Source organism: Dreissena polymorpha, chromosome 5, assembly GCF_020536995.1.
Source record: "Dreissena polymorpha isolate Duluth1 chromosome 5, UMN_Dpol_1.0, whole genome shotgun sequence".
Classification (NCBI taxonomy): Eukaryota; Metazoa; Mollusca; class Bivalvia; order Myida; family Dreissenidae; genus Dreissena; species Dreissena polymorpha.
The window spans coordinates 44,094,661-44,238,839 of record NC_068359.1 but is presented as its reverse complement, the minus strand read 5'-3'; the positions used below and the strand labels follow the sequence as shown (position 1 = coordinate 44,238,839).

Genomic DNA, 144,179 nt, shown 5'->3' with positions numbered 1-144,179 from the left:
CACATCCTTTCAGAAGGCATCTGGATACACCTTTATCACAGCCAGACACTCTAAAAAAAATAACAAAACATACCAAAATATCTATTTTTACAAATAAAATACATATAAAACATCATTTTTGTCATTATCCTTCATTATTTGACATCTTTGCAAAATCTCGAAAAATGGTACGAACAAGATTTAAAAAAATTAAAGTTCGTACCCAATTCAAACATTCCATTATTTTACGTAAATACTTAGAGAAAAACGCAGTTATTGATCTATTTAGATTTAATTTGTTATTATCAACCATTTCAATGCGTTTATTTGAGGGAAGCATTACACGGGACTGTTATATTCAGTGACATAACTTTATTATTACGCGTGTTTTTCGTGTCAAAAAAAGCGAACATTGCCATCAATGCGAAAAGCTGGTTTTAATATTTATAAAATATTATTTAAACATAATTCAAACCAAATAATATCGAAAATGATCATAACAAACCTTTTCTTTTGTTTTCTGTACAGTTTAAGCGTTATGGTTTAAGGATGTTCGATCGTTTCGTGATTTTTTTCAAAATATCCAGAATGCTATAATTTTTTGTAGGGTGATTAATGGATATGTATCTGAAATAAATATCAAATAAAAAAGGGGGGTCACCGTGAATAATTTTGAGATATTGACGGTTTTTAAATGCCATGTGCGTTTGAGAAAAGGTCATTTTTGCGGGGCATAAAATTGGGGGTACGGTAAAACGTTTGTGTGTAAAACATTTAAAACGGACTAGTAATATTGAGATTGTATTAGATCAGCAACTGTAACCTTTGTATTATCATACTGAACACATTTAAAACCAAAAATATTGGAAATCGTTAAAAGTAATGAAACATAAGTATGATTTGTTTTTTGTTTGTTTTGAACTTTTTATTGCACAGTTCAAAAATCGATGACATACAATACAGATACAAATTTCTGTTGATGTAATTTTCATATTCATTTGAAGTTCTCAATAATTAAAGTTAACTAGCTTAGCATAAAAATAAAGTAAAGAAATTGATAGGTCACCGTGGATTTTTGTTGGCTACATACCTTTTAATATGGACTTAAATTCAAAAATATAATTACTCACATTGTAATAGTAATTAAAACAAATCTATATAATAACTGCTCCATAACAAATAAAATTATCAACTGAAATTTGATACACGTAGAAATATTTATTATATACATACTTATGTAAATATTTCAGATGTAACACATGAAAAAAACATGTTGATGTTCAAATAAACATCTTTAATTACCCCACCCACCTGTTACCCATGTTAAGTACAGTCCGTGGGCACCTCCCGTGTGCAAAAAAAAGAGTGAAAGCTAATTTATATATCAATATTTAGGTAAATGTTTGAAGTGTCAGAAAATTTTGGGTGGACTGTTGACTATTGCATACGTTTTTGATATTGGAGACACACTTTTATCATAAGTAAGGTTTCAAATATAAGATTGACATAGAATCAATGGGGTTTATTAATTAGTTATTGCATAATTTATAACAAATGTGTGTAAACCTGTAACAGATAAAAGTAAATGGTTGTATAATGATCACCATTAATTACAATATAAAACTATGGAAGAATACAATACTTCATTTATCAACGGTATGATTAACGCAAACCATAGCTTGTGTACATAACTGAGCTGTTATCAAATTCGACTAAGAGCCATGTACACACATTACATTTTACACCATAAGCTAAATACAATACAAATACATTGCATTCAAGCTATAATCAATGTTAAATTTACATATCAACATTGTGCATGTACTACACATTTGCACTGAATATGTGACAAACATGAGTAAATATGTAACAGAGTCAGTCAAATATATGATATATAGCATTATATTTTTTGCATTCTAAATAATCCAAATACAAAAAAAGAAATATAACTTGAGTCACCAACAGTCGGTCGTCATTATTAAAGCCTGTATATATAACTTAATATTTATAAATAATGTTATGTTTACATAATTAACTATGTATTTTAAAATTGCAACAGTGGACAGATATATGTATATGACTGTATAATTATCACAATGTAATAATAATAAGTAATAAGACAAAATATTAATCACATTGTTAAAAGACAGAAATTTCTCATTTTTTAACAAGACTGCCAAACTGTCACAAGATACGCCCGTTCAAAGGTTTTGGACACCATGCTCAATGCTTGAAATGCACTAAGTGACCTCGAGACCTAGTTATCGACCGGGCATGACCCATATTTGAGCTTGACCTAGATATCATTTAGACGTAACATCGGACTAAATTCGGTGAAGACCAGATGAAAACTACTTCAATTAGAGAGCGGACACCATGCTAAATGCTTGAAATGCACTAAATGACATCCTGACCTCGTTTTTGACCCGGCATGAACCATATTTTAACTTGACCTACATATCATCTAGACACAACTTCTGACTAAATTAGGTGAAGATCGGATGAAAACAACTTCAATTAGAGAGCGGACACCATGCTAAATGCTTGAAATGCACTAAGTGACCTCGTTTTTGACCTGGCATGATCCATATTTGAACTTGACCATTTGAACTTGACCTACATATCATCTAGACACAACTTCTGACCAAATTAGGTGAAGATCGGGTGAAAACTACTTCAATTAGAGAGCGTCCACATTTGTGTGTGTATGGAAAGGCCTTGTCCATATACACATACATGCATACCAAATATGAAGGTTACATCTGAAGTGACATAGAAGTTATGAGCCTTTTTTCAAAACCTAAACGCAAAGTGTGACGGAAAGACAGACGGACGGACGGTCCGATCAATATATGACCCCTTTGGAGGCATAAAAATGTGTTGTTGTCCATATATATAAAATACACATGTACACAACAACTACTAATGTATGCAACAACTATCAAAATTCACATTACAGAAATGCTTATTACAATCTTACAGAAATGTTCACCAGTTATACCAAACACTAAATACTACAAATCAAATTAGTACATCTACAAAATAAACAACATATAATACAATTAGTGACGCAATAATGTTTCAACTGTTTAACCATCTGTGGTTTAATGCATTGCCAAAAATATCTTACAACTTAGGTGAAACATGAGAAATACAACTGACATAAGAATCATAACTATGTTTGTCATTGAGAAGCAAAACCAATTATGTAACAGCTATTCGATTTCATAGCTAATCTATGTACAAGATGAAAATTACAATTGGTTAAATATCCGGCAACAAATAACTCGCTATTGCACATATTATTTTCTCTGATTTTGTTACTCTTATTTGTCCGTTTGTAACCTCAGACAGGAGGCTCCTTAAACCACTCAGTCCGTTTCTTTTTGATACAGTTCTCAAATGTTTAAGTTGCAATCCACTTCCTGCAGCTTTCCTTGCAACACCTTGACTCATAACTTTTTTATCAATCATTGTTTGCAAGGATTTGATGTTGGATGCAACATTTAGTGAAACATTGTATGCTAATATTGCACGTTCATAGCTGAATGAATATTTGTTTACAATATTTTGGTCAAGAGGAACAGAGTTTACTAACTTTTGTAAAGCTAAAACATCCTGTAGAGCGCCATGTGCCATGTATGATTCACCAATGACGTCTTTAACTAAATTTTCCTGCTTATATGATTTCATATTTGGTAATATTTCCTTTAACAATTTATAAGTATCTAAAAAGCCACAAATATTTTGCTGAAACTCAAACATTTTTCCACAAGAATGGATAGCATGGAGCAACACTTTACAATCAAAAGACTCTATATTATGCCCAACTAGAATAACTGGTGAACATTTCTGTAAGAATGTTATAAAACTTGTCAATGCAGATTTGATTGGGACAGCTGTTACTGTTTGTCCCTTGACAAGCATAGACTCGCCAACAACAGTCACTCCAGTTATTTCTGATGCTTTCAAGGACATCTTCTTCTCTGGCATCACATATGTTGAAAACTGACCAGTTGTATGCACTGCAGCTATCTGAATTATGTGAGAAGTACGCTCTGAAAAAACAAACAAAAATTTTACATTGAAATTGCACAAAATCCATTTTAGCTATAAGGGAAAAACATTGCCCCCCCAGGACAGGACTTATTTTGAAGCTTAATTTGAACAATCGTACAAGAGGTTCTTTCACATCCATTCTCTTTGCATTGTGGTTTCAAAGATTTTTTTCAGTTGAAGGGTTATTGATCGGAAACAATTTTCACACTTAGTGTGACCTTGATCTTTGACCTATTGACCCTAATTTCAATAGGGGTTATATATTGTCTAATGCCTATGCACATGGAAAGTAAAAAGCCAATCTGTGAATAAGTTGACAAATTATTGATCGGAAACTGAATGATCTACCTACAGACTAACATCCAGCAAAACAATAGTACCCCTCTTCTTCCAAGGGGGGCAAAATAACTGATATTATGAAAATTAAAACGTTCTTTTCTTCACTTAATGGATATATGAAAGTAAGTTTTTGGCATCTAATTTATTCATAAAGCTGAAGAAGCGAAGAGAAGAGTGTTTCAATTCTTAAATGATGCACGCCAATATACTATAGCCAGTTGCGGGTAATGCAACATTGCATCATCTCAGTGGTATTTACTATCATTTTATCAATAAAGATTAAGAATGATTTATTATATGAAAGCAAAATGAGAAACTAGTCTGAACATAACTCTTGTTGAAATTCAATATGCTAGGTTGACCAACAATTCACATGATATCTCACATTGAGTTACTCAGCAGTAGCAGGTTGAATTATGTTATAGGTAAATATGTATATTTTTTAATACAGGTTTAACTTAGGAGATTTAGAATACCTAAATACCTGAATTGGACCAATATAAACTTCTGTATGTGCAACATTGTGAATAAGGAATATGTTAAAAATAAACTTTACCTAACCCTGTTGTTTCCAAATCAAAGAAAACAAATTCCTTCCCAGTAGTGTCTAGTCCTGCTGGACCAGGCTTGGGTACAGGTGGGGGTATAGTTGTAAGTTCAACATCTTGGTCCTCTATGTTTGAACTGTACGTTGGTCCCCCTCGTACTTCTTGCACTATGTCCTTTGAATGCCTGAACAGGAAAAACATACTTCCCATTGGAAAATGTGCTTGCACCTTCATGGGTTATCTCTGAATCTTATTTAAAGAAATAATTACACAGCATATTAATGCTTTTACAATAATCAATTTACAAACATTAGCATATGCTTTTATATGTTACTACTACTTTGCATATATAATTGATGGATCTATTGAAACAATCTAAAACAAGAAATGTCGTCCACATGACATGGATGCCCCAAACTCCAACTTTGTCACTATATAAAAGCACAACCATATAAAAAATCCATACAATTGTAAAAAACCCAGGATCCCGCATGGCCCATGTTCGAAGTTCTGACCAATTTTGGCTAAGATCATATAAAAACTACTTGAATTAGAGAGCAGACACGAAAAGTGTGACAGACTGACCGACCGACCCACGGACAGTGCGAAAACTATATGTCGCCCTTTTGGGGCATAAAAATGAAGAATACTGTGTTTTAAAAATAAAATGCCCTTAATTAAAAATACCGTTCCAGTTTGAGTCTTATGCGTCGCTGTTTTGCTGCACGAGTAACAGCTATAGCCTTTCTTTTCTTGTGCTGAAGGTCACGGAGAAGAGCCAGTTTTGACGTGAAAGTACCGGGTGAAACACCCAGTTTCTGATTAACCTGAAATAGATCGAAGTAAATGACAGAACAGTTGACAATGCACAATGCTAGAATATGCTTATGTGGAATAAAATAATATGAAATAATGTCAATAATATACAAAAGTTATACCGGTAAATGGAATAAATATTTTGTGTACTGTGAAACAATTGACAAAATAAAAGCTGATTTTTTAAATGTTGTATTCTATTACCGGCATTAAAAAGCACAAGTTGCACCTCAATCACAATGTGAATGGGTGTTTTTTCAAAGAACAACGTTATGTTAACATTCATTAATGACATAAGCATCTCATTGATAATAAATAACTCAAAAAGTAACTAATGTTACTACATTAACTTCTTAAACAGCATACAGTAAACCAAACTTTACATTCTGCTGGATCAAATTTCCATGGATAAAAAAAATATTGATGCATGACTAACAGACAGTTACTGCAATGTGTAAATGTATACAAAACTATTTAAAACCCTACAGGAAGCAATGATGTTTCTAGTGTTTCACCGCAGTACAAATTAATTAAATATTTAAAAAATGTATATAATCTGTTTGTTTTGATTTGTATTTTGGTTGAAGATTAATTACGGGTAATTACTGTTTATTTACCGGTACTGATGTGCCATTACCCAAAACCTCACAAATACCCCGAGATATTTTAAGTCATAAACAAACTCATCAAGTTTGATTTTAATCCAATTACCAAATCTGTTTATTAATCTCATCCATGGAAATAAGTAAAGAAATACATAAGTATTACAATAACATAATACAAAAACTGCTCATGCTCAGATAAACTAACAAGAGCTGTCAGAAGACAGCGCGCGCGACTATTCAAAATGCTTGACAGTACAACGTAAGCCATCATGGGGAAATTGTTCATATTCAATAAGGTCAAGTTAATATAGTCATATTCTAACCGCAAGAGGACCATAAATAAAACATATTGATCGCTAATGTTTTAAAGAAATTGTATATTTATAGAGATATATTTTCCACAATGTATTGAACATTTGTAAAGACATAAAACAAACTTATAAGATAGTTAGTGATGATTTGGGTAAAGTCCTTCAAATCTGATGATTAATAAAGAAGTTATGGCAATTTTAGCACAATTTAATAATTTGACCTTGAGAGTCAAGATATTTCAAAGGTCAATGTCAAATTCAACTTGCCAGGTACAGTACCCTCATGATAATAAGAAAGTTTGGAAGCAATAGCCTTGATACTTTAGAAGTATAGTGGATCTAAACACAAAATTTAACAAAATTTTGAAGTTACTAAGTCAAAAAAGGACCATAATCCCATAAATTTGCCAACCAGAATACACAACTGTACAACTGTTACAACATAAAAAGGGTCATAATTCTTATAAAATGCTTGGTACAGTTGTCTGCTCTTGTTTATAGATTGGGGTCATGTTGGTAAAGAAGTTTGCAAAATATGAAAGCAATATGTCAAGGGACAAAGAAAATATTTGAGGTGGTACGCAAACTTTAACATTCCAACGCTCCTGCCGACGCCGGGGTGAGTAGGTTAGCTCCACTATATATATTTCATATATAGTAGTCGAGCTAAAAACAAATCAAATGTCATTTCATTACAGCATGCAGAACTTGTAAAGTATAATATAACATCCAATATATAAATATTATATTACATTTGTGAGATAACAGCTTCCAAGGTTTTTCTGTGCTACACCAGCAGCAACCCTAAAATTCAAATTAGCTGACCCAGAAAGATGAAGCTGTTTGGGAGCTTTGCTGGCTATGGACTTGTTGAGACTCTCGTTGGCTTGAGTACTGCCCAACATGCTTAATTTGGGGGCTATTTTTTTATAAGCACCAAAAACATCAAGCAATGCCGCCTTCAGTGAAGGGTTTGTCAGTGGTCTTCCATAGGGTAAGGAGGAATATTTAGCAGAGCTGTTATGAATAAACCTGCACCATGTGTCATCACAGAAAGAATGATCACCAAACACGTGTCCAACAACAGCATCCATACCACGTGAAATGCCGACAGGGTTTTGTTTATTCTGTGATATATTGTAGTTGAATAATTTAAGTAAATAGTTGATAATTTTTGTGCTTAAAGTTGGAAAGTTCTTTTGCATGCCATACAGACAATTGGCCAGATTTTTTTTCACATGATTTTTGTCAGATCTTTTCTCTACCATATGGGGAACATTGGTTTTCAGTCTTGCTGCTGTTGTGGTGTCATCATCACCCACTATCCCTGTAACCTTAACACCTTTTTTGGCAGTTTCAATGATCATTTCAGTGACCATGTCTGGTTCCATGGCCTTTGCTGAACCACTCCAATTTTTTCTACAATCATGTAGTTTGCATGGGTCATTACCTTTTTTCTTATGCTGACTGCATACTCTGCAGGTTTTGCTACGGACTGCATATGCCAAGACCTTGCCAGTCTTCGTGCTGACCATTGAGCAGTGTCCTTGAATGATATAAGCTAACAATATGGGCATCTCGACGCATTCTATTCATAGAGGTACAAACATTTACTAATCATGAAAGTATGTCAGTCTTCAAATATTTATTTAATGCAGATAATATTAACATTTTTGTCATTACACAACACTAGTTAATATTGTCACCATAAATTTATAACATTGATTTCATGCAGTTCAATTGTACATGGATGTAATTGTTTTATATAGCCTTACATTATAATTAAACAAACAAGAAGAATGGTTAGTACATGTACATGCTAGCAGTTTGTTTACATATTTTTCACCTGATAAACTATCATACGCCCTTCCACTGCCTCTTTTCTGCCATCCTGCATCCACACTGACATCAATCTCATTGTTAGGCCTGTGAAGATATATTAAAATCATAACACAAATTTCCAAACCAAACATTTACACAGTTAAGTGTTTAACAGTGAGTCATACAAACATTACTGACAGCTGTTCATCTTCATTCATCTAAATTAAAAACAGTAAATGTAATTTGCATAATATAATTACAATTGCCGTTGGTTTCACTAGATTACATTATTCTGATTGGCTAGAGTATATAACGTGACTGGGGTTTGTTTTTCGATGAAGCGAGTTGCCTCCACGAGGCGCACGAAGAAACCGAGCGTGGGACTACTTGGTTATATTATGCCATGTATGACATGTACATGATGGATATTGCGTATTGAAAAAGGAGGCGCTTACTAAATTCATACGCGAATTAATCCCATAAGTTTTTGGCATCTAATTTATTCAAAAACCTTCCTTTCATACATGATCAATGAAGCGAAGAAAAGACTTCTTAAGTACATAACTTAACTTACAAATTAAATAATAGATACATGTAGAAGTTAAATGAAATTTTAAAGTGAACATGATACATACATTTCATTCAAATGCACTTCTTCTCGCAAGAATGTATCGGCACTTGACTTTGCCACCTCTTCGACAGCTTGTCCAGCCTCGTTTTGTCTAATGGAAACAAAAAAGAGAAATGCATGCACAACTTGCATTAGCTGACACACAAAGCAAATTTAAACAAAAAAAAATGTGTAAATATTTTAATTTAGAAAACAAGCAGTATTATTTGTGAAATAATAAGCATTGATCATAAAATTTAGATATTCATCAAATAGACATACCTTCTGATGAGCATGGTGTGGTTGACAGCGGGTATGTTTAAAGTAGACAAAATACTGTTTATTTGTCTGACCCCAACACCAGCATGAACCATGGCTAAAAATATTAATTTCATATAAATGAACATAAAAACAATGAAATTTCTGGAGGTTTACTAGCGGTAATTATGTTGTATGATGAATATTTAACTGAAGTGAAGTGGAATATAAGGGACACAATGAGAACACATAAAATGTTTTATTCAATAACAATTATTTATAAAAAAAAAACAACAATTAATAATACTATTCCATCTACAAAAATAAACATAATTGTATAAGGCCTAGGGATCTACACACACACAAATAGTTTAAGCCCTTTATTTTCAAAAACAATACATATAAGATAAATTGAGAATATTTATGGTTTGTAAAATTTCATATGTATTATTAATAAACAGGGCTGCAAGAAGAAAATAAACGTATGTTAGTATTGTTACTTTCAAATAAAACTAAGGACAACCATTCACATTCTACTGTAAGACAAGTGTGTGTACTGGCAGAAAATCAGACACAATATGAAAAAGTAAAATATAAATAAAATGTATGCATGTAGACAACTTAGGAATAAATTATTCAACAATATTAGTAATTTAGTCTTTAGACAATCAATCATGATATGAATCCGGGTCGTTTCGCCCTAAATCCCGTTCGCCCCCCGAGTCGTTTCGCCCCCCGAGTCGTTTCGCCCTGGGTCGTTTCGCCCTAATTCCTGGGTCGTTTCGCCCTAATTTTTATACGTATAGCGATATTAAGGGATTTATCTTAGGCTTGTCAGAAGCTGAATGGGATATTGTTTAATACAGTATTATATTATCTTAATTACTGTTTATTTTGTCTTTTGAAATAAAACAAAGTACAAAGTTATTTATATTGCATATATTTTGATAGCTCTAATATGAATAATAAGAATACACATGTATAAACAAAACATTCAATACAATGTCGAAGCACACATACGCAATAATTTTACATACATTTTATTTTATCTAACATAAAACAACTGAGAAAATCACATCGAAATACAGATTTCATTTTATATTTATTAATAAACAAAACATTCAATCCAGTGTCGAAGCACACATACACACTAATTTGACATACATCTTATTTTACCTAACATAAAACAACTTAGCAAATCACATCAAAATTACATTGAACACAATGTGGTAGAATCCACACACAATCAGTTGATATAAACTTTGTATTTTACAACAGTTTTTTTAGTTCTGCTTATTTTAATGTCCGTACATCGTCTGTTTGATAACACTATCCACTTCACTCCCCAGACAATCCGACAACAAAGCCTGCCGTCATGTTGTCGGACGGCCCGTACAATCTGGACACGGACTTTAAGAAATGTGTTGTGGTTACTTCATTCCCCATGTATTTGTCCAACAGGGATTGTATCTTTTCCTCCAACTTGGTGTATTTGGTTGCGACATCACGATCCAGGTCGTCGGCAGCTACTGTGATAGCGACGATCTCTGCCTCAGTCATCAAGGTTGGTACAAGAACGTAGATGGAGCAGCCACCATAACTTATTTTTTCATACAACCAAATACATGTAGGTATAATAAACATATATGCGCGGTTAACGTTTTTTTCCTATAATTGTGTGCGCAATAAGTTTTCCATACGTAACGGGATCTTCGTTAATTGTTTTATGACAAATTATTAACTTCTTAATAATTAATAGTTATTAATAAATATGTGCATGCATTATTTCTTTGTTTATTGATTATATTTTCTATTTCTATTTGTTCATGTATTTAATATTTCTACAACTTCATAAATTACAAGCATGATTTGAACTTCCAAATGGAAAATGTGTTTACAAAATCAGTATTGCTTTGAGAAACCGGGTCTTAACGCAAGTGCGTAAACTTCTATCTTTAAAAAAAATATATAGATATATGTCTCGTTTTGTACATATTGTAAAGCTTTGTTAATGTGTGTAAATATTGAAATAAATATTAAAAGAAAAGTATGTAGTATATATCAAAATAATAACAGTTTTACGAATTGCGTTAAGACCCGGTTTCGATATGCACTACGCATTTTGTAAGCATATTTTCCATTTTAAAGTCGCATCATACATTTAATTCATGAACATGTTGTAATCTTTAATAAATGAACTAATAATAAAGAGAAGATAGAATCGATAAACAAATAAACATAAAGATGTAAAGGAAAATTACAGTAAACAAATATCTTTCAGAGAATAAAATGGGCTGTTTACATCACCGACTTATTTAATTATTTACATCTTTCATGCGCCAAAGAGTGTCAGCGCTTAAAGCTAATTGAAGTTGAAATATGGTAGAAATAATATTTGTTAATACCGCAAACCGAAGAATGGACAGAATTATTAACTATTAAACTATGGAAATTTTGTTACATATAAAATTTTATGACAAACAGCGTATTTTATAACAACGACAACATGCAGACAAATAGCGCCGACACGAAATATAAATAAAATAGATAAGCATCTCGTTCCTGTATCACATGTCCGATGTTGCCACATAAATCACATGTGATGGCATGTTGGCGAGGTGAGACTATCCGATCAAACGAAATACACAATTCGTCTGCCATAAGAACGTGTCGAAATATAAATTCACGAATGACGCTGCCATGGCCAAGTTGCTTTTTATATACACTTTCGGCGAATATCTTGAGATCAAAAGATGCAAACTGGCTTAAAGTTTATAAAAACAATACCACGCCTTTATAATGTCTCCTTTTGATGTTTCTGTGCTAGTAATTAGTCAATCATCTGATCACACGTCTTCCGATCTAAGTGTGTTTGATAATTGTTAAATTGGTCCCGAAATTATTTTAATTGGCAAATCAATGCATCATACCTCTGCCAAACTAATTAATCGCAATACTTTACGTTTGTAACATAATGAATCATAACGTTTCCGTTAATTAATTGCAATTAAAATCAAACGGATAATTGAGCAAACATCAAATTTGTAATTATTAAATAATCTTAATTTCCCATATATGATAAACAAGTACTAAATTAAAATTGCAATTAGTAATAAAATTTGTATTAAAAATCTTAATTTTCCATTTATGTTAAACAAAAACTATTCGGAGCGAAAGAATCATTTACAAAAGCCTAATATTACATAATAATTAAATAAGGGCGAAACAACCCACTTGTAAGGGCGAAACGACCCTGGGCGAAACGACCCGGGGTGACAGAGGGCGAACGGGATTAAGGGCGAAACGACCCGAGACCTCATGATATAATGCACCAATGTATCAAAAAGACAAAAAAGTCTTACCCAATGCAAGCTTTGTGTTCATGTCATAAACTCTGCCATGTTTCCGTCCAGTCGCTACATTATTTATCGCCCCACAATTGCAGCACAGTATGTCCAAAACACATGCTAGTCCAAAATCCCTGCTTCCTACGGTATTCAGTAAATTTATAGGCACTTGACAAGAACTGCATCCTGAAAGGGATTCGGCCAATGTGTCCAGTTCAATGACACGTCTACCAACTTTCCAACTGGCATCGCTGACGCTGTTGTCAATTGAGGCCAATGAGGGCACGTTTACTGACGATCCGATAGCAAAATCATCAAAATAACAGTGGTCATTTTGTAAATCCCGATTGTCGTTTGTAATTTTATTTTCATTTGAATCCACATAAAAATTGTTCTTTGGAACGTTTTTTGAAAATTGTCCTTTAAGGTTTCGTTTTTTATTCCGATTTAAATCCAAATGAGCCATTTTAAATGAAAATAATTAAGCAAATTTAAATTTTAAAACCAAGTATCTCGTTGTTGACAAATTATCGTTTGATTATGAACAGGGTTGGCATATTGACCGGTCAATTGAGTATTGACCGGGCCGGCGGTCAATACCCGGTTAAAACCGGTCAATACTGGTCATTATTGGTCAATACTGGTCGATTGAAAATTGTAGCAATTAAACATGACAAAGGAAGAATTTAAGCTATTCTATATTAAATCAATCATTATTCTGTAATTGATAAACTTTTTTTGAGTTATCTATTGTAAAAAAAAAGCTTTAAAGCTGTAAAAAATACTTCTTTATTATTTATGGAAACGGTCTCAAATACAAAAGAACTAAGGCAATATCTTTATCTCAGTGTATCACATCTGTTACTGAAGTATTATTACTATTGTAGTTACCATAGTATTTCACTGATCTATTGATATATCTATTTGATAAGCTGATGGACAAACAGAACTCTTGTGGTTTCTAGGGTCATAAATGATGTGGCCCCTAAGCCTTAATTGGTAATAAAATGCATGCACTGATATGTCTCTGATAGTGACAATGAAGCAAATCTGCCCTTAGGCTATATCATTTCACTCAAACAAAATGAGACAACTTGCTATTAATGTTATTAATTTAATAGTTACTTCTAACTTGTCTCCTTTCTATATTAAGAGGGTTTTCTTATTTTAAAGTTCAATTGGTCTTCAAATGAATAAGCAATAAAAGTTCTTGATTTTGGCAACAAATAATGTTTACCAATTGTGTTTTTTTTTATCAATGGTAAAATAAAATATTTTTTCACTATTTTGTTAAAGAAATCCAGGCAAGAATACATGACAAGTAAGGGATGTGTCAAAGGTGCTATGTAAGGCCCTATTATCAGTTTTGGGTGCCCTAACCTGTATAGGTTTGAAGACTGTGAAACAGTGTGGAGACAGTGGGGCATGAGGAACAACTAATACACAGTAATTGACAGGTTCTTGTTGAATCAAGCACAGAATTTTCTATGCATTCATAATTCATTAAAAAAAAAATATTAAATCGACCAGCAAAATCCAATTGACCAACTTGACTCATTTGCAAAATTTTGAGAGATTGGCCTACAAATTGCATGAACAGGTATAAAATAGTGGGTTTTAATAGCTTAAGACATTATTGGCAACATGTCTGTTTAATTTATATTATCAATATTGTTTAATTTAGCATGGAATATTAATCAAAATTGGGGGTAAAGTTCAATCGACCAGTATTGACCAGTAATGACCACTTTGGGAGTATTGACCGGGGCGGTTTTAACCGGTAAAAACCGCCGGTTAAAACCGGGGGCGGTCGATTGGTGCCAACCCTGATTATGAATAGACGCTTGTATTCCCACCAAAAATAATGTCTCAAGCGGTAGCAAGCGTTTCATCGATGTAGATCACAAAGTGACGTCAAGCAATCGAATGCTTGGTTTCGTTGCAGTAAATCACGAAAATTTGTAAATGCCGAAATTTTATAGGCGCACAATCAGAACAGTCAAACAATAATTTTCACTCGTTTATTCAAACCTTATCGTTTGAAACCGTGAAAATATATAAATGTTTTTAAATTTTACGATATAGTGAATCAATTAACGTAAAGTGGAAACGATCGAACATCCTTAATTAATTCAGATCGTCACAAACGTTAACGTTTAGCGAAGCAGAACAAAAATGGCGCCTCCCTCTGCAGAGGTCAACCGAGGTCGAATTGTATAAATGCGCGTCTTTGTTTAAAGATGCGGGTACCTAATTCTCATTTGCGGAAAATAAATTTGGTATCAAAATTTAAGTTAGACTTTCTAGTTTTTATAACTATGTTCAAAATTGTGTTCGGTCCATCAGAAGTAATTTTATTCATCGTCAAAGTCGGGTACTATTTTCTCGGCGTAGGGTGGTCCTATGTAAATTTTGAATGCATTGTAGTAAAGTTCATTCAGTCGTGAACAAGATGATGTCAATCTCATAAATATTCATGATGTGTAGAATATCCGCATTTGAATTGTAAACACACACATGTTTATGCAAGTAGTCCGAAAGTCGGCATTACGCGATAGCGATATTTCTGCCCTGAATTTGTTCAATAAACAACATATTTACTTATCATCCTGAAATAATAATAAAATGAATTTTATATGAATAGAAAGATAAAATAGTTTTCTTTTAATAACTTTTTATTATTTTGATTTATATAATAAAATAATGGTTTTATTGATCATTTAGTAAGAGTGGTATTGGTTTTTTCCGCTTTTCTCCCATTGAACTGATAAGGAATCGGCTTTTATCGGGGTTGCTATATTCAGTATTATGGGTATGAGAGTCCCATCCACTGCACCCGGGCCTTGTGGCAGAATCCAACCTTCATGCAAGTTTGTTGTTGTACACGGACTGGAAACCTATGGAATGTATCATGTGTTTAAAATTAACAGTACATGATAAAGCATTTATATGCATGATTTGATTAACTGTGTTTAAATTTTCATTGATTAACTGTGCTCAAAATTTCATCATCTATTGATTTTTTATTCACATATAGTTTATGTATCAAATAAAAAAAACAAATGAGGAATAAAAAAAGATGAAAAGTAAATAAATTATGATTGAACCATCCCTGTAAAATGAAAAATAATTTTAACTTTAATTATTTGACCCAAAATCTATATGAGATTTTATCACATGCTATACCCTGTTACACATGTGTAATATACTTTTTAAGCGTTTTCATTGGCTTAGTTTTCGTTTATTGACCAATCGCATTTTGTTATTTCACCGAAATGACGTAGCAACGTCAAATGATGCCAGGAAATGTAAACAACATTTGGGATTTATCATTATGTTTGCGTTAATATTTATTTAACTGCTCATTTAAAAGCATGTGATAAAAAAGATCTCACACTTGTTGTCATATCATACATGTACCATATTTTATTAAACTCGTCCAGGAAATTCATTGGTAAGCTCGCCAAAGGCTCGTTTACTTACACAATTCCTTAACTCGTTTAATGAAATATGGTATGATATGACAACTCGTGCCAGATCCTATATGTAAGGCATGATGTATTTAAATAAATAACATTTTTTCTACAACAGTTTAAAATCATGATTGAGTAATTGATTATAGAAATAAAGACATTTACTGATCATATGTTTGCTGATTGAACTCGTGAAGGCGTGTCAAATAATGAAAGATGATCTGCTGATTCCATGAAGATCTGCCAGCTTGGAATAGATGTTTCCTTTGGCCAAAAAACTTTAAATGATGTCAGTGATGAGTACCTGTTGGTGTAGTACAACATGAAAAAGTGAATAATACTAGTCTTCTAATGTAATGAAAATACTATAATATGTTACTGTTGTGTATGTGTGTTCAAGAACAACAAGATATTTTGATAACTCAGTAACTGATTTGTTATTTCATGATGATCATCACTTTGGTGTTTTGTGGTTGAAGGTTTGATACACATGTAGGCTAACAGTTGCCTAACTGGGCACATTTTACAATCCAACATAATTTAGCAATGCATGTATCGTTCTGACAGAATATTAAATAAACATACTACAAAGAAAAGGAATAGATTGTAACGAGTTGTATAGCCTTGATAACAAACATTTACCAATAAAAAACAAGGCTCCATTGAGTACTTATCCGAACAAAAAAACTTCCGAAATCACATGCAATGGAGATAAAAGCTTACAGCAAAATTAATCATTGCACAATAATTTGAGCGGCGGAAAGCGCATATACTTCAACTGCTGTTGAACAATATAATTGAACCACACACATAATAAACACGTAGGGTTTTCACGTATGATAAATTGCAATTTATTTTGATTTATTCATCCTTATCGAATATAAACAAAGGGCAGTAACTGACATATTGATTCCAACGTTAAATATTTTGCAGAAAGTAATCAAGGGATAAAAAACAACATGTTTACTTCCTCTGTATTGTCGTCGATAAAAAGACGGAGCCAAAAGCTTCTTATTCGGCGTCTATATGCACAACATACGCGGCGTCCATTTTGTTTTCGACGTAACTACGACTGCTTCTTACGTCTCGTAGACTTACGAGAGAATTCTACGATATCGTAAGTTGCGAAAGTTTATTGAAACGCAAAATGGCAAGTTGCGATAATCGCAACTGGTTTACGAGTCGTAACATACTTACGAGAGCTTATTGAAACGGTCCCCAGATTTATAACTATATGACTAGAAACAATCAAATTATTATCTAGTTATATATCAAAATAACAATTTGTTAAATCTCACTAAAACAAACCTAAAACTTGTATTTGTCGGGTTGTTTACAAGTAAGCATGGATTCAAGCATGTATATGTGCATCTATATAACGATCTATCTATCCGTCTTTCCGTACGTCCTTCCATCCATCCATTCACTCATCCATCAATGAACACGATTGAATGTAAACAAATGACATCAACCTTTATAGTAATTTAGTGCGTTTAGCCAAATTAGGGTCGTTCGGTTAAGAGCAGCAAACCACGTTTTGTGCCTTAAGAGAGGAATTCAATGAAATAAATAAAGTTTTCGTATGTTGAACATAACAATCCATTAACAACGCTTGCGAGTTGTAGCAGATATTCTGGATAATGTTATAGAAGAACTATACCAGTTTTATCAAAATGCTAACAACCATGAAAACTGTTGGTCACAAAGGAAACTATCAGTGCGAAAATATGGAGATCTTTTTATCGCCTTTTTTCTTCAAATACTGCCCGTGATTTTTTTTTATGTAGCGACACATTTACTGAATGTATCAAAACTGTAAAATAAGGTAAACCTTACACCGTTGCATTAACAGAATGGCAAGCACGGCCCTAAAAAAACTCGCTTCTGTGCACAGTAGAAAAAAACCACATTGAAGTGACAAATGCGACTAAAGTTTTATTTGCGCTTCAATTATGTTCATGTGAAAATATAGCGCTAAAAAGGACAAAAACAATCCTATAGCACCTACGCAGTGAACTATTTATGTTTACTTCCAAAGTTAAACTTCAAAATACACCATATTAATATATTTATGGTTTACTGCCGATTGACACGTTATATTGAACGTGTAGATTATATCTGCCACAATGCAACAAAAACACAAATCGATAGCTTTACCTCTGTGGACATCTATTTTAAATTAAGCAGGTGAAAGATCTATAAATATATAATGTTTTATTTAAAGATCTGTGAACAGGTGAATGCAGCGTTAAACTTAAATTTAAAAAATCATTTAAGTCCCTAAGGATGTAGAATAATACGATAGTGACCATTTTCGGAATAGAATAGTAAATTTTTGCTTAAATTTTAAAGCCTATAGAGCGATATAGTTAATCTTCGTTATGAACACTAGCACGCATTTGAGGGTAAACCATAACACTGTTCATTCTAGAACTGCTAACCTATAAAAGTATCGGGAATACATGTAGTTATTGGAGGTAGGCAGAATGCGAAAAAACCCGATCAATCCGTGCTATGGCACTCCGTCAACCTATGACAAACGTTTGTTAACGTACCGTTTCGTGGTTCCTCGATATAAAACCACTCTCATGTGCGACTGAGGGGCAACCTCATTACGCGTCTCTTACCTCTTCGTTTTTGTTTTCTTATTACCGGTAATTTACTAGTGCCGCCATTATTAAGATACAATGCGTCACCTTCTAATAAAATGCCAAATGACAATCAAGGCATCAATCATGCTGAGTTTTATCAGAGACGTCGATCTACGTATCTGGTTTTATGACTCTTAAACAATGCAGATGGACCTGATAAAAATATTTATTAAAAAAAAACGAACTGTTAAATGATTATCGTATCTATAACAGAGACCATCTAAATCTTCAAATATATTTAATAAAATTGCGTCACTTCGTTTTATTTTTCAGGGACGATTGTAGGACAAACGGCACCCGGACAATCGGCACCCAGTGTTTTTTTGCATACGCGGACAATCGGCACCCTGTATATTTGTCAACCCGGACAATCGGCACCCGATTTAATTGTATACCCGGACAAACGGCACCCTATTGAATGTCCACGGTCATGGCTATATATATGTGCAGAATTGTTAGAAAACATGTTTTTATTGAGGATATCACTGCAAATCCGGTTGAAAACCAACGATATGGCGATTTTTATTCTGGGGTCGAGTATGGTAAAGTACAAAAACGACCTAATAAATATGCATTATTCAACACGTTAATTCAAACTTAACAAACACAATTGCGGATACAGGCGAATTTAGCGGAGAGAAGGTAAGAACAAATGCAACTAGAAATGACGTGGCAGAGGCCGACGCGTATCCCCACGCCGCATGTTTGACCCAGGGGCGCCCCAGGGTTGGTAATGGGGTCATGCATAGTTGAGATTGACCGTATTGTCATAAGAAAAAGAAGTTCAGTATCAATTAGAAGTGAATTGGTGTTGAAATGAAGAAATTATAGTAAAAGGCAATTTTGGATGGGCGTGGCCTATGTGGGCGGGGTGCCCCAGGGTTGGTAATGGGGCCATACATAGTTGAGATTGACCGTATTGTCATAAGAGAGGTTCAGTATCAATTTGAAGTAAATCGGTGTAGAAATGAAGAAATTATAGTAAAAGGCAATTTTGGGTGGGCGTGGCCTATGTGGGCGGGGCACCCCAGGGTTGGTAATGGGGCCATGCATAGTTGAGATTGACTGTATTGTCATATAAGAGGTTCAGTATCAATTTGAAGTGAATCGGTGTAGAAATGAAGAAATTATAGTAAAAGACAATTTTGGGTGGGCGTGGCCTATGTGGGCAGGCGCCCCAGGGTTGGTAACTGGGCCATGCATAGTTGAGATTAACCGTATTGTCATAAGAGAGGTTTAGTATCAATTTGAAGTGAATCGGTGTAGAAATGAAGAAATTATAGTAAAAGGCAATTTTGGGTGGGCGTGGCCTATGTGGGCGGGGTGCCGCAGGGTTGGTAATGGGGCCATGCATAGCTGAGATTGACCGTATTGTCATAAGAAAGGTTCAGTATCAATTTGAAGTGAATCGGTGTAGAAATGAAGAAATTATAGTAAAACTGAAATTTTGGGTGGGTGTGGCCTATGTGGGCGGGGCGCCCCAGGGTTGGTAATGGGGCCATGCATTGTTGAGATTGACGGTATTGTCATAAGAGAGGTTCGGTATCAATTGAAATGAAGAAATTATAGTAAAATAACCTAAAAAATTTAGTGAAAATCTCTGACCTGGCCCCGCCCCAACACCCATAACTTTTGACCCAGGGGTCAGATCAAAATTCCAAATAGTGCAGGGTCGCACATATGCTCATAGCTACCATGTGTGTAAGTTTCAAGGTTCTAGTGCGTATAGTGTAGGAGGAGATAGTGGCCAGGACGGACGGACGGACAGACAGACGGCGGAGATAACCACAATATCCCCACGCTTTTCAAAAAAATACATCTTTTACATACGGATACTGAGCTGCAAGGCTATGTTTTTGTTAAATCTATGTATTTATCTTCCATATGCTATTTATTAGGGCTGCAAAGGATATCCGAAATATCCGAGATTGGCGGATCACAAAATTCCCAAATGAGAACAATAATTTGTAATCTAAAACACACCTCCAATTTTTTAATGTCAAAACGACATTTACAAATGCTTCCCATATAGTCATCGTGTATATTTCCCAACAAAAGAGCGCGAAAATTATGCGGCAATGTATAAGGTCATAGAAAGTGTGCATGTATTGATTTTTTTATACAAACTTTGTAGCGCAGAGAACATTGAATTCTGTTGTTTTCCTAGGTTTTCAAAATTACGCGTCGGACGGCGTAAACTTGCTTGTTTGGAGTACGGGACACATATTATTCAGGGCCCAGTATCAATGGGGTTCACATATGATTACACACGGGCTGGACAGAATGAAAACACGCCGTTAAGAACTTTATTTTTGCAGATATCTGATGTTATTGAAATATGTTTGCAAAGTCTTTAGTGCATAAGTTTTTCTTGCAGTGTTGCCGATATCTTACGATTGAATAATACATTATTACACATTATCAATATTGATAAAACTTTTATTTATACCATAATGATTGCTTACTATATCACAGGCATACTTAAAATAGAAAACTGTACCGTATAGTCGTTTGAGGCCCGAACAAGGGATTTGAATATCTGAAACTCATTTAATGCTGTAACAATGTATTATGTAACAATTGATCTGAATTTGTTTCAATTTTTTGTCTCAAAATAATATTTACAATTAAAGATGCATTTCATAAACAGTTTAATTTTTTATTAACGTGTTCAGACCAATGCCGACCGATTACTTTACTTATTTCATTCCTCAAGAAGTTTCCTTCAAGCTTCGTAGAAAATTACTGAGCATTGTCTGAATATTGTTAAAAAAATGTTCTTTGGGAGTAACATTCATGGTTTCACGCCTATTTCTTATCATTTTACACATATGCCGCCAGCGTGTACCAAGCAATGGGAGACAACTGGAGGTTAATTATGGCAAGTGGTTCGACGCATAATCCCAAGAATCTAGGTTTAATGTGAACCTAGATTCTCATGAGAAACAAGGTTTATGAAATCCCAAGAAACCAGGTTTCTCATGAGAACCTAGGTTTTTCATGAGAACCTAGGTTCTCATAGACACATAGAACTTAGGTTCTCATGAGAACCTAGGTTCTCATTCTGAGAACTTAAGTTCTCGTTTGGTATCCTAGGTTTTCACAAGAACCTAGGTTCTCATTTGAAAACCTAGGTTCTCATTAAAAAACCTAGGTTCTCATTTTGAGAACCTAGGTTCTCATGAAAAACCTAGTTTCTTGGGATTATGCGTCGAACCGCTTGCCATACCTAGGTTCTGATGAAAACCTAGGTTCTCATTCGAAAACTTGGGTTCTTGTAACCATGTGCAATCTTCAAGCGAGAACCTAGGTTCTCATTCTGAGAACCTAGGTTCTCATGAGAAACCTAGTTTCTTGGGATTATGCGTTGAACCGCTTGCCATAGGGCATAATGAAAACACACATAGCACGTCTACTACAGTAACCTTTTGTGTAGACTGCAGCTGTCTGCAGTGTTTAGATAAAAGAGATTAACACGTGTGAATGCAACTTTGCCAATTTGGTCCATAATTACCGGTAATACATGGTTTTGAATTTTAGTATTTTAATCAATACATTTGTGATCTAAATTGCGGCCGAAAAGTGTAAAACGCTTTTGTTTTTGTTTTTTTTTTCGATAAAAAAATTGCACGGTTGGTCGGGTAACCTGAAACAAACATGTTTGTTTCGGCCTCATTTACATATTATTTTATCGACTCAAAACCAATTTTGAACAGGTTTTGAATGTCAACCTTGATAAAAAAATATACTTCAATGAATTTATCCAAAGTTTATTTCTCGCTATACGAGACTAAGACTAAACAAGAGGGCCATGGTGGCCCTGAATCACTCACCTGACTAACCAAATACAATATCAACCCAGATGTCATCAAGATAAATATTCTGACCAAATTTCATAAAGATTGGATGAAAACTGTGACCTCTATTGTCTACACAAGGTTTTTCTATTATTTGACCTAGTGAACTTATTTTTGACCCCAAGTGACCTAAATACAATCCCAACCCAGATGTCATCAAGATAAACACTCTGTTCAAATTTTATAAAGATTGGATGAAAACTGTGACCTCTATTGTCCACACAAGGCTTTTCTATTTTTTTGACCTAGTGACCTAGTTTTCGACCTCAGATGACCCAAATACAATCCCAACCCAGATTTCATCAAGATAAACATTCTGACCAAATTTCATAAAGATTGGATGAAAACTGTGACCTCTATTGTCTACACAAGGTTTTTCTATTATTTGACCTAGTGACCTAGTTTTTGACCTAGTGACCTAGTTTTTGATCCCAGATGACAAAAAAACAATCCCAACCCAGATTTCATCAAGATAAACCTTTTGCCCAAATTTCATGAAATATTGGATGAAAACTGTGACCTCTACTGTCTACACAAACAAATTGTTGACGGTTTTTCTATTATTTGACCTAGTGACCTAGTTTTTGACCTCAGATGACCCAAATACAATCCCAACCCAGATTGATTAAAATAAACATTTTGACCAAATTTAATAAAGATTGGATGAAAACTGTGACCTCTACTGTCTACGACTAATGGGGTTATTTACCCTCGGGACTTTGGTTAAAAACCATTGCCCGAGCACACTGCTTAACATAAAACTCTGCATAAAAAGGTCGAAAACGGCCATAAAATGGACAGCCCGATTTTACTGGGCTGTACCATTGATCTAAATATAAAACTTTGCAGTGTTGGTGCGGTGCCTTAGTAAAAATCTATTGGTTAAAAAATATCTATCCTTTATAAGCGTTAAAAAAAACGCAGTACTTTACAAAGGCTGGGCCTAACGCTTTTAAAAACGGCGTTTTTTTTGGTTGATACACTTTTAAAACGATGGCGCTGATTGGCAGAAATTTCTTATTAAGGATTGCAAGTAGGTCAATCTGTTTATAAATAGAATTTTCCCACGGCGGACGTTGCACTTTAAAAAGTAAACAATAATAGTTTCTATGCAGAAAATATAAATGAAAGAAAAGGATGAATAAATTCAAAAGAACTTGGACTTGTTTTATAGTTATAAATTACTATGTTTATGTTATGTTACTGTACTTCTTATAAATTATTATTATTTATATGATGTTGTTATTGTATGTTATTGTTTGTTTTGTTTTTTAAGGAGGAGAGAGAGAAAGAATAGCCCAATTTTTATAAGTAAAGATGGTGAAAACACACATACTGTTGTATGTGGCATCATCATTACTAGACCCACTGTTCAGTATATACTGCAATGGGTTTGTTGGAGTCTTTAGACTTTGTAATCTGTGTTTTATATGTTAAAATCCGAATAGGATTATTTTAATATAATGCTTATAGAAAAAGGGATACACAGATGTGTAATATGTTTGAGAAACAAAATAATAATACTTGAGGGTTTTCCAGATCACAAAGTGGTTGAACATTGCCACTATATATTTACATACATAATCAAGTACCATTATTATGTGTATATTTAAGGTTTAAACGAGATGCCACACAACAGATCTAATCGTTGGTGAAATATGTTTGTCTATGAACATTAATTAGTAGGGATGCCAGAGCCTGATTTAACAGCTCTCAAATGTAAAGTGAATTTGCATGTGTACTTGCAATTATATGAAAAAAGAAAGGAAAAAAGACAATATATAATAACACATAGGGAGTATAACTCTCAGATATATATTAATGTTGCAATTGAGTATTGAGTTATTAAAAAAGTCATGTGTATACATTTATGTATGTGGCTCAATGTTGAACACTTGCAGACAGGGAATATAGCCGTAATGCTCCAACGTAAGACCCTGTCTGTATGGAACTTAAGGAGGATTGGGCTATGGAGTAGAGAGATCCCCCCAGAGTGGCATTAAAACAATATTTAAAAGAGAGTTTAGTATAAACCCTTATATGTTAAGGGTAATGACTTACGTGTCTCCAAACGGTCACCTTTATAGGGCCACTTAAAAATTAAAGGTAAGACAATGTGCTTTACAGTTAAAAATGAGACAAAAACAACTAAATTTGTACAAAAGGTACATTATTTACAATATGTACAGAACTATATGCGTTTATATATTTAAAATACATGTTGCCACCCTGGAGGGTTGAAAGAAGAAGAGATTTTTGGAAGTGTAGGCCGATGTGAGTGGGGGAAAAAGAGCCAGCAGGGGTGATTTCACTCAGTTGAACTAAGGGAGGTAATTGTGGGGATGGAGTCTGCAGTTGTTGTTTCCCCTGGACCAGAGGGAGTGCACGGTAAATGGAAAATGGTTTGTATACAATTGAAGGAGAATTATAAAAAGGTATGATGTAAAATGGTAAAAAGACCAAATATTACCTAGATGCATTAAAACAAACCCAAAAAGCTCTAATCCAACCAATATTATTTATTTATTGGTGATAACAATGGAGGAAATAGTAATAAAGTACCTTGTATGGTATGTAAAATGGCAATTAAATAGAAAAACCGGTGCAATTTGCTATATAAAATAGCAATTTAATATAAAATTAAGGAAATTTGCTATATAAAATAGCAATTTTAACATAAATTAGTGTAATACAGAGTAAAATGTTTGCTATGGTGTAATAATAGCAGTATTGAGAAAAAAATTAAGGCAATTTGCTATATAAGATAGCAGTTTTACACAAAAATAAGGAAATTTGCTACACAAAATAGCAGTTATAACAAGATTTAATGTACTACAAGGTACAAAATTAGCAGTATCAACAAAGTCGACAATAATACCAAGGAATTGGTATTACCCTGGATAGGGCTAAATAAGTGTTTATCATGGTATAAGGCCCTGCACCGTGCACTCCAGTCCGACATGGTTCTTCGAGTTTGAAGGGGAAAGGGTGGGGTGTCAAAGGGGAAGAGAGGGGGTGCAATGCAGCCAACAATCCCAGGTTACTGGACAGCCTCGTCCTTTCTTGTAGTTAGAAATGGCATAAAATATGATTATATTAAAAAACTGAAAAATGTAAATGGTGGACTAACGTCATACTCTCATAAAAAATGTATTAAAATAAAGAAGACCAGGTCAATGCCATTGGCCTGATTTAGAAAGGGCAGGGTAGAACAATAAACCCATAAAAAACTAAAATAAAAGTTGTGTAAAAGCGAAACAAATCCAACACAATTATTAGATTACCTCAGGTTTGTGCAAAGATTACACAGTTTAAAAGAAAAACAGTCACAAGACTGAATAATTAGGTGGGTGTTGGCTGCTCTCCCTCCCCCAATGACCTAGATTTTGTCAGTTATCTGACAATCCAGTAAGTATTTGGCGAGGGCAGAGAAGACCGGGCCCCTAGCTGCTCCCTTCGGGTCTAGCACGTTGGAAAGGTTAAAAACTAGTCCATGGGAGTGCAATGCAGCTTTGAGGTGGTCCCTCTGCGCCTTATGGTTAGGACAGTGCAGCAGCATGTGGGGCGCAGTGAGAGGTTCCTGGCACCTAGGACACGCGGGGTCTATACAGAGGACATACTTTCCTGCGCCACCGGGTAATAGGGTGGTTCCCATCCTCAGGTGCGTGATGGCTCTGTCAAGCACAATGCTTGCTGAGTATCTGTCAGGCGGCCTGAGGGTTTTCGCAGGTCTGGTAAAAGTATGTCGACGGGAAGACAAATTGTCGGTCCGGAGATTCCACTCACCCATTACAAATTTCTTTGTCAGGGAGTAGATCTCAGTAGGTGCCAGGGGTTCCCCAGCATCTACAGCCCCCCTCAAGAGGCCCTCTTTGGCCCCCCTGTCGGCCTGCTCATTCCCACTGATGTTGACATGTGCTGGACACCATACTAATGTGACCTTTAAAGATTTATCTAGGCACTGTTGATGAAGTTCCAAAATGCTAGCTAAAATATCAGGCCTAGATCTGCTATTTCTGTTTTTTATGGACTCAAGAGATGACATTGAGTCTGATAAAATAGCAGTTTTAGTAGGTTTATTGACCAATATCCAGCACAGAGAGAATTTAATTGCCAAAAGTTCTGCTGTAAAAATGGAGAGATTGTTGCTGAGCCTGTGCGTTTTACTAATGTTTTTTGAAGGAATTACAAAAGAGTTGGCTACAAAACCAGAGTTAGGGCATTTGGAGCCGTCAGTGTAGATTTTTAGATGCTCAGCATACATATTATCTATAAGAGAGAGAGCTTCTGACTTGATGAGTTGTGGCAAGTCAGTTTTCGTTATTTTATTAGAGAGTGATAGGTCAACATCAATGGGTCCAAGCGTCCAGGGGGGGGTCTTGGAGGGCCTCAGGTCTGCTACATGTACCTTGTCAAGACCGGCATCCTCAACCAGGGTCCTAATACTCGCACCAAAAGGTAGGGCGACATGCTTACGCTTAAGTATTTTCCCCTTGATGAAGATTCCAGTCCCAACAAGTTTGTAAACGGGGTTTGAACCATGCCGAGACTTAGCCCTGGCCCAGAAATTGAGGGACTGTTGTTTTCTACGCAAGTCAAGAGGTAGCACACCGGCCTCCTCCTCGAGCAGTGCACCCGGTGTACAGCTTAGGGCTCTCAGAGCTATCCTTAGGGCCTTGTGTTGAATGGCATCAACCATTTTTAGGGCGTTTGGCTTTGCACATGCATAGATTTGGGCTCCATAATCTAGCTTTGGACGTATAAGGGACTTGTAGAGAGTAAAGAGGCTATTTTTATTTGATCCGAAACCTGTGCCTCTTAACATTCTCATTAAATTTAGGTCCCTTTCGCACCTTTCTGCCAAATATTTGAAGTGGTGAGTAAAAGTTAACTGTTTATCTAGGTACATACCTAGAAATTTCACCACTTTTTCAAAGATAATTTTGGTGCCGCCTAAATTTAAGTCCAAAGAGTGCTGAAATTGGTCGCCAAAAAGTACTCCTACTGTTTTGGTTGGAGAAATTTTGAATCCCCATTCAATTGCCCATTTCCATATGGAGTCTAAGCCTGCTTGAGCCCTCTTTTGCAGGCGTAACATGTTAGACCCCTTTAACCAAGTGCCTGAGTCATCGGCAAACTGGGAGATAACCATTCCTGAGTCTTTTACGGCATCAGGTAGACCGTTTACAATGAGGGAGAACAGAGTTGGGGATATTACGGACCCCTGAGGGGTTCCGCGGTCAGTTATGGCTACCTCTGATAACTCCCCATCGACCCTGACCTGGATTTTACGGCCCTCTAGGAAAGCTCTGAGGTAGTGGAAACAGTATCCAGTGATTCCATAGTCAGCTAGCTTTTTTAATATGCCAAAGGTCCATGTTAAATCAAAGGCGACCTGAAGGTCCAAAAAAATTGCTAATACTGATAGCCCTTGATTTTTTGCAGAAAGAATATCATGTTGTAATCTAGCTAGCTGATCAAGAGTGGATCGCCCCTTCCTAAATCCAGACTGGAAGGGGTTTAGTATGTTATTAGATTCCAATAAGTGTTCTAATCTATTTTTGACCATTATTTCTAATAATTTACCTGCATGTGATGTTAAACTTATTGGACCATATGAGTTTGGATCATTTTTGTCTTTACCGGGTTTAGGAATTGGAATCACTGTGGCCTGTTTCCACTCGGGTGGTATCCTGCCTGTCCTATACACCTGATTGAATAGGTTAAGCCAAATTTTCAGAGTTATGGCTGGCATATTTTTAAACATTAAATATGCTATTTTGTCAGGCCCCGTGGCGGTGTTGCTCCTGCTGTTAATGGCACTTAATAATTCTGTAATAGTAAATGGTAAATTGAGAGGCGTGCTGTTATCCCCAGGCTCATTTAAAATATTTTGGTGCTCAGTCTCAAACCGCTTTTGATAATTCAAAGTTTCAACGGGAAGATTTGAGTCACTGGAGACAGATTGGAAATGTCGTACCAAAAATTGAGCCTTTTCCCTTGGGGTAGTGGCAATTTCGCCTTTGTATTTAAGTAGCGGTACAGGGGTGAATGAATTTCCTTTAATTCTGTGAATTTTTTGCAAAAAATCCCTAGTATTTTTCTTATTAATGATAGCTGAATCACAGAATTCTTTCCAATTTTGAGTTTTTGCGTCCAAAATGACCCGCTTTGCTTGATTTTCGAGGGACCTATAATTAAGAAGATTATGCTCAGCGGGGTTCTTTTTAAGAATTTTTACGGGCCTGTACTGCATTGGAGCACGCCTGATTCCACCACGGGACCCTATTTCTGGCTTTAACCTTGCCGGAGGAGACCGGTATGCTACATTCCGCTATGGACAGTATCTTGCTAGTTAAGTTATTACAAAACAGATTTGGATCCTGGGAGTGAACATCTGCAAGGGAGAGATCTGAGCAGAGGTCCCTAAACTGAGCCCAATGAGCTTTTTCCAATAAAAACTTTTGCTCCCCTGAGCATTGAACCTCAGTTCCCTGTGCAATATAGTTGAGCAGGGTAACCTGTTGTGGGAGGTGATCAGATCCCATGGTATCTTTAACAGTTGCCCATGCAGACGCACTTGCTATCCTGGCATTAACAGCAGTAAGGTCAATGTGGGAATTTAAACCAGTGGGGTTAAGTCTGGTTGGAGAACCGTCATTGAGCAGTATAAGATCTTGCTCGTCCAACCATTCTATTACCGCCCGACCTTCTGCATCTGAACTGATGGAACCCCAAGCAGGGTGATGTGCATTAAGGTCGCCTGTGAATATTACATCAAAGGGTCCTTTAATGGTCCTTAATTCCTAAAAGAGGCCGTTCAGAGTTTCAAGATCACGTCCTCTTGAATATAAATTGACCAGGATAAGAGGCCGTTTCTTGTCAATAACCAATTTAATTGCTAATGCCTCAATAGCAGTGCTACCATCAGGTTTCAATTGGTTGTTCACTCCCAGGTGTTCATAATTGTTTTTAATATAGATGGCAATGCCACCGGCAATATTATGGTTTAAAGTAACAAAATTCTTGAATTCACAGTTATACCCAGGTATTTGTTTTACAGTACTATTTGAAAATTTGGTTTCCTGTTGGCATAAGATATGGGTAATAGGGTTACTGTCAATATAATATTTTAACTCTGTCAATTTGTTGACACCAACATTGAATGAAATGATTTGCAGGTTACTGTCCATAGTGGTGTGAAATTAACTGCATTTAATCTGATTTAATGTGTGATGAGGAGATTTAACTCCTAGTTTATGGCCTGCACAGGCCCCTTTGAGTTTCGCGGGGGTCCTGGCAAGCCGCACAGGTTTCTTTTATAACGGGGAGGGTACCGCTGGCCGGGGAGGTGCATCCTGGATCTGCTACTATTGGAGGATCCCCAGTTCCAGAATGGATTTTATTAGTTAGGGATTTATCAGGGGGGATGACCTTTGTTATTGATTCTCTGCAATTTTTGAATCGAGAATCAATTTTGTTATAGATGTAAGATATAACATGACTCCCAGTGGGCCTTTTCTGGTCCTTTAGTATCTCAGCAACCAGATCCGCCAGCTCGCTGAGATATATTTTCCTATATGTGGGACCTGTTGCTGGCGGATCCTTGATTTTAATAAATGAGTCCCCAGCAAACGAGTTACGTCTGCTGGTGTTGTCGGTAGGGGAGCTCATTGGGGATGTGTATTTTGGTGTTTTCAAATTATATATTGTATACATATATTTGGGCAAGAAAAATGCAAACCATTTGTAATTTCCATCCTGTAATTTTATTTGTTGTCAAATAGTACATGTATAATCAAATGCAAATAAAGCAAATCACCTAAAGTTGTCAGCAGCTGATTTTCGAAACACAACCTTCGCACACCGTTACGTGTTGTGATGAATTGCATGTTTGTTATGAAATGTTTCCATTTTTGTTCTTCTATGTAAGCTTATTTTCATTCGCAGTTTGTTGTTTTTGGGAGAAATCATAAGTTCAGGAATTATTTAATTGTCTTTGACGTTCGTAAATTGTTAAGAGGTGTTATTAAACCAATTAGAAGATAACGTTAATCAATCCACACTTATATTGGTTTGATGACACAGTTTGTTGACGGTATTTTATCTCTAATCATCTCTTTTACCAAACCAATTAGCGGATTAGACTAATTAGTTCAACAAGATGCTGACGGGCTTTATCAATCGCCTTTAATCGGGTGCCGTTTGTCCGGGTATACAATTAAATCGGGTGCTGATTGTCCGGGTCGACAAATTTACAGGGTGCCGACTGTCCGCGTATGCCTAAAAACACTGGGTGCCGATTGTCCGGATACCACTGAAGAACAATGCAGGGACCTATATGTTTGTATAGGTCCCTGAAGGTTCTTCAGTACTGTAATGGCGGCGCATGCGAGTATTCAGGGTGGTAATCCGGGAGTTATCGATTTCTGATTGTCTATTGTTTAATGCCACTATAAAAGTCTTGTTTTGACCCAAGTAAGATTTTTACCTTCAAAGTTGGGCAAAACTAACTACAATGTATTTATTTACTAGACAAAATCTATGTGTCCTGTAGTATATAAGAATGTTCATTTAATCAATGTTATGCTAAAATATGCTTTTATGCACAACAACATTGCACATATTAATTTTCAGTGTTCTCTAGCACGCGGCTGTGCATTTTGACAACGGGAGAACTGTATAGTACTAGTAATTCAATGTTCAGTACAGTACCGGTGAGTACAAACATCATGATGGTGGTGTAGTTTTTTCTTTACTTATCAAGACGCTATGGACTAAATAGCGTCGAAAGATGTCACTGATCAATAAGGTATATCTTTAAATAAGAAAACAGTGTAATAAAATATATACAATTAAGACAACAGCAACTATTGCCAAAATAGTTCATGAACAAGAGTTCCGCGGTCGGAGATGACCGCATTGAAGCCGGATTTTTGATTTAAATGACAGGAAAGTACCTTTCGTGTTTTTGTCAATGCAATACTTAAATTACTGAAATATTGTTCAAAGGTCAAAATGAAATGTAAGTACTTTTCAAGGCATGAGCAAACCTTGTGTTATGTTTTGAATGCATGCATATACATGAACAACAATAACATTTAAGGTCACAGTGACCTTGACCTTAGAATGAATGACCTTGAAATGACCAGTGGTCATCTAAGTGTGCTTGCAAACCTTCATGTCAAGTTTGAAGACTCTATGTCCAAGCATACCAAAGTTATAACAATTTTAACATTTTAACATTTAAGGTCACAGTGACCTTGACCTTCAAATGAATGACATTGAAATGACCAGTGGTCATCTTCTAGTACTGGCCAATCTTTATTTCAAGTTTGAAGACTCTAGGTACAAGCATACCAAAGTTATAACATGAAATAAGAACTTTAACATTTTTACATTCAAGGTCACAGTGACCTTGACCTTCAAATGAATGACCTTGAAATGTCCAGTGGTTACTTACTAGTTCTGGCCAACCTTCATGTCAAGTTTCAAGACTCTAGGTCCAAGCATACCAAAGTTATAACAACTTTAACATTTTTACATTCAAGGTCACAGTGACCTTGACCTTCAAATGAATGACCTTGAAATGTCCAGTGGTTACTTACTAGTTCTGGCCAACCTTCATGTCAAGTTTCAAGACTCTAGGTCCAAGCATACCAAAGTTATAACAACTTTAACATTTTTATATTGAAGGTCACAGTGACCTTCACCTTCAAATGAATGACCTTGAAATGACCAGTGGTCATCTGTTAATCCTGGCCAACCTTCATGTCAAGTTTGAAGACTCTAGGTCCAAGCATACCAAAGTTATACCATGAAATAAGAACTTTAACATTTTTACATTCAAGGTCACAGTGACCTTGACCTTCAAATGAATGACCTTGAAATGACCAGTGGTTACTAACTAGTTATGGCCAACCTTCATGTCAAGTTTCAAGACTCTAGGTCCAAGCATACCAAAGTTATAAGAACTTTAACATTTTTTATATTGAAGGTCACAGTGACCTTGACCTTCAAATGAATGACCTTGAAATGACCAGTGGTCATCTGTTAATCCTGGCCAACCTTCATGTCAAGTTTGAAGACTCTAGGTCCAAGCATACCAAAGTTATACCATGAAATAAGAATTTTAACATTTTCGAGCACGCCGCCCGCCACCCCGCCACCCCCGCCCGCCCGCCCGCCCGCCCGCCCGCCCGACAACATCAATCTATAAGCCGAGATTTTTTTCGAAAAAAATCCGGCTAACAAAAGTATGCTTTTTTCAACCTTAAATAAAAGGAACTCCTGTGTACGGGATATGATACAATAATGTGCAAGAAAATTGAATATTTTAACAAAGATACTTGAAAGCTTTTATAATCAGTTACTCAGAATATAGGCACTTGGAAATTTTAAACAAACATTTTTGTTAAGAAAATTCCAAGAAGTTTTATTGTGCAACATACCTCCTCTGTCTGTGTCGTAACAAACTTAAGTAATCTTAACCCATTTTGTGTAACGTTTATAATAAGTAACATTCATAGCAATAATACACAGCTGATTTATTTATTTAGGCGTTAACTAGTAAATAGATGTAGTTCACTTTTTATACTCTACTTGCCACTTAACACTCTAAAATTCACATAATACTTTTCTTCTTTTACTTTTAAATTAAGCATATTGACCCAACAAAACCATGGAAACAACATTATTTTCCAGAATTGTATACCACTTCAGCTAACAATTAAAAAGCCAAAAAACACACACGATTACACAGTTCAATAATAGTTGTATTCTGGTCTTGGAGGGGGGCCCCTAGGTGGGGGATGTTGTGGCGCCACTGGTCCCCTTGGAGGCCCTGGCCAAGGACCCCTTGGTGCCTGTCCATCAAAGTACCTTGGGGGCGGAGCCCCAGTCATTCTGGGAGGCCCCCGAGGGGGACCGGACATCATTGGGGGCGGGCTTGTGAAAGCTGGTGGGGGAGGCCCAGATGGGGTCATTGACTGATGGCTCGAATACATTGGTGGGGGTATTCTGGGGGGCATCTGGTGTAAATTCGATGCCATGCTTCCTACTGGAGGAAATGAGGGTGGCGGGAAGGTCATGTTGGGCATGGCACTTGTGGCAGCCATGTTCTGGTAGCTCTGCTGTGGAGGAGGCTGCTGAACTGCCTTGGTGTAGTCGTCATCTTGGATTGGCACACTGATCAGGGTCTTTATTCGGTTGCCCCCTACGACGGGGATAGCTGATGTGAAGCCATCATGACTTGAGGGGGAGGGTATAGCAGACATGGTGTTGCTGGACTGAATTCCTGTCATGGGCCCCATGGGGGTCTGTAATGTAGAGTTGACCATGTAAGCCGGGGCCGGAAGTCCAGCCACTGTTTGATGCACTGTAGATACGACTGGCATGCCCATTAACACCGCTGAGGGCTGACTGTGATATATCTGTTCCTGAGCCGTTCTTGGAGGCAACATGGCTGCTGTGGCTGATACTTGTCTCATTGCAGCATTGAATTGCTCTAGAAGAGCTGCCTGTGACTCCAGAGACGGTGCTGCTGTTTTCACAGCCACTGGGGCTGCACCTGCTTTGGCAGCTATGCTGCTGATGTTCTGGTCTGTAAAAACATGAATATAAGAAATATTTTTGTATAACACCTGACAAAAAATACACCCATATAGCTTTCTCCCTTGCATATTTGGATAATAAAAACAAAAAAATAGTAAAATAATGTACCTGAATTCATGTATGTAAACCTTAAGGCAGAAAGCAACCATTTCAATTAAATCAACCAATAGATGGTATTGTTTGTAAGTTTGTAAGATAGTTTATTTATATACATGTACATGTATCAGAGCTTTCATCTACACAAAACTAATTGCTGACATGAATCAAAAAATTAACCAAAAGTGCATTTTTCAGTAATGATTAATTTTTTTCCATTTTGAATCATGATTATGCCACTTTAAATACCACACTGTTTTATTAGGCCAGTAAAATATGTAGGCTCCCTGCCTTTGATTTCCGACTTGAGATGCCTGTGTGAGATGTGAGCATTCAGATCCCTCTGTGAGAGGTACGTCCTCCTGCAGCCGTTATTGCCATGCTTGGATCCCCCATAAGTGCACAGGAATACAGTTCCCAGCGCTGACTGCTCAATTCTCTGAACTGGGTCCCCACACCTGAAAGCAACTCGTGTTAATAACACAAGGCTTACTCTGTCATTCATGAAATCTGCAAATGGCGATGGCAACAAATCAGCAAACTTTGTCTAAAGATAAGTTGTACTTGGATTCAACCTTTTCCTAATTAAACTCCATAAAATAGCAAAAATGTAATCATTTTCTATAATCTAACATAAATTATGTTTATGATTTTTAGTATGATTCTTTTAAATGACTTTATGTAAGACCATGTGACCCAATGAACTGTATTTATTTTATGATTAACATAATTGAATAAGAAATTCAATGTTATTCTATGCCATTTGTGCAAAATTCGTAGGATTACTTTATACAACTGACTGTTTCTACTAAAACAAACAAACATCTTTTATCACCTTTTGGCAAACTATATTACAACATTTCTTATGGCAGAAATTTCAAAACAGTGAATAAGAAGATTTTTTTTGTATATTAATTTAATCATTGAAATAGACAGGCCAAACACAATATACCCCCGATCTTTCGATCCGGGGGCATAAAAATAGCAATAATTTGACAAGCAGTGGAACAAGTGTGAATCACCTTGCACATGTTTTCTCCGTCTTCTTGGCACATGTGAAACAGAAAACATGTTTGCACTGAATCTGAAAAGGACAAAGGAATTGGCCAATTACTGCATTATTCTGTTCCATACACAGGGATTTTGAATGAGAAACTAGAGTGTTGACAAGGTTTTAATATAGCAATATAAGGAAAAATGCCCCACCCCCTGGCGGCCATGTTCTTCAACCAACAGGCATCATTTTCGAACTCATCCAAGATATTATTGGGATGAATCTTCTGACCAAGTTTCATGAAGATTGGACAATAAATGTGGCCTCTAGAGTGTTAACAAGATTTTACTAAAGCCATATAAGGGAAAATGCCCCCCCCCCCCCTTGGCAGCCATGTTTTTCAAGCAAAGGTTACCATTATTAAACTCATCCAAGATATCAGTGGGACAAATCTTCTGAGCAAGTTTCATGAAGATCGGAAAATAAATGGACTCTAGAGTGTTAACAAGGTTTTACTAAAGCCATATAAGGAAAAATGCCCCGCCCCCTGGCGGCCATGTTTTTCAACCAACCGGCATCATTTTTGAACTCGTCCAAGATATTATTGGGATGAATCTTCTGACCAAGTTTTATGAAGATCAGACAATAACTGTGGCCTCTAGAGTGTTAACAAGATTTTACTATAGCCATATAAGGAAAAATGCCCCGCCCCTTGGCAGCCATGTTTTTCAAGCAAACATAACCATTTTCGAACTCATCCAAGATTCCATTGAAACCAATCTTCTGACCAAATTTCATGAAGATTGGACAAAAAATTTGGCCTCTAGAGATTTAACAAGGCAAATGTTGACGCCACACAACGCGCAACGGACGACGGACAAAAAGCGATCACAAAAGCTCACCATGAGAAGGTTGTGCTCAGGTGAGCTAAAAATGGACAATGGTTTCTACAAACAATATAGGAACGAGTGTCCCAGTTGTCTAAACAACATAAAACGAATGTCTGCCTGTGTCAAAATAAGCAATGGAGCAATACCCATAATATCCAATTTCAGGTATTGGAAAAAACTAAGTACTGTTGCATAGTTTGCATTACATAAAAGAGATACAAATGTACACACTCCATTTAGCTATGAAAAGGTGATTGCATAATTAACCCTTTGCATGCTGGGTAATTTGTCTTCTGCTAAAATGTCGTCTGCTGAATTTCTAAAATTAGCATTTTCTTCGATTTTTTTCAAAGAATACTATCAGAATAGCAAACAGTTTGGATCCAGATGAGACGCCATGTTCTGTGGCGTCTCATCTGGATCCAAATTGTTTGCAAAGGCCTTTAAAATTCAGCTCCAGAGCTTTAAGGGTTAAGTGTATACAAATGTTGAATTCATGCAACTCATAACATAAATTAACAAGATTTGTCCAAACACAAAGGCCTCAAATTTTCTTTCACTTTTATAATGAAACGTACATTTTCTGTAATTCTGTGTATACTTTGAAGGCCTTTTTGATGGAGAATATCTGCAATAGTTACATAGTTAAACCTGAAAATTAATGTTACTACAAAAAACGTGACTAAGCCACTTAAGTAGATTTTCATCGTTTTACCAATTTATTAATTTTTATTCAAATAACTATGTAATGCCCTTATCTAAGCAAACCTCCATCAAAACTCAATTAAATGTGAAGAAACTGCTTTTCTATTCTTAGTTATAAAGTAACCTTCAAATTGTCCTTACTGGCCCCAAAAGAAATTCTAAGCTTAATTTTGCATGTATGGAGGATTCACACCAAATTTCATTACAATATTTTTTATATATTTGATTAAAGTGACCTAGACCTGAGAGGCCCCAAATGCAATTCCTGGTTCTCAGCAAGGTGTGAATCTATGCAAGTTCACACACAATTACTATTTTCTTAAAAAGTGAGACTGAATTGCTGAAAATAAAAAATCACGCATTTCCCTAAAAATCTTATAAAGTTACTATTAAATACTGTCCACTGCATTTTAAAAGAGATTGCTTATTACTCTAGGTGGGTGGGGGATGATTTTTTCAGCATGAGGATTTATTTTGATGGGGTTGGTGGGTGTAATATAAGGTTAACAAGAGTGCCAAACTGTCACAAGATATGTCCGTTTGAAGGTTTTGGACAACTTGATAACTTCACCATGACCCATATTTGAACTTGACCTACATATCATCTAGACACAACTTCTGACCAAATTTGGTGAAGATCAGATGAAAACTACTTCAATTAGAGAGCGGACACCATGCTAAATGCTTGAAATGCACCAAGTGACCTCATGACCTAGTTTTTGACCCAGCATGACCCATATTTGAGCTTGACCTAGATATTGTCTAGACACAACTTCTACCAAATTTGGCGAAGATCGGATGAAAACTTCTTCAATTAGAGAGCGGACACCATGCTAAATGCTTGAAATGCACTAAATAACCCTGTGACCAAGTTTTTGACCCGGCATGACCATATTCGAACTTGACCTAGATATTGTCTAGATACAACTTCTGACCAAGTTTGGTGATTATCGGATGAAAACTATTTTTATTAGAGAAGGGACACCATGCTAAATGCTTGAAATGCACTAAGTGACCCAGTGACCGAGTTTTTGACCCGGCATGACCCATATTCAAACTTGACCTAGATATTGTCCAGATATTACTTCTGACCAAGTTTGGTCAAGATCAGATGAAAACTATTTGACTTAGAGAGCGGACACTGCTGCCGACAAGGTGAAACTATAATACATCCAGTTTTTTTAAAACGGGCGTATAAAAATCATTGACTAGTACACACATTGATATTTAATAAAATATCTGCATCAAAACACAGCTATATTGAGTTGTTGCAAGAAAACGGTAACCTGAATTTTCTAAGTACACAAATTGGCATCATACTGCTAACTTGAAGGTCATAGGAATAATCCTTACCATTCGCCCGTAGATTAGAATAGGCAGAGAACACATCTCACAACAGTGGATCAGTGGATCCACCACCTTCTCTCCAAGCAAATTCACCTGTAAACATTTAATGTTTTAAATACATATAAATATACAAATGACAAGTTGTGCACACTTTTATATAAGAAAAGACAAAATAACTCTGGTAATAACATTCAAACTATTGTAACAGACCTGGATTCAGTTAAATAATGCTTTGAAAAGTCTTGAAATTAATATAAAAGAAAAATGAAATACATGCAAGATGTAACTAAATTGATGCCAAGATATTTGTTTAATTAAATGTTAACATTTATAATATAATTTTTTTTTTATTAAACAAACACTACTTTGATATAGGACTTAGTCATCTTTTTTGTTCCCTGACTTCAATCAAGTTCTCTGTATACACTTACTTTATGATCCCATTTGAGTTTTTTGTTCTGATGAATAGGCTCACCAGATTCCATTGTCTTGAAAATTGGTGTCTCAAGTATTTCATCATCTGTAAATCATAACAAAAAATACAAGGATTTGAAGAATTAAAAATCTACTGATATAAATAAATACATGTATTGTTTTAAGATTTTATATTTTACCTACCACAGTTTCATCACCTATGTGCACAATTAACAGTTTTGCAAGTATTTTCTGCAGACAACAAAATAGTACAAGTCTGATATTAAAAAAGTTCAGAAACAAATATTACGACTACAAAATGTGAACATCATTTATCAGACCAGGCTATTGCGTTGTCATCATTTCATATCATAAACTAGAAATGGCGCGTAAGAGGCAGATGCGTATCCCCACGCCGCATGTTTGACCTAGGGGCGCCCCAGGGTTGGTAATGGGGCATTGCATAGTTGAGATTGACCGTATTGTCATAAGAGAAGTTCAGTATCAATTAGAAATGAATCGGTGTAGAAATGAAGAAATTATAGTAAAAGGCAATTTTGGGTGGGCATGGCCTATGTGAGCGGGGCGCCCCAGGGTTGGTAATGGGGCCATACATAGTTGAGATTGACCGTATTGTCATAAGAGACGATCAGTATCAATTTGAAGTGAATCGGTGTAGAAATGAAGAAATTATAGTAAAAGGCAATTTTGGGTGGGCATGGCCTATGTGGGCGGGACGCCCTAGGGTTGGAAATGGGGCCATGCATAGTTGAGATTGACCGTATTGTCATAAGAGAGGTTCAGTATCAATTTGAAGACAATCGGTGTAGAAATGAAGAAATTATAGTAAAATAACCTAAAAAAATGAGTAAAAATCTCTGACCAGGCCCCACCCCCACCCCCATAACTTTTGACCCAGGGGTCAGATCAAAATTCCAAATAGTGCAGGGTCGCACATATGCTCATAGCTTCCATGTGTGTAAGTTTCAAGGTTCTAGTGCTTATAGTGTAGGAGGAGATAGTGTCCAGGACGGACGGACAGACAGACGCCGGAGATAACCACAATATCCCCACGCTTTTCAAATAGCGTTGGGATAATTAGGTCTGTTCTGCTGCTCAGCAGAGTTTGCTTGTAATATATTTCAAAAGCTGGCATAATAAATATTAATCAAATGTAAGGGGGCTATCAGTGTCAATAAAAACTATCACAACATACAAATATGGGAGGGTTGGCAGATTTGAATAAAAGCCAGTAACAGAGAAAATCTAGGGGAGAGTGGAGTTGAGCGTAGACATGTAAAGATGCATAAAGTTTGAGTGTGTAATTCATTGGTGTATATATTTGTTATCTTAGTGTGTTAATAAAATGTAGAGTCTATATACTGTGTTGTGACTATTGAAGTTATGAACTTTCCCGCTGAAAATTGTAACACCAACTATCACTTTTGAACTTGGCTGAGAGTTTATTATAGCAAATGTTCTGATGAAGTTTTATGCTGATTAGGCATAAGTTTGACTTTAACACTACAGTCTAAACAATGTAAAGAAAACTGCCCCACCAACTGATGGCCAAGATATAATTTGAAAAAATATTATGAACAAGTTTCATGAATGTTTGGTATCTATTATTCACATGGTTTCACTACAATGTATTGCCATATAAAGACAACTGCCCAGCTCACTACAGACACCCTTGCATACATGAACCATACATTAATGACTGGCTTGTCGTGACCGCATTCTTCTTGTAAATTGGGTAAAAATAGTTATAAACAAGGGCTGTTTGTAAAACATGCATGCCCCCCATATGGACTCACGGTTGTAGTGACAGCCATTGTGTGAACATGTTTTTTGTCACTGTGACCTTGACCTTTGACCTAGTGACCTGAAAATCGATAGGGGTCATCTGCCAGTCATGATCAATGTACCTATGAAGTTTCATGATCCTAGCCATAAGCGTTCTTGAGTAATCATCCGGAAACCATTTGACTATTTCAGGTCACCGTAACCTTGACCTTTGACCTAGTGACCTGAAAATCAATAGGGGTCATCTGCGAGTCATGATCTATCTACCTATCAAGTTTCATGATCCTAGGAATAAGCGTTCTTCAGTTATCATCCGGAAACCATTTTACTATTTCGGGTCACCATGAACTTGACCTTTGACCTAGTGACCTCAAAATCGATAGGGGTTATCTGCGAGTCATGATCAATGTACCTATGAAGTTTCATGATCCTAGGCATAAGCGTTCTTGAGTTATCATCCGGAAACCATTTTACTATTTCGGGTCACCATGACCTTGACCTTTGACCTAGTGACATCAAAATCAATAGGGGTCATCTGCAAGTCATGATCAATGTACCTATGAAGTTTCATGATTGTAGCCATTAGCGTTCTTGAGTTATCATCCAGAATCCATTTTACTATTTCAGGCCACCGTGACCTTGACCTTTGATATAGTGACCTGAAAATCAATAGGGGTCAACTGGGAGTCATGATCAATCTACCTATCAAGTTTCATGATCCTAGGCAAAAGCGTTCTTGAGTTATCAATTGGAAACCATTTTACTATTTCGGGTCACTGTGACCTTGACCTTTGACCTAGTGACCTGAAAATCAATAGGGGTCATCTGTGAGTCATGATCAATGTACCTATGAAGTTTCATGATCCTAAACATAAGCGTTCTTGAGTTATCATCCAGAAACCATTTTACTATTTTGGGTCACCGTGACCATGACCTTTGACCTAGTGACCTGAAAATCAATAGGGGTCATCTGCCAGCCATTATCAATCTACCTACCAAGTTTCATGATCCTAGGCATAAGCGTTCTTGAGTTATCATCCGGAAACCATTTTACTATTTCGGGTCACTGTGACCTTGACCTTTGACCTAGTGACCTGAAAATCAATAGGGGTCATCTGCGAGTCATGATCAATCTACCTATCAAGTTTCATGATCCTAGGCCTAAGCGTTCTTGAGTTATCATCCGGAAACCATTTTACTATTTCGGGTCACTGTGACCTTGACCTTTGACCTAGTGACCTGAAAATCAATAGGGGTCATCTGCGAGTCATGATCAATCTACCTATCAAGTTTCATGATCCTAGGCCTAAGCGTTCTTGAGTTATCATCCAGAAACCATTTTACTATTTTGGGTCACCGTGACCTTGACCTTTGACCTAGTGACCTCAAATCAATAGGGGTCATCTACGAGTCATGATCAATGTACCTATGAAGTTTCATGATCCTAGGCCCAAGCGTTCTTGAGTTATCATCCGGAAACCACCTGGTGGACGTACCGACCGACAAGAGCAAAGCAATATACCCCCTCTTCTTCGAAGGGGGGCATAACAACCAAAATTCAATACTGTTACAAATAAGTACCATGCATCGAGCATGCAAATACTGCCAATTGTTGTAAAAGCTGGCTATTTATTCAAAATTGTACATGAAAAGTGAAATGAGAAAAACCAAAATGCAGAGTGTTTACATGCAAATTAATGTACAAAAACAATGCATGAAAAAATAGGCATTTTGTAAACAATATTCCTCTATAACGTTCAAAATCAACGAAAATTTCGTAAAGTATTTTCGTAAAATAAAGTTAACACCTCAACAATCAGTGTTCCTTAAGGCAAAAGCCACAATTTCAACCCTAGATGTGGTATGATTACATAGATTTTTGTAGATACAAAATGCTCCTTTTATTTATTTGTGACACAATTAATTCCATTTTAATTTTCCGCGAATATATCTATTCATATTACACACGTTCATACCATGTTAGTGTTCATGTGTCGTATGAATAGATATCGTTGCGGGAAATCAAAATGGAATTAAATATGCAAATCAATAATTAGATAGAGCATTTTGTATCTACAAACATCTATTTTACCAGACCACATCTGTCTTTGAAATTTCCTCCATAAGGAACACTGATTTTTAATTGTTTAACTTTATTTTACGAAATATTGTACGAAATTATCGTCGATTTTCAGTGGTAATGGGGCTTTAACAATTATGTTTCAGTTCATAAACCTAATGTTAAAACCAATTAAAAAGTTATTGATTAGATGACACAGTATACTGTAAACTCTGAACAGCCCAAAAATACTTGAAACCAATTAAGTTAAATATATCTTAAACAGCAAGTTCTGAAAGAATTGTTAGATGTTTATTCTGCAAAAATGGAAGCCGGATTCCTAACTAAGAGAAATTTGTTATTTCAATAAAAAAGTTATATCTACGGTGTTAACAGGTTTCATTATAACCATAAAAAGAAAACTTTCTCGCCACCAGGTGGCCATGATTACAACTGACGATAACCCTTTTTTTTAAAAACTAAGCCAAACTATATCATTAGAACAAATGTTATGCCCAAGTTTCATGATGATTGGACCTAAAATCAGGAGGTAGATCGTATGCAAGAAACTGGTGTGGTGTAAAAGAGCAAAATATTAAATGGTATTCAAAATGGCGGCCAACCGCTGATTGTTCTACGTTTTCGTCCTAACTTTTTAAAGGTTTGTACATTTACCATACTTATTGGACATTGTTATGTGCAGGATGATCTTCTGATATCCATTTAACTTCCTCACTTACGCCACACCAGTTACTTTCGTATGATCTACCCTCTGAAAAATGTGACTTCCAGTGAATTAACAAGATTTCGCTAAAGTAATATAAGGAAAACTGCTATGCTCTCTGACCGCCATATTTTTCAACTGACTGTTAACATTCTTATCTCCACTGAGATATCATTAGAACAAATGTTTTGACTAAGTTTCATAAGACTTAAAATGTGACTTCTATAGTATTTACAAGTTTTAAAAAATTGACCTTGTGAACTAGTTTTTGAGCTCACATCACCAAGTACCCAACTGTGCCAAAATATTATTGAAACAAATCTTCTGCCCAAGTTTTATCAGAATAGATCAGAAAAAAGTGGCCTCTAGAGTGTTAGCAAGGTGAATATTGATGAGGGACCTGCAAGGCACAATGCAAGACAAACAACGGAAAAAATGGGATCACAAATGCTCATTATGAGCACGTTGTGCTCAGGTGAGCTTAACATAGGGAAATCAATGTTGCTTCTAGAGTGTTTGCAAGGCTAATGCTGAGGACTGACATGGCATGAGGGACATAAAAGCTTAAGAGTTAACAATTATTTCAGATTACTATTGAGTTTTAAAACAATGCAATCTCTAACCATCTGAGGAATGAATCTGGTCCTCTATTTTCCCAGTCTTGTTCTTTCGTGGACGGCCTCTGCCAGAGGACTTTTCTGACTTCAGTTTTAGTTTGATATTTTTGCGAGCCGGCCTCGGACTCGATGACATTGAGTTCTCGGATTCTAGTTCTACATCTGCAACCAGATATATAAATAAATAACATTAAAACTTCATTAGTTTGATTATTCTAAGTGAGCAGATTTCAGTCTTTCAATTTGCACTTATAAAATACTTTTACCGGTACTTGAAATATGTTCACAAAACATCCCCCTAAAAGACCCAACTTTTATAAATATTTGCCCCCCACTCCCCTCTTATTTTTCATGCCAAACCCTTTAAAATACATCCCACAATTTGTGACAAATACTAGCACTGCCACACCCTACATGTTTTATACAATAATATCAATACATGGATACACTTTCTTCTCATCATGGCAAACTAGGCTCAATTCTCACTAATGGAACATGTGAGTTTGGTTGGTCACCATAGAGGCCAGGTCCTACCAGGCGCTCTGATATTCTGCACAGGCAACCCAGTCCATAATGAAATAACTTTCAGGAAAAGCCATAAAGCTGGAAATTGCAATATCTTGTCATGATAGTTGACTAGCATGGAGTGCCGGGAGGGATATACTGAGGTTTGCATATAATGCAGCAACAGGCAAAACCAAAAAATAATACAAGGGCTGTTTGTAAAACATGCATGCCCCCCATATGGGCTTACGGTTGTAGTGACAGCCATTGTGTGAATATGTTTTTTGTCACTGTGACCTTGACCTTTGACCTAGTTACTTGAAAATCAATAGGGGTCATCTGCAAGTCATGATCAATGTACCTATGAAGTTTCATGATCCTAGCCATAAGCGTTCTTGAGTTATCATCCAGAAACCATTTTACTATTTTGGGTCACCGTAACCTGACCTTTGACCTAGTGACCTGAAAATCAATAGGGGTCATCTGGGAGTCATGATCAATCTACCTATCAAGTTTCATGATCCTAGGAATAAGCGTTCTTCAGTTAGCATCCAGAAACCATTTTACTATTTCAGGTCACCGTGAACTTGACCTTTGACCTAGTGACCTCAAAATCGATAGGGGTCATCTGCGAGTCAAGATCGATGTACCTATGAAGTTTCATGATCTTAGGCATAAGCGTTCTTGAGTTATCATCCGGAAACCATTTTACTATTTCGGGTCACCATGACCTTGACCTTTGACCTAGTAACCTAAAAATCAATAGGGGTCATCTGCAAGTCATGATCAATGTTACTATGAAGTTTCATGATCGTAGCCATTAGCATTCTTGAGTTATCATCCGGAAACCATTTTACTATTTCAGGTCACCGTGACCTTGACCTTTGACCTAGTGACCTGAAAATCAATAGGGGTCAACTGTGAGTCATGATCAATCTACAAATGTACCTATCAAGTTTCATGATCCTAGGCATAAGCATTCTTAAAATTATCATCCGGAAACCAATTTTACTATTTCAGGTCACTGTGACTTTGACCTAGTGACCTGAAAATCAATAGGGGTCATCTGCGAGTCATGATCAATGTACCTATGAAGTTGCATGATCCTAGGCATAAGCGTTCTTGAGTTATCATCCGGAAACCATTTTACTATTTCGGGTCACCGTGACCATGACCTAGTTACCTGAAAATCAATAGGGGTCATCTGCCAGCTATTATCAATCTACATACGAAGTTTCATGATCCTAGGCGATAGCGTTCTTGAGTTATCATCCGGAAACCATTTTAGTATTTCGGGTCACTGTGACCTTGACCTTTGACCTGAAAATCAATAGGGGTCATCTGCGAGTCAAGATCAATCTACCTATCAAGTTTCATGATCCTAGGCCTAAGCGTTCTTGAGTTATCATCCAGAAACCATTTTACTATTTCGGGTCACTGTGACCTTGACCTTTGATCTAGTGACCTGAAAATCAATAGGGGTCATCTGCGAGTCATGATCAATCTACCTATCAAGTTTTATGATCCTAGGCCTAAGCGTTCTTGAGTTATCATCCGGAAACCATTTTACTATTTCGGGTCACCTTGACCTTTGACCTAGTGACCTCAAAATCAACAGGGGTCATCTGCGAATCATAATCAATGTTCCTAGTAAGTTTCATGATCCTAGGCCCAAGCATTCTTGAGTTATCATCCGGAAACCACCTGGTGGACGGACCGACCGACATGTGCAAAGCAATATACCCCCTCTTCTTCGAAGGGGGGCATAATAATATCTGCAAGTAGGTCTTAATATTAGGGTATAGCTGTGAATAACAACTACATCAGATTCCCGTTGGTTATAACCAAGCATAAATTTCCAACCCTCCAAAAAAAAGAATAACAATTTTAAAAAATGACTTTGATTGGAAATTGGTTACTAATAATAATAATAACAACCTTTGAGATTACAGTTGTATTCTTGACTCTTGCATGCATTTGAATGTTTATGAGTTTCTTTCATGCCTTGTCTTATTTCAATTGTAGACTAGTTATTGGCTAATTTGGTGACTGGCCGGACGAGCCCTGTTTTTCAAACACCATCCCAGTCACCAAATTAGCCAATAGCTAGCCTACAATTGAAATAAGACAATGTGGCTCAAGAAATTGCCACTTGGCTACAAGTTTGTATTTCTTATTACCTATCAAATATCCAAAATAATCAGAATTCAGACATAATGATGTAAATTTGTCTACATACAATTTTTACCCAGTGGGGGACATGAAAAAGACTTGAAATTATAAGCATTCAGTCCAACCATTTTTCTTAAATTCTATAGTCAATATAAAAAACAGCATAATCAGATTACTCATCCTTACTGTTTACAAATGAACTATTTATGGCCCCAAGACAGTATAGGTGCAAACATTGATAATTAAGTGCTGCTTGAATTGCCACAGTTGTGACACAAAGATCCACAACATCAGTGGTTAAGCAGCCGTTTGTTGGCATTGTAATACGGACAAAAGCCCATGGCACAGCGGCATGCGTTGATTGCTATTTGTATCACTTTTCTGATATACATATAGCCATAGCTATAGACACTGTGACAAATGCTATATCACACGTATATGCATACCTCAGGAAAAAATGCGCTGGGAAAGTAATTATTTTGTAGCGCATTATTCTCTATCTTCTTGAATTATAGGTTTCTCACTGCCAAAATAAGACTTTTTGCTCTAATTTTTATAATAATAGCATTGGCTCTTAGAAGCGGTTTACATGTGATCATGAGCAATATTGTAGTACATGTAAGTTGTGGTTTAAATCCAACAGAAACCTGTTTATTTACAAAAATACAAAAGTTATCAATATTCCGAATTAGTATTTCCGTATTTTAGCTTATTTTCACCTTGTTTACACTTCATCTGCTCGCACTTTGCTGATTTGCTGTAAGGTTACATATCATACAAGATTACGTAGGCCTTAAACTGCGTAATTAAATACATATACTTTTAGATTTTTGTACCAAAATCTTCCAGACTGTTCAAAGTCAACAAAAAACAGGACAATTACAAAACTTCTGCATCATTTATCAAATTTTAAGATTTTTGTTTGTTTTCCTTTTTTAGAAGCTGCTCTGAATAGTGCTTGGCATCACACAAGCCATTCTGAGACTGTTGAGCAAAACCGACCGTTTTGGTTTCCATAAACCAACAAAGGAGGGATTCCTGAACTATCAAAGTTTCCAAGGAATTAAGCCATTAGCCATGGTGATCTTATTTATTGGTTCTGTTGGTTTACTTCGATGGAACATATTTGAACTTTTATCGATTTTTAGAGAGCTTGTATGTGTCTGGCTGTAAACAACATCAGCTATGGAATTATAAAGATCAGATGTTCAAACATTGTCAACAGGTTGTTAAATTAAAGATTTGAGAACAAACAAGAGCTGTCTCCATCGGAAGACATATGCCCCCGAAAAATGCTTTTTCGAAAGCTAAATGCAGATTTTGAAACCTAAACGCGGACCCCAAGTTTAAGGTCAAGGTGGTCAAAATTTGTGTGTGTATGGAAAAGCCTTGTCCATATACACATGCATATCAAATAAGAAGGTTACATCTGAAGAGACAAAGAAGTAATGAGCACTTTTCAAACCCTAACGCAAAAGTGTGACAGACAGATAGACGGACGGACAGACAGACAGTGTGACTGCTATATGCCACCCTACTGCACAGGTACTTGAAAAAAATGTGTTGGTATTTATATATATAATAAGAGTAAAGGTATCCAATGATGATTTCACAGGTGTATTGAATAATACCATGCAACAACATGAAAGATCAAACAATGCACACATGTACCTGTGCCCTACCGGGTGCATAAAAACGATTGTGCCCATGCAAATTTAGTCTGTATGTCGACCAGTGCCTGCAAAATAAATGTTAAACTAGTAATAAACAAGAGCTGTCTCCATAGGATGACATATGCCCCCTAAAAACGCTTTGATAGAAGTTTAGTCCAAATTTTTGACGCTCTTAAATATCAAGCTACTTTTTATATGGGTAATATTTGGAGCGTACAAAGGGGGAAAGACCAAATTAATGGTGGGAATTTTTCGTTCTTTGTCTATATTGTTGCGCAAGGATTTTGTGCGCAACATTCAAGCCCCGATATAAGACACTTAATATCAACGGATTGCAATAATATTTACATACCTGTGTAGATAATTCATTTCTCGATAATGTTCCGTAAAAATTATGTAATGACACTTTGAATTTTGCACGCCTGAGCAATTTAAATCCAACCACTATTCAATTTTTCAATATCTCTCGATTCGCTCGCTAACACGACCTCGATGTAAGCATCTGGTTTAAAGTGGAAGAATAAACAGCGTAAAATAAACAGTTTGTGTTCGTCTGTTGTGGTGCAGCGCGTTACATAGTAAACCGATGTTATACTTTTCTGGATTAATTTAGCATTGTTTTTTTCTAAATTGACAATTAAAAAGTTCTGAAATAAATAACATCTTTTATTTTTATACTGTACATAAATAATATTGATACAGATTGTACAGTATACCGTCTTATGTAACGTAGAATGTAAGTACATAAAACAACACAGACAGATGTGCGAAAAAGACATGCATAAAAACTTGCTTAAACTTAGAACAGTGAATAGAAACTGCACCATATCTGTTTTGAACATATGCTTATTAAATCGACAAAGATTAGCATACTAGATCTAGTTAGGTAAGTCGGTGTTAAAAGCTCATGTTAAATGATATTACGCGTACACATTACACCGTAATGCCTTCTTCTGATTGGTTCATATTTAAATCAGTTTCATGACATGGCTACAGGTCAGTGATTGGTTTGCGATTTAAGCAGAAGTTTAACTGAGGAATTTATGCCTTTCTAACTTAGAATCGACGATATTTGATGTAAAAATGGACTTCTGAATTAAAACTGAATGAGTTGGTAATGTTATTTTGTAATTTTACGCAAATTGATGAAAATTTAAACTTTCTGGTTTCCACCACAAAAAAGGTCCTTCAACGATGAGACGTTCCAAAGAATTTAGCCCATATAAAAAGTATCTCTAAATTCTTTGCGGGTCTTATAAATGAGACTAATAGAAGTTATTAGCCCATATAAAAAGTATCTCTAAATTCTTTGCGCGTCTTATAAATGAGACTAATAGAAGTTATGAGCATTTTTGGAAACAACGCAGATTTCGAAACCTAAACCACCCTAGACTAGAGGGTTAGGATGAGGGGAACGAAAACGAGCATGGGGCAGCACCTTTTTACTGTAGATCTTCCCTAGAACAAGATCAGATACACCTAACTAAACTTGGAACTGTGTTCCAGTCTGAAATTCAGAAAAGAAAGTGACAACGAAGGTCGCGAAAATATATGTTCATATGCATTTCCAACGAAGCAATCAAAGTCATTTTTTCGTATATACGTATATTAATTAATTCCGACTGATTTTATAATATTTCATGCAAGTAAAAACACTATTTTGATTTGTAGTCTCAGTCAATAAACACTTTTTACAATTTATTGGGTTGTTCCTTACCACTGGTGTCCATCTTGGATTAATCAATTATTCAACGACTATTGCCATTGGTTAATGGATTTGTGAAAGCCTTTGTGATTGGACAGGACATGTCTTTTGGTTCTAGCAGATTCACAAGCTGTAGCAAGAGAGCATGATTGAAAAGTTATATTTTTCTGAATTTGTTTGTGAAAATTATGAAAATCTGAAATATATTTGGTTGAACCAACATAGATAGACTTAAGCGGAAAAGGAGGCACACTGACGGTGTGCTTCCAAGTGAGAAATCTAATTTTTTCGAGAAGTCGCAAAACGAAAATCAACAAATGTCAGGGGAAGTAATTGCAGACGATCCAACTCAGCTGTCAAAAAGGAGAAAGCATTTGGAGAATATGAAGGGACAGCAAACTACTCAGAAAAGCAAAAGTATGTTGTATGTAAAGTTTTCATGAATGGTAAAAGGTTGTGATATGGCACATACAGCTAAATGCACTCTATTCTCGAATGTCTATGAAGTTGGTGTGTTTGTGTATTGATTCTGATGGAGTTACTTACTGACTTAGTATCTTAGCAATGCTTAGGAGTTGAATGAAACTTTGACTGTCTAGTCAAAGTTTCGACTTAAAATGCATTGAATTAAAACAAACATCTATGTTTGCCATAAGCGATCAATAAAAATTAGTATAAATTACCATGTCGGTACAGTACACTCCACGCGTTTTCCCCAATTTCCCTCCATACTCCGCGGGTTTCGACCTGGAGGGAGATTAAGAAAATCCCGCTATACGCTGCGTTTGCATGATTTTGGACGCGGCGGTTAACGATCGGCAAAACTGATAAGCCGACGCGGCGGCCCTCGGCGTTGGCAACGCGGGGGAAACTCCGCGTTTAACAAGATAACGATCAATTTAATTTTGTTTGACTTCCTGATTTTCAAAAAAAATTACATTTATTACAAGTTCATACATGTACATGTAGTATAATATTTACAATTAAAAAAAAACAACCAAGATAGATCGATCCCGACGTGGTTGTAGAAGTAGTTGTTGTTGTATAGAAAACTCGTTGATTTACGACACACAAAACGTCGTCTTTTAACTAATACTTACCAATTAATATAAACACAGTTTGCAACATTGTTTTTATTTTGATAATTTAATCCAAAGTTTTCATGTTAGCAGTTGATTTTCTATACTGAACATGTATACAAATGACCAAGGAACCTACAAATCTCGCAAATCTGTGTGAATTGACAGTTTGACGTAATCAAAGAAAAGCCGCTTCCTGTCTAAAGGCATAACTTACTCAAGTAAACACGTTCAACGAATGCATAAGAAATGGTTTTAATTGTCGGAACAAAGTTAATTCTCTGCTCGCTAATGCATTGATTTTCTCTTTGTTTGTAGGTTATTCCATTGATTGCTAAAAGGTGGTAACTATTGAGTTGATAATTGCATTTAATATTCACAGTTGTCTTCTTGTTGCGTCGACATTCTAAACAATGTTTACCAGTAATTATGGACCAAATCGGCAGAGTGACATTCACACATGTTAATCCCTTTTGTCAAAACATCGCAGACAGCAGTCTACACAATAGGTCAGTAGACAAGCTTTGCGTGTTTTCATAACGTCAAACACTTAAAATCCAGTTCCGCCCAGATGTCTTCTTTATTCAGTTTACAGTACAATAAGTGTTAAAATAATTACTCTACTAAAATACCGTAACGATAAAGATTCGGCGTGTTCGATTTGAAATTATTTTAGAGGAAATATCAACTCATTCGCAATATAATTTCGTTAATAAATACCAAAGAAACTTTTAACCGAAATCAACAAAATTCAATGTTCTCTGCGCTACAAAGTTTGTATAAAAAAATCAATACACGCACGCTTTGCAGGAGTATACATTGTACCTTGACCTTGTACATTGCAGCATAATTTTCGCGCGCTTTTGTCGGGAAATATACGTGTAACTGTATATTGGAAGCATTTGTAAACGTCGTGTTAACAATTAAAAATCGTAGTGTGTTTCGGATTACTAATTATTATTCTCATTTGGAAATTTTACGGAACATTTATTCTTGTGTCATATGTGTTATGATTTAAATATTAATTTGTTAAATGTATTATATTCATTCATATTGTAGACGTACCTGTGAATTAAAAAACATGATTTTTATACGTATTAATTTTTTATACAATTATCTTTTTTATACATGTACTACAGTATTTAAACAATTTATTATAACAATGTTTTTATTTTTTGGCATGCCCAGTAGCACACTGCTAACGCGGCGTTGCGCGGCGATCACTGATAAGAACGGAAAGTGTCTGCATTTACCGACTAGCTCAACGTAATATACGCCGCGGGAATTAGCGAACGCGGCGTAACGCCTAGCGTTTTATCGAGTTCACCTCGCTCTTCCAACGCCGCGTGAACACTCGCTAGCAGAAAAAAACCCGCGGAGGGAGCGCGTTTTTTGGGGATAACGCGTGGAGTGTACTGTAGTCCACAGTTATTGCAGTAATCTAACTGCCAGCTATTGCCACTCTGGGTCGCTGAGGTTGCAACTGGTAACAAGAATTTTCATGTAAACTCTGACACCTGGAATCCAGTAGGCACTTCAATAGGTGAAATAACAACATAATTTAAACTATTTTGGCATTAATAAACACAAATATATTATAAATTTATCCTTAATGCTCAAATAAACACAACTTACTTGATAAGGTGTGCTTTCAGAATAATGATATTAATTAAGTTTCAAACATGTAAACGTAGTGTTTTATACAGGCCGTTTAAGCGTGGCGGGCGCCATGCCCTTTTTTGTAGAGCCACACTGCCCCCTTTCAAGGCCACTTAGCGCCACGCTGCCCTTTCCAAAGGCCGCCGCCCTGTCCTTTCATGATCAACCGCTGTTGTGCCCTTATTGATAACATCTTTATTGTCCCTTGACCAAACTTCTAAGCCGACAAGTATCAGAGAATGGCCCCAAGGCAGCGAAGATTCGCGCGGTTGTGATTTAGTCATGCGTGAATAACCCCGTGTCAATATCAATCGATAATTTTGGTGGCTTTGTTATACCTTGAGCACACTTAGCGGTAATGTGTACTCTTCCATGATAAAATCGTGTACATCTGCTTTGGAGACTTGATGAAAACCTCGATGTTATCCCAGTGCATCTCATGCATAATTCAATTATCTCAAAGCATTAATTTCAAGCGTACTTAAATTTTGCCAAACACAAACAAGTGTAATCTTCTTCGTTATCGTATTTAATTAATAATTGAAACAATTACTGTAACGTATACTGCGAATCGCGTATAAGGCAGACATATAATACGACGTAACGTTGCTATGTGCACATGTCGCTTACATCATTTTAATTAACAAGATGGCGGACTACACAGAAAATAAATTGTGACTCTCTGCAAAAATGGAAAATAACGAATGATGCATAAAACGTTTTAGATGCCAACAACATATTTATAAGTAATCACGCAGAGGATATGTCATGTAAACAAGTGTTTGCAAATTGTTAGCGTTCAGTTTACTCGCAAAGTTAAAACATCTGACAAGATTATAATCGTTAGAAAATGGGTTAAGACAAACATGGTTTCATTTATATGTTAGTGGATCTGTGTATAATCGGATTGACCAGTGCTCCAGCTAGAATTTGAAAAGGGCAGGGTGGCTTTTTTGTCAAAAGGGCACTTTCGACGCGCAGTATTTTGTGAAAAGGGCACTTTCGACGCGCAGTATTTTGTGGAAAGGGCACGTTCGAGCGCGCGGGTGTTTCTGGAATGCTTTCTATTGCATGTTAATTTATATGTTATAAATAATTGTATTATTCCCATTATTATCAAACCATTTAAATATAATGTCTACAATGAGGATTAAACTAATTACAATGTAATAAGAGATATATGAATTATCATATGTAAAAAAAAAAAAAAAAAAGAAATTTTTTTTGAGGGGGGGGGGGGGCAGGGCGGAGGTTCGGGGGGGGGGGGGGGGGGGGGGGGGGCAGGGCGGAGGTTCGGGAGGGCAGGGCGCGGCGCCCTTCGATTTAGGATTTGAAAAGGGCAGGGGGGGCTTTTTTGTCAAAAGGGCACTTTGGACGCGCAGTATTTTGTCAAAAGGGCACTTTCGAGTGCGCGGGCGTTTCTGGAATGCTTCCTCTTGCATGTTAATATATATGTTATTATAAATTGTTAGAATATATTATTCCAATTATTATTTAACAATTTAAATATAATGTCTACAATGAGGAATAAATTAATTACAGTGTATTGTAATAAAGTAATAAGAGATTTATTCATCATCATGTGTAAAAAAAATATTTATTTTTTTTTTTTTTTTTAAAGGCAGGGGGGGGGGCCCTAGGAAGGGCAGGGCGGAGGTTCGGGAGGGCAGGGCGGGGCGCCCTTCAATTTAGGCCTAGCTGGAGCACTGGTCCACTGTTATCTTTTTATGACCTTGCATTCTCAAACATATATATGAATATTTTAAAAACAGTGTGTTTAATAACCATTTATTGCACAAAACAAATATGCATTTATCTCTAAACAAGATGTATTCAAACCTTGTTTCATCCACTATAAATCCTTATAATCATATTCATGCATTCAATTAATTATTCATTAATTTACTCACTTTTTAATCAATATACTCCTTAGTGCTCATTAATCCATCTATCTTTTTTCACATTCATGCTAATGTTCCGTGTGTGTGTGTGTGTGTATGTGGAAGTTTTATGATCGAGGTCCTTTTCAAGCCAGAGGCTGCATTATATGTGGACCCAGAGTTCGCCTCTGCACTCCTTGACCTACCAAATGAACTTTTTAGACTCATGAAAGTTGGGACAATTCTGAATTATAGCTGCAATTTCCAGCTATTTTCTTGTTACTGAAATAAAAAAAATCAATTTTGATGTGGTCTTGTGTTGTGTGTGTTTGTGTGATACTGGGCAGTTGTATCCAGAGGAAACCCCACCTGTGTTGTTTGGTGACTACCAACCAAACTCACATGCTGTTAGTGGAGGGAATTGACCAGTCGCCAACTCCGCCCACATTTTGTCGATCAGCCAATCAGATATCGATTTTTCACACACCCCTCAGCAACGCTTATCTGGCCGCCATTTTGTCCGACAAGCAAAGCGTGTCGTTCATGTGGAATGGACGTAATTTTTAAGAGTTTACACAGATTTTATATCAAATGCATGATCATTACTGTTCGATCATTATTTAAAATTGTAGGTGCTATACATACTTTATAAAAGGTTATTATTTTATCTTTATTTATTGAACATATGAACGAGTAATGAGAAAACAAACACAATAAATCGTGTGTTCTATAAAAACGTGTTATACCGTTTGATGCACAATATTATTAAGCAGTTTGGGCAACATAATAATTGCCACACGTGCTAATTAATCTCAGCGTAATTGTCGATGATTAATAAATGACAGTATGTTGCGTGGATCTTAGAATGAAGGAACATTAAGGCATTGTTAGGTACTGTACACAAGAAAAGAAAACTATTTAATTACTTAAATGATTTCCAATTATATATTTATTTTCGGTGGATCATAAACAAGGGAAATCATTATAAATTGTTAACTTAAATATTGTTTTAACTAAAGTAAAAACAACAAAAAGGTGATTTCAACGCGGCTTAGCCAGCTTAAAGCGACTTCAAGTGTAAAATGTACGGCTTATAATACAATATCAACAACAACATTTATAATACAACATATATTGCTACGGGGAGAAATGTGAAAATTGCAATTAACATATAAGGGCCATCTTGTTATAAATAAAGACATGCATAATATGCTAAATGTATTCAATTCGAATGTTCGTGAACAGCACCGTGATACCAACATTTCATTTTTCGATAGTGAAATGTAACAGGTTCGCATTAAAAATAAATGAAATAAAATGCATATTAGACTATCTGTTAATGAAACCACGAAATTAGGCCTGTATTAAATTATGGTTACAATCAAAATTAAATTTATATCTAAATAAAAAAATCGGTGTCTTTTAAAAAAAAAACACAATAAATCAAAGATCTAAACATTTGTAATAAACAAAAACCCCATCATGATATGGATGTGTCATTTGCATTTAATAAAAATATTTTCAAAATTAAATATGAATAGCCACCGGATTCACTGTCAGACGATTTAATACAAGTTCAAAATCAATATACAATGAATGCTCATTTTTACAACGGATTTTCATCAACTTCCTATATTATGTATAAGTAACGTTTCTGATAGTCAGTCTGCCGTTAACTAATTTATTTTGATTACGCCATTTTTCTCTAAAGCATTTATGATTGTATTAAAGTTTTACAAATCAGTTTAGTTTACTGTGCGACTTTAATAATTTATATTATAGAAAAGAGAGCATGATACCTCGTTACAATTATAGTATTTCGCTCACGTAATCCGCTATAATTGCGATCTGCTTGTCGGAGTTTTCTTATCACTAGACCACGTGACTATGTGGGCGGAGCGATCGATAATTTGGCGACTGGTCAATTGAATGTGGGTGGCCAAGATGAGAAGTGAGTGTACCAACCACTCACCACTGTGCTAGCCGGACAGCCCAAAACTTGTTATACCAGTTTATAAAGACAAATGAAATTTTGCTTTAATTTTTGTCAGAAATATTTTTTCTTGTGAATAATGAACAGACTGGAAAGCTCACTAGAGGGGCTTGGTTCCATTCCCAAAATGGTTTCATATTTTTTCACCATGTGGCTTAAATAACTTTAAACAGTTAACTGCTTACATTAATAAAATAGCATTAATCTTAAATCTGAATATGAAATCAGTAATACTGCAATAAAATAGTACCTGTACGGTAATAACTCTTCATAAAAAGTAAATGTGTATTGCCTATTTATTTTGAGAAAAGATAAAAATTTATACTTTTTTTTTAGTTTCCCAATCATGGACAGAGTCGAATGATGATCTTACTGTGCGGCTGAAAGTTGAAGGATTTAACGAGAATCAAGCTTCAATGCTGGATGTGGCATTTGCTGACAGTGATGTAGTTGTGAAGCTTCCTGGTAAAAATGAAAACATTTTAATAAAGTTTAAATCAATAATAATTCAACTCATTTTGTTCCAACATTCAATTCATTTCCCTTTCCAGCCCTATGAGTTTAGCCTTAGTAAATTAACTGAAGAAACAATAGCAAATTCTTATTCTATATTTTATAGTATTTGCCAGCAGTAAAACAACTAAGTTTACCAATTTTAGTCAAAAGGGAGGAGGGCTGAAAATTTAGCCCGTTCAGAATTTTTATAAATGACTGACATTATATATTTCCCAATTGGAAGATTTCTAAAAAAACACAACAAATCACAACACTCATCTCCCTATAGTTAGCTCTATTATTTGAACCATAGCAAATATTGAAAACACTTATATTCTAAATTATGTATTTTTTGTTAGCAAATAAAACAACTCGCAATTTTAGTCAAGGCAAGTTATCTGAATCTAAAGAGCCTAGGCTCCATTTCCTGAAATGGTGAAAAAACACTGGTTTTAATTTGATGCAAAGTATTAAAGGATAACACAATTTATATTGTCTCATGTTATTTAAGGATGGCTAATTTGGCTTTGTCCATGTTGATAAGGAGTCCTGGTATCATTGAATTCGAAACTGATACATATAGACATATTTATGGGTACTTGTGAAATATTATTTTTTTTTACAGGTTTTTCTGCTTATTTTGGGAAAAGGTGTCTGACCAAATTGGGAATTTTTTATCGACAAAATTGCCCATTTTGGGAATTTTGCTTAGATGAAACGGCTCATTTTGGGAAAACTTTGTGAATTTATCATGCTTAAATATGTCAGAGTTTCAACAAATAAATTTGTTTTAATTTGTTATTTTGACCTTCAATGCAGGTAAGCATCAGATGAGTAAGTTTAGTTTTTGTGAATGTGCTGCGTAATGGGGAGCACAGCAGGTTCATGGTGCTGAATCCTCGCTCAACCACAGCAGTGCTTGATGGTATGATACACATCAGCTGGACGAGTTGGAACATTTATAATCTAAAAATCATAAGTCATAAGACACTATTTTCTATAAAAAAAAATATATAATTTTTTGGGGGAAATTGGGAATATTTTTTATTATTTTTGTTTGGGATCAGGTCCGTTTGCTTTGGGAATGCCTCCGTTTTCCGGAGGCGCAGAAAGTGCTGAAAACCCCTGTTGAATGTTAAGAGTCAATTAGAATCAGTGTAAATATTATTACATGTTGCATTCTTTATCAAATTATTGACAGTCAATCTCCAAGAAAGTCTGTAAGTTCTTTGAATTATTTTTATTATGTATCTTCTTGTTCATGATTTGTCATGGACAAAGTCTGTCTAAGTTTTGTACTAGTAATATTAAAGTAATTTAATTGAGGCTAATCCCTAGACGGCTGAGTTGAATGACACATTTTCTGCCTTGTTTTATACAGGCATGATATTTTTTGCCTACACAAGGATAAGTGACTTTTGGCTTAATTTTTGAACATTATAGATGGCCAAACACTGACAATACCATTCTTTGCTGAAATATGCAGAGAAAAAAGCCAAGTCAAGGTGAAAAAGCAGAGAATTACATTGCACATGAAAAAGAAATTGTGTAAAAAATGGAACAGACTTGAGGTATGCAAGTGTTTTTTTATTTTTATGCCCCCTTCGAAAAAAAATGGGGCGTATTGTTTTGCTGGATGTCGGTCAGTCTGTCTGTCAGTAGACAGTTCATATCCCATCAATAACTTGTGAACGAATTGACAAATTGGCTTGATACTTCCCATGTGAAGGGCTTTCTCTGCCATTCACCAAATTAGCTACAAATAAGGAATTTTGGCTACAAAAAACTCCATTTGGCTACAAGGTTTTCTACATTTATCGCCAATAAAATATCCAAAATAATAATTAAGACATAAAATTGTAAATTTGGCTACAGAAACATTTGAACAAGAGGGAGCCCTGCATGTGCATTGGCCTTTTCCAGTAAATGACCCCTTTTGAAATTGGGGTTACTGGATCAAAGGTCAAGGTCACTGTCACACTAAGAGTGAAAATTGTTTCTGATCAATTACTTGTGAACGGTTTGACCAACTGGCTTGATTTATAGCTCACCTGAGCACAACGTGCTCATGGTGAGCTTTTGTGATCGCCTTTTGTCCGTCGTGCGTTGTGCGGCGTCAACATTTGCCTTGTTAACTCTCTAGAGGCCACATTTATTGTCCAATCTTCATGAAATTTGGTCAGAAGATTGGTCTCAATGATATCTTGGATGAGTTCAAAAATGGTTACGTTTGCTTGAAAAACATGGGGCGGGGTATTTTTAGCTCACCTGAGCACAACGTGCTCATGGTGAGCTTTTGTGATCGCTTTTTGTCTGTCGTGCGTCGTCCGTCGTCAACATTTTGCCTTGTGAACGCTCTAGAGGCCACATTTATTGTCTGATCTTCATGAAATTTGGTCAGAACATTTGTCCCATAGATACCTCGACTGAGTTCGAAACTGGGTCATGGTGGTTAAAAAACTAGGTCACTAGGTAAAAAAAAAAGAAAAACCTTGTGAACACTGTAGAAGTCACATTTGATGCCCAATCTTCATGTAAATTTGTCAAAATGTTTGTCTAAATGATATGTTGGTTGAGTTAAAAAATGGTTCTGGTCTGTTGAAAAACATGGCCGCCAGGGGGCAAGGCAGTATTCCTTATATGGCTATAGAGAAACCTTGTGAACACTCTAGAAGTTACAATTTTTGTCCAATCATCATGAAACTTGGTCAAAACTTTGGTTTCATTGATATCTTGGACGAGTTCGAAAATGGTCCAGATCAGTGAAAAAACATGGCCGCCAGGGGGCAGGGCAGTTTTCCTTATTTGGCTACATGTATAGTAAAACCTTGTTAGCACTCTAGAGGCCACATTTATTGTCCAATCTTCATGAAATTTGGTCGGAAGATTGGTCATCAATAATATCTTGGATGAGTTTGAAAATGGTTTTGTTTGCTTAAAAAAATGGCTGCCAAGGGGCAGGGCATTTTTCCTTATATGGCTAAATATGGCTATAGTAAAACCTTGTGAACACTAGAGGCCACATTTATTGTCCAATCTTCATGAAATTTGGTCAGAAGATTGGTCTCAATGATATCTTGGAAGAAATCAAAAATGGTTACATTTGCTTGAAAAACATGGCTGCCAAGGGGCGGGGCATTTTTCCTTATATGGCTTTATATGGCTATAGTAAAATCTTGTTAACACTTTAGAGGCCACATTTATTGTCCGATCTTCATGAAACTTGGTCAGAAGATTCACCCCAACATTATCTTGGAGGAGTTCAAAAATGATGCTTGTTGGTTGAAAAACATGGCTGCCAGGTGGCGGGGCATTTTTCCTTATATGGCTATAGTAAAACCTTGCTAACACTTCTAGAGGCCACATTTATTTTCTGATTTTCATGAAACTTGGTCAGAAGATTTGTCCTAATGATATCTTGGATGAGTTCGAAAATGGTTTCGGTTGCTTAAAAAACATGGCCATCAGGGGGCAGGGCATTTTTCCTAATATGGCTATATATCATGCTTTAGTAAAACCTTGTTAACACTCTAGAGGCCACATTTATTGTCTGATCATCATGAAACTTGGTCTAATGATTTGTCCCAATGATATCTTGGATGAGTTCAAAAATGGTTCCGGTTGGTGGAAAAACATGGCCGCCAAGGGGGCGTGGCATTTTTCCTTATTTAGCTATAGTTAAACCGTGTTAACACTCTAGATGCCATATTTATTGTACGATCATCATGAAACTTTGTCAGAACGTTTGTCCCAAGGATATTTTAGACAAGTTCGAAAGGGGTTCCAGTTGCTTGAAAAACATGGCCACCAGTGGGCGGGGCATTTTTCCTTATATAGACTTATGAATCTCTTTGCAAACTTTGTCAGTATATTTGTTTAAATGATATCTTGGATGTGTATGAAAATGGTTCTGGTCTGTTGAAAAACGTGGCTGCCAGGGTGTTCACTAGTCATAAAAGTTGGTAAGAACATATTGTTCTAATGACATCTTGGGCTGCACAGAACAGGTCAGTTCCTTTAAATCTCAGGTGAGCGACTTTGGGCCTTTCAGGCCCTCTTGTTCCTTATATGGCTATACATGGCTATAGTAGAAAATGATGCCGGTTGGTTAAAAACATGGCCACCAGGGGGCGTGGCCTAGGTTGGCGCTAAGGAAAAAAAATTAGTAGCCAAATTTCAGCACTACGATAACGACCCACATTATAACCTCATTTGCTCAATGAACGACATAATCATTATCATGAATCTATAGGTATCAACAATGACTGTATTAAATTATCAATGAAGTCACATTTAAATAAATCATTTGTTACCTGAAATCAAATAATTTCATGTTTTTTTTATTTTTCATTTATATTTATTCTCATGCACTGGCATAAACGGTATACAATGTTAGAACTTTCAGATATGCCCCGGTCTTTGATTGCGTGGGTCTTGCGTAACTCCTATTCGCCACCCCCCCCCTTCTCCCAATAATTTTTGCCGTAGTCTGGTGCTTCTTGATTCTTGAAAAATACATTTACTGCAATGTATTCTTGAATTGACATATTTTTCCAAAGTTGCAAAAGATAATTTATTCAAACGTACAGGTAAATTTGTAAGTCTTAAATACTGCATGTACTGAGCGGCTAGGCTATATTTAGTTACACATCGTCTGTTATTAAAAAAGCATGCTTTGCATGCGTAGAACTTGGCATTGCAGACGACAGCAATAATTTCGCGCTCTTTCTTATAACATGGGTTTTACATGGCATACCGGTATTAGTGCATAGTGAATAGTTATTATCACGTGGCTGTAAAAAAACTGTGTAAATCAGTTTTACAAATTGACATGATAAAATATACATGCACTGAATTTAATTTGTTACCGCAACAAATTTTAACGGGTTTTGTTTTTCACAACTTACTCCCCGTAAGTAATTTTACACTGCTCAACAATTGCAATTAACTTCTCATAATTAATGATTGTTTTAAACAGTACGGTAAATAATTGTGATGATGATGCCCGAAACCGCCTTTAATGTACTGCTTTATTTACCGGTTTTATATCACGTATTAATGCTACAACTGTGATTCGTTGTTAATAAACCTGCGATAAACGCTTACTCTGTGACACACGTCAATCAAAAATAATAATTGCTATATAACTCCGCCTCCATAAACATTCTCGTAACCGATTGGACGTTAAATACATGTATCACAGTTTGGCGACTGGAAAGTTACCCGAAAATTTCCCGTGATGCATCTGTCAGCATACACGACTGTGTTATGTGGCTTGAATATACGATACGGGAATCCGATAATCTCTTATCAATGGACTATCTATTACCACCTGGAGCTTTTATGGCGATTACATTTGGAAATCTTCACCGATTTCTTTTTATAAGTAGGGAATATTATATACTTATAGAGAAATATCAGGGTTTTTTTGCAATCGCCTATTTCATTTACATTTTAAACTTTAATCGCCAGCTGAAAGATTCAATCGCCTTTGGCGATTTTGGCGATCCGAAACGCTAACATAGGGCGGGGCATTTTTCTTGATATGGCTATAGTAAAACCTTGTTAACACTCTAGAGGCCACATTAAATTTCCGATCTTAATGAAACTTGCTCAGAAGATTAGTCCCAATGATATCTTGGATGAGTTCAGAAATGGTAACCTTGGCTTGAAAAACATGGCTGCCAAGGGGCGGGGCATTTTTCCTTAAATGGCTATATATGGCTTTAGTAAAATCTTGTTAACACTCTAGAGGCCACATTTATTTTCCAATCTTCATGAAACTTGGTCAGAAGATTCATCCCAATAATTTCGTGTACGAGTTCCAAAATGATGCCTGTTGGTTGAAAAATATGGCCGCCAGGGGGCGGGGCATTTTTCCCTATATGGCTATAGTAAAACCTTGTTAACACTCTAGAGGCCACATTTGTTTTCCGATCATATGAAACTTGGTCAGAAGATTTGTCCCAATGATATCTTGGATGAGTTTGAAAATGGTAACCTTTGCTTGAAAAACATTGCTGCCATGGGGCGGGGCATTTTTCCTTATTAGCTCACCTGAGCGCAACGTGCTCGTGGTGAGCTTTTGTGATCGCTTTTTGTCCGTCGTGCGCCGTCAACATTTGCTTTGTTAACTCTCTAGAGGCCACATTTATTGTCCAATCTTCATGAAATTTGGTCAGAAGATTGGTCTCAATGATATCTTGGATGAGTTCGAAAATGGTTACGTTTGCTTGAAAAACATGGCTGCCAAGGGGCGGGGCATTTTTCCTTATATGGCTATAGTAAAATTTTGTTAACACTCTAGAGGCCACATTTATTGTCTGATCTTCATGAAACTTGGTCTGAAGATTCATCTAAATAATATCTTGGACAAGTTTGAAAATGATGCCGGTTGGTTGAAAAACATGGCCGCGAGGGGGCAGGGCATTTTTCCTTATATGGCTATAGTAAAACCTTGTTCACACTCTAGAGGCATCATTTATTTTCCGAACTTCATGAAACTTGGTCAGATTTGTCCCAATAATATCTTGTTATCTCAGGTGAGCGACTTTGGGCCTTTCAGGCCCTCTTGTTCCAATCTGCAGTGTCCTTGGACAGTAGATGGCCCCTTTTGACATTGGGTCACTAGTTCAAAGGTCAAGGTCACTGTGATAAGATTAACTCTTATGGGCAGTTTTGTTGTAAAAAATCCCTCGTCAAGGCCCTGTTTAGTTTAAACCTATTTATTTTAGCTCAAGCATCGAAAGCTTAAGGTTTATATAAACGCTCTCTAGTCCATTTCCTGCATGGGCCTGGAACCAGTACTTGGTGTCTTTTGGGGGAGATCTAAATAGCGCAGCCACGGTGAGGATCGAACCCGTGACCTCATGGTTGCTAAGTGGTCTTTAAGTGGTCTAAAAAAAAATTAAATTAGTTTCTTTCTATGTATTTCTGCTAAAAATTTGCTGTTGACCATCCCTTTATCTCATTAGCAGAAGTAGCTACATAGTTGATGGTAAACTTATATACTTCTTACATTGCCATTCTTTTCTTTCTTATGCTTTTTAACACTCGTGTTTCTTGCATATCTTACGCCAGAGAGAAACAGTCTCTCTTCCAACTGATGTAGACCAGACCAATATTTCTTTACCAAATGTTGCTGACTGCAAGATGGAGGATGCTTCCTGCGACATTGTGGATGTGCCCCGGTCTTACTCCAATGGACATGGCCTGGCCATACCCCAAGCCAGTAGCGGTAGCACTGACATCAGAGATGAATCACATGAAGATGTTTCTGATAAATCAGTTGATGATAGTGAAGAAAAGTTTGTTAAAGATGAAGGTATAAAAAAAGCATTTCTTTGTGTTAACATTTATCAAGATTTTTTAATTGACCGGAATGTTTCAAACAGACTTTTAATGACATTACTTTCAGGCTAATTTAAATGAAAAAACAGTTTGATTACATTTTAAAGTCAGTTTGTTATCACTTTATTAAACAGTTATATCTTATTTGGCAGAAATCAAGATGGCAATACATGTAGAATTAAAAGTCGGTACTGCATTATTTGGCTTTTGAAAACACCAGATTGGTAAAAATTAGGCTTAAAAAAACTTTTGGAAATTTGTTAAAATGTGTAAACTTTCATTTTTGAATTATTTATACTTGTATCTTTAATTCAATCTAATGAAGCAAAATATGTAAATTATGATTTTGATTTCTACATTTTTAGCCTACATGCGTACAACCTTCTCATGGTTTGCATTTCCAATTGCCTTTTGTCGTTCATGCATCGTGCATCGCCAACATTTGCTTTGTTTACATCCTAGTGCCAATTAATAGTCAAATCTTCAAGAAACTTGGTCAGAACATTTTCCCTATTACTTCTGTTTTCATACCTTTTGTACTTAAATTTTTCTGAACTCCACCTCCTCAGAATAGTTAAGTTCCTTCAGAAGTCTGGTGAACGCCTTAGGGCTTATGGCCTTCTTTTTAATTGCAGGGAAAGGTCAGATGCATTTTGGGAATTGATTCAAGGGTCATTGGGAACCGGTTCTTTTACAGGACTGATCAACTGGTCTTAATAAGAAAAAAATCCCTGATTAGAATTTTGTATAATGACTTCATAAGTTAGAATGTGTTTTAACTGTATTTATTTATTTCTGTTTCAGAAAGTGTGATAGAGCTAACTCATGTAAAACATGACTTTATGGAAAAGGTATGCGTATTGTTCTTTTAAAATAATCTTGAATTAATAATCAATTACCAGTGTTAAAGCCCCATTAACAATCAAAATCAACAATTTGTTGGTAAAATATTCGGTAAATTAAGTGTTGCTTAAAGCAATAGCCAAATTTTTAACGCTTGATGTGGTATGGTAACATAGTAAACGAAATACAAAATGCTAGAAATATTTTGCAAAATATTTGGTGATTTTGTGTGTTTATGGGGCTTTTATGGGGATATTAGAAGAATAGATAAGAGTATATTTGTTGGATTTGGTGGAATATCGATTTTAATTCACGAGTGATTATAGAAAAATAGCCACGAGTGAAAATATATGTTTTCTATGATCACATTGAATAAAAATCGATATTCCACCGAATCGAACAAATTTTATTTTTATTTTATGCATACAAATGATTTTTCTTGTTTTTTTGCCATTCAGGACAATCTAATTCCCTATTGGGCGCTCCGTAATGTCATTACATGTATGTTCAATGGAAGCTCATCCGTATATTGTTATAAACATTCAATGCAGAGTAGTCGCCCTTTGTAAAATTTGGGGTCACAATGGGGAAACTAAACATATCTAAAATTAGTTGTGGTAAAGCAATGAATATTATCGATTATATGTTCACTGTTATTTTTCACGGTTTGAAACAGTGAATTATCAGTTTTAATTCACTAATATTTCTCTATAAACCACCGAAAAGCATAAAATAAAATAGGGAGACTGCTTATTATTTTAACAATTTAAAGAACAGATAGGTAATTGTTTCATTATCATGTAAGTTGTACATTTTTAGTCTGTTCTTGGTTATTAATGTTAAAATTTCCAAAATCAAATTGATAAAATTGAGTTTTAATGTTAGTTTGAGCTTATCAACTGATCCGTTTGTTGGCATTATGTCAGAATGTGTATATTATGAAAGCAACATTGTCCAAAGATAGCGTTTGTTACTAAGTATACAAAAAAAGAAAGACTTTGGGATCTTAGAATAAATTCTCTTATTTGCATATTATATACCATTGATTTCAATTCTAATATAATTCAATATAGCAGAACAGTTGACCTCTGGAAAAGTTATGATTTTGCATTCTTTAATAGTTAAGACCATAGAAGTAATAGCAAGTTTACACAGAATATAACATTACAAATTAATTAAAGATTTATGTTTTAATTAAACGTTTTGCTTAAATATATTGCTTGTATATTTTACTTGTGCTTGAATATTTTGTTGCAGGATGATAAGATAACAGTGCACATTTATGTGAAAGAAGTGGTTAAAGATAGTCTGAAGGTACAGTTTGACACCAAGACTTTAAAAGTGAAGTTTCAATCCAGGTGAGAATATTTTGGGTTTTGTTAGTTTACAATACATTAGGAAGTTCAGCTGAAGTTTATACTAGAAATCATAATGTTTTAAAATGATAATACTGTTATTGTTATCCCTTGCAGAGGAATACATAATTGGCTTTGTCAGTCAGTCCGTTGGTCAGTCTGTCCGTCTGTCACAAACTTTGTATGTCCCCCACCACTATAGTGGGGAACACATTGTTTTTGCCCCGTCTGTTCATTTGTGTGTTTGTTTGCGTCAAACTCTAGCATTTGCCATAACTTTTGCGATATTGAAGATAGCAACTTAATATTTGGCATGCATGTGTATCCCATGGAGCTGCACATTTTGAGTGGTGAAAGGTCAAGGTCATCCTTAAGGTCAAAGGTCAAATATATAGCTTCAAAGCGGCACAGTAGGGGACATAGTGTTTCTGACAAACACATTTCTTGTTAATGCTATATCTCAGAAACTATCTAATATATCAACATGAAACTTCATGGACGTAGAGATATAAGTAAGCAGAAGTGCCATTCACAAGAACCATAACCCTACACCTTCTCAAATAAGAGATATTGTCCTTTGTTTTTTATGTTTGATGTATTTTTTCATGGCTATATCTCAGATAGTTAACAATTCAAGTTTTTAACATGAAACTTCATGTATTTATATAAAGTGGAGAAGTGCCATGCTTAAGAAGCATAACCCTACTGTTTCTTAAATAAGAGTTTTTGCCTTTTTTGTATTTTGTATGATGTTACTTTTCAGGGCTATATCTCAGATACTCTACTAGATTTCCACACATAACTTCATGGGTGTATAAATATCAAATAGGAGCATTTCTTTTCACAAGAATCATAACCCTACACTTTCTTAAATAAGTGTCATTGTCCTTTGTTGATTTTGTTTGATGTAACTTTTCAGATCAATGTCTCATATACAAGATTTCAATACAAAACTTAATTTGTGTGTAGATAGTGGAATTGCAATGCATAAAAAAACAATGACCCTTCAATTAATTTTTTAAGGATTATACCGTATATCAAGAGTTTTGCACCCATCCATAAACCAAATGTATTTGGCAGCGGATATCAATTCACTGAATATGTATTTTTAGTGAGGCTGTTTTCGGAGAAAACCCAAGCTATTGTCATAGCCAGCTCGTTATCCGCTGTGCGCCGTAGGCGTCGTGCTAAAACCTTAACAGTGGCCATAACTTTTTAAATATTGAAGATAGCACCTTGATATTTGGCATGCATGTGTATCTCATGGAGCTGCACATTTTGAGTGGTAAAATTTCAAGGTGAACATCATCCTTCACGGTCTAGGGTCGAAAAAACAAAGTCAAGGGAAGTAATAAGCTTTAAATGGACATAGTTACATGTATCTGACCTGCCCACGTATATATTTTTGTTAAATAAATCAAAGCAGCGCAGTAGGCGGTATTGTGTCAGGTCGGGCTACCGTAACCTCGTGAAGAGGCCAGTAGGACCTGTAAATAAACTCTGAAACACACACAGGCGGCATTGTGTTTCTTACAGACACATTGTGGTAAAGGTCAAGGTCATCCTTTACTGTCTATGGTAAAAAATACAGATTTAAGGGAAGTTATAAGCTTTAAAAAGGGAGAAAATTATTCAATATTGAACATAGCCACTTTATATATTTGGCATGCATGTGTATCTCATGGAGCTGCACATTTTGAGTGGTGAATCTACAGTCACAGTAGTGGCTTTAAATTATTTGCTACTAAAAATAGAGATTTGTTAGAGACAATTATTTTCAAGGAAAATAATTTATATAATTATAAATCTCATATTATATATTTCTTTACCAAGAATTGAAGTTCTTTTCACAGTTAATGTACATATTTATTATTTTGATTATTTATAACCAAAATGATTGTTTTGTCAAAGTTATTTTTTAAATGATAAAATTATAATTTCTTTGATGTTCATTACATACCTGTGTCCATAGATACATGATCAACTCTGGTTATGATCTCTTTTTAACCACAGGCCTTGGTTGTCAGTGATGTTTGACATGGTCATAATTGACTGTGAGACCCTCCCCCCCCCCAACCCCCCCCCCCCCACCCCCGGTTGGATTGGACAAAATTCAAGGGAAGTAATAACCTTTAAAGGGAGATGATTTCTATACCTGCCAAATGATAAATATAAATTTTATTTCAACAGTAGGGGGCATTGTGTTTCTGATAAACACATCTCTTGTTAGGTCACTAGGTCAAAGGTCAAGGTCACTGTGACCTCTTGAAAAAAAAAAATTCTGACAAGCTTTCGCAGCCGAGCGTGGCACCCGTTATGCGGTGCTCTTGTTTGTAAAATTATTATTTCATTATAAAGAATTCAATGTCATAATGTATATGTTTTAAAATAATACACTGCCAGACACCACGAAAACCATCGGAAAGTCAAACAGTTTACAGAACTCTTGTTTCTTGCAGATCATCACTCTTTCTGTCAGACAGCAAAATTTTCAAAATATATTGCAAATATTATTAAGAGAACACAAGATAGAAACTGTGTTCTTTTTCCACCCAATTATTATGATTCATGACATCAATTGCCTATCTCTCTCTTAATAATAGTAGAACTGGTTTCCCACGAATATAGGCATTCTCATTGGCTATCTTTAAATAGTGATCAGCATTGTAAGTTTCTGACATGTGGTTATGGGCTTTATTTACAAATTCTTTAAGGAAAGGCACAAATGTTGCTATTTTTATGTCCCCCATCACTATAGTGTATACAGGGCTCGACATTAACTTTTGAAGCCACTTGTCCAGTTGGACAAGTAGACCATAATTTCACTTATCCTGAACAAAAAGCAACTTGTCCTGACCATTATATCTTATTCTGCTCAGTACTTTGCAAAATAATGAAATAATACAAAATGCTCAAATCATAAAGACTTGAATCGTTCAAAATACATGTAAACAATACAAAAAGAACTGACTAGAATAACAGGAAAACTCAAGATTATTGATTTTTAAACATTATACAAAGCCATAATACCTGACAAAAACTTGTGTGTTGCCACCATAAAACAGAAAATGTTAAAAGTGATGTATATGTACAGTACTTAACTGATATTTTAAAAAACAAAATCATTCTATACATAGAGATGACGTCACTACGATAATTGTCTGTAAGATCAGTGTGTACCGGTGTCGTAAAATGCATATTCTTTACAAGGGAGAATATTCTTGTTATCTTGGCAAAGAAAAAAAATGTTAAGGGTTCCTTCCCTTGTGAACAGTACAGTGTAGTACATCTATCACATGGAACTATCGGAATATCTCGGGCTTTGACGATTAAACGTATAGAAAATATACTCGGAAAAGTTGAGTGATATCTCCACAGAAATAAAGGCTACAATTATAATGACCACTTGTCCCGTCGACTAGCAAATTCTTTATTTACTTGTCCGGACTAACAATTTGGTTGTCCCGGACAGTTGGACTACCTTTAATGTCGAGCCCTGACATATTGTTTTTGCCCTGTCTGTTTGTTGGCTTGTTGCTTTGTGTGTTTGTTTGTTTGTTTGCGTCAAACTTTAACATTTGCCATAACTTTTGCAAAATTGAAGATAGCAACTTCATATTTGGCATGCATGTGTATCTCATGGAGCTGCACATTTTGAGTGGTGAAAGGTCAAGGCCATCCTTCAAGGTCAAAGGTCAAATATATGGGTCAAAATCGCTCATTTAATGTACACTTTTGCAATATTGAAGATAGCAACTTGATATTTGGCATGCATGTGTATCTCATGGAGCTGCACATTTTGAGTGGTAAAAGGTCAAGGTCATCCTTCAAGGTCAAAGGTCAAATATATGGGGACATAGTGTTTCACAAACACATCTTGTTAGAATATAGTTTTTCTAATAGAATGTTCTCAATTTTTTGGTGACTGGTAATAAAAACTGACATTCCAGTAACAAAAGAAGGACTATTTAATTCACTTGTTTTCAAGACCAGAATTTTATGTGTGTTTTTTTAGATCTTCTGGATATAAGTTGAAACAAATTCAGCCAATATATGATTTTGCAAGGCACTAAATAAGACTTGCATCTGTCCAAATTAGCTAGTACATTTGTTTGTAATATTTAAAATTATTTTAATCAGTCATATATGTTCTTCAAAGATCATTTTTAGCTCAGCTGTTTCCGGAGAAAACCCGAGGTATTGTCATAGGCAGCTCGTCGTGTCGTCCGTGTCGTGCTAAAACCTTTACATTTTGCTCTAAAATCAAAGTACTTCCATGTACAACTTTAAAACTTCATATGTAGATGCACCTTGATGAGTTCTACATGCACTAGTTCAAAGGTCAAGGTCACTGTGACCTCTAAAAAAATCTGACAAGCTTTTTATTCAAAACTGCACCCGCAGCCGAGCGTTGACAACCTTTATGTGGTGCTCGTGTTATGGTTTATGACAGATGTTAGAACCATCTGACAGACATTAAGATTCTGTCAGAAACTTTGTCAGGCTATTCATTAGCAGGTTTTGTGGTGTCTGCAATGCTGACTATTTGTATCTTGTTTACACACTATGTTCAAATCATTTTATTCTAGGGGCATCTCATGGTTCATTAGAAATGACTTGCAAAGTTTTATTTTTGAAAATACAGTTTTATCAGTTTTACTTAAACAAAATGTGTATAGCAATAGGTCTTTCAGTTTGTTCGTTTGTCAGTGCAAGGTGAGTATAAATAGAATGTTTTGTATAACATCAAAACTGCTTTGGATACTTACCTCGATGATATCTTTGAACACTATCAACACACCCACTTTACATGAACTTACTTTTAACATTGACATTGACATACTTTAAAAGAAGACTTTTTCAAATGTGCTTACAAATTAATTTCTAATAATGCTACCTTTGGGGGTGTATCCATTTATAGAACACAGCATCTTGTTAAACTTTCTGCATTCAGAAACTCAAAGTTTTTGGAGATCAACCCTGGTAGCGGTGATGAAACAAACTTTCTTTGGAGGATTAATCTAAAGTAAGAACCACATACAAACTTGTCAATTTTCTTATTGATTTATTGTTTTTCCTTTCCTTTCTTTTTTGAATTATTTTTTTAATTATTGCTTATAGTAATTAACCAGAAAAATTGTGATTTATATATACTGTAGAGTTTTAGGTAAAATGCAAGATAAACAATTGTTTAACTAATGCATTCACGACTGCCTGTATTCCATTTATTTCATATATTCCATTTATTTTACATAATGTGATGATACATTATTGTTCAAGCAAAGCATAACACACTTTATTTGTTGTGGCATAATTAAAATTATGTTAATAATGTGTAATTATTATGGCAAATTTAGATTAAGTTATGCAGAGTAGCATATGATGCGCTCCACTGCTAATGTTTAAAAGAAAAAGCTTGGAGTTATAAAATAAAATTACTTATCAATACAATAAGCCATTCACATTTGTCTTTCAATATACCACTTCTTTGCAGGGGAGAAATTGTAAAGGACAAATGCACATTCAAATGTTCAAACACTTTGATTGAACTGACTGTTTTCAAGAAAGACTTCAAGCGGTGGGGAGATTTGGAGGATCTGATGAGGCCAGGTATACTTGTAAAACAATTTTAAGTTAGTATGTTCCATTCTGTTTTTACGTTATGTTATTTCAGTATAACACCATCAATAAATATTTCATGCTTAATTTTGTTGGCAAAGAATGCGTTCTGTTATAAACGGGGCTTGTTCACTTAAAAGAAACAGTAAGGTGAGCAGAGAATATAATATCCAACACAATTGTATTTGCAGTGGTACCAGTTTCTTCATCTTCCTCAGACTGGGAACCAATCCAGTCTGTGGACACTAAGTCTAGAGTGAGAACCAGCACTGATGATCACAACCCCAGCAGCAACCTTTCCAGCCCGTCGAGAGGCAATCTGGCTTTCAATGAGATGGTGGAGAGCATAACGAGGGAAAACCTCAACCAGAAGCCGCCTGATGGAGGGCTCTCAGCTTCTACTTCCAAGGAGTCTTTGCAGGTAGCAGCAGGCTCAACCTTTTTGTCAAAAGATTTTATCAAATGAAAGTAACTTCTACTGGAATGCATGTATGATAAATACCATGAACCTTAATATTTTAAAACAAATATTGCATATACAAAAAGGTTAAATAATCAGATAAATTAAATACTGAACAAGCAATCATTGAAATAAGCTACTAGTATGTGATAATGGCTTATTGGGCAGTAAAACTTAGTTTTGCCTGATTGCATATGGGTAATGGTTTTATACAATAATGGAGAGAGAAGCAGATTAACATGGTTTCAGCTCACCTTAGCCTCATTTATTGTCCAATCTTTTGGAAACCTTGCAAGAACATTTGTCCCTATGATATCTAGGCAGAGTTCAAAACTGGAGGATCTGGAAGACTAGGTCACTTGATCTAATAACAAAAAAACTTGTGAATAAGTCACATTTATTATCCAATCCTCATGAAATTTTGTCACAAAATTTGTGTTAATGTTGTCTTGGCCGAGTTAAAAAGTAAATAGGTTCTTTGAAAAACATGGCCCCCAGTGTCAGTTTTCCTTATGTGGCTTTAATAAAACCTTGTGAGCATTCTAGAAGTTCCAATTGTTTTCGTGGATAAAAATTAAACTTGGTTTGAACATTTGTTCTTAAAATATCTCAGCCGAGTTGATTCTGATCCATTAAAAAACTTAGTGGCCTGGTAGGGGGGCGGTTTAGTGAAGCTGTGTTAACTCTCTATTTCTACTCGTTAGGTAACATCTGACTAAGAAACAGGGTGTTGTTAGGTGAAAAATATGTTCACCAACAAAAGCTAAGAACTTTGTCACATGTTTAGTCCAATCTTCCTGAAACTTGGTCAGAACATGAATGAAATGAATGAAATCTCAGATAAGTTCAAAAATGGCTTTGGTCTGTTTAAATATATGGCTGCCAGGGGGGGGGGGAGTTTTTCTTGTAAAGCAATAGTGAAACTTTGATAACTCTTTAGAAATCACATTTATTGTCTTTATGAAATTTGAGCGGCATAATAGTTCCAGGTTTTTTTCTAGCCATTGTGGGAAGTCAGGTCAAATTGGGAATTTTTAAATGGATAAAATGGCAAAATTGGGAATTTCTGAGCGACAAAAATGGACCAAATTTTGCGATTATTTTTTTTTCAACAAATATTGGCACATTAGGCCTTTTTCTGGCCATTTTGGGAAGAATTCATATAAATTATAATGATATGATTTTTTAGATGTTTATAAAATAAAATTGAGATATAATAATCATTAGACACTTCTTTTTGGAAATAGGGATTGTTTTAACAATTTTGGAGCGAGGCCGTTTTATGGCTTTTTTTACATAGCAGAAAACCCCTTTTTATATTGAGTTGGAAAATGGTTATGGTCAGTTGAAAAATATGGCTGCCTTGTCATGTGTTAATTAAGCCTGTAATTTTGGCTCAAGTTGAACCTTTTTAAAAAAGGTTGAAGTTGCTTCATTCTGAAGATGATAACAAGCATTTAAGAGATACACTCACTGTGTCATTTTGAAGCTTTTTTATGATGATAATGGTGATGATGATGTACCTTCTTAGTAGGTACCTTGACTTCAAGAGATAAAACAGAGTTAATGACACCTAGCTTGAATATTTGGGATATAAATGTTGAATGGTATTATCAAAGGATTTTTTTTATGTCAAAGTACCAACACTTTGACATTTTCTTGTAATTTGTATGTCTAATTATGTTCCAAGAACAAAAAAGAATTATTATAAACACGTCTAGTGTGCTTTTGAAGTTTGTTTTTTGAAAACAAATCCTTCAAAAAGTTTATCACAGATTTTTGCTGAAAATAAAAAAAAAGAAAATAGCAATTTGGTAACATTGAAAAAAGTGGTAATTTGCATCAACTGGAATTCACAGTAAGCATTTATTTATTAAATAATTAATTGCCCATTTCAAACAGAAGCCAACAGCAAAAGTTCAGCCGCTTAGCAGCCAGGCAGAGGAGAAGGCGATGGTGGTGACACCTGGCTACACGGGACTGGAGAACCTGGGAAATACCTGCTTTATGAACGGGGTCCTGCAGTGTCTGGTCAACATCAGGGAGTTCAAGGACTTCTTTCTGAGTATAAACATTTGAAATGGTGTTTGTGGCCTTGAATATTATCTGTAACCCTCTGTGGACATGTAGAATACCAGTGTTTTTAGAGATACTTGTAAAAGTGCTTTTTGAATTAAAATATCAAACATTAAATTCTCAAGAAACTTTTTATCTAAATAAATGTCTCAACAGTTGTATTAATGTTGTTTCAGTTTAAAGCATAGGCTATACTAGCAGATTTAACAATTAGTGTTTAAAGTGTACTTCCCTGTGAAAATCATGCATATTTAAAGAGTACAAAACCTGTTTTATTTTTAGATGGAGACTTTCAGAAGGATTTGAACATAGAAAATGTTCTTGGTAGTGGTGGCAAACTGGCAGTGGCATTTGCAGTGCTCTGCAAAGTTCTTTGGTCTGGAAAGTTTTACTCGTATGCACCTGCAAAACTGAAGGTGAGACAAGTTATTGTGATTGCAAGTTTGATCTTTGAAAATAAGAATATTTAAGAGAACTGAACTGCATCGATGCCTAACTATGATGAATACACATGTTTTTTTTAGTTCACCTGAGCACAACGTGCTCATGGTGAGCTTTTGTGATTGCCTTTTGTCTGTCGTGCGTCGTCCGTTGTGCGTTGTGCGGCGTCAACATTTGCCTTGTTAACTCTCTAGAGGCCACATTTATTGTACTATAGCCTTATATGGCTATGGTAAAATCTTGTTAACACTCTAGAGGCCACATTTATAGTCTGATCTTCATGAAACTTGGTCAGAAGATTCATCTTAATAATATCTTGGACAAGTTCGAAAATGATGCCGGTTGGTTGAAAAACATGGCCGCCAGGGGCTTGGCATTTTTCCTTATATGGCTATAGTAAAACCTTGTTAACACTCTAGAGGCATCATTTATTTTCCGATCTTCATGAAACTTGGTCAGAAGATTTGTCCCAATAATATCTTGTTATCTCAGGTGATCGACTTTGAGCCTTTCTGGCCCTCTTGTTCACAATTCACAGTAAACAACTTTATTTTTATTTAAATGAGTGTTTTAAAGGTCATGACATTAATATTTTAAAAAAGGAGTTTTATCATTTATTTATATATATTTTTTATTAAAGCACTTGTAAAATGAGCTTAGACTTTCCTATTTTTATGCCACCTGTAGGGTGGCATATGGCAGTTGAACTGTCCGTCTGTCCCAAAACTTTAACATTGGCCATAACTTTTGCAATATTGAAGATAGCAACTTGATATTTGGCATGCATGTGTATCTCATGAAGTTGCACATTTTGAGTGGTGAAAGGTCAAGGTCAATGGCTTCCTTTCAAGGTCAAAAGTCAAAAAATACAATCCAAGGGAAGTAATTAGCTTTAAAAGGGAGATAATTTCTAAACCTTGCCAAATGATAAATTGAAATTTTATTTCAAAGCGGCGCAAAAGGGGGCATTGTGTTTCTGACAAACACATCTATTGTTTTGTTATGTCTTTCGTCAAGAATAAGTCTTCTGGATTCAACATTAAATAATATTGATTTTCTTAGTTACACTATTTACTTTTAAACCTGCCCTCATTTTGACTATCATTAATATGTTGCCTATAGTATTTATTTTATTTATCAGAAACTTGTGGCACAAAAGGCCAGTCAGTTTACTGGTTTTGCTCAACATGATGCGCAGGAATTCATGGCATTTCTTCTTGACGGCTTACACGAGGTAACATGTTTTAGCAATGAATAAACTGCACAAAAATAGATATTTTAGCTTACTAATGTTATTATTAACATCCAAATAATTGTTATACATATTGTTGACTCGATTCTATGAAAAGCAGAACAGCATCTGGTTAAACTCCTAATGATCTCCAATTAATTCAATTTATCAGTATATTGATTGTATAAAAGTTTGTACTTTTTTTTTCATGATTCAAAGTAGAATTAATCTCATGGTCTTAATTGCATTTCTTAACTTCAACATTTTCTACAATTGTGCACAATTTTGGTGTCTTGAAACTTGGAGCCAATTTATTTCTATGGTATATTGTCTTTAAATGTCAGATGTCAGCAACATGTATGGATGTTAAGTAAATGATTGCATGAAATATAGATGATAATCGTTTTGGGAAAACTGGACTTATTGCACGTGCGTTATAAGAGATAATACTGTCTGCCTACACTTGACATTTGTTTAAAAGACACATCCTTGAAAAAAGTCCATCAAACGGGAAAGTGTCATGCTGATTAACATTATAGATAAAATGAAAATAGCAACATCAGCTCAATTTGCTTCAGGACTTGAATCGTGTGAAGAAGAAGCCATATACGGAGACGGTAGAAGACAGGGGCCGTCCAGACGAGGTGGTAGCGGATGAGGCCTGGAACGTGCACAGGCGCCGTAACAACTCCTTCATTGTGGACCTTTTCCAGGGGCAGTACAAGTCAAAGCTTGTCTGCCCAGTCTGTGGGAAGGTGAGGAGATGCCATCATTTGAATTGCGCTCTGAGAAAACGGGGTTAATTGAACCCTTTGCATGCTGGGAAATTTGTTGTCTGCAAAAATGTCGCCTGCTGAATTTCTAAAATTAGCATTTTCTTCGATTTTTTTTCAAAAAATGCTATCAGAATAGCAAACAGTTTGGATCCTGATGAGACGCCACGTTCTGTGGCGTCTCATCTGGATCCAAACTGTTTGCAAAGGCTTCAAAATCCGGTTCCAGCGTTCAAAGGGTTAAATGCATGTGGTAAATGTGTCGTCCCAGTTTAGCCTGTGCAGTCTGCACAGGTTTATCAGTGACAACACTTTACCCCTTAACTGGATTTTTGTCAAGAAGAGTCTTACTTTAAACATAAAAAACAATAAAAGGAGAAAGTGTTGTCCCTGATTAGCCTGTTCAGACTGCACAGTCTAATCTGGGACAACACTATACGCACATGCATTAAACTCCCTTTTCACAGTGCGAGGCTCATATTCATTTGGCACTGTCACACTTTTCTGTGTCATTGTGTTTGGCCTTTAGCTACAGGATTTTTTAAGCGATTGGAACACTCAGAAAATTTAGGGCTGTTTGGTGGAACTATCTTTTAAAACCATTTATACTATGTCAACCGTATTTGTCAGAAGGCTGTTTGATTGAACTTTCATTAAAAAAACATTCATTATTTTGTCAACTTTATTTGTTGAAATAATTTCCAGGATACTGGCTCTCATGGCCTGTAAAAATTTCAGGTTGTTTACAGTACTGATATTTATCTTCTGCTTGATTGACCAGTAAATTGGATATACTAATTTTTAGCTCGGCTGTTTTCAGAGAAAACCCGAGGTATTGTCATAGCCAGCTCGGCGTCCGCCGTGCTTAAACCTTAACATTTGCTCTAAATTCACAGTGCTTCCACCTACAACTTTGAAACTTCATATGTAGATGCACCTTGATGAGTTCTACACGCCACACCTATTTTTGAGTCACTAGGTCAAAGGTCAAGGTCACTGTGACCTCTAAAAAAAATCAAATAAAAAAAAATCTGACAACCTTACATTTATTCAAAACTGCACCCGCAGCCAAGCGTTGGCACCCGTTATGCGGTGCTCTTGTTATTTTGCCAGTACAATGGAATTAGGACCATTAATAGTTACAAGATTACTAGAACTTGTAGCAGTTATGGTTTGGAACTTTTTTGGAGACTAATATAAATAATGCAGCATTACGTAAATTATTTGTTAGGTAAAATTTAAAATTGAAATTTATAAACCAAATGATAATATATAATTTGCTGAAATGTGCATGATACACATTGAGAAACGTGAACATCATCAAGACCATGTTTATTTCACAATCATTTAGAAATGTTATCTTTTTATTAAACAGACATGCTCTTCATATAAAACGCTATATAAATGCATGAAATTGATGCATTTGAAGCGTTTAAATTGTGCATGCAAACACTCAAAACAATTAATGGACCTATTTTGTTATATTTCAGGTTTCGATAACTTTTGATCCATTCCTTTATTTATCGTTACCTTTGCCAAAGCAAAAGCGATTGTTACCAGTGACTTTCATGTGGAAAGATCCATACAAAAAACCTATTAGGGTGAGTATTTAGGTATTATTCATTCATGTTATACAATCAAATTACTTCCTGATCTGCTATTCACTTGTATGTTTACACCAATATGCTGCTTGTCGATACGACCACTTGAATTAAACAACCTTTGTCTCATGTGACCACTTTGAATTCTCTCAGAGCGTTTTCACTCTTTTTTGACAGTGTATAAATAGACTTTTGTCGTATGCGACCATTGACCACTGATTTTCGAGTGTTTTGATGTCCAAATATTCGATTGATCATTAAGGGACAAACTTGATCGCCGATTAATTGTCAGTTTGACATTATCAAAGGAAAGCCGCTTCCTTTCAAAAAGCCATAAAACAAAACTTTCTCGTCGATAAAATTGGCTTCCTTTGTCTTACTCAACATGCTAAACCAACCGTGTAATAGCACATGCATAGCTCCGTCTTTTGAATCTTTTACTGAGAACAAAGGTGGAGTTAACGTTTAAGAGCTCTAAAAGATGCATTGATATTGAACACATGATGCACGCATGTTCAGTACCAATTATTTGCAATCGTAATTATTCTGCATAAGCTTTGAAATAATTAATACTTTTGTCTCGGCTGTCTGCGAAAGGCCCATTAGTTCTGATATACCAACTTCCCATTCATTTCCAAAAAAAGGCGAAAATTTGTGTTTACGAAATTAAAACACTTTTATCGTCAAAAACGGCAACAGTGTTTTGTTGGATTATTAATAGTTATAAAAGTGCAAGGTAATGATATGTTTAGATATACTAATATCTGGATTAATTCATATAATTTAAACGTTGAACAAGATAGTTGTGTCACGGAATCGGTTTATGAATTTAATACTGACGATGATTTTACTTTTTTTCCTGAAGGGTCATTTTAATTTAAAGACCATTTTATTAAGAGACCTTTTTTGGTTACTCCCTTTTGTGGTCTCTTAAAACAAGATTGACTGTTATTTCTTAGGGCGACATTTTTCTGTAAAATATTGCAATCATTTGTATGTGCCGGTGTAGTAAATGGGATTATGCGATTACTTTAAGTGGGCAGTCAATTTGGCGGACAGGAGGTGTCCATGAGAAATTATTTGCTTATTAATGCCAAACCTCATAAAAATTAGTTATTATGTTTGTAGGCTTATATTCTCTGCCAAGTTTGAAAAGTAAGATGTCGCTTGAAACACTTCTGAATGGTGGCGCTTGATAAGCAAATACCACCTATAAGTCTGTTATATTTTCTTCCGTTTTAAGATTCATGCTTCTAAATGTGACTTCATTACGCTTTTTAGTACATGCTTCGGTTAGCAAAAGAAGCAACAGTGGAGGTGATGAAGGAACAACTGCACAAAAAGACTGGAGTGGACCCAAATGATGTATGCATTTTCTTGAAGTTCTTGATATGGTTAAGAAATGGAATATGAACTATGATTGCAACGCCTATTTTATATACTGTCTTGTCTGCAACACGTTGTATATTTGTTGTGTATTTATATGTATTGGTCTGCCACTTTTCTAGAGGGTATGATTGTCAGATGATTCATTTAATGAATTAAAACCTGTAGGTTCATTGTATTTGTCTCCTATATTACATATTATTCAAACGTTATCATTCATGAACTATCATTTGCAGGGCTTTTAAAATGCAAAAACAGCCCTCATGCTGGGCACATGCGCATTACAGATTAAGTCTTCACTCACTTGTTTCCTAAAACTTAAGTTATCAATGTCAACACGACTGGATGACATTAAGCGACTTAAGTTGGGTTTCAGTTGTGTTACATTGTTAAATTATTTTGCAGATTCGAATATTCGAAACCTACAAAGGAAGGGTGCAGAAAACATTTGGTCGTTTTTCCAGTTTGACTAATGTACAAGCCAGTGATATGATAATTGCGTAAGTCGTGTTAAAGCTTTGTGTGATTTCTATATTAACCATTAAGTAAAATTAAAACGATTTCTACAGAAAAAATTGTTTCTCACTATCTCTTATACTCAGAGTCTACACATGGAAGGTATATTACAAGATTTGTCGATTGTGTATAAAATTAACTGTTTGTGTTTGTTATTTGTGTTTAACTTTAATCTAACTTTCAGGGCTGAGGTGTTGTCAGAAGAATTAGCTGGTGAACCAGTGTATGAAGTAGTAATCATGCAGGTAAGTCTTTGTTTGTGCTTTTTCTCAGGCCGTTTAAGTGTTTCGGCACTGCTTGCCGTAATTTTTAAATCACTCTGGCGCTTTGCTTGATTTTCTGATCATGGTTATTAAGCTTTCACAATTTGCACATGTGCTGGCTAGCTCTGATCTGACTGTTGTTTGCAATCTGCTTACAACCAATTAAATCACATATGCTAGTCAGCTGTTTGTGTAAATTTGCTTACACAAGATGTGTGTAAGATTTATTTATTGTTACATAACAAAATCCAGTTTGATCCAAATTTTCGTTCCTTGATTGTACATTACATCCACCTCATCCCTTTCTTATAATTTGACATAATGATAGCTGTAAGTCAACTCTTCTCTTGAATCTTATCAGCCATTCATTGCTTATGCAGCCGAATACACACTGTCCACATTGAGGTGCAAACATTAATTGCATTTATCACTGACCAATATTCTCATAGGTGCAGCATTGATCAATATTCACATAGGTGCAGCATAAATAATGTTTTTTAATTAAGAAAAAAAGGTTTGTTATATTTTGTAAAAAAAATGCACAAAAATTGTTCTTAATTAGTGTTGATAAAACTTAGCCTGACTGTTTATCGTGACAATATCTAGGCCAGTTATAATCTTGTTCATGTTTGTCTAACAACTAGGTCACCTGGTCAAGCCTTGTTTTCACTTGAGAAGTCACATTTATGACACAATTTTGATGAAACTTGTTCAGAACATTTGTAATTAAAATATCTATGTCATGCTTGAATCTTGGATCACACGCATTCAAAAACAAGGCCACCCTTTCAAATCGTAGTATAACCATATGGCAACTCTGGAAGCAATGTTTATGTTTCAATCTTTATAAAAGATTGTAAGAATGTTTGTTTTTACAATATGAAGGTATGCTTGAATATGGGTAAAATTTGGTAAAAAGGTAAACAGGTCAAGTGTTGACAATCGGTTTACATTGACCTCAACTCGGTTGGACGCTTTTGGGCCAGTATGACCCTTGTGACTGTATTTGCTCTAGGCTTAGTTTAAGTGCCTTGACACTCTGCTAGAAACATAAGTCACATAATGATGTTATATTCAGGTACATGCATTAGCTTATCATGGAAACTAAAATGTTTTTTATGCCCCCTTTCGAAGAAAAGGGGCTATATAGTTTTCGCACTGTCCGTCAGTCTTTCAGTCAGTCAGTCAGTGTGTCTGTCAGTCTGTCACACTTTTCGTGTCTGCTCTCTAATTCAAATAGTTTTCATCCCATCTTTACGAAACTTGGTCAGAAGTTGTATCTAGACAATATCTAGGTCAAGTTCTAATATGGGTCATGCCGGGTCAAAACTATATATTTTTGTTAAATAAATCGCAGCAGCGCAGTAGGCGGCATTGTGTTTCTGACAAACACATGGTGGTAAAAGGTCAAGGACAAGGTCATCCTTCAAAGTCTGAGGTCAAAAATACAAATCCAAGGGAAGTAATAAGCTTTAAAGGGATATAATTATTCAATATTGAACATAGCAACTTGATATTTGGCATGCATGTGTATCTCATGGAGCTGCACATTTTGAGTGGTGAATCTACAGTCACGGTAGTGGCTTTTAATTATTTGCTGCTAAAAATAGAGATTTGTTAGAGACAATTATTTTCAAAGGAAGTAATTTATATAATTATTAATCTCAGATAATATATATCCTTACCATAATTTAAGTTCTTTTCACAGTTACTGAACAGATTTTTTATTTTGATTATTTATAACTCAAATGATTGATTTGTTAAGTTTTTTTTTTAATGATATAATTATCATTTCTTTTCTGTACTTATTTGTGAATGGTAGGGTTCATAACATACCTGTGGACTTATGTCCATAGATACATGATGAACTTTGGCTATGATCTCTTTGATAAACCACAGGCCTTGGTTGCTTGGTTGTCAGTGATGTCTGACTTGGTCATTTTTGACTGTCTACAGACCCCCCTCCCCCCAGTTGGATTGGACAAAATCCAAGGGAAGTGTAATAAGCTTTAAAGGGAGATGATTTCTATACCTGCCAAATGATAAATAGAAATTTTATTTCAAAGCGGCACAGTAGGGGGCATTGTGTTTCTGAAGAACACATCTCTTGTTGTAGAAAATTAATAATATTTAATTTTTATATCGTCAGAGTATGAACTGTTGGTAGAATTATACAGTTGTAATATGCACAATTTAAAATTATTTTCCATACAGTTTTTACACAAATGAAATGAAGCAAAATTATTTAATGTTTAAAAATATAACTCTAAAGTGGATAAACAAATGTAAGCTATTATTTCGACTATGACCACAACTGACTTGTAGCCCCTGGCGTAGGAATTTCATAATTGTTTCCGTTTTTATTTTTACTAATATGATGCGCATTTGTGCAAACATTGAGGCTATTTTGCTGTTGACAAATAGAGTTAACATATTTGAATTCGTGCTAAACAATGAAGCCATTTTGTAACTTTTGAATAAAAAAGTATGGTTATGAATATTAATACATTAAATTGCAACACTATTGGGTTCATGGAGCAATATTTGAAATTTTGCAGGGTAATCCAGTCTTAACATAAAATTATTTATTGCAAAAAATTGTAATTGTAATTATTTTTTAACTGGATAAGTGTCAGTGAAAGATTAAATTGTCCAAGTTTATTTGGTATAATTTACACAGCAGTGACATGATTCAGATCTGGTATGTTTTTGTGGTTTTGTAGAGGACATTGGTACCCACTCTTTTCCCAACGCGATGCGGCTACTGTAGAAAACTCTGCCCAGAGGGTGAGAAACTGAAACGCTGCTCCAAATGCTTCAAAGCTGGATATTGTGATCAGTAAGTTCGTAAGCAAAACCTGTTAAGAAATTAACCAATGAAATACAAACAAAATGCATGGACAAAAAAGAAAAGAAAAATTACTCAAGGTCATTGCTGTATGATAATATGCACAAGTTGTAACTAAAGTTTAGCCTTTATGTGAAACCAATAGAACGTTGTTTGTTTGAAGCAAACTTATTTTTTTTCCACATAAGCAATGTTAACAATTAAATCAAGTTAATTGTAAAAGAAAGGACATGCATAATTGAAATTCCTATTGCTTGAGTAATAGATTAAAAGTAAAACAAACTTTATTTTTCAAATATTTGTTTCAGAACTTGTCAGAAGAACGACTGGCATATGCATAAGCAGCACTGCAGCATACTCCCAGAGCCAGTGGGTACACCGTTCATCATCAGTGTCCCACAGTCGCAGGCTACATTTGCCAAGCTTTGCCAGCTCATGGAGTCATATGCAAGGTAAATGGTGTTGTAAATTATTCAAATGTCTACTTTTATTCTAAATTACAGGCAAATTGCCTCAAGCACAAGTAGTGAAAAAAGCATCGTTTAATGTTAATGATATGCTTTTGCAATAAATGAACATTTTTTGTGGCACAATTTGGCTTTTTGACTTTTGACATTCATTCTTATGTATTGTTGGATACATAAAATATAGGGATTTCCTTGTAAATAACAGAGCTACAAACATTTGCAGTTAATTAAAAGGTATACAATTTGAACAAATGAGTGGATTCAAATTCAGCAGTATGAATGAGGTATTAGGATTAAGGGGCATTTATACATATGTACCAAAGTGCCATCCCCTGATACTAAGTAGAGAGGGGTATACTGTATTCATTATGTTCGTCTGTATGTCTGTCTTAGAATGGAACAATTCTTTTAGGGCCCTGAACTGAATTTCATGAAATCATTACCCGGGGTCAAAACTGACCACGTCTTTGGTTCAAATAGTTTATAAAGAATTGTATTGCAAAATTATCTTAAAAATATTTTTCTCCCAAACTATGAGGCTCAAAGGGTTTATATTTGGTTTGTAACATTGAATTGTGGTCCTGTACAAATTGTGTTCAAATAATGCCCATAGGTTCAAAACTAGCCACTCCACAGGGTCTAATTGTAACTACTTGCAACATTTGACTACATGCCGCAGCGAGGGATATTATCCACCACTGTGAAATGGTCTTGTTTCTAGCTGGGTTACTAAATACTAAATTGTATTATAAGTTAAAGCCATTTCAAATGTCTTGCTTCTCAGGTTCTCTGTGGAGTTTTTCCAGCCACCAGTCAAGGCAGAGCTTCCCCGCAAGCTGTCAAGTCACCCATCCTCCTCAAACCTGAGTAGTAGCAGCCAGTCTAGCGGTAGCCAGACTAGTTTGGATAGCCAATCCTCGATCAGTAGCACATGTACAATCACTGCAGAGCAGGAACAAGATACCTTGGACATGGAGTCCCCAAAACTCTTGGAGGCCAAGATTCCGGATGTACCAGACAGTGCGATGATGTCACTGCCAGTTATGTCTGATAGCTTAGCCACTGGTACTTCACTGCCTGGGCAGAATGAGTCTGATCTGGGTGGTGAATTGAGTGCTTGTGACAATCCTACTGGATTTAACAGGACTGTTATGTCTGACGATAATTTATGTTTGAATGTGAACCAACAGCCGGACTCGGGTTACAATTCAGTGTCTGATCTCTGTTCAACGGCATCAGGAGTATCAACTGCAGCGACAAACTCTGAATTTCATCAGCAGAGATTTGGTGTAGGAGACTCTTCAGTATTAGCATCTCCAGTAAGGCCTGTGCTTGGGATTCAATCAAGTGAAGTGGACCGACCAACACCTATGTTTTTCATTAAGCCTTCAAATTCAGAAGGAATGGGATTGACTGGGCCTGAGGGAGAGAGGCTTGCAGACAAAGGTGATGTCAGTTGATGTTAAGAACTACTTGTTTAGTATGAGTTGTTCTATACACCCATTAATTATCTTTTAGTTTTAATCTTAATGAGCATCTTCTGCATCCATTTGTGTAATCTAACATCAGTTTGACCTTGGTCTAATTTAGACTTTTATGCTTTTAAAATAATTCAAGCCATTCATAAGCTTCATGTTTTAACCAATTTCTTATACAATAAGACTGTTTTTTACAACTCGTTGATACCTCAACAGTTGATCAATATCCTGTTAAATTATAATGAATACCATTTTAATATGTGATATACATATCTATTATCATGTTAATATTAAAATCATGTTAAGAAGTGTGAACAGTACTTTGTACGTTACTATTATGTCATTTAGATCATAAGTCAGAACATGAAAACAATGTACCATACTTATTATGATGATTACTGCAGGTGACAAACCATTGGATTTATCTGAAAATTATTTCCTGGCAATGGACTGGAAAAACAATGACAAGCTGCCTGGTTATGTCCTTGTTCAAACCAAGGAACTGGTAAGATGTGGAGATTGGTCCGTTATTTATTGGGATTGTATGTCTAATAGTTGTAAAGCAATCCTTTGATCATATAGTTTAATTGTCTGTGGAAGTCATAACCCATAACAAATCAAGCTCTCGTGTTAATGTTCTACTACTGCATACTGTAAATCTCAAACAATATAGTTATCTTCTTTTTTTTCCGGTGTAAACTTCAACTGCATTATCTTGGTCCATATTATAACTCTGGGCAAACATTGAGTTTGTGTCATATGGTTGCTAGTTGGAATACTTCATGGTCAAACCGTCTTTGCCCCTTATTTGTTGTAAATCCTGATTGTCTTATAAAAAATGGTGACTATATTGTTATTTTTTGTGAGAACTGAGATAAACAGACGTGAATTTTGGAAAACCAAATACATGTACCACCTTGCTATTACATTGTGTCTGATATTTTAGGAGACTGTCCAAGATATAAGTATGAAAACCGCTACAGCAGAAGGTAAGGAATTTAAAATGTGTTTATGTCCCCAGTTAAATGGGTCCGATTGTGAAGATTTTACTTCCCCTCTGTAACTTTAACATGCCTTGGAGTGTATAAATCTTACTTTGGAGTATTATTCTCCATGACTTGTCATTGGTTGTGAACAACTGTTGTGCTCCTCAGTGTAAGGTCAATATCATAACTGTTACAGGTGTTGAGTCGTTTTTCAGGTAGGTTAATGAACATTGATTTGGTAATTACCGTGTATAAACCAACAAAATCTTGCGTTCATCATTAAAACAGATAATGTTTGGCATCCATTTGGTCAAATAATTTTTAAAAGTGAAATAAAATATAACAGATGCAGTCATGTAAAAAAAAATCATGTTTATAAAGTTTTACTTAAAGCTTTGGAAATGCAAGTATCATGAACAGTCTTATTATTTATGGAGGATAGATGTTTATTATTTAGTAACAGCATAATGACATGGTTTTCTTATTATACCTCCATTTACCATTGGTATTAAATGGGGGGCTATATAGGAGTCACTTTGTTGGTCTGTCGCTCGGTCTGTCTGTCCCAAAAATGTCCTGGGATCTTCACCAAACTTGGTCAGAAGTTGTATCTAGATGATGTCTAGGTCAAGTTTGAATATGGGTCATGTCGGGTCGAAAACTAGGTCATGTCGGGTCACTTAGTGCATTTTTAACCAAAAGTTTTTCCAGACCATAACAATGTCATTTATAGTAAGATTTTAAAATGACTTGGTACATTTGTTCACCATCATGGGACAGTGTGTCATGTCAACGAAGTACGTCAATATCTTCAAGGTCAAGGTCACACTTTGAGTTGCCCATAAATGAGCTTGTCAGGGCCATAACTTTGTCATTTATTGCGAGACTTTAAAATTATTTGGCACATTTGTTCACCATCATTGGAAGGTGTGTCATGCAAAAGAATTACGTAAATATCTCCATGGTCAAGGTCACACTTTGAGTTCAAAGGAAAAAAATGGCCATTAATGAGCTTGTGTGGGCCATAACTATGTTAGTCATTGTGAGATTTTAAAATCATTTTGCGTATTTGTTCACCATCATTGGATGGTGTGTCATGCGAAAGAATTAGGTCGATAAATACACAAGGTCAAGGTCTCACTTTGAGTTCAAAGGTCAAAAAATGGCCATAAATGATCTTGTCCGGGCAATAATTATGTCGTTCATGGTGAGATTTTAAAGTCATTTTGCACATTTGTTCACCATCATTAGACGGTGTGTCATGCGAAAGAATCACGTCAATATCTGCAACGTCAAGGTCACACTTTGAGTTCAATGGTCAAAAAAGGCCATAAATGATCTTGTCCGGGCCATAACTATGTCATTCATTGTAAGATTTTACAATTACTTGGTACATTTGTTCACAATTATTGGACGGGGTGTCATGCGAAAGAATTATGTCGATATCTCCAAGGTCACACTTTGAGTTCAAAGGTCAAAAATGGTCATAAATGATCTTGTCCGGGCCATAACTATGTCATTCATTGTGAGATTTTAAAGTTACACGGTACATTTGTTCACAATCATTGAACAGTGTGTCATGCGAAAGAATAATCTCAATATCTCCAAGGTCAAAATCACACTTGGAGTTCAAAAGTCAAAAATGACCATAAATGAGCTTGTTTGGGCCATAACTGTGTCATTCATTGTGAGATTTTAAAATGACTCTGTACATTAATTTTGATCACAGTCATTGGACAGCGTGTCATGCGAAAAAATTTCAACGGTCAAAATTTGTTCTCTTGTTTTGTGAAGATAGCATGCAAAATATTCTGTGTCAATGCAGCATGTGGTGGTATACATTATGTCTGTGACAAAGCTCTAATTAGAATTTCTCTTTCATGTGTTGCACTTACTTCACTCATTAACCAGGTTTTCCGAAGAAAAAAACTACTTATTAGATTGGTGAATGTCGGAGGTCGGGCGGAACAATTCTTCCGAGCACAACTCCTCCTTCATTTCTAAATGGTTTTCAATGAAACTTTCACAAAATGATTGTCACCAAGTGCCCTGGCGAATATTGTCACGATTTAATGATTTGATCGAAATCAAGGTCGCCATGACTAAGAATAGATTGAATTTGACACAAGGGAGCTAACTAGGAACAATCAGTAACAATGCACATTTTAAATTGTCTCCCTTTATCAGACTTTTAAATCAAGGTAGCCGCAACTTAAAATAGCACGACTAAACATAGATTGAATTTTACACAAGGGGGGTAACTAGGAACAATCAGTTACAATAAACATTTTGAATTTTCTCCCTTTATCAGACCTTTTTTTTTCAAATTGAAAACCTGGTTTTGTGTCAATTTTGTTCCTTGTTTTAAAATTAAGTTTTGATATACTGTGTGTTATATTTGTAAGGAGAAGAGCTCATGAGTTATAGCATGGTTTTGAATGGTTTCCTCTACTAGCAGTGTTTGATGAGAGATCTAGAGACAAACTGGAACTCACCTTCAAGATAAAATGAGAATGTCTGGCCACACTTATTGGCTAGATGGTTGAACATGTAGTAAAGACAATTGCCAAAATTAGAGAATATTTCTGACTTATTCTATTTTATGAATAATGAAACGCTTATTGTTAAGTACAGTGTATGTCTAACAACATATTGTAAAATGCAATAATCGTCACATATTTGCCTCAATCTGAAAACCTTATACATTTATGAGAAAAGGAGTAAGTTAAAATGACAATTAATTTTATTAGCTCGGCTGTTTTTGTAGAGAAAACCTGAGGTGTTGTCATTGCGAGCTGGTTGTCCGGCGTCTGCCGTCTGGCATCCGCGTCGTACTATAAACCATTAACATAGGCTCTAAAATCGAAGTGATTCCACATACAACTTTTAAACTTTATATGTAGATGCACCTTGATAAGTTCTACACACCACATTCATTTTTGGGTCACTAGGTCAAAGGTCAAGGTCACTTCTGACAAGCTTTCATTTATTCAAAAATGCATCCACAGCCAAGCGCTTTGACACCCGCTATGCAATGCTCTTGTTAAGTCCAATTACTGTGAAACTATTATATATCGTCAGGCATTAATTTTCGCACATTTCGTCAGTCGACCGATTGACGAATTCAAGATCCTAACGAACAATTATGTCCCATATTTGAACAAATTAAGACTGAATTACCAAAGGCATGAGGCACTAAATTCCAACGTAATCCACACATACATACTCTGTCTGTTACGTAATCAAGATAAATCCGGTTTTGACACAAAAGGGTGTAGATTACACAGTGTACTTAACTGACACGTGACATTGCTCTAAAACGCGAAAGCAGTACAGCTGTATCGACTGCGTTGACTTCGTTTAGGTAGAATTGTAAAACTCTTGAAACTTTATTGAAAACTGACCAAACTGTTTGCTTACACTAATTTTAACCAATAATCTTCGCACCTTCTCTAATTTGCACCGATAAAGGTAAGATTGTTATTAGTTTGGCCATGATAATAAATGAATAGGACCAATTTTGGCTATTGGCAACTGGCTTCACTGTTTCAAACCCTCGTTAACGGTTATTTGGTCCCACTAATCCGCTTATCATAATAATGAATCACTAATGGGGGCAAATTACTGATAACAAAAGACTAGTATATTAACATGTGACAAACAGGCCCCACCTCCTGCAAGTGACTCTTAAGTGTCCTCCTTTTTTCCCCACTACGATTTTTCGCAACCGCGATATATTTCGGACAAACAAATCGGATATTGACTGAAGCAATTTTTTTTTCAAAGTCAGGAATTGGCGAATTTAAGTGCTGACAAAAACGTCATTTTTATAACAATGACGAAATTTTGTGCTGGCGAAAATAAATGATTTCACAGTATCATCAGAAATGAAAGAAAAGGAAGATTTTTTTTAATAGATTTGTAATATTTGTCATTTAAACTTACACAAAACTTTTGGAAACTCTTACTTGGAAAGCAAAGTGCTCTGATTTGCAGAAAGTAAAATAAGTTTTGATTTATTCCCAAATCAATACAAGTTTCAATGTTAATACCACTTATAAATGTCTCTGTGTTATACAGAAAGTAACATCAGTTTGGATCAATGCCTGGAGATGTTTACAGAACCAGAGATGCTAAGTCCTGAGGAAGCATGGTAATCAAGTTTATTAATAAAAATAAAAGTTTTACCATGCCAAGGACTACGCATGCATATATAGCATACAGTGTTCTTGTGAGGGACATGATATTTAAAGACAATAATTTATTCAAAACCCCTCTGAAACCAAAAGTCTGAGAGCTTTGACATCCTGTAAAGATCATCTAGAAAGATTGTTCATACCCATTTTGAGATACAAAACATATCTTTAGTACACTTACATGAACACAATATTTTGATATTTGCTTGCACTATTTATGTAAAATGTATTTGGAAAGTATTTCCCATTTGGCTGCAAAGAAGTATTACTAAATATGATTCAATTGTTTGTCTCAATACCTTAATTCATTATTGAACCCCTAGTATATACCCAGAATGCAGAATATGGCCACATGCTACTATTTTCTCATATCTTGATTTCCTGCACAGGTATTGCCCTCAGTGCAAGGAGCATCGCGAGGCTACAAAACAGCTGTCCACCTGGAGGTTACCACACATTCTCATTATACAACTGAAACGGTTCTCCTTTCGAAACTTCCTATGGAGAGACAAACTTGACAAGATGGTGGACTTTCCTACACGGTTTGTACTTGTTTCTACATGCTACTCTCAAATCCATAAAAAATTATCAAATGTATCTGAAATCTTATTTTTTTATGAAAGATAATGTTACACTTTCTTTATTGTTATTGTCCTTTTAACCAAGGTTTTTATCATATATCTTTATTTTATCAATACGGACTCTGTATATGGTTTCAAATATGAGAAATATTATTGCTTAGGCAGGTTTTCCAGCGTTCCTAGTATTTCCTAGTATTTCCTAGTTTTCCTAGTTTTTGTAATGTGCTCCTAGTTTTGTCTAAAACCTCCTAGTATTTCCTAGTTTTTCTTTAATTTGGAACTTTTTGGGATAAGGTAATGTGTTATAGAGATTTTGTTTCAAAATAGGACCTTCAGATTGTTGAGCTGACAATATTTTGTAGTCTGTGGTCTGGTGTCACTGGTCACATAGTCTAGCCTTCATAGGTGATACCTGAAAGTTGGACTGAGCTCTGTGATGACTACAAATGAAAACTTATGGCTATATATTCTGAAACGTTCCTCCACTTAACCCAACCTCAGTTAAATCAATGTTTTAAATAGTTTAATGTAGATAATGCATGTACACTGTAATACTTAATTTATATTTACTGACTAAGCCGATCTGTCATTATTATACCCCCACAAACAAAGTTTAGGGGGGTATATAGAAGTGAACTTGTCTGTTGGTCGGTCAGTCTGTCTGTCGGTCCGTATTAAGTGTCCCCTCTCTAATTCAAGTTGTTTTCATCCGATCTTCACCAAACTTGGTCAGAAGTTGTATCTACATGATGTCTAGGCCAAGTTCGAACATGGGCCTTGCGTGGTCAAAAACTAGGTCACGGGGTCACTTAGTGCGTTTTAAACATTCAGCATGTTGTCCGCTCTCTAATTCAAGTAGTTATCATCCGATCTTCACCAAACTTGGTCAGAAGTTGTATCTAGATGATCTTAAGGCCAAGTTCGAACATGGGCCTTGCCGGGTCAAAAACTAGGTCAAGGGGTCACTTAGTGTTTTTTAACATTCAGCATGGTGTCCTCTCTCTTTTTCAAGTAGTTTTCATCCGATCTTCACCAAACTTGGTCAGAAGTTTTATCTAGATGATCTGAAGGCCAAGTTCGAACATGGGCCATGCCAGATAAAATGGGGGGGGGGATTTTTGGGTGTGATGGTTTGACGGTATTTCAAACATAAAATAATAAAAATAAATATTTGTGTTTTTTAACCGTTTCAAAAAAAAATTTGGGGTGGGGTGGGGGGGGGTATAGTGTGAGGGTGTGGTCATTTGTGAGATGATCTTAAAAAAAAAAAAAAAAAAAAACATAGGGGGGGATAGGGGGGGGGGGGAGGGGGAGGGCACAGGGGATGGTTTGGGTGGAGTCTATTGTGGTATGTCAGGTAAGAGTAGTTTTGTCAAAGTATCAATCAAATCTAATCATAAATAAAGAAGTTATGGCATTTTTAGCAAAAAATAATTTGACCTTGAGAGTCAAGGTCATTCAAAGGTCATGGTAAAATTCAACTTGCCAGGTACAGTAACCTCATGATAGCATGAAAGTATTTGAAGTTTGAAAGCAATAGCCTTGATACTTAAGAAGTAAAGTGGATCGAAACACAAAATTTAACCATATATTCAAAGTTACTAAGTAAAAAAAGGGCCATAATCCCGTAAAAATGACAACCAGAGTTATGCAACTTGTCCTTTTACTGTACCCTTATGATAGTTTGCAAGTGTTCCAAGTATGAAAGCAATATCTATGATACTTTAGGGGTAAAGTGGACCAAAACACAAAAAACCAAATTTTCAATTTTCTAGGTATAAAAAGGGCACATAATTCTGTCAAAATGCCAGTCAGAGTTACATTACTTTGCCTGCACAGTCCCCTTATGATAGTTAATAAGTGTTGCAAGTATGAAAGCAATAGCTTTGATACTGTAGGAATAAAGTGGACCTAAACACAAAACTTAACCAAATTTTCAATTTTCTAAGTATAAAAAGGGCACATAATTCTGTCAAAATGCACGCCAGAGTTATCTAACTTTGCCTGCCCAGTCCCCTCATGATAGTTAGTAAGTGTAACAAGTTTGAATGCCATAGCATTGATACTTTCTGAGAAAAGTGGACCTAAACGCAAAACTTAACAAAAATTTTCAATTTTCTAAGCATAAAAGGGGCACATAATTCTGTCAAAATGCCCGCCAGAGTTATCTAACTTTGCCTGCCGAGTCCCCTCATGATAGTTAGTAAGTGTACCAAGTTTGAATGCAATAGCATTGATACTTTCTGAAAAAAGTGGACCTAAACGCAAAACTTAATCGGACGCCGACGCCAACGCCAAGGTGATGACAATAGCTCATAATTTTCTTTCAAAATATAGGTGAGCTAACTAGGTCACAGGGTCACTTAGTACGTTTTACACATTGAGCATGGTGTCCGCTCTGTATTTCAAATAGTTTAAATCTGATCTTCACCACACTTGGTCAGAAGTTGTAACTAGATGATGTGTAGGTCAAGTTCGAACATGGGCCATGGCTGGTCAAAAACTTGGTCACGGGGTCACTTAGTGTGTTTTAAACCTCACCATGTTGTCCGCTCTTTAATTCAGGTAGTTTTTAATCCAATCTTCGCCAAAATTGGTCAGAAGTTGTAACTTGATAATGTCTAGGGCAAGTTTGAATTTGGGTCATGCCAGGTCAAAAACAAGGTCACGGGGTCACTTAGTGCATTTTAAACATCACAATGTTGTCCGCTCTCTTATTCAAGAAGTTTTCATCCAATCTTCACCAAACGTGGTCAGAAGTTGTATCTAGCTGATGTCTAGGTCAAGTTTGAATATGGGTCATGCCGGGTCAAAAACTAGGTCACGGGGTATCTTAGTGCGTTTTAAACCTCACCATGTTGTCCGCTCTCTAATTCAAGTAGTTTTCATCCAATCCTCACCAAACTTGGTCACAAGTTTTATCTAAATGATGTCTAGGACAAGTTTGAACATGGGCCATTCTGGGCCTAAAACTAGGTCACAGGGTCACTTAGTGCGTTTTTTAACATTCAGCATGGTGTCCGCTGTCTAATTCAAGTAGTTTACATCCGATTTTCACCAAACTTGGTCAGAAGTTTTATGGAGATGATCTTAAGGCCAAGTTAAAACATGAACCTTTCTGGGTCAAAAACTAGGTCAAGGGGTCACTTAGTCATTTTAAAAATTGAGCATGGTGTCCACTGTTTTTTTGTGATGACGACATGCAAAATATTATGTGTCAATGCGGCATGTGGGGTTATTCGTCACGTCTGTGACAAAGCTCTCGTTGCTCATAATTATAACCTGTCGCCGTTTAGGAATATTTACGATTCAGAACAAAAGCATTTGTTATGCTCTGATTATACTTACACACAAATGCAATGGTTGCTGTTTGAAAATATATATGTATAAACTTTTTCCATGTCGGCATAAAGCGCATAATTGTTCTAGCTGCATTAAATGAAATGCTTAGCCACTCTGTTCTTTTTATGCCCCCTTTCGAATAAAAGGGGGCATAAAGTGATCGGACTGTCCGTCTGTCTTTCCGTCACACTTTGCGTTTAGGTTTCGAAAAATGCTCATAACTTCTATGTCCCTTGAGATATAACCTTCATATTTGGTATGCATGTGTATATGGACAAGGCTTTTCCATACGCACAAAAATGTTTACCCCTGTGACCTTGACCTTGAACTAAGGGTCCGCATTTAGGTTCCGAAATCCGCGTTTAGGTTTCGAAAAATGCTCATAACTCCTATGTCCCTTGAGATATAACCTTCATATTTGGTATGCATGTGTATATGGACAAGGCTTTTCCATACGCACAAAATTTTTTACCCCTGTGACATGACCTTGAACTTTGGGTCCGCGTTTAGGTTTCGCAATCTGCGTTTAGGTTTTGAAAAGTGCTCATAACTTCTATGTCCCTTGAGATATAACCTTCATATTTGGTATGCATGTGTATACGGACAAGTCCTTTCCATACACACACAAATTTTGACCCCTGTGACCTTGACCTTGAATTTAGGGTCCGCATTTAGGTTTCGAAATCTGCGTTTAGGGTTTGAAAAATGCTCATAACTTCTATGTCTCTTGAGATATAACCTTCATATTTGGTATGCATGTGTATACGGACAAGGCCTTTCCATACACATACAAATTTTGACCCCTGTGATCTTGACCTTGAACTTAGGGTCCGCATTTAGGTTTCGAAATCTGCGTTTAGGTTTCGAAAAAAGCTCATAACTTCTATCAAGCGTTTATAGGGGGCATAAGTCATCCTATGGTGAAAGCTCTTGTTTCTTGAATATTTGGTGTTCTTTCAACATATTGTGATAAAACAATAACAGATAGATATATGTTAAAATCACTTTAATGATTATGAGAATAGTACATGTTCATGCCGAAAAATGATTTTAATTTCATAAATCAAAGTGGAAGCTGCGTTAAATCATACTTTATTACCCAACATAATTTTAACAGCATTTAATCAATGTTATATAGCCAGCACATGAATATACATTTGTTAGTCCGATAGTTGTATCACATCACATGTTCACATTTAAAAAGGATCTTTCGTACATGCTTATGGCGTGATTGAGTTCAGGTCTATGGCTTTTTAGTTTGTGATGTGGTTTCGTAAGTGTTTAGAAAATTTATTATTTTCAACATAGAAGATAGAATCCTTATAGTTAAGATAGCAAGTATTAATAGCACACCATAGTTTTATTGTATTGCAGACCGTGCAGATATTGTGGCTACTTAGGCCAGAATTTTTTAATTAAATGATTTTCTGATTTTTTTTCTGAAAGTGTCTGGTAGGAGGACGGAAAAAAAAGAAAAAAAAAGATAGGTGACCAAATATGCACTCATTTTAAAAATGTTATGGTATGAAGTTCTTTTTAATAAGCAACAACACTGGTTGTTTTCAAACATGTTGATGTGCAAAATGATCATAATCAGACTGTAGGTCTTAATGTACAGTTTTTAAATTAGTTTGAATTTTTAAAAATATCTTAACTGGTTCAAAAGGTATGCAATTTTTAGCAAGGCTGTTTTCGGAGAAAACCCGAGCTATTGTCATTATATATAAGCCAGCTTGTCGTCCGCCGTAGGCGTCGTGGCAAAACCTTAACATTGGCAATAACTTTTTAAATATTGAAGATAGCACCTTGATATTTGGCATGCATGTGTATCTCATTGAGCTGCACATTTTGAGTGGTAAAATTTCAAGGTGAACATCATCCTTCAAGGTCTAGGGTCGAAAAAACAAAGTCAAGGGAAGTACCGTAATAAGCTTTAAATGGACATAGTTATCTGACCTGCCCACGTATATATTTTTGTTAAATAAATCAAAGTGGCACAGTAGGCGGCATTGTGTTTCTGACAAACACATTGTGGTGAAAGGTCAAGGTCATCCTTTACGGTTTATGGTAAAAAATACAGATTTAAGGGAAGTAATAAGCTTTAAAAAGGGAGAAAATTATTCAATATTAAACATAGCCACTTTATATATTTGGCATGCATGTGTATCTCATGGAGCTGCACATTTTGAGTGGTGAATCTACAGTCACAGTAGTGGCTTTTAATTATTTGCTACTAAAAATAGAGATTTGTTACAGACAATTATTTTTAAGGGAAGTAATTTATATCATTATAAATCTCATATTATATATTTCCTTACCAAGAATTGAAGTTCTTTTCACAGTTACTGTACAGATTTATTATTTTGATTATTTATAACCCAAATGATTGATTTGTCAAAGTTTTTTTTTATATGATATAATTATAATTTCTTTGATGTTCATTACATACCTGTGGACTTATGTCCATAGATACATGATCAACTCTGGTTACGATCTCTTTTAAACCACAGGCCTTGGTTGTCAGTGATGTCTGACATGGTCATAATTGACTGTGAGACCCCCCCCCCCCCCCCCCCCCCGGTTGGATTGGACAAAATTCAAGGGAAGTAATAACCTTAAAAGGGAGATGATTTCTATACCTGCCAAATGATAAATAAAAATTTTATTTCAATGCGGCGCAGTAGGGGGCATTGTGTTTCTGATAAACACATCTCTTGTTGGGTCACTAGGTCAGAGGTCAAGGTCAGTGTGACCTCTAAAAAAAAATTATAAAAAAATATTCTGACAAGCTTTCACAGCTGAGCGTGGCACCCAGAATGCGGTGCTCTTGTTTCACCTGTCCATAATAAACTTGTTGGTGATTTTTTTGGCTGAGCATTTTGGTCATAGTACCTGTGCGTTTTGCGGACTTCGTGCGTGGAACTGGCCCAAAAAAAAGTTGTCGCCACTTTATCCCGTTGTGAAAACCGCAGGTAATTCCAACTTTATTAATAAGAGCAATCATTTAAGGAACCTTACGACATTACTAAATAAAGGCATTGACTATATTTTTATTACTTTGAGAAGTATGTTAATACATTAATAACAATATTAAGTACCTTCATAAGTCTTAATAAGCTTTTTTTTTATATAATTCCACTTGATAAACTAGATAACCAACATTATATAATAACGTTTACAATAATGTAACAGTATGCTGCATAAATGTTTTAGAATTATTTATTACAACCTAGAATCACACAAATGTACATCATCTGAAAGGAAAAATAATTCCAACATCAGAAAATAAAGCATCTCAATTCGTTAAACAGTTACATTTGGTCATTTGGACATGATATACATCAACTTCTGTTTATTATCAAATTTTACAAATTCTAAAACAACACCTATTGTAAAAAGGTTTTCTGTTAGCTGTGGTGGTCGCTTTCCAGGTTTAATTAAATAAATATTTTTCACATCTATTTCTTGACAGAAAGGCCCAGGATAATTGCCACCATCCATTCTTGGTGTCTGAAATAACACAAAACATATTTTTACAAACTACATACAACAAATCAACACATAAATATCACTATCTTTATATGTCCGAATTTTAACATATCCGAAATATATAGTACATCGAGGGAAAGACCTACTTTTGATTTCAGAAATAGTTGGTATCTTAACTATAATATATCGTTCACAGAACATTATAATAATGGAACTGTTAAACATAAATGCTCACAAATGCCCGTTGAAACAAGTTAACATGTGTTTTTGTCATGGTATTGATTAAAGAAATAGCGTCCCGAATAATAGTTATAATTATTGATCTACTTGACAGTTTATCTCAGGATAACATAATTGAAAGTTCAACGTCATAAAGGAGCCGTTAATCCGATAATAAACCCCATAAACTTCACTATTTAATTTGGGGATTCATGGCTTGAAATCGTTTTAAAAACTGTTGATTTTGCGATTTTTGAACTTTTGGTACGAACCAGTTCGGAACAAAACCAAAGTTTCGTACCCATTTCGTACCCATTGAAAATTACGAAAAAACACATATTATATGCACAAATTCTTCACTACAAATGCATTAAACAACACATAAAATTTTATTCTCTAAAATATGACCGTATTTGTGCGTAAAATATGGAAGGTTTAAAGTTGATAGGCTTAAATGGGTTACGCATTTCGAGCACCTGTTAAATTAAAATCGTTCTTTTCTTATTGCTTTCATAATAATTTTTAGTCATTTGAATACTATCAATTTTATAAAATTGTAAAGAAATAATAAAATATTTACTTACAAATCGATTCCATTCAGGATTTCATTTGACGGTTGCATAATTATTGGGAAATTAGCAAACTTTGCTGATGAAAGTGTTGTACATAGCGTTCTTGAACAAACAATGATGGCGTTGCGTTTGGTAAATTCCAGCACATGTACATGATGAAGGATGTTCACGTATTAATGTGGCTAATTAAAACTGGGTTTATTATGATGATTTATAACTCATTTGAACTTTTTCTTAAACCCTGCAAGCGTTTCGTGTTTAAAAGCTACCTTTTGGCATCCGAAAAAAATCAAGATTTTTATTTTTATTTTTTTGGTTTCGTCAAAAATTAGAGTCGGCGGGTCCGAAAATCATTTCATAAAAAAATTCTGGCCTTACTGAGGCCACACATTAAAGACTTTGAATCTAAAAAAACAATAATGATGATACTACTAGTAATTATGTTTCTGGTAAAGTCGCGCTTCGAATATGCTACCCATTCCCTTGTTATTTTCGTACGCATTGGCCTTTTAAATTTTTGTATCAAGTTGTATACATAAAGAATATAAAAAAAATACCTATAGAATCACTGAAATATACAAAATATTTGTGTCAATGCAAGCAGTCAAAAAACAAGTGGTGTTGTTATATCATAGCATTAACATTTGTCACATACCATATACCATATTGAACAAAACCATTAATGAAATTGTTTTCATATAAAAATATTTGATTGTAATATATAACTAGTATATGATAAAAAAAGGTGTTTGTTTCCACTTAAATCGCCAAAAAAATAAGGGAAGTTAGGTAAGCGTATTTTTGTTTGTTTTTCATTGAACCTGTTTACTTTAAAGCAAGCAACGTCATAATGCACCAACGATATCCATAGACAGAAATCTTCATAATGTCTATGCAACATCCTTTCTAACTCTAGATGTAAAGTTGGACATAAGAAAATGCCCCCAAACAAACAATTTTCTGTTAAAAAGTTGATTCAAAATAGCAAAGCAAATTTTAGGGTCGCAACAAAAATAGGGTCGCTCGTGTTATTCAAAACAAACATTTTTTCACACCTATGAATATTTAAATTACACATGTATATTGTTGTAAACCAATTTATTTTGACATTTTGCTATTGAATGGATTGTATACAATAGGTGCCAAACAAAACACATTCGCGCTTTGTCAACTCCTCCAGCTCTCCTCAACTAAGTAAACACTGCGAATACCAATCACTTCCTTGACTCAAACTAACCAAAGGCGCCCTCGAGCCTTCCTTAGTCAAGGTTGAGTCGAGGTGGAGGTTGAGTGACGTTCTAGAATATAGCCATTAGTCAGCTTAACAGTCCTGTTGTAAGAAATGTGCACAGTTACTGTGGCAATCAGGTAGGGAAAAGTTGAAAAGGTAATAAACTTCTTAGTAGTAACTCCTAGTTTTTGTTTCAACCTTCCTACATTTTCCTAGTTTTTTCCTAGTTTTTTGTAAATAATTTTCATAGTTTTCTCCTAGTTTTTTTCAAAGGTGCTGCTGAAAAGCCTGCAAGTTAGGACACATTTTGCTTGAATATTATGACAATAGATAGACTACTTTTTGTGGCAAAAGAAACAATTGGCCATTCTCGTCATTTCATGTAAAGCATTGTTTGTTTTATATAAAATAATGATATGATGTATAGGTAATGCAACAAATGGAAAATAACACTTGTGTGGTGATTCAAATACTTAAATTAGTTTTGTTGGTTGCGTAGAATATTACAATGGTGCCAATTTTGTATTGAAATAACCAACAGAATTAGACTGATTATAGAAATAATTGGTTTATCAGACTTTCTGAAACTCAACAGCCTTCAGTCTGACATTTGGTCTGACTGGTCAGAATTGTCTTCCAGGCCTTAGGTTATTCTGGCAGACCAAAGTGAAATATAAAAAAAAAGAGACAAAATGTTAAACAAAATGTAAACACAAATTAAGGCCAATGTTCAGAGCCCGGCTTGAAGCATACACTTATTTACTTGTTGGCAAGATGCAGGGAGCCAAAGATATTTCTAGAAAATTTTGCACTGAACATGGACTTATGATTCCCATTTTTTATGTCCCCCACCACTATCGTGGGGGACATATTGTTTTTGCCCTGTCTGTTGGTTTGTTGGTTTGCGTCAAACTTTAACATTTGCCATAACTTTTGCGATATTGAAGATAGCAACTTCTTATATGGCATGCTTATGTATCTCATTGAGCTTCAGATTTTGAGTGGTGAAAGGTCAAGGTCATCCTTCAAGGTCAAAGGTCAAATATATGGGTCATAATCGCTCATTTAATATACACTTTTGCAATATTGAAGATAGCAACTTTATATTTGGCATGCATGTGTATCTCATGGAGCTGCACATTCTGAGTGGTGAAAGGTCAAGGTCATCCTTCAACGTCAAATATATGGGGGGGACATAGTGTTTCACAAACACATCTTGTTTAAAAGATAATATTTGACCAATCAACAGCCGGTGAACTAGCTGTTCAGTACACTCGTATTTCACAATCGGCATAGTGTGTATTCAGCTGTATTTGGCATATGTTCTATAAATACTTTGTTGGGAAAACCTAAAAATTATTTAATCCGCCATTTTGGGCTGACAAGTTTCTAATTTCGATCATCCCTTGAATGTCTAACATGTACTAGGTCAGGCAAGGGAAAAAAAAACGAGGTATTGTCATAGCCAGTTCGTGTCGTGTCGCCCGCCATAGGCGTCGTGCTAAAACCTTAACATTGGCTCTTAAATCAAAGTGCTTCCTCCTTCAACTTTGAAACTTCATATGTAGCTGCACCTTGATGAGTTCAACACACCACACCCATTTTGGGGTCACTAGGTCAAAGGTCAAGGTCACTGTGAGCTCTAAAAAAAATAAAAAAAATTCTGATAAGCTTTCATTAATTCAAAACGGCACCCGCAGACGAGCGTTGGCATCTGTTATGCGGTGCTCTTAATTAATAATTTGGCACAAAAGTAAACCATCATATGTTGATGTGTCACATGTAAAAATTCTCCCCCCTACCCGAAAGGACAAGGTCACACTTAGAGGTCTTAAGTCAAATTTTACCTTTAATAGCTTGAAAATGGTCTTCGCCATTACTTAGCAATTCATTTGTGGATTTTGAAATAACTTAGCACAAATGCAATCCTTGTTAAGACAAGTCAATTGTAAAACTTATCTCCTTACTTCAAAAGTCCAGATTTCTTTTTAGAGTTTTAAGGTCAAATTTTGTTATAAAACAGCTTTTGGAACATTAACTTTGTCATTGTATTTAAACATATTTTACCACAAATGACATGCATGAGGCAATGACATTTAATGTGTTACAACTGTTCCCTTACCTCAAAGGTCAAGGCCACACACAGAAGAAAATTTTTGCAGCTTGGAAATTCCTTTCTGAGACATAACTTTGCCAAATACTGATAGAGTTTAAAACGACTTGGCACAATTATGTTCATCATGACACTATAAACTTAGTTAAGGATGTTGCACTTGTTTCTTTACTCAAATGTGAAAGACACACTTCAAATTCAAAATTGGATATAAAGGAGCTTTTTTAAAACTTTACTTTGTCCATTATCAAGCTTTTTTAGCTCACCTGATTGGTCAGGTGAGCTTTTGTGACCGGTCTTTGTCCGTCGTACATCCGTCCGTCGTACGTCCGTCCGTCAGTCTGTCCTCCGTCCACATTTGTTCGTAAACAAGCTAGAGGTCACATTTATTGTCCAATCTTCATGAAACTTGGTCAGAAGCTTTGTCCCAATGAAATCTCGGTCAAGTTTGAAACTGGGTCAAAAACTAGGTCACTAGGTCAAAAAAAGGAAAAAACTTGTAAACACTGTAGAAGTCACATTTCATGCCCAATCTTCATGTAACTTAGTCAAAATGTTTGTCTTAATGATATGTTGGTTGAGTGCAAAAGTGGTTCTGGTCCGTTGAAAAACATGGCCGCCAGTGGCAGGGGCAATTTTCCCTATTTGGCTATAGAGAAACCTTGTAAAAACTCTAGAAGTTACAATTTTTGCCCAATCATCATGAAAGTTGGTCAAAACATTGGTTTTATTGATATTTTGGACGAGTTTGAAAATGGTCCAGATCGGTGAAAAAAACATGGCCGCCAGTGGGCGGGGCATTTTTCTCTATACCGTAATAACTCTATGTTTTGGGACACTTGAAAATAATAAAAAAAATTCGTGTCCGAAAACTTAGATACGAAAAATATTCACAAAATACAGATGTCTGAAAACTTGGAGTCGAATATTGAAGTAACTGAAAATAGCGTAAATTGTATCAACGACTACGGGTAATAGCACGCGCTTGTAAAATACCATGCCATATAGTATAAATAACAGTTATAAATGTTTGCACTGCATTTGAAGTAATTTTAAATGCTTAATTTAATTGACAGAAAGTTACTACAAGGCTGTACTTTGACAAACGAGTTCAAAGATGAGCATGTGATGTACCGATACTCGCTAGTATGAACCTGTAATTAACGCAATAAAAACAAGCAAACTATGATTTTTTTTGTTTGTTAATTTCCGATAGTTGTTGTCTAACACCTTCCATTGTTCGTAAAACATGCAATAGTGTGCATCACACTTTGAAGCGTTAAGTATTTGTCACAGTTATTTAACTGAGAATGTGTAGTACCACTGCGGTAGATAATTGAATTGTTTATTGGCACTTCCCCTGGTAATTGTCATAACGCTTATTCAGAGCTCCAGATAAGGTTTTGTGAAATTCTTAAATTACTACCAGAGTTTCAAAAAGAATTCTTAACTCTGAAATTTTATTTTTAACGTTACTACTAAGTTTTGGAAAATAATTCTTATTTTTTCTTAATGACCTAAAAATAAATAATAATGGTTATTTTCATGCAAAAAAAATCAAAATAAACATACTACCAACTTTATTTATACGAGTTCAACAGTGTCTTTTCAGTATTATACAATTTTATTTTTCAAATACCTTCATATGCCCAAACCGTGCTTAGATTCCATGCCTTAGATGAATTTTTACATATTTTACAATTAAAACGGGTCTCCCATTCAATCTTTTCAACGATTAGCCACGGGACTTGTCTCTTCCACTCGTTCAATGTTTTTTTGTGTGTTTAAGTTTTGACCCGTTGTGTCGCGTTTTTGTTTAGCTTTTCCGACTGTGTCGGCAACTGAACATACAACATCGTATAAGATCTTTTCTATAATGTCTTTCTAAACATTTAACTTCGGCTCACTTTGCGTACAATATGTTAAAAGCGTGTTTTTGGACGCTTTGCAGTTTTTTAGGACGCTCTTTGGGCGCCGCCATTGTTTTTTGACAGATAGACTGCATACGCCGCTTTTATTGGAAAAAATGCGCATTGTTAAACAAACCCGATAACCATTCTATATAAGCACCGCAAAGATCTTTAATACGCGAAACGAACTCAATAAAATCGATACGAACCGATGTAAAAATAATATTCGTAACTTGATTTTGTAATTCTTAATGGTACGACAAGATTTTAAAATAAATACGTAACGAACTTGAAAATAATTCGTAATTACGAAAATACGACCCTTATCTGGAGCTCTGCTTATTATATCGGGCGAAACCATTGTTTAATACCGGTTTACAGGGTTATTTACCCCATAACGCAAGTGTAATGGATTGTTGCCCTCAGACATGCACCTGCCATGTTTTATGATGTTAATCTGGTTGTAAAACCCCATGATCGAAGTGTCATTAGATATCGAAAACAGGACCGAAATTTGGTAACATAGCGCTGTAAAATATATTGTCCGAAAACTTAGAGACATTAATTATGGACGAAAACTCGTGTGTCCGAAAATTAAGAGTCACAAAAAATAATTATTTTTTGCTAAAAATGGGGTGTCCGAAAACTTAGAGTGTCCGAAAACATAAAGTAATTACGGTATGTATATAGTGAAAACATGTGAACACTCTAGAAGTCACATTTTTGGCCAAGTTTTCATGAAATTTAATCAGAACATTTGTTTCTTTGATATGAGAATTGAGTTCGAAAATGGTTCCGGTCAGTGGAATAACATGGCTGCCAGGGGGGGGGGGGCAGTTTTCCTTATTTGGCTATAGAGAAACCTTGTAAACACTCTAGAAGTCACCATTTTTGCCCAATCATCATGGAAGTTGGTCAAAACATTGGTTTTATTGATATCTCGAACGAGTTCGAAAATGGTCCAGATTGGTGAAAAAACATGGTTACCAGCGGGTGGGGCATTTTTCTCTATATGTATATAGTGAAAACATGTGAACACTCTAGAAGTCACATTTTTGGCCCATTTTCATGAAATTTGGTCAAAACATTTGTTTCCTTGATATGAGAGTTGAGTCACAACTTTTGCCCAATCATCATGAAAGTTAGTCAAAACATTAGTTTTATTAATATCTCGGACAAGTTTGAAAATGGTCCAGATCGGTGATAAACATGGCCGCCAGTGGGCGGGGCATTTTTCTTTATATGTATATAGTGAAAACATGTGAACACTCTAGAAGTCACATTTTTGGCCCAATTTTCATGAAATTTGGTCAGAACATTTGTTTCCTTGATTGAGAGTTGAGTTTGAAAATGGTTCTGGTCAGTTGAATAATATGGCTGCCGGGGGAGGGTGGGGCAGTTTTCCTTATTTGGCTATAGAGAAACCTTATAAACACTCTAGAAGTCACAATTTTTGCCCAATCATCATATAAAATGGTCAAAACATTGGTTTTATTGATATCTCGGACGAGTTTGAAAATGGTCCAGATTGGTGAAAAAACATGGCTGCCAGTGGGCGGGGCATTTTTCTCTATATGTATATAGTGAAAACATGTGAACACTCTAGAAGTCACATTTTTGGCCCAATTTTGATGAAATTTGGTCAGAACATTTGTTTCCTTGATATGAGAGTTGAGTTTGAAAATGGTTCCAGTCAGTTGAATAACATGGCTGTCGGGGGGGGGGGGGGGGGGCGTTTTCTCATATTTATATAGTAAAAAAAGCTTGTGAACACTCTAGAAGTCACATTTTTTGCCCAATCATCATGAAACTTGGTGAAAAGATTGGTTTTATATATATCACATAATTAATGCCATAATTATTGCCTTTAGATTGTCAAAATTTTCATTATATTATACAAAATCCTTGTAAACACTCTAGAGGTCACAATTTTGTTTCAGATTTGATGAATCTTGGTCATAATATTTATTTGATGTTTGTTAAGGGGGGTCAACTCAAAATAAAGGTCACCAGGTCAAATCTTACAAAAACTAAATCACTCCATATGCCAGAGTTTTGGTTCAATAATGATGAAACTTGACCAGGATGTTTGTCTGGACAATATCTAGGTCAAGTTTGACGTTTGGTAAAGATTGAATGAACCGACTCCTCTTAGGTGAGCGAACTAGGGCCATCTTGGCCCTCTTGTTTCCTTTTTAGCTCACCTGTCACGAACTGACATGGTGAGCTTATGTGACCGTGTGATGTCCAGCGTCCATTGTGCGTGTGTTCGTCAACAATTTGTTTGTGTAGACAGTAGAGATCACAGTTTTCATCCAATCTTTATGAAATTTGGTCAGAATGTTTATCTTGATCAAATCTGGGTTTGGATTGTAATTGGGTCATCTGGGGTCAAAAACTAGGTCACTAGGTCAAATAATAGAAAAACGTTGTGTAGACAATAGAGGTCAGTTTTCATCCAATCTTTATGAAATTTGGTCAGAATGTTTATCTTGATGAAATCTGGGTTGGGATTGTATTTGGGTCATCTGGGGTCAAAAATTAGGTCACTAGGTCAACTAATAGAAAAACCTTGTGTAGACAATAAAGGTCACAGTTTTCATCCAATCTTTATGAAATTTGGTCAGAATGTTTATCTTGATGAAATCTGGGTTGGGATTGTATTTGGGTCATCGGGGGTCAAAAACTAGGTCACTAGGTCAAATAATAGAAAAACCTTGTGTAGATGTAACACTGGCAGCTCCAAAATGTGGGGCAGAATCCCAACAAAGGCACTGACAGTTACAAGTTTATTGAGTGGATATATAATAAATATTTGAGCGTTGAAACTGATCTGTAACTGAACGTCCTGAAAATATACAAATTACCAATAAGCATATTTAATAATAAGGTTACAAGTTATAGGTGGTTACCGTGGTAACCATACTCAATAATAATACATACACATCAAACTAATATTCATCTTTAAAACATAATGGTATGCTGTGTGGTGGTTCCAATCAACATATTTACATACAAATGGCATATTAAGATAACATATTAATTATCTTAAAACATAGGTATCCTGAAAACAACACAGTGACAAAAACAATAGTGTTTATACATCTTTACTTTGACAAACTGCACATATTACTTACGGAGTATAAGCTACTCTCGATCTGGTCTCTCTCAGCCTTGGGGAGGTTAGCACTGTGACTGCTGTAATATTAATATTTCAAGGTGAAAGTGATGTGCAACAACCAATGTAAAAGTTATTGACAGCACAAGATTTTTATCAAAAAGGAAAGAAGAAAATAGAAGCGAGTTGGGCCATAAATGCAGGAAATACACAGGGACAGATACCTTTAAACAAAGATGACCATAGCTGTCACAAAGATGTAATAAAACATGGAAGATTCCCAATGATATTCAAGCCTTCAATCTCGAAATATAAAACCAAGCATTATAAATCGGAATTTCTGTGTGTCGAACTTGTCACAACCGAACCACCTTACATACAATACATCGGTTACACAACACTAATTTTATAGACCTGTTACATAGACAATAGGGGTCACAGTTTTCATCCAATCTTTATGAAATTTTGTCAAAATGTTTATCTTGATGAAATCTGGGTTGGGATAGTATTTGGGTCATCTGGGGTCGAAAACTAGGTCACTAGGTCAAATAATAGAAAAACCTTGTGTAGACAGTAGAGGTCACAGTTTTCATCCAATCTTTATAAAATTTGGTCATAATGTTTATCTTGATGAAATCTGGGTTGGGATTGTGTTTGGGTCATCTGGGGTCGACAACTAGGTCACTAGGTCAAATAAAATAAAAACCTTGTGTAGACAGTAGAGGTCACAGTTTTCATCTGATCATAATGAAATATGGTCAGAATGTTTATCTTGATAATATCTGATTTTGGATCGTATATGGGTCATCTGGGGTCAAAAATTAGGTCCCCGGGCCAATTCTAGTAAAACCTTGTGTAGATGAAAGAGGTCACAGTATTCAACACGTCTTATTGAAATTTTGTCAGAATGTATTAATTAGTGAAATCTGGCTTGGGATTGTATATGGGTCTGATAGAATTTAAGTTGATGTAGCAGGTGAGCGATTCAGGGCCATCATGGCCCTCTTGTTTTATTTTATTTTTGATTTTTTATTGGAGCTTTTTAGATCCAATGTTTACATTTATCAATATAAAGCATTTAATAACAAACTTCAAAACATGCCAAAATCTGTGAAAAGGTCCCTTTAATTCTGGGCTTAGCATGAGGCTCAACATGTCATTCAGCTAGTTGAAACCCTAAAGGCTTTGCATGAGGCTCAACATGTCATTCAGCTAGTTGAAACCCTAAAGGCTTTGCATTACGCTTCCAGGGAGTGTCTTCAGCTTTGATCATTTTGATGTTTTATGTCATTTTGTATGTTTTGTCCTGTATTGTATAGGAAATTTTACTGTAGCCATAAGAATTTCTCTCTTGATATTTGTTCTGGGGTTTATTATTAATATACATTCAATTAAATCCCTGGTAAAAAACCTCTGAAGTTGCTGCACACTTTATACATAACCAGAACATTATGCACACTTTATACATAACCAGAACAGTATGCACACTTTATACATAACCAGAACAGTATGCACACTTTATACATAACCAGAACAGTATGCACACTTTAAACATAACCAGAACAGTATGCACACTTTCTTTCTTTCAAAAAGTATTAAGCTGTTGCTTAATTTATAAAGAATGCTTTTATCAAACATAAAACTATAATTATGAATAATAACTCATATTCAGCTTTCAGTGTTTTATCAAAACATGACTGAATCTAATGAAAGGAAACGTCTAATGTTAAAATGCCTTTTTGAAATGGAAAGAAAAGGTCACCAGCTAAGTGAATGGCTGATCTTTAAATAAAATTTTCTTAATTTTTTTTATGGAGATGCCTCAATTCACAGATAAAAGTCTAAGTGATGTTGAAATTGTGATTATTTATGAAATGTAATAAATGCTGTTCTAAGTGTCTGGAACTTGAAGAAAAAAAAGAAACAAATGATCTGCCAGTATATATTATACCTTGGTGATTTTGAATGGAGAGTAATTAACAAATGCATTGGTAAATAACAAAATTGTATGAATTGAACAAAATTGAACAATAATTGTTACATTTATTTATGCAAGACAGTGTGGTTGAATGTATATTTATGCCCCCCTTCAAAGAAGAGGGGGTATATTGCTTTGCACATGTCGGTCGGTCTGTCTGTCGGTCGGTCCGTCCACCAGGTGGTTTCCGGATGATAACTCAAGAATGCTTGGGCCTAGGATCATGAAACTTCATAGGTACATTGATCATGACTCGCAGATGACCCCTATTGATTTTGAGGTCACTAGGTCAAAGGTCAAGGTCACGGTGACCCAAAATAGTCAAATGGTTTTTGGATGATAACTCAAGAACGCATACGCGGCAAACAGGGCGAACTCTGAACAATATAACTGAAGCAACTGGTCTGTAATCCTAAATCTCTAATTATCAGTCCAATGAAACATCATCATTTGAGTAAAATAAAGTGGATCAGTAAAAATATTATCAGAATATGAGATTTTTTGTATATTAAATATTGTGTTAATGTTTAATTTTGATAATTTATATAAATATAAGCAGGACAGGGGAGGTAATACACTATTATATCTTTCTTATATACAGTGGAAACAAATGCATTAAGTTTAAATTTCATGTTTAATAAATATAGGATATTTGTTCATGTCAGTGTGAAATCATTTGTTTTTTTTCATGATCACATTTTATTATTACTTTGACAAAACAACACTTACCTGAAAACCACAATGGATTCCACCCAAACAATACCCCACGCCCCTACCAGAATCCCTTCCCCCCTCCCCCCAACCTCACCCCCAATTTTTTTTTTAAACATCATCTAATAAATTACCACTACCCACATGACACCCCCACCCCCCCTACCCCCCAACCCCCCCAATTTTTTTTAAACATCTAATAAATTACCACACCCACATTATACCCCCTCTCACTCCCCCTACCCCCCCCCCCCCCCCCATCCCCCCCCCCCAAAAAAAAAAAAACATTTTTTTGTAAACATCTAATAAATTACCGCACCCCAAATTATACCCCCCCCCCCTCTCACCCCCCAGTTTTTTTTAAACATCTAATAAATTACCACATTATACCCCTCTCTCACCCCTCTACCCCTACCCCCCCCCCCCCCCCCCAATTTAATTTTTTTAATCATCTAATAAATTACCCCGCCCTACATTATACCCCCTCTCACCCCCACCCCCCTACCTTCCCCCACCCCCCCCCCACCCCCCATTTTTTTTATTTTTTTAAACATCTAATAAATTACCCCCACCCCACATTATACCCCCCTCTTACTTCCCCCTACCCCCAACCCCCCCCCCACCAATTTTTTTTGGTAAACATCTAATAACTTACCACTCCCCACATTATACCCCCCTCTCCCCCCCCCCCCAGCCCCCGCCCCAAAAATTTTTTTTTTTTTTCCGTCTTAAGCTCCACTGGCCAGAGGCCAGCGGTGCTTATGTCATGGTCCTGTGTCAGTCGTGCGTCCATCCGTGCATTAACTTTTTCTTTAAACATCTTCTTCTCCTAAACTACTTGTCCAATTCTGATGTTATTTCTCAGGAATGTTCCTGGGGTGAACCTCTTCCAAATTTGTTCAAATTATGCTCCTGGGGTCAAATTTGACCCTGCCCCTGGGGGTCGAAAATTAAAAATTTGCTTATATAAGGCATATTTTGTGAAAACTTTAAAAATCTTCTTGTCCATAACCATTGAGCCTAGAACTACCAAATTTGGTATGTAGTGACATCTTATAGTCCTCTACCAACTTTCTTCAAATTATGCCCCTGGGGTTAAATTTGACACTGCCCCGGGGGGTCAACAAATTGAAAATTTGCTTATATAACCTATTTTGTGAAAACTTTAAAAATCATCTGGTCCATAACCATTGGGCCTAGTGCTACCAAATTTGGTATGTAGTGACATCTTATAGTCCTCTACCAAGTTTCTTCAAATTATGCCCCTGGGGTCAAATTTTACCCTGCCCCGGGTGGTCAAAAAATTGAAAATTTGTTTATATATTAAGGCCTATTTTGTGAAAACTTTAGAAATCTTCTTGTCCATAACCATAGGGCCTAGGGCTCCTAAATTTGGTATGTAGTGACATCTTATAGTCCTCTACCAAGTTTCTTCAAATTATGTCCCTGGGGTCAAATTTGACCCTGCCCTGGGGGGTAAAAAAATTGCAAATTTGCTTATATAAGGCCTATTTTGTGAAAACTTTTAAAAAATCTTCTTGTCCATTACCATTGGGCCTAGGGCTACCAAATTTAATATGTAGTGACATCTTATAGTCCTCGACCAAGTTTCTTCAAATTATGCCCCTGGGGTCAAATTTGACCCAGGGTGGTCAAAAAATTGAAAATTTGCTTATATACGGCATATTTTGTGCAAACTTTAAAAATCTTCTTGTCCATAACCGTATGGCATAGGGCTACCAAATTTGGTATGTAATGACATCTAATAGTCCTCTACCAAGTTTGTTCAAATTAAGCCCCTGGGATCAAATTTGACTGTTTCCCAGGGGTCACAAAATTGAACATATGCTTATATTGGGCCCATTTTGTGAAAACTTTAAAAATCTTCTTGTCCATAACTATTGGGCCTATTTCTACCAAATTCAGTATGTAGTGACATCTAATAGGTCTCTACTTAGTTTGTTCAAATTATGCACCCGGGGGTCAAACTTGACCCTGCCCGGGGGTCACAAAAATGAACATATGCTTAAATAAGGCCTATTTTGTGCAAACTTTAAAAATCTTCTTGTTCATAATTATAGAGCCTAGGGCTACTAAATTTGGTATGTAGTGATATCTAATAGTCCTCTACCAAATTTGTTCATGACTCGCAGATGACCCCGTATTGATTTTCAGGTCACTAGGTCAAAGGTCAAGGTCACAGTGACCCGAAATAGTAAAATGGTTTTCGGATGGTAACTCAAGAACGCTTATGCCTAGGGTCATGAAACTTCATAGGTGCATTGATCATGACTCGCAGATGACCCCTTTTGATTTTCAGGTCACTAGGTCAAAGGTGAAGGTCACCGTGACCCAAAATAGTCAAATGGTTTCCGGATGATAACTCAAGAACGCTTATGCCTAGGATCACGAAACTTCATAGGTACATTGAAATAGTAAAATGGTTTCTGGATGATAACTCAAGAACGCTTATGCCTAGTATCAGGAAACTTGATAGGTACTTTGATCATGACTCGCAGATGACTCCTATTGATTTTCAGGTCACTTGGTCAAAGGTCAAGGTCACGGTGACTCAACTTAGAAAAATGGTTTCCGGATGATAACTCAAGAAGGCTTATGCCTAGGATCATGAAACTTAATAGGTACATTGATCATGACACGCAAATGACCCCTATTGACGTTCAGGTCACTAGGTCAAAGGTGAAGGTCACGGTGACTTTACACAGTAAAATGGTTTCCGGATGATAACTCAAGAAAGCTAATACGCCTAGGATCATGAAACTTCATAGGTTCATTGATCATGACTCACAGATGACCCCTATTGATTTTTAGGTCACTAGGTCAAAGGTCAAGGTCACAGTGCCAAATAAAGTATTCACACAATGGATGCCACTACAACTGACAGCCCATATGGGGGGAATGCATGTTTTACAAACAGCCCTTGTTATATTTTGAGATGATGCTTTACAAAGAAAGATGCTACTATTGTATTTGTTATAAATGTGTGAAAGGCTCTTAAGAAGGAACCAGAGATTATTAACCCTTAGCCAAACACTAACAGGATTTTACAGGTTTGTACCTGACGACTTTATAAATAATTGTGATGAAGGAGAATTGCTCAAGATGAGCAATTTCTCCTTTTATCACAATTATTTCTACCCTACCTGATCATTTCCATCAGATTCCATTACAATTTAAATGTCCTCTGCTACCTCTTTCATATTGGGAAAGTCCAAAATGTATCGTTTGGTAAAGGGTTAAGGCATTTTGATTCATATGGGTCTGGTGAATCTGTTCAAATCAAATGCATAGATTTGATCTTCAGCATCTAAAAATATGTGAAATAGAAAGAACGACAATATCTTTTGGAGAGATAAATGTACCTACGTTATAAGCAAAGGACCTGTGCAACAATTCCCAGGCTATTTAGTCTGTTTAGTTAACACGGTAGTAACATTTTCCATATATAAAAATGCTCAGCCTTCCAACTTTAAGCGCCCAGTGGGACAAGGGATAGAAAGAGAAAGTCACATGCTTGAGTACATTTCAACCCATGCCCATTGCACGTTTTTTTTTTTTTTTTTAAACAGTGGAGCAATACAGGGCCATCATGGCCCTCTTAATTATTTTTGAAAGATCGTCTTATAAATTATTGAATATGAACAATTTCCCCATGATGGCTTACGTTATACTGTCAAGCACTCGAATAGTCGAGCGCGCTGTCCTCTGACAGCTCTTGATAGGTCACAAGGTCAAGGTCACAGTGACTCGAAATAGTAAAATGGTTTCCGGATGATAACTCAAGAATGCTTATGCCTAGGATCATGAAACTTCACAGGTACATTGATCATGACTGGCAGATGACCCCGATTGATTTTCAGGTCTCTAGGTCAAAGGTCAAGGTCACAGTGACTTGAAATAGTACAATGGTTTCCGGATGATAACTTACATTAGGTCAAAGGTCAAGGTCACAGTGACAAAAAACGTATTCACAAAATGGCTGCCACTACAACTGACAGTCCATATGGGGGGCATGCATGTTTTACAAACAGCCCTTGTTTAGGTGTTGTTATTACATTTGTCAACTTGATTTGCTTTGCTTAGTGTCTTGACTTTTTATTTTATCAGGTTTTGGTGTTTCTGGTAAATTATTGAGAACTTTTATAACAGGCAATTAATTGAACGCAAGTTATGGCACATTGCCCTCTTCTTGTAAATTTTCCAATTTCCTTATGTCACAAATTAAGTAATATGTATTTTACTATTGTTTAGGTTCAACTAGGCTTGCTTGATGTTAAAACATCTAAATCTATGTTAAAACTGCTGCAGAGAAACGATCGACAAGTTTTTTTCTTGAAACTCTTACAATTTCCTACTTTTTATATTGTTTTCTAAAAGTTTCATAGTTTCTCTTAGTAATCTGAAATGTACTGCTGTAAAACTGGCAATTTGGATTAAAAATCATTGAAATCAGGATTCCGATGCAACTATATTTTAACATTTTGTCAATCAGAAACACTTGACTATATATATGTGTTGTCTTAATAAAATAACAGTTTCAATTTCACCCAAACTCTTTTACCTTGATCTTGTACCAGCCTACCAGGACATTCAAACATCCCTGTCTTTATTAACTTTATCTTGGTAACTTTACTTTATGCTGTTTTTGACCATTTATGATCCTTATCAATCAATTTCTGTTCAATTTTTAGTAGAAAAACTTTGTATGTGCTTTGTTGCAATGCTAATCCATGGGCATGTGGTGTGTATCAATCACAGGATCTTGTTTTAAGTAAAAACAAATCTGTTTACTTAAAGATAATATTTGGCAGTCACCCCGCAGTAATTTAATGTAATAGTAATTAAACGCTGCTGCAAACACATTTGACTTCAATTAGTTTTGATAGGTTACCTTCAAAGTTTTGTGCCTGTGATTTGTAAACAATGAAATCATTATCTTAAGAATGAAGGGGATGCTTTACTTTTTACTGTGTATCCTCCCTCACAATATCCACATTATATTATCTAATTGTCATTTACACCAAATGTTCACAGTGTCCCAACATTTATCCAATCCTGTGTCTTGTTAGCCCCTGGGTTTTACAGTTCGTTGCTGTCTATTAAGTTCTGCAGGCTTGTCTAATGGTTTTCACAAAGTATCATTACATGAGATATTCCTGTAAACACTATTGACATTGTCTCCGAATGCGCTGGCATTTTACTTGAACAAGCCTTAACATTAAACACTGAGTGCATTGTCATTATTAAGAAAGGTGTTATTGTAATAATTGAATATAATTGTTCCTGCAATAATTAACACCTTAACTTGAATCAGTTGTTTGCAAGTACATTTTTTGTTCTATAATTTCAAAGCCATTGTTAACATGGTCAATACTGTGATTAGTGTTCTATTATACTGAAGAGTATTTCAAGATTACAGTAAGAGTATTTTATGATATTATTTCAATATTGAATTACTATCATTCTTCATTTAAGCATCTTAGAAATGGAAAGTGCATGCAGTCCTGGGCTTCAGAGGCCAATAGCTTAATGACATTGAAACAAGATTAATTTTTATTCATACTGTTTTTAATCATTCATAAAAGCTAGGATGTTAATTGCTAGAAGGCTTCTGTTTAACAAAGCTTTTATTATCTGTTTAAAAGTTTTCCTCAGGCTTTAACCATAGTAGGCCTGATTTTAAATCCCGTATTGAATTTTGCATTTCAATTCTTGCATTCTCAATATATGAATACATCTGTGAACAGGCCTGGAGGTTTTTAATAATATTTGTATTATACCTGGTTAGTGCTAAATACAGTCAGACTTAGTAACTGAAGCTTATAAGAACTGTTCTGAATTTTCTGTCTTTATTCTGGAAAATAATCACAAGAAGGCAAATAATTGTTAAATGAAAAGATATAGTGCAAAGAAACAAAATGACATGGTCACATTTGCAACTACATGCCAGCCGTGCTTTAATAACTCACATTTCATGCCACAGCAGACAGATATTAATTTGGACTGTGTGCCTAATATTATGATAACAATGAGCTGCGTTTTGGAGAAAATGGGGCTTAATGCATGCGTGTTAAGATATCCCACATCAGCCTGTGCACTTCCCACTTCAGGGAGGACACTTTCTACCTCAACTGGATTTTTGCTAAGAAAAAACTTCCTTGAAAGGAAAAATGCCATAAAAGCTGAAAGTGCAGTCCACGCAGGCTAATCAGGGGCAACACTTTATGCACATGCATTGTGCCCTGTCTACCAAGAGGGGCAACACTTTATGCACATGCATTGTGCCTTGTCTACCAAGAGGGGCAACACTTTATGCACATGCATTGTGCCCTGTCTACCAAGAGGGGCAACACTTTATGCACATGCATTGTGCCCTGTCTACCAAGAGGGGCAACACTTTATGCACATGCATTGTGCCCTGTCTACCAAGAGAGGCAACACTTTATGCACATGCATTGTGCCCTGTGTACCAAGAGGGGCAACACTTTATGCACATGCATTGTGCCCTGTGTACCAAGAGCGGGGCTGATATCAATATTGTAAATGATTGCATTTCAGGGGACTGGACATGTCGTCCTACTACGTGGGCAGCAGGCCAAGGGATGAGCCACCTCCCATCTACGACTTGTATGGAGTGGTGAATCACCATGGGGGCATTCTGGGAGGTCACTACACATCTTACGTGAGATGTGCCGATAAGTCAAACACTGGCCAGAGTGAAGTTGGTAAGCAAATTGCTGTTGGGAAAGGATTAGCTTAATATTTATAAAAAAAGTCCTCAGCAAAAAGAAGTTTTTTTGCCGAGCATATTCTACTCTTAACTTACCTTACTTTTAGTTTTTTCCTGCTATGAAGCAGTCATAAACCATATTAACGGCATGACTGGGGGCAATATGGATGAAGTTTGTTTTTCAACTAAATATGTATAAAAAAAGTTTAAATTGGACAACCATGAAAATGTTTGTGGCATAATTTGTCAGTCAAGTTTGATAACCAGTCAGATCAAATGAAGCACTTGAAACATATGGACTTGAAATATTTATTAAAAAAAAGCAAAATAAACATTGTCTGCTCTCTTTGTGAAAAATTGTAATAGTGTCATCATCAAACTTGGCGCAAAAAATGTATTGGTTTAATAACTCAACCAAGTTTGATATTTAACCTTATGGCCTGGAGCAGTCTTCAATGATGGCCCTTGAATAATAAAAAATTTGAAAAAGTAATGTCTGCTCTCTGTTTTTGGTGGTTTTCTGTCAACAAATTATGTTTTCATTAAACAATTATGGTGGCATTTGGATATAGCAAACATGAAAGGAGACAATCCTTGTATTTAGGTTCTTGGGTCAAGGTCAAGATAAATGTGACAAAAATAGAAAAACATTCTGGTCAAAAAATTTGATTTCGATGTATGTATTGAATTTACAATTTTTGTTTTGAGGACCTTTCTTAGGATTGCATTCGGGGCTATTTGGCCAAGGTCGAGGTCACTGTTAAAAGCAGAAACATGATTTCCTCACAATAACTTAAGTTTAGGAGGAGATGGTACTAGGTAATTGTGTCTGTAGTTAGCTAACCTGCAGACATATTTAGGGCCAGACAGGCCATGGTCAAGTGCATTTTTCATTCAAGTTTGGAAAAAGGTATTGTACTGACATTTTGTTGTAGTTTGCCTTCATTTAGATGTAGCTTTAGGTTTCATTTTAGGCTAGTTTGATAAAGGTTAAGGTCACTGTAGCTAAACAAAGAATTAACTGTTTTAACTCAATGTTTTGATAGAGGTATTAAGCTTTAATTTTTGTGTTGGTAACTTACCTGTAAACATAACTAGAGATTGCAGATGATATGTTTTAATGAAATTAGATAAATATTTACGCCAGATGTGGTTTTATGGCATTTTGAAGACTCGTTCTGTTTCCAATTTTGTGCCATCATCTGAACACAAATTAATATATCTGTTAGAACAGTGTACGTGAGACTTATAAACAAGCTATTTTATGACAAGCAGACACGCTTGTTACGCTTCAATTAAGTAAGTTTTAAAACCAGTACTAAATTTCAATCCAACAATTATTTTCATTTAATGATCATTTGGATATAAAAGATTAAAAACCAAGCAACTTTAACAGTTGAGCAGTCAATTATGGGTTTATTGTTTCAGGGTGGCGACTGTGTGATGATAGTAGAGTGTCAACTGTGAATCATGAGAAGGCAGTGGTCACTAAAGCTGCCTACTTGCTGTTCTACCGGAGACGCAAAGTATTTGTGCCCCCTCCTTCTGTTGGCTTGGAAACTGAAACCTTGGTCGACGAAGAATTAGATTATGCAGCTGAAGAAATTGGGGAAGAAGGCAACTTTTATAGTTCTGATAATGGTCCTGATAATTTAGCTGAAGGGCGAAGTGGAAGACTTGAAATTGACACAACTTCTTCCTCCAATCTTGAAGAGTTACCTGAACTGGACCTTGATGACGATGAAAAAAAAGATGACGTCTTTGAGAATGACTTAAATAATGATGATAATAAGCCAGAGTTAGAATACACTGACATGGATGCTGTTGATTAGGTATTACATGAGTTATAAACCCAAGAACTGTTGTGATGAAAATGTATATTTCTAAATCAAGATTTTAGGTAAACATGCTTTAGCGATTTAAACAGTTAATGACACATGTATTTTTAATTCTTATACATTTATTTACAAGTTATGACATGTAACACAGAAACAAAGCATGTCCATACAGTGTCACTCCATGTAGTCTTTTGCAACTTTAAATGTAAGTAGCATAATGTAGATTGTTTACCTTCTCACAACAAATACCCTGCACCATATGGTGTCATGGTCATTATCAAAAAAGGTCATGTTGTTTCTGATTGAAGTTGGATATTTGTCAGTTACTGGCTCAAGTATGTGTACTTAGTAAGTTAGTAGTAGTAAATAGCATAGACCACCTCAGCTTACAAAGAGTATCATGAGTAGGTTAACTGATTGCAGGCTATTAAATACTGTTAAATGCAAAGAAAAATCAAAATAAATACGTTCATTGAACGAAAAACATTAAATGTGCAAACAATGAGACTTACTTGTTGTAATCTTTATATATGATTGTTTAGTTACAAAATGAAAAGCATATATAAAAGGTATTGACTAACTACCGTAGTCAATTTACCTTCTTGGAACAGTTTGAAGTGGTTTGTTATTGTTGAAAAAATGTGTCCCTCCTTTTGTAATTACATTTTGAGTATTGTTCATTTTTGTTGATTTTATGCCCCTGTTTGGGTGGCATATAGCATTTGAACTGTCTGTCTGTCTGTCCGTCCGTCCGTCCGTCCGAAAACTTTTTACACTGGCCTTAACTTTTGCAATATTGAAGTTAGCAACTTGATATTTGGCATGCATGTGTATCTTATGGAGCTGCACATTTTGAGTGGTGAAAGGTCAAGATCAAGGTCATCCTTCAATGTCAAAAGTAAAAAAATACAATCCAAGGGAAGTAATAAGCTTCAAAAGGAAGAAAATTTCTAAACCTGCTAAATGATATACCGGTATTGGAATTTTATTTCAAAGGCGCACAATAGGGTGCATTGTGTTTCTGACAAACACATCTGTTGTTTTCTTAACATTTTGCTCAAATGTTTCATCTGGAATCCATTTACATGTATAAGTATATGTGAAATGAGTTTCATGTATATGTAGGACATCTAAAGCAAAAATAATGCATTCAATTTTTGTGTGATTTGCATTTATTATTAGAATTGTTTTTTGTATACATTCTCTAAGTGGGGTGCTTTTGTCATGTGGGTAATGTTCAAAATGTATCAATAAAATAAAATCTGGAAATTTTAAGTTCTTAACAAATATGCTATGATCACTCCTCCCTTAAATGCATGAAAATAGTAAAATAATTGCCATATGGAAAAGCATGCCAATTTGGAAAGTAAAATATTTTTCATATTTTTTTTATGTTTTTGTCTAGCCTGCTTGCTTTACAAGCTCTATAAAGCAGTAACAATGGTTAAGTGTGTGTGCATGATTGTTTCCTAGCCTCTTTTGACTGTAACTCAGTAATTTCCACAAATATTCACCGTCATATATATAGGGATGGTGCACGTAGACCTGGTCTCTCTCCCTCAATGGTCAGGTCACACATGCGTGAAAGGTGTGTATCCGAGCATGACATGTCCAGACTGTACTTTTTACATTCGTCATACTACATTGTTTTTAAAACAACTAACCACAAATGCACACCATCATAAGACTACAGTCAGTTCACGTGTTACACTCATCTCTCTTCCTCAAAGGTCCGAGGCACATTTTGAGAACAAAGGTCAAATTTGGCAATAAAAAGCACATTCTGACTGTATCTTCATCATTTAGATTGTATCCTGCAATTTAAAAATAACTTCCACAAATGTTCACCAAGAGGAGATAGCATGTTGCATATATCACCTGTCTATCTACCGGTACCTCGAAAGTCAAGGTCATTCTTGAAGATGAGCTGTCAACTTTGGCCATAAAACGGCTTGTCCCTACTATAAATTATCATAAATAATGGAATTCTAAAATACCTTGCCTCAAATGACCAGCATGAGGGCACAGTGTGTTGCATAAAAAGACTTTCTATCTTGAAGGTCAAGGTCACAATTACAGTTTGAGGAAAACTGTGACCATAATACATCTTGTTCTAACTTAAACAATGTCATTTCATCAGGCAATTGTAAAAATTAACTACCTTAAAAGACCAACATAATGGAAACAGTGTCTCGCTTGTAAAACCCAGATCCCTTTCTAATGTGTAAAGGTCACAATTATAAAATGATAATTAAACGGTCAAATATGGCCATAAAACTCCATGGCCAAACTATTATTTCATTATTCGTCATGCAATATTTAAATAACTCCACAAATATTCAATATAATAGGACCATATGTTGCGTGTAACATCTGTCTCTTTCCCTTAAAGGTCATATTCAAACTTAAAGGTTAATCAGACAATAAAACAGATTGTCAAAGCTCTTAATGTTGGCAATTTATTCATAACATATCACAAATGTTCACTATTTGGAGACATTTCAATGTGTAAAAATCTCTTCCATTCCTCAAATGTCAAGGTCACTCTTAAAGGTCACAGGTCAAATTTTGTCACAAAACAGCTCATCTTGGCTTTACCAACATCATGCAATGTTAAAATAATTCTTTATGGGTCAAAGGTGTTTCCAATCTTGGGCAAAGGTCAAGGTCAAAAGCCAAACATACAGGTGGTGCTCTTGTAAAATAATTACAAGAATTATTGACCATCAGCTAAACATTTTGCCAACATGTAGCTGGCTTATTAATTTTTTTACACATTTATTTAAGTACACAATTGAATCTACCTTGCATAATTTGGTGCATTTGTGAAGTTGTTGTATATGGAATCTTTAATTTGTATTTGGTTAAAAAAATCAAATTAACTTATTTTTTAGTTCTTTTATGCACACATTATTGCATCATATGTGAACAGAGCATGTGATAGAACAAACAACATTGACAATGCTATATGATTATATCTATTAATGTATAGTTTCTTTTTGTAATCTCTAACAATTGTTTTTCGTTGTGTTTTGCTTATCTGTTAAAAATGCCTCTTGAGAAGATAACTGGTTACTGTTATTCAATCTAAGCAAAGCAAAATGACAACACATCATTCATAGTAATGTTGTCGATAGCTATTTATAGTAAATATAGATTATACACTCCACTGCTTAATTCATGTAATTGAATCAATATCTTCATTTTAGTTTATGCTTTTATGAAGTTCCAAAGAACAGAAGCTATAGATCTGAACAAAAAAAATTGCGTTGCAATCCTGATTTTATATTATTTTTTTGTGTTTAATTTACCAATGAATTTTGAACCCAGCTGAGTGCAACAGACTCAAGGTGAGTTAAAAGGGTATCCCTTAATGTCCATCATCTGTCCGTCCGTGATGTGTAGGTGACGTGTATCCGTCATCTTTTCTTCAATCTTCTAATGTACCGCTGGGTAAAATTTGAGATACATCACAGGAATGTTGTTTTGATTTTTTTCTTTAAAGATTCAAACAGTTCGGCTATGATGCCAGAAATTGAGTTTAAAAATGACAATTTTTATGTTTGATGTGTAAAATTGTTTTGTGGTCCTCTACAATCTTTGTTCAAATCATGCCCATGGGGTAAAACTGGCAAAATCATAGGGATCTCTTATTTAATAAAGACTTACAATATAGAGAAATATTCTTATCTGAAGCTGCAAAATCCTGAGCTTTTTTATTTGGTATGTATCATCATGTAGAGATTGTTCAAATTATGTCCCTGGGGTCCGTAGTGGACACTTTTAAGGTGAACTAGTTTGACAGAGATGTATATTGGTAAAACTGTGAACATCTATTAATCTAAAGCTGCAATCTTGAAGGCTTTCATGTTGGATATAAACATATTTGGTATATAGAGGACTTTTACAAAGTTTCTCCAAATTATGCCCATGGGGTCAAAACTGGACTTGCCCTAGGGTCACCACTTTTTCTTTGACATGTTTTGAGAAAACCTTAAAAAGAACCTTTATCCAGGGCTTTCATATAAGGTTTGTAGCATCATCTTGATGTTTATTTAATTAATGTGCCTGTGATTGAAAGTGGCCTCTCCCAGGGTGTCACTAATTTAATATATACATATATGCTGAAAATCTTTAAAAATCTTGACTGAAACTGCAAAGCCCACTACTCTCATATTTAGTATCGAGTATAATCAAGAGGTCCTGCACAAATCAGACCCCTTTGTTCAAAGAATACCTGGCCCAGGAGGCACATTTTCAATATTGCCATATAGCAAATAGCAGATTGTGGGAATTGATCATACAAGCCTTGATAGGGCCATTCCTCTGTATCTCTGATTCAAGTAGGGCAGTGGTAAGCTACTGGCATAAGTATGTGCACTTAGTACTGGAAAACCAGCTATTCTAGGACGAGTTGGTGAAGTGATTCCCATGTTATTTCTGAAATACTCTTGAATACAGCCACAATTCCATCTTCACAAAAAAATTCTCTTCAACAAAGGCCATACTTTGATATTTATGTTACATCAAATACTGGTTGTCCAGGCAAGCAAAATTTCTAAAGAAATTATATTCTCTTAAGATAAAAAATGCCCATAACTGTAATATTTGCATGTCAAATCAGATAATGGTCCTCTTGTTTTCAAATTATGCTTTTGGGGTAAAAATTTGCCACGCCAGTGTGGTGATGTTAAATGCGTTATACAGACTTATATAGTTAGATTATTTGTTTTTCAAATTATGCCCCTGTTGACAAGTGTCCCCAAACCAGGTGTCTTTACTAAAGCACTGCAGTACAGTTTAGTCCTGAAGGATTGTCAGGGTCCTTTTTTGGCCCCTGACAACTTGCTGCCTGAGGTATAATCAAAAGTGGTTTTTATGCCCCCGGATCGAAAGAACGGGGGTATATTGTTTGTGTGTGTGTGTGTGTGTGTGCGCGCCCGCGCGTGCGTGCGTGCGTGTGTGTGTGTTCCAAAACTTTAACCGAAACTTTTACCTTGGTCATAACTTTTGCAATATTCAAGATAGCAACTTGATATTTTGCATGCATGTGTATCTCATGGAGCTGCACATTTTGAGTGGTGAAAGGTCAAGGTCATCCTTCAAGGTCAAAGGTCAAAAAAACAAATTTAAAAACTTTAACCAAAACTAACCTTCTTCATAACCTTCTTCATAACTTTTGCAATATTGAAGATAGCAACTTGATATTTGGCATGCATGTGCATCTCATGGAGCTGCAAATTTTGAGTGGTGAAAGGTCAAGGTCATCCTTCAATGTCAAAGGTCAAATTTATGGCTTCAAAGCGGCGCAATAGGGGGAATTGTGTTTCTGACAAACACATCTCTTGTTCTGTCTTGTGACACACAGTGACATAAATTGTTTGTATCTGCTAGCACTTACTGCCAGTCTTGCATCACTGGTATATTCAAAGAGTAGCTGCTAAGCCTCCAAAATCGACCAACCTCGATTTGACCTTGATTTTCTTCTGACTTTGTAATTCGATAACACTTGCCAATGACCAGTTTTGTAATCCCATTTTTTTGTGTCACCCAACTATATCAATTGACTTATTAAAATAAAAGGCCCAGTTTTAAGAGGAGACACTTTTTAAATAGATATTTTTTAGGTCATATCATCTTATCTATCATTCTTGGACATTTGCTTTTGAACATCATAATGGTATTGTATACTTGGTACAAGTATGTTTATATTGCATTAAAGCGGGTATATACGATTTTTATGTGTGCTGAATTGTAAAATATTGATACAAATATGTTATAATAACACATAATATGCAAGAAAAATGATACATTTAAGACGAATTTCATAAAATACAGCAAATACAAATTAGCGTCCCGAGCCGATTGTGACGAAGATAATTCGTAATTATTTTCCTACAATAACCGATGCATTCGTCTTTTTAGTAAGTGTTCGTGTGTCGTATGAATCGATATCGCTGCAGGAATTTCAAATGAACCGTTAAACTAAATTTAGATTCACATCGTACATGCATGATATACATGCTGGCGAATTCGGCTGTACAGCCTTTTTCGATATCAGAATTAAATATCTGGCTTATTTAGCATTTTTCGACACATGTTCTTCTTAACTTTTATTTTAGTTTATATTGAAAGATATGTATAACAAGTTTTTACACATTTTATATTAATAAATAAATATTTGACAAGATCGTATATACCCGCTTTAAATATGTACTTGCATATTAAGCAGTCTAGAATATAATAACATTTACATTTTCCTGTTAAATTTTTCTGTTTTCTACAAAAAGTTCTATACAATCTTCTTGTCACAACTTGAATTTCATTTAATTGATACTCTTATTATGTGTTTTTCATATACATGTTTTACTGAATTTATGTTAAAGATGTGATATCGTTTTGCTTATATCATGTGTACAATTTGACTTATTTTTGCAGTCACATCACAGTTCTTGGCTGTTTTTTTAGGTGAAACACGTTTTCATAATAAATTGTTCATTGCAATTGAACACATTTGTAACTGTTGCTTCTTGTCTTTAAAAACCAACACACCAGCTGAGATGTCTTTAAATATGCACAGCACTTGAAATAAACCTGTTATTGCAGCACTTAAGCAACCTTATTTGTAAAGATTTCTTAGAGATATAAGATAATTGCTTTTTATGTAAGCCGTCGAATAAAAAATAAATTATAATAATTATAGAAAAACTCGACTATGTTATGGACAGGAACAAGTAAATAAATAATTGAATGTTCCAATCTTAAACAACTTTGACAGCATATGTTTATGTGTTACACATCAAAGCTGTTAACAGTCATATGGTCTAAAATTAAATATATGCACAACAGTTATTGCCTTTACGGTGCGAGTACAAAAGGAAATGATGGCAATGTTAGAAATGGTAATTTAAATATAGAGACTTCATTGATTATCCAACCTTCACAGTTTGTGTATGACATACACATCTTGGACTTTTTGTATGGGTAAGATCAGAACCACAGGCAGCAGTATTATAAAAAAAAATTGCCCCCCCCCCCCCCGGACCATACCTCCCCCCCCCCCCGGACCATACCCCCCCCCCCCCGAGCTTACCCCAGGGGTTCCAGATTGTTAAATGTACACCTATTGTGTGTGGTTGAACTTTCCAACAACGAATATTGACAAAAAATAACAGTTAAAAAAATACCCCTCTTATAGGTATTATATATACACAAGGTATGAAACGCACTATATGCCTATTGCTGAAAGATTGTGGAACAAGAGACGTGACCGTTTTCATCGAAAACACACATGTTTTCATGCACTTGCCGGACAAAGGCAACTGGATTCAATAAATGACATTAAAAGCTACGTAATTACACACCTTACCGATCATCTCTTCGGCAAATAACCTTAATATTCAATTAAATTCAACTTTCTCGCTATATGTCTGTGTTTTGCTGTCATATTTTGTCGATTGAATGCTCGGTTCTTAAACGCCATATCATTGGCCAACACAATGAGAACAACCAACCAGATGACGCGTTATAAAATTAAAATGGTGTACATGTGTAGCTGAAACACCGAGTGACATATAGCGAGAAAGTCGAATTTAATTGAATATTAAAGTTATTAGCCGAGCAGGAGATCGGTTAGTAGTGTAATCTCGTTGCTTTTACTGTCTTTTAACGAATCCAGTTGCATTTTGTCGGCAACTGCATGGGAACATTTGTGTTTTCGATGAAAAAGGTCACTTCCAGTGTTCCACAATCTTTCAGCAATAGGCATATAGTGCGTTTCATACCTTGTGTATATATAATACCTATACGAGGGTTATTTTTTAAAACTATGTATTTTTGTCAATATTCGTTGTTGAAAAGTAAAACCATACACAATAGGTGTACATTTAACAATCTGGAACCCCTGGGGTAAGCTCGGGGGGGGGGGCATATTTTTTTATGATACTGCTGCCTGTGATCAGAACAGGCAACCAGAGTCATTTCCATTTTACATTAGAAAACAATTGTGTTTGACACCAGCTCAAAAATAGTGATTGCAGGTATCTGGATACATTTCTCTTTATGGAAAAAAAATTGCAAAAAATTATAAGCAAGCACTTTGATGTAGTAGTCTGTTTGTAATAAAGTCGGAGCATCATGTATTTTGCAACCCTGTGTAATTCTTAACAATATCTGACAAAATCAGTCATTTACGGGTCGTCAATGTCGCCTCATGCTAATAGAAACATTGATAAAAACATATGCACGTGCACATGCTTAATGACGTATGTATTGACGTGTTAGTGAGTGGGTTGGTTGAACCGAGGTGCACTGCTGATTTAGATGTAATGTTTGTTGATGCCGGAAAGGCAACAATGATTTGTTGATGATAATATTAAATGTGCGCTTACCTTTATTTGTGATTTACACCAAGCGTTGTTTCGATAGAACAGACGTAGTTTAAATTTGAAATACCTGTTTAATGTTGCCGTTGCGCATACTTAGGAACAGGGCAAGCAAACGATTTTATGATGTAATACAATGATGTCAATTAATAACCATTATACAATTTATTTATACTGTGTTTATGTAAAATAACACACAATTGGCGTTTATTATGGTATAGGCACAACAATGAAAAAGTTTTATTTACTACAATTTTCTCTATGTAGGTTTAGATGTTTTATATAACAGAAGTTTCTATATAATAAACACTTATTCTTATTGAATCATATACGAAATCTCCTTTATCAACCACAGCTTAAAGGCTGGGAAATGCTTTTCGCGTGGAAAAAAGGCTCATTAACTAGACGTTGTCCTAACATCGACTATTGAATGAATTGCAGCGCAAATGAACCATTGACAGTTCCATAAGTGTCACTGTAAGGGGGCAACGCCCATAATTAATGGTGCTCTAAGTCCACTATTGAGTTTCAAGGTTTGACAAAAACAAGAATCGAATCCAATTTGTGTCTACGGTCTTGTTTTTTACGACAGTAACTCAGACTATTTGTCAATCGTTCTGAACTTGAAACCAGTCGTTTGTTTGTTGTGTTGATGGCTTAAACCTGACCAATATTCATTAACAAACTGTAACTGTAAGATTTCGAACATATTCAGGCTACACATATTGCTTTGTCATACATAAATTGTTCTGTAATGAAGTAATGTGTTGTTAGATGTGTTGAATTATTTGTCATATTGAACTTGATTATACTTTTTGAACAAACAGTTAAAATTATCATCTTATAATTGTTTGGAGAATCCGAACTTAGGAGAAGGAAGAAAGTTACATAATTTGCCCAATCATCATAAAACTTGTTATGAAAATGCTCTTAGCATATGTTGGAACAATATATCGCCCGAGTTTGAAAAAAAGTTCCTGTCCATAGGAAGACATGGCCCCACGGGGCGGGGCAGTATTCTCTGTATGGCTACGATGCAACAATTTGAACACCATGAAAGCGAGATCGGTGCCAAATAATCATTAATTTGGTCTTAACTTTCGCTAGCGAAACATTGTGAATACTTCCTGTTCAGATAGGCCAGGGGAACATGCGTATACTGGCGCTTACCGGGTTAAAGTGATGTTAGTTGGAACTTACTTCCAAGATGGCGTCGTTTTTATGTTTTTCGTGCAGAAGAAGCGAATATTTTCACCCGGTAAGCCACTTTGTATTTATATTTACTTTAAATGAAATCGCCCTTCCGGCTCTACGGTGTGTGTGTGCGCGTCCCTTGGTTTTTTGTTTCAAGATCGTAGACGTCGGGATGAAGCTACTTGTGTGACGTTCGAGAAATGGTATGTACAAACATACATTTCTCTTATAATACACAGTAAAATATAACTTTAATCGGGATAATTATATTTTCTCGACGCCGTTTCATCTCTGATAACTAATATATTGCCAAAAAAGGTTTACCTCCCCCTCCTTATTGGAACTGACTTACTTAATTACTTAGCATATTTTTGGACCTGACTTCCAAGCGGCAAACACATCTGATACCGATGTTAAACGTTTAAGAAAAAATATCTTTCGTGAATGATTTTCGCATTGGTACGAATGTTTTTGGAGGATATTTTCTCTTTAGTGATAACGAGTTATCCTTTGTTATCAATTGTTATATTATTAATATTTATTAGTATATGTTTTCTCACATACTTAATGCTTACATTTGGTGTGCGTAATATAAGGCACTTTACGGTATTATTTACACAGTGTAATTTTTACCTGTTTATTTTAACACATATGAACACACATATGTTTGAATATGCCCCACACGGAATACTATGCTTACTATTCCCAGGTAACAAGACGCCAGTTATAGACGTTGAGGATGCCAATATTAAAAAAGAAGACGTTACGAAGTGTGAACCGCTCTAGAAAGCGAAAGGTACATGAAAACCCACCAATCAAACGAACGTCAAAGTACCACGCCATTTAAACACACAAAACAATATATAGATGCAATATAAGTGTAATGAACCACAGAAAATGGTAAAGCCGGTTTGATACTATTGCGATTCGGAATGTCTGAAGCTAATTCGGAATACCTATCGCTTGCTTAGAATATTGCAGAGGATGTTTTTATTGCAAAAAATGGTTAAAATTTATGTATGAATACGGTCGACACGTCATGAAATACATGACATTAATTAAACTATTACTGAAAAGGGCTGATAAACATTATATTATCTCGTACATCAGCCACCTCACAACCCATCCTCTTCAGAATAGGTGATTCAGTTGGTCGGGAGGTTTTTCGTACAGCATTATTACAATTCAACAGTAAGTAACGTAATTAAGAAAACACTCGTATTGCGTCACATAACATGCTATTAAACTATAATATTGAAGTACACATATAAAATTAATTTAAGATTGATATGTATTTCGTGTCAAGCTCTTTAAAGGGACCTTTTCATGTTTGGGTAAATTGACAAAATATATATAAAAATAACATAGGAAAGAGCTGGTTGCCATAGTTGTCTGGTCCAAAAATTGGCTTAAAGGGAGGTCAGTTCCAAAATGGGGGGTTGTTACGCTCCGGTGTTTTAACAGCTCTTTTATTATATGTAAAATGTATTTTATCTGCATTTTTTTTTGTTCCGAGCGAGATGCCGGGAATAAGTTATAATTTATTTTATGAACATTGTATTTTTTAATGTTTCAGACATAAAGCTTATAAGTTCACTTTAAGCATATGTATTTGATCTCGAATGCATCGGAAGCCTATTGCTTATTTAGACATTCTCAAGTAAGTTGTCTACGCAGTACCAGTATTTAGTGTATTTTTGGAAGATCTGTAGCATTCTGCAAGTGTGTATGTTGAAACCGTGACATCCCGGTCAATATAGACGGAATCATATCCATTACGCCAAAGCGATGTAGAGCCTGTTGATGCACTCAACCCCCTTTCCAGCCTGAAACATAAGTTTTTATCGCATCTTACACACCACAGCATCCCTTTGTTAATAGAAAATTATCTTGATTGTCGTTTTGTCACTTAATTCCCGCCGCTGTAACTGTCTTTGGCTGTCTTCCAATAATTACCAAACGTGGGTTACACACGATTAAATGAAGCCATCAATTTTGCTCCAAAAATTAGCTAAATGTCTGTCTTAGCTAAAAGCTGCTAAACTGTTTGCATGTGAACGTATCAAGCTTCTATCCAGCCACGTATGTATGATCACAATCGTTCTCATTTTTGGGGCAAGGAGTTTTATGGGCATTATATTTTAGTTAGAAGGAAACTGTAAAATGTATTCTTGGTGTGCTTTCAACGTGAGAAATAAGCAGTCAGCTCCATATAGTGGTCAAAATGGTTGTTCGGTCAGTATGCGCCCGTCCGTCAGTTCTAGCACCATGCAGTGAGATTAATTATTCCAGTTCACTTTGTTTGAAATCGAACTGTAACTTCCTCTTTCTGGCAATTTTAAAACAACTTACCACACAAATTAAACAAAAGCCGATGATATCATTATGTTAAGAAATCTCTGATGAGAATTAATGTTAGTGAAAAAATAATATTTTAATTATAAACTCGATACATGTTTCGATATATCGTTGTCACATTTGGAGTTCGTATGCGTGTTCAAGCAACGAACCAGAATGATAAAGTACGTACTTATAGCTAAATAACAATTTATTTTTTTTAACTTTTTTATATAAAGATTTTAGCAATAGAAATGCGAACTATATTAAAATTAGATGTTCACTGGTTTTATGATATTTCCCATAAGTAGTATTAAAACGGTCATTTTGTTCTGCAGAAGATAAAAAATATTAAGAAAATCAAGACGTTACGATGGCATAGAGGTGACATTCACTCCTCTTTTTTCGGCGTAAGCTGCATAAGCCAGCTTTTCACCTTAGCCTGACCTTTGTAAGTGTCCAATAAAATTCCAATAAAATTTCCCGCGGCTAGGTACGAATGAATACACTTCATTTATTCCATTGGCTGATTTGAGTTTACCACCAGAACATTGGAAACATATCCGCGTCTTAGTAACACTGTTTTACTGTATGAAACAATTTTATCTCGAATGAAAAGGCTTAATAGATAGAACAGTTTTACACTCAATTCTCGACATCAATACAGTTTGTGCGTACACCTTTTATTTTCAGAGTATTACCAGCGCAAGAGCGTTTATACTTAAAAGGCTATGTTCTCATATTTAGTTCTTACTTCCTTATTCCTGTCAACATGTTAACATGTAAAAGTATAAAGAGCAATGGAAGCGAGGCCTCACTTTAAAGCATTGCATTTCAACCCGCGAGTTCAGAGTTTATATACAGGTCATCACCGGAGTTGGCGGCCAGTAAAATAATCGTTATATAATAAAGACGCTATCCGTGAACTAGGTGACCTGGAATTTTCTTTAGACCAGAAATATGTTAAATGAAGATATTCAGCAATATAATTATGGTATGTAAATAATAGATTCTTAATGTGTTTTCAATCATACAATAATAAATATTATTGTTGATAAATTTAACAATAATTATTCGTCCATATTGCCTAATGTACTAAAGTTATATTATGAGCATGTAACAGTTTATAGGTGTCTATCGCAACCGTTGATTATTGTTGATGTTTCTACTTCATATACACTTATATTAATTAATGCAGCATCATCATACTAAAACAATATACCAGAAAGAGAAAAATAATGCATTTGAATATCAACCGTACTTTCGTCTGACAACTGATCATGCGTTTACGAGTTGAACCTACATTTAGTTTTAGTGCAGATACGTCATACGACACAAAGACACGAAATTGTTTTACGGATCATTTCAGCTTACAGGACTGGGTGGGTCACGTAAGAATATCGAATATAAAATATATTTTTATAAACAACTGGTAGCAAGGTGAGTTGCAGATAATTAATCAGTAACCACATTTTAACTAACTATTTTGACCTGTTAATTCTTTTCAGCTCAATTCAACAGTGCAAAATGCCCATAATATCACTTTAAGCATTAGCACGATGATAATTGATACTGTTAATAATCGAATCAAATAGCAATGCCCGACAAACCACTAAAACAGGTTTGTTCGAAGAACGCGCCTATAAATACGGATACTTCTCGTGTGGCCGGTTGACTCATATGTTTAAATTTCACTTCCATTCTTCTTGTGGTTTTCTGTTTTGTATCTATAGGTTTATGACCAGCAATATGTTATAATGTAAAATAAGCCGCGAAAACTCCCCGTAACATCCCGTACTGCGTGTGATGCAGCTAAGAACTGCACAGAAAAAGACATTCGCTATCCTTGACCTCATTCATTAAACTATTTACGCCGTATATCTTTTTTAAAGATATTTCTTGTTTAAATTGCACTCCTTTTTTTCTATCTCGTGGCCACGACTTAGCTATGTCGTGGCCATGAGATAGAAAAATAGGAGTGCAAAACTAAATAAAAGAGGAGTGCAATTAAAAAGAAGAACGGTGCATTAAATAAAGGAAGCGTGCATTAAACAAAAGAGGAGAGCATTTTTTGCTATCTCGAGATCCCGACTTAGCTACATATATATATAAACGTACAGAATATTTGCACATGTTACGCAAAATTTGATTGGCTGACTAACTCGTGACTACGAGATAGCTAAAATTCTTCCCTCTTTTGTTTAATGCACCCTTCTTTTATTTACTGCACCGCTCTTTTTTTATTGCACTCCTCTTTTGTGTACTTTTATACTCCTCGTTTTTGTATCTCGAGGCCATGACAAAGCTAACTCATAGCCACGAGATAGTAAGTCGTGACAAAGAGGAGTGCAATTTAAAAAAAGAGGAGTGGATGTCACCTCTATGCGACCGTACTCAACACACCGAGGGGTTTCTTTTCGTTTATTCAATATAAAACATACAATGTATTCGTGTATTTAATCATAAAACAAAGTGATACCATGCGGCAGCAATAATGTTCAAACATGTTATACAAGATATGCTAGTATATACTTTTTTGATCTTGTGGTTTCCTTTTGATAAAACAAAAAAAGGTTAATATGTATTGTTTTCTTTGGTCGTTTGTGATTTTTAAGAAAGAAAAACAACAGAATATTTATGAATAAGGACGAGTTGCATAAAGTGGGTAAAAAACATACTGGACTTGTTTATGAAAGTTTATTGTATTTCCTTTTTTGTTCAAATATATTAAGTGTATCATTGTTTAGGGCTATTTCTTTTTTCAATTTGAATTTTCAGTTTTAAATAATTGATGAAACAGTTCATTGTAGGTCTTTGTTTTCTGTATTTCATGCTGAATATAAAATATTTCATCAATATACTTATGTTACTCACGGCGTTATTAACCTCTTGCATTTTGAAGGTATTTACTCCTAAACTGATGTCTAAGAGAGATATTTTAACATTTAATTGTTGTTTCGCTAGAAAGGTTGTCAATTGATTCCATAGAGATTGAATATGTTTACACTCCCAGGAAAGGTGTTCTATTGTTTCAATATGTTCACTACACATATCACATAGATTTGTGTTGGATAGGTTGCACTTAAAAAGATATTTATTTGTGGCTATGATTTTCTGGATGTATTTATATTAAAAATTTCACAGTGTGCTATCAGTAGTTGAATTATATGGCATAACAAAATGTTTGTTTCCAATTAAATTCTTTTTCTCCAAGAAGGTTTTGCCATTTAGTTTGAGCTTTGGAGATTTCGGCAGGTTTTTTTATTTGAAGTGTGTAAAAAAAATTGTTCGTTTTGGTTTTGTTTTGTAGTTATGTTTTCTACGAATGTTTTTTGAGTACATGGTGTGTTATTTGTATTTGTAGCAGCTTTAATATGTATGGGTGTACTTTTGATCAATGTGTAGTACATCAGGGAATTACTTGTAGGTATTCCGTATATGTAGCATACGTTTTCAAAAGAATAGAAGTCGTTCATTCTGTAGTCGTACAATTGATCTACATATTTTATGTTTTGTTCAAACCAATGTTTATAGAAAAACGTTTTATTGTTAGAAGTTATATCTTTATTGTTCCATAAAATAATTTTACTGTTTTTTGTTTGTTTCTAAATTATGAGTAACTTAACACCATGCCGATAGAACATTCGATAGAAATATGTTTTTGGTTGAAATTTCATCTAAAACATTATTGTCAATATTACATTCAAATATTAAGGAGCCACCATATTTTTTAAAGATTTTCTGGTAGAATAATTTCCATTTACTAGTACTCGTATTGGTATTATCTAGGTATCTTTTAACCCAGCCGCATTTGAATGCATTCAAGAATGAGTCAATGTCCGTTAATTTAATTTGATACCTCCATTTTCTACAGATTGAATTAACTGAGTTCGTTTAATTTTATCAGGTTTACCGTCCCTTATGAAATTAAATATTTCTGATTTTATATCTTCAATAATATCATTTGGTGGGTTTGGGAGAACTGTTAGTGTGTAAATTAATTTAGGGAGCGCAAACGTTTTCAACACGGTGTTTTTTCCGATTAGTGTTAGTTAACGATGCTGCCATGATTTTAAACAATTTTTTTATTTTTGTAATTTAGGCAATATGTTTTTTAGAATTGTTTCATTTTCATTGTTTGTAAAGGTTATTCCTAACGTTGTTGCTTCATCTGATGTCCACTTAAATTTCATTTCTTTTTTAAGATGAATATTACTTTGTTTAAATTTACCTACTCGTAGCACAGTGCATTTACTTTTGTTTAGTTTAAGACCCGATGTCGTTCCGAAAAGGGTTAGCGACTCTATTAGGTTATGGAATGAGTCACTATTGTCATTTAAGATATTAGTTGCATCGTCAGCAAATAGGGACTGTTTAATTTCGTCGCCAGGTTCTACTGATATGCCTTTTATATGTGTATTTGATTGGATGTGATGTGATAGATACTCGATGCATATAATAAATAGCGATGATGAGAGTGGACATCCTTTTCTTACCACTCGTTCGATGTTAAAACTGTTTGAGAAAAAGCCATTGTTAATGTTATACGGTTAATATCGGCGTAGAACAGTTTGACCCATTGAATGAGACTTTCACCAAAGTTCATATTTTCTAGGTAAGAGAAATGACAAGGATTCTAAGTTTTTTTCCGGGTTTTGGAATGAGTGATATTATACTTTGTTTTTGAAGCGCGGTTAAACTTCCGTTGTTAAATGAATAATTTGGTAAATTAGTAAAATGTGTTTTAATATCGTTCCAGAATATTTGATAAAACTCGATAGTGATGCCATCAGATCCCGGGCTTTTGTTATTTTGCATTTTCTTTAAGAGCTAATCCACATTCATATTCAGTCAGTAATCCAAGAGGGGTTTCTAATGTGTTACATGTATTCCCAAATTACCGGTATATATCCAGAGACATTCGGAATATATAATCCGGTATATACTAAATGTATTTTTTAAACTCACATTGGACTTGTTTAATCCAGTTATATTGTAAACAAACGGGCCACACCGTGAGTTTGTCGCTTTTAACTTCGCTGTCATCTGCATTGTTAAATATATTGTAAACAAACGTGCCACACCGTGAGTTTGTCGCTTTAAACTTCGCTGTCATCTGAATTGTAAAATACATATTTCACACCGACATATAAGTGTGTTCCTTTTGATTCCGTCATAAGTACTGCTTACTTGCTTCATGGGATGCGGTATGAGTCTCCCATGTGCGTCTAAAATAATCCGGCTTTGTAAATAGAACATGGCAGAATGCGTTGCCAGCGAAGAATTAACAAATTTATGTCTTTTCGGCTTGTCTTACCATAAGTTTCACACTTTATTTGACAAGAACGTCCAATCTAGACTAATCGCGAGGGGCCTTCGAGACCAGGCAATTAATGGACCAATGCATTTGTTGTTCGTGCTCTGTAACCTGTTTGCTTAACATCTGACGAAATAGGTTTATAATACGAAACGAATATTATTGCCATAATTACGTGATAAATAGTAGCTAGACTTGGGGACTCTACTCTAGACGATGTGACAGAGCAACTTAAATTTACGTGCACTTGACTGTGTTTTAAAAGACGCATTACGTATTGAAAAATAGACGGATTTAACTACATCGTTTGGGGACTAGTAGGGACGCAATAATCTCCGCGCAAATATTTGTCTGGTTCAAAAGAATCGCACTACATGGTGATGTTCGTTGCAAAAATCGTTCTAAAATTTTACTTGCATTTTTTTCTATTTAATTCCCTTTCATTTTTTAATTTGAATCTTGTATACAATATCCATTTTTATTTAAGCAATTTTCCAGGATAATCAACACTTTGACCAAATGGCCGAGTTTCCTTCTAGATCTGAAGGAATGGATAATCCTTGCGAGGAGCTAAGTGAAACGACACCACAACGCTTCAACAAATACAACAAATACAAAAAAAAAATTAATTCATTTTAATCAATTCACAAAGCAATTATGCTGCAACGCAACACCGATTTGAAATACTTTAAATTTTATAACGTATGATTTAAAACACGTGTACAATGTTTGCTCGAGTTTAAAAAATGATAGACGCTCTCAACTACCTACACATGTTGCACATGTTAATAAATCATCAGTAGTTATATTGTTTGATACGCTTCGAGTCCCAATATATTACTGCGGAAATAATTTGCGAATGTTTTGCTTCTTAAAAAACCTTTACAAAAGAAGTTGAATACATTCTTTTGTATGAACACATTATTCAAGCATTATTCTTCCTTTTTGTGAATCTTGCAACTGCTGGTTACTTATGCAAACCGTCGTAATATGATTGATATTAACAAAAATTATGACCCAATAACTTATTTAACACAGCGAATTTCATTTGCATTAATCTTGTGGATTATATTATAAGGTTGCAGTTTCTAATAAAAACACAGGGATGGGTGTCGTGAGCATGAAAATGTCGCCAAACCTGTCAGAACTTTGAACGTTACTTCGCCTCGACGTCTGCTTGTGACAGCATAACTGAAGACCAGACGCACACCCTCTTGTGCCAATAAAACGCTAGCAAAATCAATGGTTTCTGAACTATTTACGATCACTCTTGGACACGTATGACAGAAAATGCGGCGTGAATTGATTTGCTATTTCCCTAGAGGTAATTATTAGCGTCTTTTGTCTTTTTCGAACCGACTTGTGAATTTAAACGTTGGTCTATGGGGATTGTCACTATATACCTTGGCTTGTGACGTTCAAGCATTCACCTTACACCTCAAAGTGAACGCGTAATAATTGTGCATACAACTCACATGCGCAAAACGCGTAATAATTGTTCATGCTACTCACATGCGCAAAACGGGTAATAATTGTTCATGCAACTCACATGCGTAAAACGAGTAATAATTGTTCATGCAACTCACATGCGCAAAACGGGGAATAATTGTTCATGCAACTCACATGCGCAATACGGGTAATAATTGTTCATGCAACTCACATGCGCAAAACGGGTAATAATTGTTCATGCTACTCACATGCGCAATACGGGTAATAATTGTTCATGAAACTCACATGCGCAAAACGGGGAATAATTGTTCATGCAACTCACATGCGCAAAACGGGGAATAATTGTTCATGCAACTCACATGCACAAAACGGGTAATAATTGTTCATGCAACTCACATGCACAAAACGGGTAATAATTTTTCGTGCTACTCACATGCGCAAAACGGGTAATAATTGTTCATGCAACTCACATGCGAAAAACGGGTAATAATTGTTCATGCAACTCACATGCGCAAAACGGGTAATAATTGTTCATGCAACTCACATGCGCAAAACGGGTAATAATTGTTCATGCTACTCACATGCGCAAAACGGGTAATAATTGTTCATGCTACTCACATGCGCAAAACGGGTAATAACTGTTCATGCTACTCACATTTGCAAAACGGGTTATAATTGTTCATGCTACTCACATGCGCAAAACGGGTAATAATTGTTCATGCAACTCACATGCGCAAAACGGGTAATAATTGTTCATGCAACTCACATCACATGCGCAAAACGGGTAATAATTGTTCATGCTACTTACATGCGCAAAACGGGTAATAATTGTTCATGCTACTCACATGCGTTAAACAGGTAATAATTGTTCATGCAACTCACATGCGCAAAACGGGTAATAATTGTTCATGCTACTCACACGCGTTAAACAGGTAATAATTATTTGTGCAACTCATACGCGTTTAACACGTACAAATTGTTCGTGCAACTCTCATGGGTTAAACAGGTAATAATTATTTGTGCAACTCATACGCGTTAAACAGGTTATAATTGTTCGTGCAACTCCCATGCGTTAAACAGGTAATAATTATTTGGGCAACTCACACGCGTTAAACACGTAATAATTGTTCGTGCAAATCCCATGCGTTTCCATATCATACAATGGCACCTTTTAGACATGAACCTAAACATTGGTTCCCCCATATATTTTTTTTAGCACTTTCATCTTTTGATGTGCAGCAAATCCATTTCTCAATCCAGTTCCTGAGCCTCAAATATAGCGTCGAAGGAGAGAGAACGTTAAGAAGCCATGTAACCGGCATGATATGTAATTACAAATAAGGGTTGTCATCGAAATAAAATACTTAAAGACTTTAAAGGGAATGCGTAGAAAGATCAATAGGTTCCTTTCAACAAGATACGACAGTATCCATCAAGTCAACAATAGAGTAACGCAACGTATATATATTCCTGAATTTTATATATCCTTGCATCAACTGTAAATGTATTCTTTTTTTTTAAACACCAATACACTGGCGTTATCAATTGGATGTTAATAACAGAGATGTTAAGACGATTCAATCTTCACTAAAGCTGAATGCTTATAACGTATTGCACACAATTTGAAATAAAAAAATGGCACAAAACACGCCCTTGTAATGACCAACGCGTATTAGATGTAAATGTTACGACGAATTAAAACAATTAACTAAATATCTTATGTTTTACGTTTTTTATATCGGCAAGCAAACATAGTTGTATTATTTTAATAAATACAAATAACGTTTACACAAATACTCTTGACAATTGAAAAAAATATATATAGGACATTCCATAGAAATTACAATGATATATTATCAGCAACAGGGCCCGAAAGGCCCAAAATCGCTGACCTGAGATACTAAATAATTTACCTGCTCCATGCAGCCCAAGATATCATTAGAACTATTGTTCTGATCAAGTTTCATGAAGAGTGAACTTTAAATGTAATTTTTAGAGTGCTATCTAGGTTTTGCCATAAAGGATAAGTTCCTCGCCCCATAGAAGATGTTTTCAACAGACCGGAACCATTTTCGAACTCATCCAAGATATCATTAACCCATTTATGCCTAGTGGACTCTCCCATCCTTCTAAATTGGATCAATTCATTTCCAAAATTAGGGACGTCTAGTATATTTATTTCTATATTTAGAATATTTCTTACATCATGCGGCGTCTCATCTGGGTCTACGCTGTTTGCCAAGGCCTTTTCTAGACGCTAGGCATACATGGGTTGAAACAAATGCTCTTACCAAGTGTCATGATGATTGGACAATATATTTTTGTTTTTTTAAGAGTGTTACAAGTTGTATTCTTTACCCATATAAGGAAAAACGCCCCTCCCCCTGGCGGCCTTGTTTTTCAAGCAACCGGAAACATTTTCGAACTCGTCCAAGATATCATTTGAAAAAATCTTCTGACTAAGTTTTATGAAGATTGGACAACACATGCGGCTTCCCGAGTGTTAACAAAGTTTAACTTTAGCCATGTATATCCATATAATGAAAAATGCTCCGCCCCCTGGCGGCCATGTTTTTCAAGCAACTGGAACCATTGTCAAGATCGCAAAAGATATCATTGGGACAAATCTTCTGACCAATTTCATGAGAATCTGACAATAAATGTGGCGTCTAGAGTGTTAACAAGGTTTTTCAATAGTCATATAAGGAAAATGCCCCGCCACCAAACTTATCCAAGATATCATAAGAACAAATCGTCTGACTAAGTTTCTTGAAGATCGGACAATACATATGACTTTTAGAGTGGAAACACGTTTTTACTAAAGTCATTAAAGGAAAAATGCCCCGCCCCTGGTGGCCATGTTTTTTAAACCAATACGAACCATTTTCGAATCATCCAAGATATCATTAGGACAAATCATCTGACCCAATTTCATGAAGATCGGACAATAAAGTTTGCCTCTAGAGTATTAACAAGGTTTTACTTAAGTCATACATGGCCAAGAAGAGAAAAATACCTCGCCTATGTGTTTTAAGCAACCGGAACCATTGTCGAACTCCTCCAGAATATCATTAACACAAATCTTTTGACCAAATGTTATGAAGATGGGACAACAAATGTGGCCTCCAAATGGTTAACAATGCAAATATTGAGGCCGCACACCGAACGACGGACAGAAGGCAATCACAAAAGCTCATCATTAGCACATTGTTCTCAGGTGAGCTAACAAAAAGCTATCGAAACATATTCATTAGTTTGCATTCAATGAACAGATATATTCAACATGGTTGATGTTCTGTTACGACATATACATGTGTATCCTCAATTAATGTTATGCATTGCGTTTACATTTTCACATGATAGGAATCTCATTTTAGTGTTATTATAAAAAATTGCTCTTGGTATTTAAAAAAAGAATGTCAACTTATACGCGGTGGGTAGCCATCTTTCCGCAATAGCGTTTGGTAAATGAACACAAGCATGTTTGCCCTTTTGCTAAAATACACCGGTATAAAAGTATACTTAAAATATTCGGAGAAGGTAACTTACACAAACTAGTTAAAAAGCATAAATTAATTTCGGCATAAAGAATAAAAGTATATACCCATTGTTGTATGTAAAAACTCTGTATTGTGTTTTGTTTGTGGTTACGTTTCTCTTTAGTTCAGTGAATTGTATTAATTGATCATGACCTTTGATTAAAGTTCACATAATATTATTGCTTTACATCTGATCGGAGAAGAAAGTTACATTCCACAATTGTTTGTCGGAAATGAGCTCATTCACGATTCTAGCTTGCTGCTTTGACTAATATCGAAGACAGCTGTACAATTGACGCTACCTTCACAAATGTGGATTAATTGGAACGATTGTCTCGGTGCATACGACGCAGCGATAATTTGAAACAAATAGTAAATGACAGAATGCTATGAAAAGAATAACATGTTAATGTCCTATCGTTTTGTAACATATCAGGTGGTGCTAATAATAAAATAACGGCGGAGCTTACCGAGTGCAGTTGGGCAAATAATATTGCGTTAGGGTAGTGACTCATTTGTCTGTCTGTCATACATCTACGCTTCTATCTTTAAAGATGATACATAATTTAACAACGACTCTACTGGAATAAACATAATGGATGATCTAGTGAGCAGTCATGGGAAATATCTTTAACATGCATTTTTGCTTTTTCTATTTCTATTAGTATCTAAAATGAAATGCATCGTGGCATTAAATTATTTTTTTTATGAATCTGATTCATTTCGAACGTACATAATGAATTTATTCTCGATTCCGAGTAAATAATGTACCTCAAAACATGGACTGAAATATCAGGACCTGATAAAGAGAATTGATAGCATGAACGTTTGTGTAATGTCGATTAAAGCGTACGGTATGATAAAAAAAGTAAGTACCTCAAAACATGGACTGAAATATCAGGACCTGATAAAGAGAATTGATAGCATGAACGTTTGTGTAATGTCGATTAAAGCGTACGGTATGATAAAAAAAGTATTGTACAAAGTATCCTATCATCATTAGACAGATGTAAACTCGTTCGGAATAAACACCAGGCAGGCGGCATCGCCCATTAAAAACACAATCTTTATATTGTTACTGTTTATATATTAAATAAGAATATTAAATCCCTCATTCTACTTCACGTTCGTTGACTGAATTTACGCCTCACATTGGTTCCATATAGCACCGTAAACAATATTGAACTCTGGTAAATGCAATTATTACTTTAGCGTAAATTAAAAAAAAAGTCACATGTTGTACATTCTAAAAAAAGATATTCATGCATGCAGAAAGCAGGAAAAACACGTTGTGAACAGTATTTGCAGTTTTATTTTGAAACTGTGTCAGCTTATTGGCTAAAAGGCTAAACCATTCCTATGTCTAAAAACGTTTTAAACTGTGTTATTTAAGAAGAACCAACGTAACTAGCTTCCAAGATAATCATTACGTTTCGAGATAATACTATTTATCAATTTATAAATATTTATTGATTGTTTACTGTAAGTTATGGACATCAAAGATGCGAATTTATTGACAGTGTTAAATGATAAGTAAAGGATATATGTACCAATAGCCACTTGTAGACTCCATTCATAAATCACAATGTAGTAAGACAAAACAAACTTTATAATATTACAGAATTTTAATTTTCTGTTTTCTCGAGAAAATAATAATATATCTCCCGGTTTCATTTTCCAATAAATATGCACTAAGTATGAACCATGTCAATTTATTTCTATGCCAAGAAGTAATGATTGTTTGGACAGTATGAAAATTCACAATTAAAGAGTTATCATACTAATAAATAGTAACCTATACTAGTTTGTTAAAAAAACTGTAGAGTTGTGTTTGCACAACTATGCACTACCGTATATTCGAATAGTAAAGCCCCTAATTCGTGTTTGTGTTTAAGTCAGGGTATCAAGCATTCATGAATAAAACGATTGTTCAACAGCTATACATATTATATTGTGTTACATATTTCAGTCTTAATATCGGCATTATGAATATACTTGAACATACAACGTCCTTGTATGATCTCATTTTTTTATAAATATGACTGCCACTACCTCTTTTACCGATGGATTACTTTGATATTACGTCCATTATGATAAACCACCTTATAAAAATAATGTCAATCCTCTATTAAGTTATTTTCAGATGTTTGTTTTAAATATTATTGATTACCCATTGTATTACATTATTAATATTCATGTATGTCGAAACTCTGACATGTATAAAACAATTAATAGTAAACAAGGCAATTCAGAATCCAGATTAGACGGGATTTTAGTCCGACTGTTGTTCAGATTGGACCTATACTCTTTCGAAGAGTTTGAGATAGACTTTTTGGATACATACACACATTCATGAAATATCCAAATGTGACATATATTGATGACGTGAAAAGTACAGCTTTTTCCACACACTATAACACATATTTCATGTGATTGGTACCGACTGCTAATTGGCTGATGATTTTTGATAATTGTATGTCAATTATTCTTACGGTTGACGCTTTCTAAAATAATGCGAATACGTTTATTAAAAACATTATGAATGAATGAAGTCTACAGCAAAATGCTGAAAACCAGTTGTTGAATATATAATTCTCTGTTTTGTTTTCAAATTTCAATCGCGCATTATTCTGGATACTAGGTGAAACCTGATTATTATGTTTATGTTGATAGCAAAATTGCTTTACCTGCACTGTTGTAAATGTAAGGTGTTTCATTTATAATCTATAAGTGACATGGCAATACAGCTTATTTGGCCAGAAATCACACTGAAATATTTTGTGTGTACACAAACACATGAAAATAGTCCGCCTGTTAAAACATAATACTGTAATATTTTGCGCATGCAATAGCTCGACAAGAGATCTTTAAAATCACTGTTGTAAAGAAACGTACTGGCAAGTTGAAATCTTATTGACTTTCAATAGTTAAATACAAAATTTAACCTTAATGCGACGCATTTTTATTTTAAGGGGCTGTCAAACAGATTGAATGAGAGAAGTTAATTAGTTTTTCTTTTATACCTTATGATAAAATATAACATTTCTGCAGTGAAATAACAGCAGTGAAAATAAACAAATTGTTATTTTCACCGGTGAAAATAACACATTTTCGGAAC

At 35.4% G+C, this 144,179-nt stretch overlaps 3 protein-coding genes and 1 long non-coding RNA gene across 9 annotated transcripts; 1 reads left to right on the top strand and 3 right to left on the bottom strand.

Annotated features, from left to right (window-relative positions):
* Positions 1 to 1,436: 1,436 nt before the first annotated feature.
* LOC127831382 (protein PML-like) lies at positions 1,437 to 13,235 on the bottom strand. Of its 5 annotated transcripts, none has more exons than XM_052356374.1 (8): positions 12,709 to 13,235; positions 9,371 to 9,464; positions 9,114 to 9,200; positions 8,468 to 8,583; positions 8,108 to 8,203; positions 5,613 to 5,752; positions 4,934 to 5,109; positions 1,437 to 4,037 (listed from the first exon to the last, which is right to left on the bottom strand). In XM_052356374.1, exons 5-8 carry the CDS (start codon positions 8,156 to 8,158, stop codon positions 3,244 to 3,246), a joined length of 1,161 nt encoding a protein of 386 aa, XP_052212334.1. In that variant the 5' UTR covers positions 8,159 to 8,203; positions 8,468 to 8,583; positions 9,114 to 9,200; positions 9,371 to 9,464; positions 12,709 to 13,235; the 3' UTR covers positions 1,437 to 3,243. The 5 variants fall into 5 exon arrangements, 4 of the variants coding, with proteins under 4 accessions (XP_052212334.1, XP_052212331.1, XP_052212332.1 ...); XM_052356371.1 differs by having other exon boundaries at positions 8,504 to 8,583; XM_052356372.1 differs by lacking the exon at positions 9,371 to 9,464 and having other exon boundaries at positions 8,504 to 8,583.
* Positions 13,236 to 30,420: 17,185 nt separating this feature from the next.
* On the bottom strand, positions 30,421 to 32,811 carry LOC127831388 (uncharacterized). The gene is made up of 2 exons (XR_008026409.1): positions 31,943 to 32,811; positions 30,421 to 31,797 (listed from the first exon to the last, which is right to left on the bottom strand). It is a non-coding gene; the product is annotated as an uncharacterized LOC127831388 (long non-coding RNA).
* A 209-nt stretch (positions 32,812 to 33,020) lies between these two features.
* LOC127831381 (E3 ubiquitin-protein ligase Hakai-like) lies at positions 33,021 to 50,120 on the bottom strand. Of its 2 annotated transcripts, XM_052356370.1 has the most exons (8): positions 50,006 to 50,021; positions 48,287 to 48,353; positions 43,946 to 44,101; positions 38,751 to 38,839; positions 38,326 to 38,412; positions 35,406 to 35,467; positions 34,675 to 34,841; positions 33,021 to 34,276 (listed from the first exon to the last, which is right to left on the bottom strand). In XM_052356370.1, exons 3-8 carry the CDS (start codon positions 44,073 to 44,075, stop codon positions 33,438 to 33,440), a joined length of 1,374 nt encoding a protein of 457 aa, XP_052212330.1. In that variant the 5' UTR covers positions 44,076 to 44,101; positions 48,287 to 48,353; positions 50,006 to 50,021; the 3' UTR covers positions 33,021 to 33,437. The 2 variants fall into 2 exon arrangements, with proteins under 2 accessions (XP_052212330.1, XP_052212329.1); XM_052356369.1 differs by lacking the exon at positions 48,287 to 48,353 and having other exon boundaries at positions 50,006 to 50,120.
* Positions 50,121 to 50,255: 135 nt separating this feature from the next.
* Positions 50,256 to 125,361, top strand: LOC127831375 (ubiquitin carboxyl-terminal hydrolase 19-like). The gene is made up of 26 exons (XM_052356344.1): positions 50,256 to 50,410; positions 56,941 to 57,069; positions 58,543 to 58,670; positions 64,180 to 64,423; positions 65,254 to 65,300; positions 66,550 to 66,650; positions 71,602 to 71,673; positions 72,142 to 72,257; positions 72,458 to 72,687; positions 74,629 to 74,791; positions 75,085 to 75,218; positions 76,385 to 76,477; positions 77,053 to 77,229; positions 78,738 to 78,848; positions 80,130 to 80,213; positions 80,640 to 80,734; positions 80,935 to 80,995; positions 83,737 to 83,852; positions 84,170 to 84,313; positions 85,113 to 85,774; positions 86,211 to 86,311; positions 86,753 to 86,795; positions 90,873 to 90,945; positions 91,378 to 91,530; positions 116,832 to 116,998; positions 118,432 to 125,361. Exons 1-26 carry the CDS (start codon positions 50,311 to 50,313, stop codon positions 118,833 to 118,835), a joined length of 3,948 nt encoding a protein of 1,315 aa, XP_052212304.1. The 5' UTR covers positions 50,256 to 50,310; the 3' UTR covers positions 118,836 to 125,361.
* Positions 125,362 to 144,179: the final 18,818 nt, after the last annotated feature.

Bases quoted from the DNA above. Each gene is read 5' to 3' on its own strand.
- LOC127831381 (XM_052356369.1), bottom strand. The intron at 35,468-38,325 runs GTAAGGATTATT...TGTCCTTTTCAG, and splicing joins TTCTAATCTACGGGCGAATG to ATTCAGTGCAAACATGTTTT. The intron at 34,842-35,405 runs GTGATTCACACT...AGTTGCTTTCAG, and splicing joins ACGGAGAAAACATGTGCAAG to GTGTGGGGACCCAGTTCAGA.
- LOC127831375 (XM_052356344.1), top strand. From the start codon at position 50,311: ATGTCAGGGGAAGTAATTGCAGACGATCCAACTCAGCTGTCAAAAAGG. The intron at 50,411-56,940 runs GTATGTTGTATG...CTTTTTTTTTAG, and splicing joins AACTACTCAGAAAAGCAAAA to TTTCCCAATCATGGACAGAG. The intron at 83,853-84,169 runs GTAAGTTCGTAA...TATTTGTTTCAG, and splicing joins AAAGCTGGATATTGTGATCA to AACTTGTCAGAAGAACGACT.
- LOC127831382 (XM_052356371.1), bottom strand. The intron at 5,110-5,612 runs GTATTTTTAATT...TTTCCTGTTCAG, and splicing joins ATAAGACTCAAACTGGAACG to GCATTCAAAGGACATAGTGC. The intron at 4,038-4,933 runs GTAAAGTTTATT...TTGTTTTTTCAG, and splicing joins TTTGGAAACAACAGGGTTAG to AGCGTACTTCTCACATAATT.